This window comes from Podarcis vaucheri (genome assembly GCF_965113315.1).
Source record: "Podarcis vaucheri genome assembly, chromosome: 8".
NCBI classification, from domain to species: Eukaryota; Metazoa; Chordata; class Lepidosauria; order Squamata; family Lacertidae; genus Podarcis; species Podarcis vaucheri.
The window spans coordinates 71,768,912-71,912,322 of record NC_138766.1 but is presented as its reverse complement, the minus strand read 5'-3'; the positions used below and the strand labels follow the sequence as shown (position 1 = coordinate 71,912,322).

General features: G+C 42.4%; 4 protein-coding genes across 16 annotated transcripts; 3 read left to right on the top strand and 1 right to left on the bottom strand.

Moving 5' to 3' along the window:
- The first annotated feature begins 5,956 nt into the window (after nt 1-5,956).
- Nucleotides 5,957-12,921, top strand: KLF10 (KLF transcription factor 10). Of its 6 annotated transcripts, none has more exons than XM_082235750.1 (4): nt 5,957-6,126; nt 9,496-9,696; nt 9,894-10,800; nt 11,541-12,921. In XM_082235750.1, exons 1-4 carry the CDS (start codon nt 6,091-6,093, stop codon nt 11,798-11,800), a joined length of 1,404 nt encoding a protein of 467 aa, XP_082091876.1. In that variant the 5' UTR covers nt 5,957-6,090; the 3' UTR covers nt 11,801-12,921. The 6 variants fall into 6 exon arrangements, with proteins under 6 accessions (XP_082091876.1, XP_082091875.1, XP_082091878.1 ...); XM_082235749.1 differs by having other exon boundaries at nt 9,493-9,696; XM_082235752.1 differs by lacking the exon at nt 5,957-6,126 and adding an exon at nt 6,185-6,315 and having other exon boundaries at nt 9,493-9,696.
- Nucleotides 12,922-25,938: 13,017 nt separating this feature from the next.
- ODF1 (outer dense fiber of sperm tails 1) lies at nt 25,939-32,213 on the bottom strand. Its single transcript, XM_082235962.1, has 2 exons — nt 31,782-32,213; nt 25,939-26,429 (listed from the first exon to the last, which is right to left on the bottom strand). Exons 1-2 carry the CDS (start codon nt 32,075-32,077, stop codon nt 26,114-26,116), a joined length of 612 nt encoding a protein of 203 aa, XP_082092088.1. The 5' UTR covers nt 32,078-32,213; the 3' UTR covers nt 25,939-26,113.
- A 7,750-nt stretch (nt 32,214-39,963) lies between these two features.
- UBR5 (ubiquitin protein ligase E3 component n-recognin 5) lies at nt 39,964-106,718 on the top strand. 8 transcript variants are annotated; one of them, XM_082235387.1, is made up of 59 exons: nt 39,964-40,118; nt 50,385-50,429; nt 51,322-51,403; nt 51,583-51,659; nt 52,438-52,557; nt 53,833-54,022; nt 56,160-56,319; nt 60,263-60,412; nt 63,812-64,005; nt 66,681-66,797; nt 67,518-67,628; nt 68,645-68,799; nt 70,787-70,904; nt 71,602-71,786; nt 72,601-72,710; nt 73,030-73,142; nt 73,404-73,547; nt 74,195-74,306; nt 74,502-74,656; nt 75,763-75,960; nt 77,059-77,269; nt 78,701-78,827; nt 80,644-80,795; nt 81,198-81,293; nt 81,709-81,832; nt 82,134-82,231; nt 82,806-82,954; nt 83,364-83,455; nt 83,995-84,141; nt 84,235-84,353; nt 84,448-84,574; nt 84,689-84,818; nt 85,024-85,184; nt 86,470-86,709; nt 87,175-87,298; nt 88,055-88,166; nt 89,042-89,173; nt 89,720-89,977; nt 90,243-90,511; nt 90,874-91,085; nt 91,342-91,572; nt 93,128-93,201; nt 94,672-94,844; nt 95,458-95,571; nt 96,649-96,866; nt 97,304-97,424; nt 97,504-97,602; nt 97,842-98,085; nt 98,909-99,023; nt 99,329-99,473; nt 99,907-100,037; nt 100,411-100,471; nt 100,772-100,947; nt 101,338-101,422; nt 102,180-102,335; nt 102,554-102,667; nt 103,697-103,841; nt 104,469-104,554; nt 105,527-106,718. In XM_082235387.1, exons 1-59 carry the CDS (start codon nt 40,057-40,059, stop codon nt 105,737-105,739), a joined length of 8,379 nt encoding a protein of 2,792 aa, XP_082091513.1. In that variant the 5' UTR covers nt 39,964-40,056; the 3' UTR covers nt 105,740-106,718. The 8 variants fall into 8 exon arrangements, with proteins under 8 accessions (XP_082091513.1, XP_082091510.1, XP_082091511.1 ...); XM_082235384.1 differs by having other exon boundaries at nt 63,794-64,005; nt 78,704-78,827; XM_082235385.1 differs by having other exon boundaries at nt 63,794-64,005; nt 84,695-84,818.
- Nucleotides 106,719-112,823: 6,105 nt separating this feature from the next.
- Nucleotides 112,824-123,301, top strand: RRM2B (ribonucleotide reductase regulatory TP53 inducible subunit M2B). The gene is made up of 9 exons (XM_082235841.1): nt 112,824-112,980; nt 113,687-113,848; nt 115,795-115,911; nt 116,262-116,395; nt 118,691-118,785; nt 119,267-119,400; nt 120,180-120,284; nt 120,568-120,681; nt 122,414-123,301. Exons 1-9 carry the CDS (start codon nt 112,921-112,923, stop codon nt 122,564-122,566), a joined length of 1,074 nt encoding a protein of 357 aa, XP_082091967.1. The 5' UTR covers nt 112,824-112,920; the 3' UTR covers nt 122,567-123,301.
- Nucleotides 123,302-143,411: the final 20,110 nt, after the last annotated feature.

Below are 143,411 nucleotides of genomic sequence, written 5' to 3'. Positions count from 1 at the left end.
AATAATAATAAAAATCCCATGGAATGGCCAAGGCGAGGACATTTCCCTCATGACGTCTCCAAAACCTGTGCCAGCTGTGGTGGGTGCCAGGCAACATGGTAAATATGAAGGCCCTAAGTGGATTCACCAGGGATTGCCACTACTGCGACACCATGCTGATGTGAGACCACAGAAGAGCTACCTTGACACCTGAGAACACAAAAATGGCGGGGGGGGGGGAGCAAACTGCACTTTGCAGTCATTAGTGGACCTTCCTGCTAAATGTAAAGCATAGACCACTATTGAGAAAATATTTCTTCCAAGGTGCTAGAATACCACAAGTAACTGAGCAACAAAATATAAATTTTACGTGATATCCTATGTCTAACTATGTGCACTGTTACACCATTATATTTCTATGCAAATATCCTTAAAGTGGCATGGCTTGCAAGTCCCTTTCAGGTTTGCATAAAGCCACACATCCCATTCACCGAGATTTAGGGTGCGGAGAAAAGATTTGCAAGTTCTTACAGAACTTTAATGCAAATCTATCTCCGAATGGGGGACTGATACGGAACGGGGGGGGGGCATGTCTTCTCCACCTTCTTCTTCGCTACAATATATCCATTTATTTCCATCTGCCAAGCCCTTCCTCCGGGCGATGCCAGGTGACAGACTATGCAAACATGGGCCATTGTCTTCTCAGGATGTGCTTATCTGCGCATATCTCCAGCTCTCTGCATATTCCCCCCCTCCCTCCTCCATATGTTAATCTGTGTAACCCAACCTCTCCTAATGTATTCATGATGTAACTGGGATGTATTTTGCACTGTATTCTGGGACATGGAGGGAGTTTCAAAAGTTCATGTCACCCCTGTCTCGCTGTTCAATCTCGCCTTGAACCTGTTGCGCAATAAACTTGGATCCTCTGCAGTTTGCTCCTGCGTCCGGCTGAGCTCATTTTCTTCCGCAGGGACCCACGGACTTAGTCCGATGAGCTGGGTGGCAGAGTAACCCCGCACCCAGATTTTAGCCGTAACATTGCCTGATTCTTTATTAAGCAGACTAAGAAAGGGGGACACCTTGCTTCATAGGTGGACTTGCTCAAAACAAGGCTGTGTCGTCTAATTCCTGTGCTTTTATTGCCAAGGATGGGATTTTGAAACTCTGATCAATCAACACACATGGGAACCTGGAAGGATAATTCTCAATTACTATATCCTCTCCTACCCACTAAAACCCAGCCCACAGTCAATCCTTTCACTTGAAATCATACTGGGAATGTTGCTTTATTATGGCCTGATGTGTTCACCAGCGGCACCACATGGTAGGAGGGAAGGTTGGCATGGCTACCGAATACTTGTTGGTTGAGGGATGGTTCAGAGTGGGGGACGGTTTCCAGTTTTCTGTTAACCCTGTTCTTTAAACAGCACGGCTGCACCTCCCTCTGCCTATCACCCTGCTAATTACATCAGCTCAGAGCTCCCTCCCGTCTCCCTTTACACAGACACACAATAGCAGCTTCCTCACAAGTAGCTTATTTTATCTCACAAAGAGCAATGTAAGTTAACAGAAGACCAGATATTCAATGTGTCCCCCTATCCCTATCCTCCTCTCTCAAAGCTCCATTCTCAGCAGGATTTCACCTACTTTCCCCCCTCCCAGCTTTCTGCTCTCACCAAAGGGTCCTAGGGATGGTGCAATACTCACCCCATGCAATTCCCCCACTCTCGGACTCTCCCCCAGACAGCAGCCTTCCCTTCTATATGCCTTTAAGCAGAAAGAGTCAAGCGCCTCTGCACTTTTATGGTTTCTCAATCCTCAGGAGCTGCAGTTATCACAATGCATAGATCTGTTTATGTTCACCCAGCTGGCCCAGCACATTCCAAATTTCCTTGGTATATTATCTTCACAATTCCATGGCAAGTCAGCACTGCTACATCGATGGAATGTAACCTTGAAGCCAAACTTGTGGCTTTCTGAGAAACTATGGAAGTCAACGATATCCACAATAAAAAAAGTGATCATAAGTTACCGAAAGCAATAAATTCTGCTTTCTTAATAGCTAATAATAATAATAAGCTATTAAGAAAGCAATTTAGGTCTCATCTCACCAAATATGTGGGCACTGTAATGCAGTGGTGAGAACTAAGTCCATTCAAAAACAGATGTGTGTTTATAAGGGGCCCTAGTGCAGCTGGCAGGCAACCAAGAAAGAGCCAGCACAAACAAAAGTGTTAAGCAGATGCAAGATGTATTAGTTTAAATTCTTACTTTGGCAAAGGCTCTCTGGGTGGCCGAGGACAAGCCAGATTCACAACTAAGGGATGGATGGTACCACAGCACCCAATGAGTCCTGGGCTAAGACAGGATTCTAACAAACATTGCCCACAACCAAATTTAACATTCATTGTGCTGGCTCTTTTCCTGATTGGAAATACATTAACTACTAGTTTGATCTGAACTTAGTGCTGAGAAGTATCATGCCAACTCACACTGTGTCATATTCAGTCAAAGCTGTGGATTCACATACATATTCATACTAGATGACAAGGCGTGATCACAGGAGCAGCACACTTGCACTGCAAATTGACACGCTACCACACAGCTATCACACCCTTCATTGCTTCTCCTCTTAGGGGCTTCCCTTTCTTTCTTTCTTTTTTCATATCAGAATGGCAAAATAAGTGCATATGCAACTCGTAGTTCATATACTCTCAGTATAAAAAGCATGTACAGTCCTCCTGCTCACCAGCATAATTGAAAGGAAACCATGACTCATCTCCATTTTGCAGAAGTAAAATGAAGCTGAGTCCAGTGTCTTTCCTGACGTTTCTCTATAACTTTGGCAGATTATAATACATGGGGTTTCAGATATGTTTGTGGAAGGGGGGGGGGTTATTGGTTTATTTTTGGGGGTTTTTGTTATGCATTGTGTGCTCTCATTTTGTATATGTACCGTATTTTTCGCTCTATAGGACGCACCCGACCATAGGACGCACCTTGTTTTAGAGGGGGAGAACAAGAAAAAAAATTCTCCCCCTCTCTGCTCAGCGCCCCTTCAGCGAAGCGGCAGGAGAAATGGAGCCCCTTCCATTTCTCCTCCCACTTGGCTGAAGGGGCACTGCGCAGCTCTCCCTCTCTGCTGAAGCCAGGAGAGTCTTGCTCTCCCGGCTTCAGTGAAAGGAACCCGAAGCCTCCGGAGCGCAGTGGGAACTCGCTCTGCGCTCCGGAGGCTTCAGGTGGCTATCCATGAAGCCTGGAGAGCGAGAGGGGTGGGCGCACACCGACCCCTCTCGCTCTCCAGGCTTCAACGAAAGCAGCGCAAAGCCTCCGGAGCGTGGAGGGAGCACTCCCTCTGCGCTTCGGAGGCTTCGCATTGCTATCGCTGAAGCCAAGGAGTCTGCATTCGCTCCATAGGACGCACACACATTTCCCCTTAATTTTTGGAGGGGGGAAAAGTGCGTCTTACAGAGCGAAAAATACGGCATGTTGTAAATAATAATAATAATAATAATAATTTATTATTTGTACCCCGCCCATCTGGCTGGGTTTCCCCAGCCACTCTGGGCGGCTTCCACAGAAACCAAAAAACACTAAAATATCATACATTAAAAGCTTCCCTGAATAGGTCCGCCTTAAGATGTCTTCTGAATGTCAGGTAGTTGTCCATCACCTTGACATCCAATGGGAGGGCATTCCACAGGGCGGGCGCCACCACCGAAAAGGCCCTCTGCCTGGTTCCCTGTAGCTTCGCTTCTCGTAATGAGGGAACCGCCAGAAGGCCCTCAGCGCTGGACCTCAGTGTCCGGGCAGAATGATGGGGGTGGAGACGCTCCTGTGATCTCTGAATGATAAAAAATAGAAACAAAAAGAAATACATTAGCATAAAAATGAATCCACCTAAGTACAAGAATAGGACAGATAAGAGAGCCACACATTATCCACTGTGGAATCCAAGAACATTTCTTATCCAGACAAAACAGCAACATCTTACTTAATACGACACTAATAGCCAAACAGGAATGAATCCTTATTACGAGCAATGGTAGTGGCAATGAATAGGAATTTAAAACACAAACACCGTAGTCATACGTGTAACATATAGGCACAGGACTTGTGGCACAATCCTAGCCATGTTTACTCAGAAGGAAGTATCACTGAACCTACTTCAAAAGCAACACTTTGCATCTCTTCATTTAGGTGTGTCAGAGGTTGGGGGACCTAATTCTGCATTGAAAACTACAGGCAAGAACAAGGCACGTAGACCAGAATAATAGAAAGCACTAAAATGTTTGTTCAGAGATATTAAATTAAGATCAAAGAGAAACAAATGTAAACAGTAATAATTTAGGGTTAACACTGCAATCTGAACTCTTCTGAAGCCAGCATAAACAAAAACTGAACTCTGTTTTGGATTCTATGTATTACAGCAAACAAAGAACAGAAAGGAGGACAGGAATACCTGAGATTAAACAGGCTGCTACAACTTTTTCCACAGAAAATGGCAAAACATGCTAGATATTCAGAGCAGCATGAAGTGGGTGGCTGTGATGGCCATAAAAACTGACATGGATAGTCAGCTAAGATTTTTTCCAGAACAACTTGGCTCATCTAGGAGCTGCACAACAGAATTTCCACACTGAGGCTAAGAAAGGGAATTAGGTTGGCTAAGCTCAGAAGCAAAGTCGTCTGCTACTCCTGTTAGCTGTATTATACCTTCATTGCTACTGATAGTACTATTTATGGCTCGCTCACCTTGCAACTCTACAGCCATCCCCACCTGAGCAGAGACAGGTCTTTCACGCAATCCCTAATGTTGATGTTTTCCCTATTCCTTCTGATACAGGAAGAAAGCCAATGTGGTGGAATGGTTAGCGTGTCAGACAATGACCTGGGAAAACAGGGTTCAAATCCCCACTCAGATATGAAGTTCACTGGGTAGCCTTGTACTAGTTACAATCTCACAGGGTTGTTGTGAGGATAAAATGGAAAGGGGATATATGTCACCTTGAGCTCCTTGAAGGAAAAGCTGGTATATAAATTTCACAAACAAACAAATAGAAGAACAGAATTTGGTTCCCTGCCTCCCAAGCCTGACCAGAAAATTCCAGGTCTTAAAATTCTCAGTTCGGGTTTTAATTGCCAAGCTTCTTAAACAAATTATCACACTCTTCCTCAAATAGGTGAACACTAAACAGTGCCCAGCCCTAAGCAGCTTCTAGACAGGCAACAAAAGAAGAGTTGTATGGCAACTGAAAGATTACCAAGTTCATTGTGGCCCATGAAAGTTTATGCTGCAGTAATTTAAAGTGCCACAAAACTCTTGTTAGTTTAGGAAAAACAGGAGTTTTGTGTCACCTTAGGTTATTGTAGCATAAACTTTCATGGGCTACAGTGCCAAAGGATTAAAAATAAAGAAATCTGTTGTCTCTGATGCTGCTTAAAAGCTACACTCAGTTGCCTAGCTACTGGTTCCCTGTGGAACAATATTACCACCCACATTCATGGTTACTTCCTGTTATATACATATCTTATCTGTATAAGACGATGGAGCCGAATGGGGAGGGTTAAAGAAATAAAATGAAATTCTCGCATGCCACTTTTACCACCAGCTGTCTTAGTTGCTAAGCAGAAGATCCCTGCAGCCCACCTCGCCTCTCCCACAGGGATCCGGAGAAGGGGAGGGGAGGAGGGGCGGGGGCGGGAAGAGACGTGACACTGACTCAGCCAGCAACTGGGACTTACCCGAAGGCTGCGCCGGGACACGCTGCCGGGTTTGTGTACACGCCGAGATGACTTTGCCTCCACGCTGCTGGGCAGCCGCTGATCACGCTCAGCCGCCGCGCGCCCATTGGCCAGGGCCTCACACACCTTTGCAGGCGATTGGCCGCGCCTGGCGCCCGCCTTTGCTCGCGCTGCGCTGGGGAGCCGCCACCTGAATGGGGAGCTGCCTGCGAACAAAAAGAGGAAAATAAAGACAGCGGCAGGCAGAGAACGCCCGGGGCGGGGAGGGAACTTGTCAACAGCTGCAGCCTCGCTGGTTCAGCATCAGGGCTGCAGCCTCACAGGGCGGTGGGGGAGAGAGAGAGGCGCCTTCCATCGGGGGTCATGCTGAATTTTGGAGTGTCTCCTTTCCAGCTTGCTGTAAGTAGATCTATCCGTCCATTGCAAGAGTCATTTGGAGCGGTGGAGTGGATTGGGGGGCGGGGACCAAGCTTCCAGCTGGGAAAAAGTGCTTTTGGCGGAGAAGGGAAAGATGCGATTTCTGTTAAGAGATGGAAAAAGAGTATTTGTTCATAAGGGCAACGCAGAGAGAGATCCGGCCAGCTTGAGGTGTGTCTCGGTCAGAGGCTTTTAAGAAGCGAAAGACCTGTTGGGGAGGAAGGAAATGGGGCTTAGTGGAACCTTTTTTTTTGCAAGGGTGTGTGTGTTGTGAAAACGAATATTTGGTTGATAAATGGGTGTGTGCAGCGAGGTGTAAGGACTGGGGTGCAGTGCATAAATGTTGCGACGCAACACAATTGGATTATATACATTTGAGTTGGAAAGGGGCTTTCTTTGGGGGGGGGGAGGCGATGCTCTTGGAAACTGCCTGAAGGGGGGGGGAGTATGGCTATAGGGGAGCATCAAGTGCGGCCCTCTTCGAGGGGGAACATTTTGGGATGTGGCCTGATTCTATGGTGAGAATCCTGTATTGCAGCAGGGGGTTGGACTAGATGACCCTGGGGTCCCTTCCAACTCTGTGAAAGGCAACTCTTAAAAAGTGATTTGAGTGAAAAGGCTAAAGCGGGCGGGGGAGGGGAGAGATTGAAAGAGGCTTAAAGGCTGCAAAGGAAGGACTACTATTGTGGAATTACCCGGGAAATAAGAGATCGGAAAAGAAGCTGGTAGAAAGTAACCCCGCGTGTGGAGAGATGAGGGAAGTCGGGAAATGAAGAGGCGGCATGTGGCGGCGGCGGAGGCAGGCAGCTCGCTTAGAGAGCCCCAATGCGAGGAAGGGACGAAGCAAACAAACGAACAGGGCGTGAGTGAGACCCAATGTGTGGGTGACGCGGGGCTCGGTGAAGCAGTTTGGGGGGCCGCCAGGACTTGGGTGGGTGGGTGGCGGCGGCGCTGAGGGGGCGAGCCCGGCCCCGGGGTGGGTCATGGTATGACTGGAGGAAAGCGGGAAGAGGCCGGGCGAGGGCGAGCCGCATTCCCTGAGCGGGCGAGGCGGGCCTTCCAGAATAAAATAAGGGCGCCGACCGCTCGCCCCACATTCCTCCGGGCGAGGCTCCCGCTTGGCGGTGTGCATTCACCCCTTTCCTTCCGCCTCATTCTCTAGCAGAGGAGCCTGGGCGAGAACTTCTCCCGTCCCCCATTTGCAGGCGGAAGCCGCTTTCTGTCCCCAGCAGAGCGCGTTGGATTCGGGGGCGCCGCACTAGGGTAGCGCTGCAGCCTCGAGGGCTTGGCTTTTCTGTGTGTGCGCGGCTTCCTGACGCCCATCAGGTTCCAGGAGGAGGAAGCAAACATTCGCCCGGCTGCTGGTGCCTTTGGGGGAGCGGGCTAGGCCTGCCCAAACCCACGCACAGGAAACAGGGGGGTGGGGTGACTCCCAGAAAAAAATGTGCGTTTACAGAAGCCTCATGAGCCGGTGGGGTGGAAGGGTTGGGGCGCTGAGTTCAAGGCTCGCCCCCGCGCTGGAGATACAAGTGGACGAGCATCATCAGCTTTTCCCAGCAGCAGCGGGGGAGATCTCTTCCGGCACGCACAGATGCTCGCCTCTGCTCCTTTCGCCTCGAGGCGTGGGAGGGGGAGAGTGGGCGGGGCCTGCGAGAGCTCGCATTCTAGAACGCGCCGCAAGGAAGTAGGGGAAAGGTCGCCGAGCGGCAATTCCCAGTCCTCGTTCCCCGAGCGCCGAGCAGCAGCCGCTGATCACGCTTTGTTCACATGTCCCCGCCCACTGAGCCTACACTCTCTCTGGGGGGGTGGGTTAGCGGCCGGCCAATCGTCTCCCGCGGCGCCCGACCATGGCGGCCAATGGGCGGCGGGCAGGGCGGTCCTTCGGGAAGCGAGTGCGTGCTGTTTGGAATGGGCGGGCGGGCTGTGTGAGTCACCGGCGGAGGCACTCTGAGGTGAACGTGGCTCGGCTCCAAGATCCGGCTGCCGGCGAGGATCTCCCTGCCCCCGCCTTCCTTAGGCCTTGTAGTCGCCGGGCGGCGGCGGATGTAGCCATTCCCTTTCGGCCCTCTGCGCCTATATGCCGGTCTTGCAGCGCGCGCTTCGAGGCGTGCCTTATGGTGCAGGGGTTGCCGCCGAAAACAGGCATTGGTGGGTTGGCCAACGTCATGGGAAAGAAATCTTATGCACGGGGCTCTAATAAAGGCGGGTAAAAAGTGTTGCACATAAATTCAAAACGCATCCTTCAGACCTCTGGCGGGGCGCAATGGAAAAGTGCTTTTTCCGCACGCAGGAAACGAGCAAGGAATTGGAGGGGTGGGGTGGCTTTTTTTTGGGGGGGGAGCAAGTTGTCCACAGGAATCCCTAAGCCACAACTTAAGGGCCCTCGCCTGGACCACCTCAGCATAGCCAAGCTGAAGCCCTACAGAAACAGGACTTGGTTTTGATTCCCATGTGTAGGCCACACGTTTTGAGAGAAGCGCATGTCCCTTGTTGTGTTAGTAATGGAATGATTTAGCACAAAGCAAATATTTAAAAACACAAGGCTGTGTCCCTAGCTTGTCTAAAACACAATAGTAGCAATAAAGGAACCTTTAAGGTTGAAGTCGGTGCATGTTTGCCTGGGGGTATGTGCCACCAAACTCCCGTGACAAATGACTTTCTGAGCATGCTTGTATAGGATTGTGCTTTGGAATAGCAAAGGCGCACCATAAAAATAATGAATTAGGAGTGTAGTAGTGAGTATCCCTGTCACGCAGCAGACAAAGGTCGGTTCCCTGATGGGAAAACTGTCAGTTTTTGAAACTTGTTTTAACACTTGAGATTGCTTGGTTGCTGGGGCATGAGACTTAATCTCAGGGTCCTGGGTTCATGCCCCATGTTGGGTGCAGGAGGTTGGAACTAGATTATGCTTGTGGTCCCTTCCAACTACAGTTCTGGGAAAACTGCATAGAACATCACATAGGTGTCTATAGAATGATCTGGGAAACATTTTAAGTGCTTCTACATAACCTTGCAGACTGATCTGAATCCGATTGGACTGAAGTACTTTGACATAAACTGTTTTGATCTAATGAGATACATTGATTTAACTATAACCATTTAAGCTTAATTGTTTTGTGGACTGAGTTTCATAGAGGTCAATAAGATTTCATTACCCTTGGCTGGTTACAGTTTTCATGGTATCCAACCTAGGAATAAATAATCCATTCAAAGGAGGGGTATAGGAAAAAGGAGAGGCTCTTAAAACACTGGAGTTACTACATATAATCTGGTTTTTTTATATATTTGATGAACATAAAAGCTTATATTCACTGTTTGATACTGAAAAGCATCCTCTCTTTTTCATAGCAGGAAGGAATGGAGGTGATAACTGAAAAGCGGCACATTAGGAGTGATTTTGAAGCAGTAGAAGCTTTAATGTCCATGAGCTGCAGTTGGAAATCGGACTTCAAGAAGTACGTTGAACTGAGACCAACAACACCAGCGTCAGATACATCTGAAGAAATTGAGGACAACCTGCTACCTGCTACTGACTTTCAAATATCAGCCTTTGTAAGCTTTATTCAATTATTACAAATTTGTTATTTACAGCTAAGTCCTATGCACGTTCCTTCAGAAGGAAATTTACTCCATTTATTGGCACTTGCTCTGAAGTAAGCATGTGTAGAATTGCATCCTGAAGTTCATAGATCATGCTAATTAGTTGTGCTGAGTAGAGAGCTAATTGCACCATGTTTTTATTCTTCCAGTGCTTGACTCCGCCCTACAGCCCTTCTGACCTTGAAATGGCTCAGGCAGTCCATCCCATTGCACCAGCGCCACCTGCTGTAAAGAGCAAGTCACTTGTTAACGCTTCTGAGCAGGGCGTTCCAACAGCTTTTAAGAAGACTGAAAAAGTATCAGAATCGAGAGTGCTGAAAGCACAGGCGACAAGTGTCATTCGCCATACAGCCGATGCTCAGCTTTGCAGTCACAGAACCTGTCCAGCAAGAACAGACAGCATTTTGAGGTGCCGGGATGATTACACAAGGGAAGCAAGGCAAGAAGGCAATGCAAAAGCAAAACAAAATCCATCTTGTGAAAGCGTGTCACTGGCTGCTACAGTGTCTGAAGATAAGCGGCCCGATGTGAAAGAAGAAAAACATTCAGCGTTGGCAGTCAGTCCAGTGCCTTTCATGCAGACCACACTCAGAAGTCCTCTGCCTGTGCCTGGTTCAGCACAACGCTCTTCCCTGGTAGTTCCCACATCTCCTGTGCAAGCAGGGGGAGTCGCTCCTGTGCCATTGGTTTGCCAGATGGTTCCGCTGTCTGCTAACAACTCTGTTGTGACAGCAGTAGTACCCAACACTCCCGGCAGTCAGTTGTCACCAAACCTTTGTCAGCCTATGGTGTTCATGGGAGCCCAAGTTCCCAAAGGAGCTGTTATGTTTGTTGTCCCACAGACTGTTGTTCAGAATCCAAAAACACCTGTGACCAGTCCCAATGGCACCAGGCTCTCACCTATCGCTCCTGCTCCAGGTTTTGCTCCTGCTGCAACAAAGATCACTCCATCCATTGACTCTTTAAGAATAAGAAGCCATGTGTGCAGCTATCCAGGATGTGGAAAAACATATTTCAAGAGTTCCCATTTGAAAGCACATGTTAGAACACACACAGGTAAATTTTGCTTGAGAAGTTGGAAATTGTTTTGTTTGTGTGTGTCTGCATGTCATTCATGTAATACTGAGGCTTTTCCTTTACTGAGTTTTGTATTGGACTGCAGTCTTAACAAAGGCTATTGCATTTTTATCTCACTGCTGAGGTCTAAGCTTATGTTTCATCCTGTCACTGTTTTGCTGTTTTAGAATGGCTAGTGAATCTAATAGTGGTACAGTTCAGCTAAATACAGTAAAAGAGAGGTATTATGTAATTATTCACAAATGCAATCATGCCCACACATTTCTGTAATATTTTGGAGCCTGGCAATTTCCAGATCCAACATTTTGCATAATCACACTTCCATGAAGGTAAGTTTTGAGACCTCAGATTAATTGTGTAAATTTAACCTTACTGCAATATAAAACTAATGCTTTCTTTGATGGTTTGAATGCCCATCTTCAATACTAGTTGTCTGCCCATGTACTTTGGATAATATTGTTGATGGTCTAGGGATTCCTCTAGGTTTGTGATTGGAAATCTGAAAGCTTAATTTGAAGTCTGCTTTTTGGAAAATGGCTGTACAGGTTGTGAAATTACAAAGACAGCGATTCTATAATGTTTTGTCCGGTCTGTGTTGACAGCGCATATGAGGATTTTTCTTAGAATACTTCTTGTTCTGTTTCTTGAAAATGGGTGCAAGAAAAACTGTATATTCTGTTGGTAAATAAATGCTCTGTTTCTACCATTTTGTATTTTAGGAGAGAAGCCATTCAGCTGTAGTTGGAAGGGCTGTGATAGGAGATTTGCACGTTCTGATGAACTGTCTCGCCATCGCAGAACACACACAGGAGAGAAAAAATTTGCCTGTCCAATGTGTAATCGACGATTCATGAGGAGTGACCACTTAACAAAGCATGCACGTCGCCACTTGTCAGCCAAAAAGTTACCAAACTGGCAGATGGAAGTGAGCAAATTAAATGATATTATTGTACCTCCTGCTTCTGATCTTGCACAGTGAAATAACACCAACTGACAATACTGTTAACTAACTACTGTCACTGTGGTTGGAGGTTCACGGTGACACAAACAGCTTGCAAAATGTCTGTGGTTCTGCACTGTCATCCTTTGATGGTGCAAGAACAGACGGAGAGGCAATGGCTGGCTGTACTTCTGAGCGCAGCAGTGACCAGAAGGGCTGGAGGTTTCGTTTGTACTTGGAGAAGTGGAAGTGTCAATGCCAGCACAAGAATGTGGCTTTAAACATGTGGAAAACTATTCAGCTGCTCAGCTAGATTTAAGCCAGAGTTATGCAGGGATTATGAAGAGGTGTTGTAAACAAAATACATAAGAATACCAGTTTATGATATGGAATCGGGGATGACCTGTTTATAGCAGAGTGCTGTAATTTCCTTTTGGTTTATTCTCTGAGGCCCAATTATGAAAGATGATGGAATTCCACTTGTGTACCTCCAAATCTTAGCATATAAACTATAGCTGTTCCAAACAACTGTTAAACATAGACTTGAGTGAGAGATGCCGTATGGTTCCAGTCTATTCAATTATTACTACAAGCAAGTCCAATAGTATTTTTACTATACCCTTAGAAAACAACATGATTAGTACCATTAGCTGTACCAGCATCTTTGAATATTTCTGCCTTTAAGTTGTGTATTGTTTCCTGTATACCTATACAGTTCTATACCACTGAATTTTTCAAAACCTTGATACAGTGCACTTTGTTTAAAATAAAATCCTTAAAGAGTAAATTACGCAGCTTGTATTCAGAAGGAAGGACAAAGGTTGTATGGTATGCTACTTTCTGAAAAGTTACTCTGGAGGATAGTTTATGATAGAAGTATATAAGTTGCTTTTATATATTGAAGGTATAGTTTAAAATTGATTAAAATCAGTAAAATGGGGGTTGTGTAGGAAATGGAGAGAGTAAAGACGCCAGCCCCAAATGCCAGGATTATCCAGGCATTTTTTCTGCTTTATATTGTACCATACTGAAGAAAAGTGAACTATTGGAGAATGGTGTAATATCTATTTTGTGACTACTTAAATTTTTTTGCACAATATTTCTTATAATGTACTTTATACCTTGTTTACAATAAAGATACAGTTTTCTTTAATATAAAATGTGTGTGTTCTCACTTAATTTTCCAAGCAAATGAAAAAATTAACATTAAAACCTAAATGCAACACTCATTAAAACATATGTGGCATTTTCTAAAGGCAGTGAACTCACAATTTGCTCCCACCCCCACAATCATGCAGTATATAAATGTTACGATTCCCCCCCCCCCTTAAGATTATCTAGAGCAGTGTTTCCCAAACTTGAGTCTCTAGCTCCTTTCGGACTACAATTCCCACCATCCCTGACCGCTGGTCTTGCTAGCTAGCAATGATGGGAGTTGTAGTCCAAAAACAGCTAGACACCCAAGTTTAGGAAACACTGATCTAGGGCATGGTACTGTGCATCAAAATTTGTTAGTCCATATATGTTCCCTTCAGTAAGTGCCTGTAAACATAAACCCTGAGTCTTAAAAATGTTATACAGTGGTGCCTCGCAAGACGAAAAGAATCCGTTCTGAGAGTCTCTTCGTCTAGCGGTTTCTTCGTCTTGCGAAGCAAGCCCATTGGCGGATTAGCGCGCTTAGCGGATAAGCGGCTTAGCGGCTTAGAAAAAGGGGGAAAAGGAAAAAAAAAAACGCAGGAACTCGCAAGACATTGTCGTCTTGCGAAGCAAGCCTATAAGAGATTCGTTTTGCGAAGCACCTCCAAAACGGAAAACTCTTTCGTCTAGCGAGTTTTCCGTCTTGCGAGGCATTCGTCTTGCGGGGCACCACTGTATATTCACATCCATACCATGGACCCCAACATGGAAAATCTTATTTGCAGCGTGGTTGATTAAGCCTGCCTGATTAAAGCAGGTACCTCAATGACACTCCTCCCATCCCCACCTTCACAGGTCCCTTTAAATTTTGATTTGTTGAAAAACAAGGGGGAAATCCATATTTCATATTTCTGATTCCTGGAGTGGGAGGTTGTCCCTTGCTCTTTCTTACGTTAAAATAAAAGCTTCGTGGTGTGTATTCTTGCTTGTAAATTTTTTAAAAGAACATGAGCAGCTTCACACTGGCCAGCAGGCCTGTGCTGAGGGGAAAGGCAGCCGGGTACACTTGCCCTGGGCCTTGGAGGGCCAGACTTATGCTGTCATGCCAAGAAACCCCGTGCCTCCCAGATGCCCTTGGGCTTCAGATAAGCTATGCACAGGCCTATTAGCCAGCTTAGCTTTTATTATGCTTGTGTTTGTCCTTCAATAGGCATTTCAAGGTGACTGTAGAGATCTGAAGTGCTCTGGATGGATCTTTCCAAGCTAAACAGCATATTTTTTAAAAAAATAAAGTTAAATGAACCCTTTAGTTTCTAAAAATAAAATACTGCTGCACTACTTTAGCATCATATCAGCATAAGCAGCATCATGAATTCAGAGCTCTTAAGTGTTCCACAGACCATGTTCTGGACATCCTTACCTCTTTCAAAGCCCATGGGCCTAAAGAAACAGGCAGGACACCATAGAGATAGAGAGTACAGTGGTACCTCAGGTTAAGAACTTAATTCGTTCTGGAGGTCCGTTCTTAACCTGAAACTGTTCTTAACCTGAAGCACCACTTTAGCTAATGGGGCCTCCCGCTGCCACCGTGCGATTTCTGTTCTCATTCTGAGGTAAAGTTCTTAACCTGAGGTACTATTTCTGGGTTAGTGGAGTCTGTAACCCGAGGTACCACTGTACAGAAATAAAGCAACACAATTTGTCCCCATATGGGATGCCTGCATATCCCTGCATTACAGACTAGATTCACAATAATCTGTGAGGGCTCTGATTTGACTTAGGCCAAAATACAAGAGCTGCATCACACCTCAATAAAATTATGACCCCCCCCACATCATACGATGGTACCTCAGGTTAAGTACTTAATTCGTTCCGGAGGTCCGTACTTAACCTGAAACTGTTCTTAACCTGAAGCACCACTTCAGCTAATGGGGCCTCCTGCTGCCGCCGTGCCACTGGAGGACAATTTCTGTTCTCATCCTGAAGCAAAGTTCTTAACCCGAGGTACTATTTCTGGGTTAGCGGAGTCTGTAACCTGAAGCGTATGAAACCTGAAGCATATGTAACCCGAGGTACCACTGTACTAGTGTTTAGCACCTTTTAAAAACCAGACTTATTTAATATCTCAGCAGTCACGGGACTGGCCCAATGCACGTAGTCAGATACACTCTGGACAGGAAGAGGGTGAGTGGAGAATTTTACCACCATTCTCTTATCACATAAATCTGACATCAGGAATCACAAAATGGAGAAGCCAGTAGGAGAACACTTCAGTCTCCCCGGACATTCAATACAGGATCTCAAATCAGCTGTCTTATTACAAAAGAATTTCAGAAACAGACATGAAAGAGAAGTTGCTGAATTACAACTTATCACTAAACTGAAAACTATGTAAAGACCTGGTCTTAATAGAGATATTGGATTCCTGTCTCATTACATATGCTAATCATCTGCATACTATCCCTTGCTTTTTCCTGTAGGACTAATTGCAGTCGTTAACAGTCATCAACAGGTTTACCATACCCATTGAGTCTATTGCCCATCTACTACTACCCTCCTGAGAAAAACCCCACCCTCCCACTATATATAAGGGTCTGGTGACTTCTGTTTCAGTGTATCTGAAGAAGTGTGCATGCACACGAAAGCTTATACCAAGAACAAACTTAGTTGGTCTCTAAGGTGCTACTGGACAATCTTTTTTATTTTTTTATATATTTCTCTTATTACCTGTTGGTGTTCATTAGTATCATCTGCCCTCATAAACTGGCGGGGGGATTGTTCTCAGCTGATATGACTGGTGGATCTGGTGGACCTGTAGAATGCAAATATGACCCAGGTGATTCACATGATTGCTGCTGAACACACACTCATTTCCCTACGAATTGAGATGGTTCTGTGGTATACAGCTTGAATGCAATGAAGCGCTAGTGCTGTACAGTACTTGTTCATTATTGAGCCTACTCAATAGGCTACAGAAAGAAGAGCTTCTTTGCTATCACCATGACATCTTCTGTATGCCATCCAGCTCAGTTTTTCCATTTGTTTTGAAGCCTTTTGTATGCTGGCCAAAATGAGGCACTGGACTCTTGGTTTGCCTGCTGTGACTCATGCACAAGGCGTTTTGAAGATATCTGTTAGGACCTGGGCTCCATTCTTGCAGCAGCCTAGCATTGAGAGACATCCGGAACTCTGTCTGGTTCAATTTTGTTAGATTAGTTTCAGTTGGTACTGTTTGAGGATTTGGACTAAGCATTGGAGCTGGAGCCACTTGAATGTATGACCTTTGACCTTTCCATACAGCATTCAGGAAAAGTTGCATAGGCAGTAAAATTTGGCTTAGTTGCAGTTGTGGTATAGGAAACCTGGCCCAGCTGCCAACTCATTTACAAGTCCAATTCAAAATGCTGCTTTAAAGGCAACAAAGGCTGGGAACCGCAATACTTCAGGCATTAACTTTCATTATATTAACCTACCTGGACTGTAAGATCATAATTTGAGACCCTCCAAGTGAAGTCTCCATAAGATGGTAGCAAGAGAATGGGCCCTTTTGAGTGGCAGCCTCTGCCTGCCACCAGCACTAATTCTTTTGTGCTGGGTGAAAATGTTTTATTCTCCCAGGCACCTGGATATTAATTGTTGTGTACCTTGTGGCCATTTTAATTACTTCTGGGTGTTCATCCTGAAGTTGTGTGGAGGAAAAGTATTTGTTTTCTAATTTATTATGGTGGATAAACACTTAGTGTGCTATTCTTTTTAACGGATTCTTATTGTATTACTGTGTATTTTATTGTCACTTGAGACTTTTTTGGGTGGAAAGCAATAAAACTGGAATGAAAAACAACAACAAACTCCATGCAAAAAGTCAAAAGCCCATGCACCTCCCAAATTAATTTCATAAACATAAGATGCTGCATCTCACTCAAATCGCTTGGATCGAGGCAGTGATCACCTTCTCAAACATCACCATGAGGTCCTTCTGGAACAAGGCTGCTGTCCTGCTTCTAAATCAGGTAAGTGTTCGAAACATCCAAAACATAAGCACATTGCCAAACTGAAAGGCTCCGTGATCAAATGGGTCAGCCAGCCCTTAGGGCTATTTTTAAACAGTACAGACATGTTGACATACAACACTAAGAAGTGTAAATATCTTTCATTGGTAGTCCTGCATTTAAAGTGACTAGGAGGTTCATAGGTCACAGGAATGGGCAAGTGACCAAGCCGGTTATGCGATTCTGCTATAACATTGCACTTCTTAGAACTGACCTTTAGTATTCATAGCATACATTCTCGACTGGTAGAAGATGCCTTTCCTTTCCCTCTAACTCTAAAGTATTTTTCTCTAGTCCTGTTATGTTTTAAATGTTCTGTGTTCCTCCCAAATCTGTAGGCATAAGTGTCAGCTCCCTGGGGTCCTGCGTGCCTGAGCACCCACAAAATTCCCCATGAAGGGGCTAGACACCCACAAATTTTGGCGCCAGGGCCATGCACGCTGCATGGCACCCATGGCCCTGGGAACCCATGGTTGCAGGGCCAAGTTGGCATTCCTGTCTGTAGGGATACCCTGGCAAGGGATAGGTCAACTTCTACATTTTAGGGCCTAACTACACCTGCAAGATATTCATGGTTTGATCTCCTGATTCATTTTTTTAAAACATTATTTTTTTTACACAGGAAGCTGTCTTTTACAAAGTCAGGCCATTGGTCTTTTCATCACCAGGTAATCATGTACCCACTAAACCCCTTCTGGGAGTTTCTCTAATCCTGCAGAGCAGATTTCAGAAAGGGCTAGGGGTGCAAGGGAGAGGAGGGGGAGGGGAAGTTCTGTTGTGCAGCTGGAAGTCCTTGCATTAGTGGAACTACTTCATTGGATTTTGCCCCATATCATTAAAAAGCACACAACACAATTAAAACATCCAGCAATAAAATATAGCTCAGTTGGTAGAACATGAGACTCTTAATCTCAGGGTCATGGTTTTGAGTTCCACACTGAGCAAAATATTCCTGCATTGCAGGGGGTTGGACTAAATGACCCTCATAGTCCCTTCCAACTGTACAATTCTATTGTAGAGTTGTTATGCTATAGCCGTCCTGGGCAATGTTGCTGCATTGGGCAAGCATCACAGGACAACTAGTAAAACAGAATAAATCAATCAATAATGCACTGTTACTGCATCAAAAACCTGTTGCAGACGACACCTGCAATAAAACACCAGTCTACTGGGGTCTTCCTGTATGATTTTGCTGTATGTTTTTGTGATGCTCTACAATCAGTCCCTGATACTCCCTGCTGCTTGTATACAGTAAGTTTGCAATTTATGTGGGGGTTATGTTCTTTGGATTACACCCATAGCCTGGACTTCTCTGCAACCCTTCCCCTCTGCAGGGAGGTGGGGCCAATTTGGGTGGTCTGCCTCTGCCACTTAATGGATCCAAATAGTTTCCAAAGAGTGGTAGGGGATGTTTTATCCCATGTTGATGGCCTTTCAGCTGATTCCTTGGTGGCCTGCTGGAATGTGGAGTTAACCAGGGCTATTGACTGTCTGGCGCCCTCTCTGATTGCATGGAGCCTGGGCAGCCCCATGGTTTTCCCTGGAGCTGAAACAATCGCTGAGACGGCTAGAGCGCCAGTGACGAAAAACTCATTCTGAATCTGACCAGACACAGGTTAGAGCTCAACGTCGAGCCTACCGAGTGGCATTGGCGACGGCGAAGAGGGCCTTCCTCACCGCCTCTATTGCATCTGCAGAAAACAGCAGCAGGAGACTCTCAGGTGGTTCACAATTTAGTGGAACCACCTGTGTCATCAGGGCCTAGTAAAGACCCCAAGATCTCCTGCAATGATTTTGCAAAGTTTTTTTCAGATAAAGTTGCTCAGATTCGGAAAGAGGTAGACTCCACCATGGAAGCAGGGCTGGTGCGGGAGAGTGCTAGAGTCCTGTCTAGTCAAGTTGCGTGGGATCAATTCCAATCTGTTTCCTCCGAGGATGTGGACAGGCTGCTTGGACAAGTGAAACCGACCACCTGTCTCCTTGATCATTGCCCACCCTGGCTTATAAAAGCTAGCCGGGAAGGGCTGGGCAATGGGCTTCACAGGGTGGTGAATGCTTCCCTCTGTGAGGGAGCCTTCTCAGACCTGCTGAAAGAGGCGGTTATTAAACTGCTTCTTAAAAAAACAGCTTTGGACCCAGCTGATATGGTCAACTATCGCCCAGTCTCAAATCTTCCATTCTTGGGCAAAGTGATTGAGCAGGTGGTTGCGGAACAACTCCAGGCACACCTGGAGGATGCAGACCATTTGGATCCCTTCCAGTTGGGATTCAGGCCTCACCATGGGACTGAAACTGCCTTGATCGCACTGGTTGATGATCTCCGGCGGGCTAGGAACAGAGGTGAAAGCTGTTTCCTAGTTCTGCTGGATCTCTCAGTGGCCTTTGATACCACGACACCCTTCTGGAGGGGCTGGGAGCTGGGGGCACTGTCATACAGTGGTTCTGCTTCTTCCTCCTGGGCCGTGTTCAGAAAGTGGTGATGGGGGATGAGTGTTCAGACCCCTGGGCTCTCACTTGTGGGTTGCCTCGGGGTTCCGTCCTCTCCCCCATGCTTTTTAACATCTATATGAAGTCGCTGGGAGAGATCATCAGGGGGTTTGGGCTAGGTGTTCATCAGTATGCGGATGATACCCAGCTCTACATCTCTTTTAAATCAGAACCAGTGAAGGTGGTGAAGGTCCTGTGTGAGTGCCTGGAGGCAGTTGGAGAATGGACGGTGGCTAACAAATTGAGGTTGAATCCTGACAAGATAGAAGTACTGTTTTTTTTGGGGGGACAGGGAGCGGGCAGGTGTGGGGGACTCCCTGGTCCTGAATGGGGTAACTGTGCCCCTGAAGGACCAGGTGCGCAGCTTGGGAGTCATTTTGGACTCGCAGCTGTCCATGGAGATGCAGGTCAATTCTGTGTCCAGGGCAGCTGTCTACCGGCTCCATTTGGTACGCAGGCTGAGACCCTACCTGCCCACAGACTGTCTCGCCAGAGTGGTGCATGCTCTGGTTATCTCCTGCTTGGACTACTGCAGTGTTCTCCATGTGGGGCTACCTTTGAAGGTGACCCGGAAACTACAACTAATCCAGAATGTGACAGCTAGATTGGTGAATGGGAGTGGCTGCCAAGACCATATAGTACCAGTCCTGAAAGACCTACATTGGCTCCCAGTACGTTTCCGAGCACAATTCAAAGTGTTGGTGATGACTTTTAAAGCCCTAAACGGCCTCGGTCCAGTATACCTGAAGGAGGGTCTCCACCCCCATCGTTCAGCCCGAACACTGAGGTCCAGCTCCGAGGGCCTTCTGGCGGTTCCCTCACTGCGAGGAGTGAGGTTGCAGGGAAGCAGGCAGAGGGCCTTCTTGGTAGTGGCGCCTGCCCTGTGGAACGCCCTCCTATCAGATGTCAAGGAAATAAATAACTATCTAACTTTTAGAAGACATCTGAAGGCAGCCCTGTTTATGGAAGTTTATAATGTTTGATATTTTATTCTGATTTTAATCTGTTGGGAGCCACCCAGAGTGGCTGGGCAAACCCAGCCGGATGGGCAGGATAAAAATAATAAATTGGTTTTTGTTGTTGTTGCTGCTGCTGCCAAAATTGTGCATAGTCAAAACAGATTGGATTCAATGTCAGATGGGATTGCCAACGTCTTTTTTCCCTGGATCCCTGCTGGCTTTCCACTACCTTTTAATTAAAAAAAATATGATTTTTTGCCAAGCACATAAAGCTGAATGCACACAAGTTGGAAGTTGCATTTGTAAAGAAAAGAGAAAATGTCTGACAAATATTTTGTGTGAACTTTGTATGGCACCCACACTCACTTTCAGACTACAGTTCAGATATTGAAATGCTATATATATTTAATGGCAAACAGTTTCTAATGTTATGTAGACATTAGTGCCTTAGAATACAATAAGATCTGCATTTCAAGTTGGATTTGCACATTGCTGTACACACCAGACAGGGGACCGGGATGTCCTCACTCTTGCACATTCCTTATTTGGATTCCCCACCCCAGCAACCCTCCTGTACTCTGTGCAGAGGCAAATGCCGTCTCAAGTGTACATACCTCAACTTACTGTGAAGTGAAGGTAGCTTACATTTTGAAATCTGAGGGAAGCTGGTTGGGGGGGGGAGTGCATCAAACAGCACTGTCTCTTAAGGAAGTACAGAAGAGATATGGATTGTGGCTAATGTGTAACTAGCTTCAAATACCAGTGGTGGGAGCTCACAAGAGCCGTAGCAAATATTAATGTGGACATAGCCTCAGAGAAACATCCACACATCAAATTGTCCACATTGCCTGCATCCCAGTAATGACATAGCAATAGATGAAAATTCCTAAACAGACAGACTCATGCATGAAACTGGAGACTACTAGCTGATAGTGTCTCCTTAAATGACCTTAACCACAAGTACCATATTGGCCAGAATATAAGCCGCACCCGAAAATAAGCTGCTCCTTTAAAATTCGGGGGGGGGGGATGCCCACAATACCTGAATATAAGCCGCTCTCTTAAAATTCCGCAGGCACTCACACCCATTCCGTTTTACCATATGTCTGCTTCAGCGGCGATATGGTAAAAGCCCATTTTTGTAAGGTCGCGAATTTAGTCACACTTTAACTTTTCACTGTTAGAATTTGGAATAAAAGTGCGTCTTATATCCAGGCCAATACGGTACTTTGAAATGTATTTCTAACCGCCCCTGATAATGCTTCAAGCGCTCTCCTGTTGGATATGTTGTCATTTCGTAATCTTTAACCTCACTAGTGGAGTGAAGTCATACTTTTATCGGTTGTGCTATTGTTGGTGTTGCTTACTGATAACAGAGAGAGGTTTTATCAGCTTTGCTGAGGAGTTTATCAGAAGGTTGAGGTCATCAAGACTTAATTTGTTAAAATAGATTAATAACTATTCTTGCAGAATTAAACAGCGTTTGAGCCAGAAAACCATTTGCCAATGCAGCGACCCTGATTCAAAACTGTTGAGGCTTTGGGAAATATTTTTTTAAGGGAATTTTGGTTCAGCATTGTAGTTTAAACTTACCCCAATGACCCTGGCCTCACTTTAAAAAAAAAATAAACCACTTCCACTAATGAGGTTGACTGACGTAAGCAAGCACTATATTTGTTTTTACCTGCTGCCATAATTATATACTGTAAGTTGCCATTTTAGATGTTTACATTTGTTAGGAACTTTTTAATGTTAACACCAGTTGGATGGGTTACACATTATTTTATGGTGTGCAACTTTGTGCATCCAGCTTGTTGAGGAATCTTCATCACCAATAGGAACCAAGCATGCAAATTCACTGGCCAAGGAAAAAGAGCAATTGGTTCCGAGGTTTTAGCTGACAGTATGCAGTGATGTTGAGGACTGGCCAGTGGGGAGCCATGAGGGCTGATGTGAGCATGATTATCCAATTATTAAATTTCTATATCACTTAATATATTAAAAACAGCTGACTGAGAAGAGCATGTGGCGTTCTTCCTCAGAAGAAACCTGGCCACTGGTATAGAGATTGTTCTGCATTTATAATTAGGAACAGTCAGTGCTTTTTTTCTAAAAAAAATGTTTAGGGATACTCTCATTTTGACTCAAGAAAACCACCATTTTATAGTTCAAATTGGGGGGAAATAAATACAGTAAATGGACAAAAGTACAAAAATCCACAAAATGTTTAGGGGTATGCATCCCCCTGCGTCCCCCCAGAAAAAAGCACTGGGAATAGTACAAGCCGAACCTGCAGCAAAATGTTGCAGCGTGGAGGGCTTCTGTTCAGGATTCCAACCATCCAGACATGCTCTTTAGGATACACCATTAAATCTCCATCCCCTGGTTTCCTGTTAACCCTCCTCCCTGAATAAAGTGAGTTAGTGTTTGGTGACTACTGAGCATGCTGAGTCCTCCTTAGGATCCTCTGTGGGGGTCCCCTCCTTCATAAAAAATAATAATAAGTTTGTTGCAAACCTTGGGATTCCCCCAAATCTGCGAATAACTTGTGTATGGATGGTGGTGGTTTGGCTATACAAAGATCCACACTTGGAGAATGGGTTCACTCTTAGGATATAGGATGGCAGAAGGTAAAATCATTGTGCTATCTGAAAGTATGATGTCCGTATATGCGTGCGAATGAAGGCTAGGGATGATTTTGTTCTCACTGTTCATCTAGCAGCACATGGGATAAGCAGGGAGTTGCACAGTAGTTTGGAGTGGTTTAATGTTTCAGAAGTATCCGTGGCCCACTTAGGGAAAATCAATACCCAGTGCCAACATTAGCCTGATATGGGAAAGGAGCAGGGGTCATTTCAGGCTGTGCTTATTTCAGCCTGTGAAATTTCACCTGCCAGTAAGATATAAATAGACACAATGAGGTCTTACTTTAGACAAATATATGCCACCTAGTGGTAAAAGTATCTTCCAGTGCCTCTTTTAAGCCTGGAGAGCAGGGAATGGGGGACCAGATGTTTTTGGCTTCAACTCCCACCATCTCTGACCGCTGGCCATGCTGGTTGGAGCTGGAGTGCGAAAAGTGTTTGGGGGTGCACAGTGTCCCCATCTTTGACCTAGAGTATCTGCAACCACTTTACATAGAACAAGCAAGTTTCTCAGCAGAGGCAGGTGCTGATAAGAACGCACCCATCCACTTTTTTGGGGGCGGCATGGGCGAAATACCTGCAGTGGATCTGAATCGCATAGGATGAATTGCTTGATGTTATTATGACCTTCTCTTTCCCACCCACCCCCTTTTTGCATTGAGTGGCTTATTTGCCCCAAGCTTCCCCCTGCCCCAAGGATGAGGTTTATTCTTCCAAGTTAAAACTGAAAACTGTGAAGAATTGTCAAGGATTACGGCGTGTTTACCGTTCCCCAAAGATAAACTTCAGCTAATTAAGATCTTTACACTAGTCCTCGCAATAACAGGAAACCAATTTATACATCTATGTACAGCTTATTTATAAAAAGGTTCCACATCTGTGCTGCCTGCCATGCAAGGGAATCTTTTTCTCCATCAGGATTGCTCCTAACGGCCTAAGATTGTGTATCCATGTAGCAACGCAAATACAAGTGGCTTAATGTAAAATCTCCAGCACATATATTATTTCCAGAACTCATTATGTAGGAAGCAGCCTTCGGAAGCTGAACAAAAACCAGGGAATAAGCAATGACATGGATTTTATAGCTTGTACTTTTCTTTTTTAGCTCTGAACCCATGTTCACACTAATTGGACAAAGTACACTTTAGATGTTGAGAACAATGATAAACACTTTCCAAAACATTAATGAACCATACGATTTCCTTTAGAAGTGTGCTCTTATTTAAGACTCAGCAATGTAGTCTGCTGCTTTGGCCAAGCAACGCCACTTGTCAGGCAGAATCAACAAGGACTTCAGGCGAGAGCTGCCTATTCTGTGTGCTGAAGGCTCTTATGGCAACTCTCGATTGCAACATGGAATCTTTAATATTTGCATATTTTGTTTTGAGTAGGATAGGTAACTGCGGTGTGCAGATCTTGAACAGATATTTTAGCCACGTTTCTAATTTCCAAACAAAGTGACCCTGTCGTTCTGTTAAGCCTTTACATACTATCACCGGCAACCCTACAATTCAATTGGGCCAAGTCCTTCCCATCAACTAGGAAAGAGACTTCTACGTTGAGTGGCGGCTGATCCTTCAGGACAAATGGGACAGTGACCCGTCAACCTCAACCAGGCCCCATTTGCTTGCTTCTTATAACCAGTCCAGGGCAAGGCATGGCCTGTTAGCTTCCTCCTCAGGGATACCCCTTATAGAACTCAGCAGGGAGGATAGGCTCTGGTTCCCCATACTGCATACCTTCCAATTGTTCCTATTTGCCAGGGACATTCCCAGAATTACAGAAGCCATCCCGGCCTCTGATATGAACCCAGAATGTCCCAGGGACGAGCATACGCTGGCGTTTGCAGTGGTGCTGCTCTCTCGCACAAGACCAAGGCACCAAAAGATGTGCATCCCAATTTTGGTCAGAGTAATGTTGGAGGGTATGTTACTGTTGGTCTCCCTGACTTCGGTCCTACCAGTTCCAATTTATTATTATAAGCCGCCCCAGACTCTGCGTTCAGCATCTGATGCCCTTCTTTGAATGCCTCCTCCAGAGGGTGGCAACAGAAGATTGGGCCTTCTCTGTAGTGGCTCCCCATTTGCGGAATGCTCTCCCCAGGGACTTTCGCCTGGTGCCTTCATTATATATTTTTAGGAACCTGCCGAAAATGATCCTCTTCAACCAGGCCTTGGGCCGATTAATATTCTGTGGGAAAGGAGTGTTCTTGTTTTGCTGGTTTGTTTTATTCTGTGACCTGCTCTGAGATCTTATGCTGAAGTGCGGTATATAAATCTAATAAAGAAAGACGTAAAGATGTATTTATTTAATTTGTATAGTGCTGGATTGTTCAAAAACCCTCCAAGTGGAATGGGGCTTTCCCTGTTTTTACTGTGGTAGAAACTACAAGTTTAAGTGCTCAGGGGCAGAGTAACCTGTCTCCTGCCAGGTCAGCCTATTTAGTCCATCAAGCTCTGAACTGTACGTTGACTCGCTGCTGCTTTCCAGGGATCTCAAGCACAGCATCTTCCCCCATCCCTTGCTACCTGATCCCCAAAGCATGTGCTCTACTACCGAGCGAGGGTCCCTCCCCATAATTTCCAGCTCCGCGGCTAAAAATAAACAGGAATGGCATTCCCCAGTGCTGGATTAAACCTTGTAGCGGCCACTAGGCAGTCAAAATCTTGGGGGGCCTCACACTGAACTAAGACAGCTTGATTGCAATTTTCTTTCAAGACCAATATTATTTTTATCCATTGCCGCAGGCTCCCTAAAAGGCGATGAGCCTCTACGCCTGTGCCTATTCTGCCTATTTGATAATCCAGCACTGCATTCCCCCTCCTGTGGCAGCGACCAGCTATGAAGACGCCCTTTAAAACACAACTTGGAAATAAAAACAAACGCAGAAAAAACCAGAGGATGCTCAGCATTGTCGTTGTTGGAAGAAGGTTCGCATGGACAGCAACACGTTTAAAGGGCGATATTAAAAAAGAGAGAGAGAAAAGAACCCAAACACAACCATTCCCCTTGGGATCCACTGAGGTCGCATCCAGATGCTGAACAGCTGCCAGAGCTGATCATCCAGTGTCTTCTTCAAAGCAGGCTAAGCAAGCAGGAAGGGACACAGCCTGGGGACTCTATCCTCACGAGACTGCAGGGTCCGATGGTATAAGTGACTTCATTCTCACACACCCCTGGTGGCAAACAGATCTCCTTGGTGACGGTGGAGTAGTTGTACTCCTTCCCTCTGCAAGTCTTAAATTCTTCCTCGTGCTCAGCCGACACTTTGATTTTCCCATCTTGTACCCTCACTGTAATGTCTTCCGGGTCGAAACCCTTAACGTCCATTAAAGCCAGCAGCTTGGGGCGGCTACATGCTGCCATCATCTTAGTGATCCTTCTTCGAATTCTGCAAAATAATAGCAACAGCAGTAGTAATAATGGTTACAATAATAACATAGGAAAGAAGAACGAGCCAAGCTGCTTCAAGGGGCCGGAATCCCGCACACAGGAGGAGGAGGATGATACTGATAATAATAATAATAATAATAATAATAATAATAATAATAATAACCACAGAGCCTAGGATTTGCCGATCAGAAGGTCAGCGGTTCGAATCCCCGCGACGGGGTGAGTTCCCGTTGCTCGGTCCCTGCTCCTGCCAACCTAGCAGTTTGAAAGCACGTCAAAGTGCAAGTAGATAAATAGGTACCGCTCCAGCAGTACGGTGTTTCTGTGCGCTGCTCTGCTGCTGGCCACAAGACCCGGAAGCTGTACGCTGGCTCCCTCGGCCAATAAAGCGAGATGAGCGCCGCAACCCCAGAGTCGGTTTCCCCAGCCATTCTGGGCAGCTTCCAACAAAGTATTAAAATACAAGTGGTATTAAAAGACAACAAAGTATTAAAATACAGGATGAGGCTAAATCTGTTGATAAATAGGCATGATTTGACGGTACATTGTGTCGGTGGATTGACATTATGTGACATGGAAACCAAATGGTTGCAATACAGTACATCAGCTTGTACCAGTTCACAGGAAATGACACAGGGTTGAACTCATCTATATCCTTGTGTTGGTAGAACTGTTGGTAGAATCTGTGATGTTTGCTGCAACATTAGACTCTAATCATTTGCCAGTGGCCTTCTCTCTCTCTCTCTCTCTCTCTCTCTCTCTCTCTCTCTCTCTGTGTGTGTGTGTAGGGGTGTGTGCAGTGTTAGAAACTAGCCAGGCGCCAGGTGTGTTTTGCAACTGGCATGGGTCCAATTGCGACTATGTGGAGATCTCTGGATGCCAGGTTGGCGGCTGACATCTCCATCTGGCTGGCCCCTCCAGCTTTCTTAAGCAAATAAACTGAAGAGCTTATTTTTTGCATTTAGTTCCCAGCTTTTTCTCCAAGGAGTGCATAGTTAATTCCGTACAACAACAACCCTGTGAGGTAGCTGAAGATGCCGTGAGAGGGCCAAGGTCACCCAGTGAGCTTCATGACTGACCTCTCCCAGGTCCTAGTCCGACACTCTAACCACTACACCACACTGGCTTCCTAGAGTACTTCTGCTATGGGACAGCTATATAAACGAAGGAGGTAAATAAATTTGGGGAAAGCAAAATGTCCCTTAGAGAGGGATCGGAAATATTTTCCTTGAAGCTTGCATTTGTTTTATTCTAGATTGTTTTATTGAATGTTTTAATGAAAACTGCTTTGAGACCTTTTTATTTTTTTAAAAAATAAAGTGGTATGGAAATAAAATGAAAAATAGTTACAAAAAAGAGGAGCCTAGACATTCCATTGTAGTGACTGTAACTAAGGCTGAAGGTGCCATTTGGCAATTAGCTTATATATAGGAGATAAATATATAAACACTATCTAATGCAGGACATTTTATAAGCATACTAAAAAGCTTGCAATCTAGGGATAGTTAAAAGGAAGACACATAAAGAAATGTGGCTATGTAGAAAAGGAATACACAGTTGGAAACAAGTGCTGAAGGAAAGCCATCCTTCAAAATTCACACTTCTCCAAATTTTGCAACGCCACTCTCCAGTCATGTGTACAAAAAATTAATATACTAGGGTAAAGTGTGCACTGAAATGCATGTATATGTGAAAATAACACGCAAAAATGCATAAAAATGTGTTCATTAGGAGAAATTCACACTAAAATGATGATAAATTTTCATGAGAACCTTTTTTAAAAAAAAAAATCACAAAGTGATTCGAATGTAAGATTGGGGGAAAAATAGAAACTTGCAGGTTTGCCCATCCCTGCTCTCGAATGACATAGGATCCTGGGTATTTGATTTGATGGAGCAGCACTTCTCAACGTCCCCTCCCTCACCCCTCAGATCAGCAGGGAAAGCCCTGCTTGTGGATCCACCAATGGACATCTCTTATTGCGAAGAGACCTGGAGTAGAGCCTTCTCTGCAGAGCTCCCTCTTCGTGGAGTCAAGAGCAAACACAACACAGATGGGGTTTTCCATCACCTGCTGGAAACACTTTCTTTCTCTAGCTGTCACAGGCTATGGTTAGACTGTTTTTGAGCTTGGGGGCTATCTTTTATTATAGAAGGGACTATGAGTGTCATCTAGTCCAACTCTCTGCAATGCAGGAATATTTTGCTTAATGTGGGGCTTGAAACCACGACCTTGATTTAAGAGTCTCCTGCTCGACCAAATGAGCTATATTTTATTGCACAGTCAGAAGTCTTTGTGCTAATGGAAATATTTTGCTGGATATTGTCCATGGATTTATTTATTATGGAAACTGTTCTGAAGTTACCTGGTGACTAAAAGTGGTATAAAGGTAATGGGACCCCTGACCATTACGTTCAGTCGTGGCCGACTCTGGGGTTGCGGCGCTCATCTCGCTTTATTGCCTGAGGGAGCCGGCGTACAGCTTACAGGTCATGTGGCCAGAATGACTAAGCCACTTCTGGCGAACTAGAGCAGCGCACGGAAACACCGTTTACCTTCCTGCCAGAGCGGTACCTATTTATCTACTTGCACTTTGATGTGCTTTCGAACTGCTAGGTTGGCAGGAGAAAAGTGGTATACAAGCACACAAAAGGAACCATGAACGTGGCTCTTTTATTCCACTTACAATAGAAATCCAAACGCCACTTTCAGATTTGCTGAAACGTGAACATGCTCAATGATAAATGACGCAGTGGCAGGCCAGGTCACTACATATTTGTAGTGCACCCTTCTGCCGAGAATCTCATGACAACATACATGGAATTCCTTACCCTACGCTGTGAGGTAGGGTCATTCCTTGAATTTATTTGAGGAGTATGTATTTTGGCCACGCTCAGTTCTGTTATCTGACTAACTACTGGCTGAACAAATTATTGGGCTGGGGGATTATTTAGTTGTTGTTTTTGTTGGGGTTTCTTGTTGCTGTTATTGATATTAATTTTCTGCAATTGTTATTTTTAGACCTTGTTAAGATTTATGTGGAAATTGATAAACCTTGTTGTGTGCTTCTTGATATGTTTTATTTATTGTTGCTGTGATAGTAACAAGGCCTGTGGATCAGACCAAAGGCCAACTAGTCTAGCATTCTGTTCCCACAGGGGCCAACCAGCTACACACAGGAAAAAATGCTATAAAAAGTCAGAAATTAAATTGTTATAACAAAAAGGGGGGAGGCCCTATGGAAAATGGCAAATAAAATATTTTTGCTCTCTAGCGCCACCTGGTGTTGCATGTTTATAACGCATTCAAAGCACTGTTTTTTGACTAATGTAGCTGAGTCCTAAAAGTTGCATTGAAGGGGAGATTATCCAATGCTTTGGGAAGAATTATCCCAGGGGCTTTGTACTGCAATTGGTCATTGCCAACATTTTAAAAACAAACGAGAAACTTAAGGGATTTTCTGATAAATGGGTAAATCCAGATTAAATGGGGGAGGGGGAATACCCCGCTGGCATTTTGATGCCAACTACGTTGTGCAGACACTGCAAAGGAAGTGCATGCGTGAGATCCCCAGATCCTCCAATGAATGCCCACCTAGAAGCACTCTGCAACCTCATGTAGCCATTGCTCACCCCTGGTGCGGATAAGCCAGTCGCAGGGTAGAGTTCAGACACTCTGCTGGAGAAGGAGAGTGCCTGAGGCGAATAAAAAGATTGGGTTGTATTCAGCCAACGTTCACTCAGAGCAGAACCCCATGAATGGGCCCATTAGCGATGGCTACTAATTTCAATGGGTCTCCTCTTCATAAATGTTGATAGAGTACAAACGACTGCAACCTCACGCCTGGGGGAAAATACAACAGGGGGGCCCAAAAATTTTTCAACCAGGACCAGATTTGATGAAACCAAAGTTGTTGAGCTGTTACCCCAGGAGACAAACTGCCACGGGGGCCAGATTAAACCGACATGCCTGAAATAGTGTCTTTGTTGGTGTACTTCTCTTGAGAGGGCATTCCAAAGCTTTGGTGCCTCCACAGGCTTTAAAAGTACCTCGGGTTAAGAACTTAATTTGTTCTGGAGGTCCGTTCTTAACCTGAAACTGTTCTTAACCTGAAGCACCACTTTAGCTAATGAGGCCTCCCGCTGCCGCCACCAGAGCATGATTTCTGTTCTCATCCTGAAGCAAAGTTCTTAACCCGAGGTACAATTTCTGGGTTAGCGGAGTCTGTAACCTGAAGCGTCTGTAACCCGAGGTACCACTGTACCACTTCTAAGAGCACAAGAGGAGCTTGCTTGATCAGGCCAATGACCCGTCTAGTCTCACAATGGCCAACCAGCTGCTGATGGGAAACCCACAAGCAGAATCCAAGCTCAGGAGCACCTCTGCGTTTTCCAGCAACTGATATTCAGGAGCAGTATGGCCTTCAAGGGCAGAGTCAAAGCATAGCCATCATGACTGGTAGCCACAGATATCCTTATCCCCCATGAATTTGCCCAATCCTCTTTTAAAGCCGCCCAAATTGGTGGCAATCGCTGCATTTTGTGGGATCAAATGCCACAGCTTAACCAAGCCGCTCTGTGAAGAAGCAGTTCATCTCTTCTTTTTTTATTCTGAATCTTAAAAAAAAAGGCGGTGGGGGGAGGGTGGCAGGGCTTGGCTCCATCCAAGTTGGTGACCTCCTAAATAACTTTTATGTTCTGAACCGCCCTGAAATCTATGGGTATAGGGTAGTATACAGATTTAACAAATAAGCAATAAAATAGCAACATGCAGAAGGACCCAGTTTAAAACAGACCTGGAAACTGCAAATGTGCTTCCTTTCCCTTTGTAGGACATCTATTGCTGCAGCAGTTGAATTACATAACTAGATAAAGGTAAAGGGACCCTTGACTGTTAGGTCCAGTTGTGGACGACTCTGGGGTTGTGGCGCTCATCTCACTTTACTGGCCAAGGGAGCTGGCGTTTGTCCGGAGACAGCTTTCGTGTGGCCACCATGACTAAGCTGCTTCTGGCGAACCAGAGCAGCACACGGAAACACCGTTTACCTTCCCGCTGGAGCGATACCTATTTATCTACTTGCACTTTGACATGCTTTTGAACTGCTAGGTTGGCAGGAGCAGGGACCGAGCAACAGGAGCTCACCCTGTTGTGGGGATTCGAACCGCCGACCTTCTCATCAGCAAGCCCTAGGCTCAGTGGTTTAGACCACAGTGCCACCCGCGTCCCTTTACAGAACTAGATACACAGGAACAAATGCACTCCCCATTGCTTCCACCCCGCTCCTTTTAACACCTTAACAATTAACACCTTAAATAATTACGCAAGCGACAAACTGGAGAAACCCGTTTACCTGGCCAGTTCTTGCTCAGCTTCTATCTTAGCCCTGATAGCTTTACGCTCCAAAGGTGTGAGGCAAGGCGGTCTACAGGGACGACAGCATAGTATGTCACACAGGCAGTGGGGGTAGGGGTGGAGAAGACAGCAGCAATGTGGGTGGAGACTTATATCACAAAGGCAGGTTGCCTGGACTTCGCAGGATTTAGGGCAGCAACTCATGTCCATAAGCCTTAAGCGCTTCTTTATTTCTCTGTCGGTTCGCCTTAAATCTCGCCTTACAGCTTCCAGGGCGTTGCAGAGGGTTGCCATGAGTAGGCATTAAACCATATTAACCGACGAGTACAGCCTTCAATAAAGGGCACTCGTCAGGGGGGAAAAAAATTGGTCTTGCAAGCCCCGGCCAGAAGTTTGCATTAAGGAGCAAGCAACTGGTGTTCTGGCTGTATTCCAGCATGGCGTTTATGACATCATTGCTCTGCAAATATGTCACAGTCTAGCCATCGCCACGGGAACGGTAAACTGTAGTTGTGTCTCAGCTGCTGAATGTAAAATGCCAGCCCGATGAAGCATCAAGGTCATTCTTTCATGTACAATGAAGTCAGAAAGCTCCGAGTTTGTGGTATTTGTTAAAAGCCATTACAGACTTCTGTTAAAAGACCACATTACAGACTTTCTCATTTCTCAGGGGGGTATCTTGTACTTTGGCCTCTTGGTAGGAAATGAGTGTGATGTGGGTGTCTTAATGGTGTTGTGATAGGAACTAAAGATTGGTTTGGGCGAAATACTTGGACGTTGTCCAATTGTCCTTATAAACACAGAAACATAAAACATATAGGCAGAAAGCAAATCAGGCCCATATCCTGAAAAGTCAAATCCAATGATGAATAATGTTTCACAACATTACTATTAGGGGCCAACTATTAAATTTAAACTCAAAATTTAGTTCAGGAACCATTTTATGTTCAGAATGTGGCCTCCTAAGAGATAATCCCTCAAACTTTCTGAAGATCTAATTCTTGGGTAACAAGACTGAATACGTCTCCACCTCCTTCAGAAATAACTCCAAGTTCCCTCAGATGGTTTTAATTAAAATACACTGGGATTCAGTTTTCTGTGCCCACTGTCTCCTACTGCTTGTATTTACTCTGATATTATGAAATGGCCATTATGTCACAGGTTTCATGCGAGAAATATAAAAGGCTAAATTTTCAGACTTTTGCTTTGATCAGAATGCCCTGAACTATGGTTTTACAAAATTCTATGAATTGCCGAAGTAATTTAACATCCTGCTTTGTATCCAGTGGTAGTCCTACTCAAAGTAGACCCAATAAAAAGAATGACTACTACTAACTTGGGCCCATTAATTTCAATGGGACTACTCTTGAGTAAAACTTAGTTGGGTACAACTCCCATCTTTAACAATGCTTTCAGGGGGCCCTTTAGGCAACTGTTGTGCATGATGGTAAAAAGTACATCCTATCGCAGGGTTTAAAGCCCAAAAACCAATTGCAGAAGTTTTATACTACAATTCTAGGGTATATAAATTTTGTTCTAAGAAGTAAAAACAATGCCTTGACTAAATTTCACATGTACCCTCAGTGCCACCTTGTTCTCTGGATACTGTAGATCCACTTTTTTGTCTCCAAACGGGCCTCTGAGGAGCATATCCTCTTTTGCTGTGTGTGAGAGAGGAAGGGAAATGTAAGAGACCGAATGGGGTGGCACACAGAGAGAAGGAGCTATGTAATGCTGCAAACTCCACCATCTTTTGGTCCTGGCTCTGCCTGCTACCAAGCTGTAGTCCCCGACTTTTCAAATCACCTCTTGTTTAGGGATAGCACAGCTCTGTTTTGGGGGCAACAGCAGATACAACACCCACTTCTTGGTCTGCTAGTTTCTGTGGACTAGCAGCAATTCACACCAAGTACCGTATTTTTTGCTCTGTAAGACTCACTTTTTCCGTCCTAAAAAGTAAGGGGAAATGTGTGTGTGTCTTATGGAGCGGATGCAGGCTGCACAGCTATCCCAGAAGCCAGAAGAGGAAGAGGGATTGCTGCTTTCACTGCGCAGCGATCCCTCTTGCTGTTCTGGCTTCTGAGATTCAGGATATTTTTTTTCTTGTTTTCCTCCTCCAAAAACTAGGTGCGTCTTGTGGTCTGGTGCATCTTATAGAGCAAAAAATACGGTAGATTGCACACAACTGGAGCTCTGATTCTGAGCAGCAATCACACACCTTAATATTCCGTAGCTATCCTTTTCTTGTTGTTGTTTAGTCGTTTAGTTGTGTCCGACTCTTCGTGACCCCATGGACCAGAGCACGCCAGGCACTCCTGTCTTCCACTGCCTCCTGCAGTTTGGTCAGACTCATGTTTGTAGCTTCGAGAACACTGTCCAACCATCTCGTCCTCTGTCGTCCCCTTCTCCTTGTGCCCTCCATCTTTCCCAACATCAGGGTCTTTTCCATGGAGTCTTCTCTTCTCATGAGGTGGCCAAAATATTGGAGCCTCAGCTTCACGATCTGTCCTTCGAATGAGCACTCAGGGCTGATTTCCTTAAGAATGGATACATTTGATCTTCTTGCAGTCCATGGGACTCTCAAGAGTCACCTCCAGCACCATAATTCAAAAGCATCAATTCTTCGGCGATCAGCCTCCTTTATGGTCCAGCTCTCACTTCCATACATCAATACTGGGAAAACCATGGCTTTAACTATATGGACCTTTGTTGGTAAGATGATGTCTCTGCTTTTTAAAATGCTGTCTAGGTTTACCATCGCTTTTCTCCCAAGAAGCAGGCGTCTTTTAATTTCGTGACTGCTGTCACCATCTGCAGTGATCATGGAGCCCAAGAAAGTAAAATATGTCACTGCTTCCATTTCTTCCCCTTCTATTTGCCAGGAGGTGATGGGAGGTGATCCTTTTCTTACCTCTATCTAATACACAAGTTTCCTGACATTATGACACTTGTATCTGGGAGTACATATTAAGAGAGTAAGCATCCTAGCAAACAACTGAAATTGCTCTAGGATCAACCCTTGGCCTGCCTTTGCTAGTGGGGCCACTTGTGGAGGTAGGGTAGGGTGGAAACCCTCCTCAGAAGATTTTAATGCATGGAAGGGAATATTGTTGCATTCAGCTGATTGCAGCAACAACAGAAATAACTGTAATTGTTGATTCTCATTACGCTAGAGCTCATTGACCCACCTTAAAGCAGGCACTAGTTGCGATCGGAATTGGCTCATTATTTCTTAACCAGCCTCCAGGTGGCAGCAGAGGGCAATTTGAGCAAATTATAGGAGCAGGGGCCTCCTCTCTAGTTGCTTTTAATCAGGCTTTTTCAAACTCTGCCCTCCAGATGTTTTTTGGCCTACAACTCCCATGATCCCTAGCTAGCAGGCCCAGGGGTCAGGGATGATGGGAACTGTAGTCTCAAACCTTCTGGAGGGCCAAGTTTGAGGAAGCCTGCTTTTAATATATCCTTGAAGGCTTGGTGGGTTGATCTGGATAGTTGCATTGGATCCCTTTCCAACTCTGTAATTCTTGATTCTCAGTATTTCTGCAAGTGAAGCTATGGGTGTGGGTTCCCCCGAGGCGGTACCTCTTAAGGCCTTTACAAAATCTTCCCTGCAGGGTGAGAACATTCTGAGAAACCCTCCTGCAACTGATATTATAGGCAGAGTAGAGCCATCAGGACTGATAGGATATTATAGGCAGAGTACAGCCATCAGGGCTGATAGCGTTTGATAGCCCTCTTCCCTGAATTTGTCTAATCCTCTTTTAAAGCTGTCTAAATTGGTGGCCTCAGTGCCTCATGTGGAAGCAAGTTCTGCAGTTTAACTATGCACTGTATGAAGGACTTTCTTTTATCCGAATCTTCCAACATTCAGCTTCGCTGATGTCCAAAAGTTATTGCGTTAAGAGACACCATGGCACTCATTTTAACAGAAACTGAAATGGCCAAAATCTTATAGTTTAAATACCTTGTATTGTGCATACTGTTTTTTCTTATAAGACTCTTAAATTTCAAACTTCATCTTAAGGCATTACCACGTTTCCTAGTTTCATTTCTTAAAACTCCAAACTTTTTTGAGAAAACAATGATAACAAAAAGCAATTCTTACATTATTTAAATTGTTATCTACTAGGTTTTTTTGCTCTCCAAGCAAAAAAAGCAGCTAGCATTAGTATTTGCTAATGGGGACAGCAATAGGAGAGTGAAGTGACAGATTTGTCACTTACAAAGTCCTGCTGGCTTGTGCCATGGGCATGTTATCAAGGAGAGCCCATTGTGTGTGCAGGCGTCTCCAACTTTTGGGGGGGGCGGGTAGGATGCCCATTTGAAGACCTAAGAACTGCGCCACAAAACACCCATTTCGTGGAAGAAAAATTGGTGGTGTGCAGAACCTTTTCCACCAAACAAGCAAAATACTCAACTCATCCAAAAGCTGTCCTTATTTGCTTGATGTTCTTTTACAAAGATTAAAAACTGGGTGTACCTAGTGGCCTTGGTAAGCACCAATCAGGGTGTCCGAGGGGAGCATGTTGCCATGGATACCATGTTGGGGACCCCAGCCATAGTGTCCCCCCTTGTTAGAGATCTTCATGACTCATCAGTCAGGAGGGCAGCAACACCTACAGACACAAGCTTACTCAGAGGTTTAAAGACTATACACAGCCAGCACAACTCTACAGCCAGTTTGGCAGGTAAACAGCCAAGGCCAGCCAGAGGAATGCCAACTGTAACAGTCAGCAGCATGGTGCGAAGATACACGATGTGATATTATTGATGAAGCCGACCAGGCCCAGGGTGGGTGAGTGTGTGGATGGAGCACTGTGAGGGAATCCTACATATTCTTCCTTTATTTCCACCATGGGAAGAAAGATGGCACGTAAATGTAGCAAATGAAACCCTATAGGCTACTGGTCATCCTGGATAAGTGATGGATTACGGGCTTACCAGGAAAAGGACGAAGTCCTAATTTAGTGCCACTGATTCCACACAGACAATAATGTTCAGAACAATGCCTATATCAGGAGTACAGTGGTACCTCGGGTTACAGACGCTTCAGGTTACAGAATCTGCTAACCCAGAAATAGTACCTCGGGTTAAGAACTTTGCTTCAGGGTGAGAACAGAAATCAAGAGGCGGCAGCGGGAGACTCCATTAGCTAAAGTGGTACCTCAGGTTAAGAACCGTTTCAGGCTAAGAACGGACCTCCGGAACGAATTAAGTACTTAACCCGAGGTACCACTGTATATTGGTTTATATGCATAAGAGGAAGCAGCAGCAAAAAGAACTACTGCAAACTTCCTGGTAGCATAGTAGGAAGCAGCAACAAAATTAGAAAAGACTTCCTGCCTGAGAGTCATAGATGTTGCAGTCACAAACTTCATTTTTTGGGAATCCTGATAGGTACATAGATGTTAAAAAGAAGTTGCAGCAAGGTTAAAGCTCAGGTCTTTGACCTCAGAAAGTTACACACAAATAATATAACCATATGTTAATAGTTCACGATGGGGCTTCTATACTCTAGCCCAGGGAAATGGAACCTCAGATCTGGAGACTTTCCAAGCCTCTATTTCTGGCTCTTAGGACTCTTCCCAGGTCACACCCTTCAGTGGCCGTTTTGCACCCTACTTGAGTGGTTTGATGCCTTTGAGCTCTGAATAACGCTACTTGCTTGCCTGAAGTGTGCATGTAACTATCCAATTGTAAGGTAAAGGACTATTGACAGTTAAGCCCAGCTGCAGACAACTCTGGGGTTGCGGAGCTCATCTTGCTTTACAGGCCAAGGGAGCTGGCATTTGTCCACAGACAGCTTCCGGCTCATGTGGCCAGCATGACTAAGTTGCTTCTGGCGCAATGGAACACCGAAACCAGCGGAGCGCATGGAAACACTGTTTTACCTTCCTACCGTATTTGTCTACTTGCACTTTTTGGTGTGCTTTCAAACTGCTAGGTTGGCAGGGGCTAGCTCTTTTTCTCAGAATGTTCTCACCCTGCAGGAAAGATTTTGTAAGGCCTTAAGAGGTACCGCCTCGGGGGAACCCACACCCATAGCTTCACTTGCAGAAATATTGAGAATCAGGAACTACAGAGTTGGAAAGGGATCCAATGCAACTATCCAGATCAACCCACCAAGCCTTCAGGGATATATTAAAAGCAGGCTTCCTCAAACTCGGCCCTCCAGATGGGGTTCAAATCCCCACGACAGGGTGAGCTCCCGTTGCTCGGTCCTAGCCCCTGCCAACCTAGCAGTTTGAAAGCACGTCAAAGTGCAAGTAAATACGTACTGCTCCGGCGGGAAGGTAAATGGCGTTTCCGTGTGATGCTCTGATTTGCCAGAAGTGGCTTAGTCATGCTGGCTACATGACCCGGAAGCTGTATGCTGGCTCCCTTGGACAATAAAGCGAGATGAGTGCTGCAACCCCAGAGTCGGCCACGACTGAACCTAATGGTCAGGGGTCCCTTTACCTTTACAATGACCTGCCCGTGGGCCAGTTAAGTCTCATTCAGGTAACTGACACTCTTTACCTCAGTGTTTCCCAACCTTTTTTGGGCAAAGGCACACTTGTTTGATGAAAAAAATCTCGAGGCACACCACCATTACAGCCCCGTGACGTCAGCGCGCAGCGTCACGCCGGGAGGGATGCACGAAAGTGTAAGTTTCAATTTTTCCCCCTCCCCCTTGCCGGGGAACCTCCAAGCTTTGGGGGTGGGGGGGAGGAGGCAGCAAAGCGAGGCAGGAAGGAGAGCGCGTCTTGGCTGGGTGAGCTTTGGCAGGGGCAGGGAATGAGAGCCGCAAGGCGGGCGCTGCGGACGGAGGCGCTGCCCGCCGAGCTCGCAGGCAGCCAGGCAGGCAGACGGCGAGAGCCCCGCGCTGGGCGGCCTCTCCTCGCCGCCGCCGCCCCGCCTCTTGCCGCCCGACTCGCCCGCCTCCCTCCAGGCAACATCTCGCGGCACACCAGGCAACATCTCGCGGCACAATAGTGTGCCGCGGAACAGTGGTTGGGAAACACTGCTTTACCTCATGGAGAAAAAGAAGAGGGGTGGCAATACAACCAAACGAACAGCCAGTGAACATAATTAAAACCACTGTCTTCAAGTGTGGTAAAGTGTAGGCCTAGGATTGTGGAAGCAGGACCTTCAGATCCTCATACAGCCACAAAGCGTGTTGGGTGACTCACTACACAACTACCTCCAGGGTTGTTGTGAGGATAAAATGGGGACAGGGCAGAGGAAGGAAACCTGTTATTGGCACTTGTCTGTCTTGAGAAACAATGGATTGCACTTCCCTATCCGTCACGCACTGAGGGCCCGTTTAACACAAACCACAGTAAAGGCTTCCCCGGGGCTTTCCCCAGGCAAAGCTGCAAGTGCGACGTTCACACGTTCGCGTGTTCCCTCCCCGCCACCCCAACATAAATTTTAGCAACTCCTACAGGCAGAGTCTGGCGGGCAAGTCAAGGGAAAGCCTATGGCGACCTGCCAGCCTTTCCCACTCGGGGGCTTTTTCCTTCGCCAGGCGGATTCCCCGTCCCCTCGCAGGGTATTATTCCCCGCCCTCCATGCTAGTCGCTCGGTCTGTTCCGGGGGAGGAGAAAGAGGACGCCTCTTTTATCTCCCGTTCTCCGGGAAGGCCCAGAAGCCGGGCGGCCAAGGCGGCAGCTGCGGCGGGACCGTCGGGAGAAGGCGGCGCTGACGCGCATCCCTGACGCGCACCGCCGCCTCCTCCTCCCCTCTCCGCACTGGAAGCGAAAGCGGCGCGCGCAGCCACGCGGCCCCCCTCTTCCCCAGTCCGCGCCTGACGCAACGCACGCCGGCCGCCGGCCAACCCTCGCGAGCTTTACATCGTCCCCGCGGCCGCCCGCTGCTGAGCGGCGGCCTGCCATTGGCTGCGGGGCGGCGGCGGCCCCGCCCCGTCCGCTCTCTCCCCGGCGAGGCGCAAGGAGAGGGAGGGAAGAGAGGGGCCGCTGGAAGTTAAGATGGCGGCGCGTGTGAGAGCGGGGCGCTGACCGAACCCTTTCCCGCCGCCGCGAGCTCCCCGCTCCCGCGCACGCCGCTGACCAGCCTCTCGCTCTCCCCTGGCGCCAAGCGGAGGCTCCCGAGTGTGAACGAGACACCCAGCGGCACTCCGGAGGGGGCGCCAAGCCCTCCTGCCCTCCCTCCCCCCCCCGCCCGCCGTCGCCCGTCCTTTCTCCTCCTCCTCTCCCCCCCCCCTGCACCCTCCATTTCCTCCTCGCGCGCCCGGCCCCTGCCCGCCTCCCTCGAGGGAGGGGGAGCGAAACATGACATCGATTCACTTCGTGGTGCACCCGCTCCCGGGCACCGAGGACCAGCTCAATGACCGGTGAGGAGGGAGAGCGCGCGAGGGGAGGCCACTCGGGGCCCCCGGGAGTGGGGGGGGAGACAGAGGAAGCAGAAGAGGGGGAGGAGCCCCCGTGCGTGAGGGGAGGAGCCCCGCGTGTTTGGTTGACGGGAGTGAAGGGTTGGAGGTGGAATGTGGCGGGGGGGGGACACTTCTCCTTCACCCCCTCCCCGGGATTTTATTTCCCCCACCCCTCCCTTTTCACTTTACACGTTGTGAGCGTCAACAAGGTTTTCCGCCTGGGTTGCAAGTGCAGGAGCCGCCTCGTGCATTTGGACGCTTATAATAAATAACAAAAAATAACCGATAAATAAATAAGTGAAGCCGCGGGTGTCAAAATGAGAGGCACGGTCCCATGCATCCTTACCCAGGTGCAACGATCCCATTGGATCCTGGGTTGAACGTGGGTATAGGATCCGGCTTGGAAACGTGTTGGTTTTGCTTTTGTCTCTGGATTTGCAAAAGGTGGGGTTGAGCAGACTCTCGGGTCTTCTCTCCCCGGCATTGAATAAAAACTTCGACTGACAGTGCGATTCCGCGTGGGGTTTCACGCTGTAAGCATCGTGTAACTTGGCCTCTTCTGATGCTGTGTATATTTTAACTCTGGCGCTACGGGAATCTTGACCGCAATGGAAATTTAGCTATTTCGAACGTTGCACACCATCAGATAAGATTCTGAAGGACTCTTCCATCTTATCTCGAAGAAGCTGCTAATCTTGTCTGTCTTAAGCGTAGAAAGCAAAGGAGCAAGACTAGGTTTTGAATTAAATATGCTTTTAAGGGGGAATTTGCAACTACAAATTACCGGTAGTGATGGGAAAGAGATAGGTAAATCAGTATGTTTATTGTGGCTGGTGTTCATGCAGGGTAGATCTATGAAATAGGCTTGATTGCATTGGGGTTGACAATCTTGAAACTGCTAAATGTATATGATTGGGAGCATAATGGAAAGCCTAAATTGCAAGCAATTTGAGATTTCCAGTAATGTTTAACTTTCTGTATTACAACACAAAAATAATTTTGTTACAGTTAACATGTAGCTATATCTATTACTTCTTTTTAAAATAGCAACAGAGATAGTAGACATTTTTTCTGTAATTGTACTGTCTGGGCCTTTATTAAATTTGATTATGGTCCAAGTCTATTCTGTTATTGTGCAGCACAATCTTAAGCATATTTACTCAGAAATAATACCCCTGTGTTTTGGTGGGGCTTATTCCCAGATGAGTGTGCATAGAATTGTATGCTTATCTAAGAAAGATGTCTGAAAAAGGTTTCAGTAGAAAATGAACAGCTAAATATTTAGCAAGTAACGTACATCAGTGTGAGGATTACATCTTATCCAAACTATTACGGGCCTGCCTGTCTGGGTGTGGTTTCTTTCTCTTGAATGACCTGGTGACACATTTAACACTGCAGTGAGTGTCATGTGCTAAGAGAAATACCACCTCAGAGATTGGCTGCAGCCTCAGTAATGTCTATGAATTTGGCATGTTTCTGTCATAGAAGGGTGAAGATAGGACATTAATAGTGTGAGGCAAGTACACCAGCATCTTCATGTAACTTCTACAGCCATGTTCAAAATATGTTTGCCTCGAAATATATCCCACTGGTTCCCATGGTATTTGGTTTCTTCCTGGTGACACTGATTATGGCTGTAACTTTAGAATCGTAACCAAATTGTTCATGAAGTTGTGATAGTGAGGAATGCCAGTTTTAGTGCAGACTTAAATGTACAAAACACGTTATAAAATGGCTGTTGGTAGCTATAACTTTTTAGCAACAAATGATTATTTCATAAAATTATTTCATAAATATGGGGATTTGTTTTTGAATTGTTAGTTGGAAAAGCATAGATTTGGTTTCATTTATGCAAACACTTTTAAAGGACAACTTTATTACGGTTGTTCATTTTTACTGACGTAATAACAAATGCTCACAAGGATAGAACATGTTTGACTATTGCAGAGCTTTTTGGTCTGGTCTTATTGCAGAGAAGCTTAGGTTGGCATACATGATTCTTCCTCCCCTTTTTATTCTTGAGACAACCCTGTCAATTAGGTTAGGACAGGGGTCAGCAACCTTTTTCAGCTGTGGGCTGGTCCACTGTCCCTCAGACCATGTGGTGGGTCGGACTGTATTTTGAAAAAAAAAGAATGAACAAATTCCTATGTCCTGCAAATAACCCAGAGATGCATTTTAAATAAAAGCACACATTCTACTCATGTAAAAACACGCTGATTCCCAAACTGTCCATGGGCCGGATTGAGAAGGCGATTGGGCCGCATCTGGCCCACAGGCCTTAGGTTGTCTACCCCTGGGTTAAGCTGTGCGGAAGTGTCTGGCTGAAGTTCACACTGTGAGCTTCATGACCAAGTGGGGATTTGACCTAGGGTTTCCCTGGCCATTGTTAGACACCTGATAACTACTGCACCATGTATCTGCTTGCACTATCAAAATGGCTTCCACTAACTAATGATCACAATTTGACTGTTGCAAAAATCAAGTTATTTTTGTGTACCTATTTCAATTCTGTGTGAATTGGTTTTATTTTATTTTAATGTTGATCACATGAAACCAGAAGCAGATGAGTAATAAATATTAATTTTACCTTTTGGGTATATATTTTCTTCTCTGATGTAGAACGGTATTAATATCAAATACCCTTTTGAGTCGACATGCTTGGTGCCATAGCACTTGTGACTTGTAATCATGGTGACTTAAGAGAGGGGAAGCTCTTCTGTATTTAAAAGGTGTTGAAAAGCCTCTCTACTCAGGAATTAGGGACTCAGAATGTCTCCCTTGGTGAGGGTAAGCAGGATTTTAGTTCTGATTCACAGGGCAGGAGATGGAATACAGTACAATTTAGGATTGGTAAACCAACATTTTGCTGCCTGTTACTATCCCGCTTTTGACCATGTATTTTTGTGTACAGCATTATAAAGGGATAAAATAAATTGGAACCACAAGTCCATAGGTTTCCTGTAACAGTGGTGTACTATCATGTTTTGTGACACTGCCTGGAGCAGCTGTTTATTTGCGTATCCAACTGTTAAATCAGGCCATTCTTTACCGATTTAAAAGCGTGTGCCTTCAGTAGAAGATGGTTGAAATTAGAATCTAGATACGTTTTACTAAGCTTTGTTAATATGTAATGTGTATCAGTACAGACAGCCATTACACGCATAAAAATAATAATAAGAAGAAGAGTGCAACAAGAATACAAATATCTGCCGTTGTAATGTTTTCCTTCCCCTTCCAGCCAACAAAAATGGGTGGCAGGGAAATTAAAAACGTAATGTTTATGAAAAATAGGCTAAGTATTATACATTAAGAGGGAGCGATGTCCAGCATGATCTGGGAAGGTGATTTTGGCAACAACTCTGTGTTTCCGCTTGTGTGTAGTGCCTTTGGAACTCTCCCTACCTTTCCAAAATTCCATTACACTATTTAAAATATCTTCAAGCTTAGCTAGAACAGGGTATTCTGCAGTTATCTAGATACTGTAGATTGGATCTGGACCGAGTTAGTTAAACTTAAGTCCCGTTGAAATTAGAGAAGCTTAATTACTTGTTCCACTGATTTCAGTGAGACATACATTCAGCTATTTTTCTTTGGATTCAACCCTATATATTTTGTTGAAATCTTACATAGTTTGAGGTCTAAAAGTTTGGAGCTTGCATTGGGCTGTGGCTCCTAGAGACAGCACCCTGAGGACAAAACATTCACCAAACATTCTCAAACGGTTTTAAAGGAGCATAGCAGGGAACCTCTACTCTATGCTTTCAAGAAGCTATAACAGATAAGGATGCAGTCCACAGTGTTCATTAATTTCAGTGTTATTCTTGATTTATGCTCCAATTCAGTTGAAATGATTGGAGATTTTATGCTACAAATACCTGGCATATTCTGCTCTCCCAAGAGTTTTGAGATATATACTCTGGACAGTGTTAGCTTTAATTTACTCCCTTATTAACTCCCTGGCTCCAAAGTTTGTTTACAAATTGACTTCATGAATGTGTTTAATAAAGATACACACACACACTTCCTCTCGGTGGTCACCTAAATAAACCCAAAATACAACTTTGAACCTGCCCAGTTTTCCACTTCATAATAGGACTCTAGATGACATTAATGAGCTTGAAACAATATATGATGTGGCTTTGGAGTATGCATGTGACACATGGGTAAGTGGGACCAATCCCAGAATTTATGTAGTTTGTGCACATCAACCCTAATTTTTCAGAGTCCACTGCAGTGAAGAAGCATTTCCTTCTTCCATGGAAAATGTCCATGGAATCATGCTGTGTTGAAGTGCGGTACAAAAATAAGCTTGCCTTTTTGTAATGGGAACTGTAAAGGAAAACTTGTTTTGGTGATGCCCTTGAGAGGTGTGTGAAAAACCTTGGAAGTACAATCTTTAGCTTTATTCCAACTGTGTGGGCTGTGAAGGGAGTCTCGGCAAGGATTGCCCCTGCAGTGGTGATCCCTGTCCCCTCTCCAGATTTGGAGAAAGCTTGGAACTTTCCACACTCACCAGCTAGAAAAATGCCAGCTGCTCAGAGTAAGAATATGACTAGGTGGAAAGAGCTTCATACATTAGAAAAGTATTGGTTCCCCCTTCCCTCCCCCCAGGCCATCAGCACATCACAAGTAGAAAGTGTGGGAAAGGAGGATAGTAAATTTGAACTTATTCACTCTGGCATTGTCATGGTCCTCCGCACACCAGTATTGGTTTAGTCATGCTGGCTACATGACCCAGAAAGCTGTCTGTGGTCAAGCGCCGGCTCCCTCGGCCTGAAAAGTGAGATGAGTGCAGCAATCCCATAGTCTCCTTTGACTGGACTTAACCGTCCAGGGGTCCTTTACCTTTTTTGTTTTTTTAAGCAAGGCTACTCTTCTTCTTGGTGGTTTTATTTCCTAACCTTTAGTGAATCTTCCCCTTCTCATCGTGAGATCACCTTGTTGGAAGGTTAGCAATTGTATTGTTGTATTGTTGAAATGAACACAGAGAGAAATGTATTACCAGTGAAATGTATTTTTGATCTAATTGCAATTCATGTTAACCGCTCCACTTCTGATTTCCTTTCACTTCTTATGTAAGGCAGGTGTTTCAGAGTACAAGTACAGGAGCCTGTTTTGTGAGGGGGCTTACCCTATATGTGCACAGAACAGAAAGAGGGGAGAACAATGACACAAATACATGAAGCACAAATGTAATCCACATCGTGGAAAATACTAAAACACTTGCAGTCACTGCCTGTTGCAGCAGTGGCTAACTTTATTAGCCTGGAGTCTGGACTATGTCTAGCCCGACTGCTTGAGGCCCAGCCATGGCATAATAATATCCCTTCCCAAGTAGTTTGCACTGGGAGAGTTTGCCTTCTCAAACTAAATAACCTTGAAAATTGTCTTCACATTGCCTTAGGTGGCATGCTTGGTGTAAATGGCTTTCTTGGGCTGGTAGTGTTGCCTCCTGAGAGCAGTGCCTGTAGGAAAGCCTTGTAGCCAGCTTTCCTTGTTAGGTGGGGCAGCCACATTTTGAGGTGGGGTGTTCTGGAGGGGCATAGTGCTAGCCAATCCTGCTTCTTCACGGATGGAGAAGAGATGAGGGCCAGTTCAAAGGAAGGAAAAGGCAGTGAGAAAGCAGGTTAACTTACATAATTGGATATGTAAAGGTCATGTTAACAGAGCATTTAGTGTGAACACCAGGAATTAGATGACTGGCATATCTTTGGTTTGACCTGAGGGATAGCTCAGTCAGCATTAGACTCTTAATCTCAGGGTTGTGGGTTATTGGGTGAAAGATTCCTGCATTGCAGGGGGTTGGACTAGATCAGGCTTCCTCAAACTCGGCCCTCCAGATGTTTTTGATCTACAACTCCCATGATCCCTAGCTAGTAGGACCAGTCGCCAGGGATGATGGGAATTGTAGTCTCAAAACATCTGGAGGGCTGAGGCTGAGGAAGCCTGGACTAGATGGTCCTTGGAGTCTCTTCCCATTCTATGAAGGTCGGTGAAGGTCCTGTGTGAGTGCCTGGAGGCGGTTGGAGAATGGATGGCGGCTAACAGATTGAGGTTGAATCCTGACAAGACAGAAGTACTGTTTTGGGGGGACAGGGAGCGGGTGGGTGTGGGGGATTCCCTGGTCTTGAATGGGGTAACTCTGCCCCTGAAGGACCAGGTGCGCAGCCTGGGAGTGATTTTGGACTCACAGCTGTCCATGGAGGCGCAGGTTAACTCTGCGTCCAGGGCAGCTGTCTACCAGCTCCACCTGGTACGCAGGCTAAGACCCTACCTGCCCGCGAACTGTCTCGTCAGAGTGGTGCATGCTCTAGTTATCTCACGCTTGGACTACTGCAACGCACTCTACGTCAGGCTACCTTTGAAGGTGACCCGGAAACTGCAATTAATCCAGAATGCGGCAGCTAGACTGGTGACTGGGAGTGGCCGCCGGGACCACATAACACCGGTTCTGAGAGATCTGCATTGGCTCCCAGTACGTTTCCGAGCACAATTAAAAGTGTTGGTGCTGACCTTTAAAGCCCTAAACGGCCTCGGTCCTGTATACCTGAAGGAGCGTCTCCACCCCCATCGTTCAGCCTGGACACTGAGATCCAGTGCCAAGGGCCTTCTGGCGGTTCCCTCATTGCGAGAAGTGAGGCTACAGGGAACCAGACAGAGGGTCTTCTCGGTAGTGGCGCCCGTCCTGTGGAACACCCTCCCATCAGATGTCAGAGAGATAAACAATTACCTGACATTCAGAAGACATCTTAAGGCAGCCCTGTTTAGGGAAGTTTTTAATATGTAACACTGTACTGTTTTTAACACTTGATTGGGAGCTGCCCAGAGTGGCTGGGGAAACTCAGCCAGATGGGCGGGGTATAAATAATAAATTATTATTATTATTATTATTATTATTATTATTATTATTATTATTATTATTATATGATTCTAAGGATGTTATGGATACAGTGAACAAGGCTATGAAAAGGTGTAAAACAAAATAGAATAGTTTATGCTATAACTTAGAAAGTACAGTAAAAACTTGTGTGGAGTGGTGCTGACAACAAATGAACTGCCTTGAGATCTTATTAAGAAGAGTAGTATATTCATCTAATGAATAAAAAAATCAAATAAAAATATGCATAACCAGGCTCAAAAGCTTGACTTTGCCAATAGCTACAGTCTTCTTTCACCTGATTCTTCATGAACTGAGCTACTTTGGGCATGGCAGTGAGCTTAGCTTTAATGCTGGATTAGGTGTCTCAGCTTTAGATTCCATATGAAAAACAAACTTTTCCATAGATCTTCCTTTCTGTTGGACCGTCAAGGATCTTTTGTTTACTGTTTGCTATATAAAGGACTAAAAGGCTAACAGTGACTGGAAACTAATTGTAGAAATCCATTGGATATTTTTTTTACACTGGTTGCTGGGTTGCTATTTCTTCCCAGAAACCTTGGAAAGGCCTCATACTGAGCTGCACGTACTGGGAAAATCAGAAATTAGGCCTGTTACAGCAAAACCAGCCAGCCAGCCAACTGTAGATTGCACAGCAGTGTTTTTATTCCTCTAGGCTTGTTTTCATCCTTTGCCTTCTAGCATCACAAGAAAAAGAAGAAGAAAATAGCCATTATGATTTTGAGTATAGTGAGTGCTTTAAAGCAGTGTCCCCCAACCTTGGGCCTCCAACTGTTTTTGGACTACAACTCCCATCATCCCTCGCTAGCAAGACCAGTGGTCAAGGATGATGGGAATTGTAGTCCAAAAACAGCTGGAGGCCCAAGGTTGGGGAACACTGCTTTAAAGGACTGAAGAATTACTTGGGGTTGATGTATTTTAGCTCGCTTTAGGTTGCCTCATTATTTCACCTTTTTGCAATAAGCACCCCGTCCTCCTCTACTCATCATAATAACTGCAGAATAAACTAACCCTCACTTCTTACAACAAGCACTCAAACATTCTTCTTGATTGCTGGGTAGACAACACAACTAAAGCTGAAAAACAGAGCAAAGGAAAATCCAAGCGGTGGAATGTAACTTTAGCCCATAATACAAATTTAAATATTGATCTCTTTGAGTTAAATTACTGTAGGGGCTGTTTTTTCTGCAGGATCACTTAATTAAATAGTTATTGTGATCATGAAGAATCTACCCTCAGTCAGGGAAAGTCTTTGGGGGCTTTTCTAAATGTGGCTTTTGTTGTGTGCTCATCCTGCTTTCTTCAGTGAGTTTTTCAGAAGTCCTGTCTTAAATTGCTCCTGTCGTTAAAATGAGCTTTCATTCTTTAAATAGAGGCTGTCAATTGTTATGTCACAAATTTAAAATTTTTCTTTCTTTCAAAAACATATATCCTTGGAATGGAGTGGGAATAAAGCAGAACTCTGGGTGATGGTACGCTCATTTGCCCCACCCTGGCTAGAAGGCTGATGTAAGACAACTGCTCATTTCCCAGTGGCAGGGCACTGCGACCAAGTGATGATGCCCGGGCACCAGGATGGCACCTGATGTCTCCACCATCTAGAGGCCCATGCCTGGGGATCCTTGGATCTTGGCTGTTTTCACACACTAGCAGCACATCCTATCCATTATATTTTATCTGCAGCATCACAGTGAATTTCAGGAACCAAAAAGTTGTATTGAAAAATATGACTGTCAAGCCGCCTGGCCCCCAAATGACAACTAGGCACCCCATTTTAGTGACTGTAACCCTGGTTTAAGGTCATGCGGGTGTCCCAGCTCCTGCCAACCTACGAGTTCGAAAGCATACCAGCGCGAGTAGATGAATAGGTGCCACTACGGCAGGAAGATAAACAGTGTTTCTCTGCACTCTGGCACCAGTCACGGTGTCCCATTGTGCCAGAAGAGGTTTAGTCATGCTGGCCACATGACCCAGAAAGCTGTCTGCAGACCAATGCTGGCTCCCTTGAACTGAGAGCAGAGATGAGTGCTTTACCCCATAGTCGAATTCGACTGGACTGAACTGTCCAGGAGTTCTTTACCTTTACTTTTTTACCTTAAGGAGCCATTTGGTGTTCAGCTTATATATCTGAGTTTCTAACACTCACCTGGAGGCTACCAAGTTAGCAAAGGCTGGTGTATCGTGTGATCAAACCAAAAGAAAGATGGGTACATTATACATGCTTTACCTCCTTGCAAATCGTGTGTTTCAAGGTGTGTTTGAAGTTACTTATGCAAGAAGACCAGTGCATAATGAAGAAAACAGAAAATATCCATGGTTCAGCTCTTATATTGTCTTGTTTATAAAATTCTTTGAATTTATATTGTGCTTTATAAAGTACAATGCGACAGGCTCCCTTCTAAAACCACTTTAAGTTTATCACAGAAAGTGAGGGACGACGACGACAAAGTAAAAGTAAACAGGAAGAACATGCACTTGTTTCAGTTGTATGTACTTGAGTTTAGTAGTATGACAGCTAAGGGATTTTGACAAAGAATTCATGCAAAAGGTGGACTTTGAGGAGGAATTTGAAGGAAGTCAGGTTGGCATCAGACAGATACCCGGCACTGCGAGAGGGCAGAGTTTGAGGCACAGGAGAACTACAGATAATGGAGTGCTAGAGCTAGAAGAGCAAAGAATATGTTGGCTAGGAGAGTGGTGACATAAAGGGGTGCTCGGCAACCCTGGTAGATGAGTCCATTTTTAAAGCTGCTAACCAAATGCTATTTATGCATTTGTGAAGGTCTGAAGCCACATGAGGCCTCTACCTTGGTTTGCAACTGTTTTGGATTACAACTGTTTTGGATTACAACTACATCAAACCTGGAAGTGTGTGTCCCTTTTTTTGGATTACAACCCGTTTTTTGGGGAGGCCCCATTGGCGAAAGCGCGTCTTGGGTTACAAGCTGTTTTGGTTTACAACTGGACCTCCGGAACAGATTATGGTTGTAAACCAAGGTACCACAGTACCTTGCTTACGCTAAGCATATCTGGCTCTGTTCAGTACCTGGATGAGTGATTGCATTGGAATCGCATGTATTGGGTTGCAAGACAGAAAATCAGTGGAATATAAATAGAAGAGAATTAGAACAATATTCATAACTGAACCTGTCTCTTGACGACTGTAAATCTCAGCTACCAATCTGGTTCTGGGGTTTCACTCACCATGAACATTTGTTGTATCATTATAAATAGATATATTAATAGCCAAAGTAAATTTTGGTCAGAAATGTGTTGCTTTGACTGAAACTTATTAATGCTAAAAGACCCTTTGTTTTCTCTTGCAGGTTAAGGGAAGTTTCAGAGAAACTCAACAAATACAATTTAAACAGGTGAGATAGCGTTAAAGGCTATAACTTCAAAGGAAGAGTAACTTTAGGGCAACCTTCCCCAACTTTGGGTCCTCCAGAATGTTGTTGGACTGTGGCACCCATCATTCCTAGCTAGTATGGCCAGTGATAAGGAATGATGGGAACTGTAGTCCAGCAAAATTGGAGGACTTGAGGTTGGATAAAGCTGCTTAGTTGTTCAGTGTTCATATTCACCATTTCCAGAATTAGTAACTTTGTCTCTACATTAGTTTCGCTACTTGCCTAACTACATAAGTCTTGTTGCCCAAGTCAATGCAGAAAGGAAGAGCTCCTGATGTACTTGTGATGGTCAAAGTGTCATGTGGATGTGGTTTTGTATTTCATTGGTATCCAAATTAATTATTTGATCTTGGGTTTTTTTGTCTTGTTTTAAATGTCTTGTTTGTTTTTCTGTTCTTAACTTTTTAATTATGTATAAATCACCTAAGACGGTTGTTTAGAAGGTGATTAGTAAATCAGTATTGGTGATGATGATAATAATTGGAGTTTAGCATTAAAAATGAGTTTAGCACTTAAATGAATTGAAGTGCATAGGCAGGGTTAAAACTGGCTGCTGCTGTATATTTCACAGCTATTGTCAGAAAATAGCACTTGGGGAACACCGCTTCATAAAGATATGTATTGGAAAATACATTATTGAAATATAGTATAATGTTCCCTGGTGGCTTTTAACATTTTGTTCTTTTTTTGTCTTATGGCTGAAAATACATTGGGTTGCTGCAACCAATGTTCATCTTTAATCAGTTTCAGATGTTACAGCTATATTCATTATACATTCCATATGCCACTTGGTTTATTTCTCAGAGTTAAGGAGTCTTTAAAAATGTTACCCATGCTTGCTTTCTGTTTTCAGCCACCCCCCTTTGAATGTATTGGAGCAGGCCACTATTAAACAGTGTGTGGTGGGACCAAATCATGCTGCATTTCTCCTTGAGGTAATTTGTTCAAAATACGTTTGAGAAAAATATTGTGCTGATACTTAATTCATATAGTTAAATATAGTTTTCCCAATCTCAATTAGACCAACTTGACCCACAGCTGAAAACTTTTATTTTTTTACATAATTAAAGTTTAGTATTGTTTCAATATTGGACACTCTCTCTTTTAAATCTAGGATGGTAGAGTCTGCAGGATTGGCTTTTTAGTTCAGCCAGACAGATTGGAATTGGGTAAACCTGATAATAATGATGGGTAAGAACTACTTTTGTTGTGTATTTAAGAAGTATCTAACAAATTTGTCCTGGTATTTTGATTCTGAACCGTCAACAGAATTGAAAATGGAAACGGGAGGTGGGAGAACCATATTTTGGGTGTCTTGCTTTAGCAAACTGGTAATGGCTGTACAGACCTTAGCAAAATTAAGGCCAGTCTAATGACTTATTTTATATTAAATGATGAGATCGGAATCTTACAATCCTAAATATAGGTGCCATAACGAATTACTTCAGATCATTTATTTCAGTAATCGCTCAAGGTTGAGATTACATTTTTACATATTTACCACTTGCTAGGGTATGTTTTCTGGATCTACATTGTTATTACTTGACTCAAAATTAATTTTTTGGGAACTATTATCAGATATGTTTAATGTTTGGTTTAAACAGGTTTTTGGGCATTACATTAACTCACGATTATATTAATTTATAATCTAATGCATATTCATTCATTTATATAGATACTTCACAATCTTACCATAATTCCTGACACTGAGTTGTTGGTTTTTTTTTTTTTTTTAGTAGGACATCATTTTGTCAACCACCAAATTCATTAGGCATGCTTCACATGCCTTTTCTTTTTTCATATTAGAGCATCACATACTGCAGCTAAGTATGGAAGATTCCCCAAGGGTGTTGCTTAAGCTGGTGTGTTACCAGACTAAGTCCCTGATAATTTAAACCTGGGATTCCAGGCTTTGTTCGTAACCCATTTGGGATTGTATTGTGACTGATCTACCATCTTTTACTTTCAGTTCAAAGTTGAGCAGTGGCTCAGGGGCAGGAAGGACATCCAGGCCAGGCAGAACTAGTGATTCCCCATGGTTTCTGTCTGGTTCTGAAACTCTGGGCAGACTGGCAGGCAACACCCTTGGGTAAGTTTTGATAGGGTTGAGGCGACCATCTGTTTGCACTTGGTTATGTGTGGCTACACATAACATTGTCTCCCGTATGTATAAGACCACCAAAATGCAGAAGTAGTTTAGCTAGCTTTTTGGAAAAATGCTATTAAGCGGTTAAGTTTGGAATGTTAAATCTATAATTGCAAGCAATCTAATTTACTTTAACCGTAATAAAAACATGTCTGCTACTGTGGGTAGTCCTTTTAGATTTTTTTTCCTGAATAACAATGACTTCATTTTAGGGGAACATAATTGACTCAAAATGTCGCATGAATCTGCTCTGTAGTACGGGACTAAAATTAAAAATACAAATTAAAACATTTGTAGGAAAAATATCTCCATGTGTGTCATGACCTGTATTCGGACATATTTGTTATTTATGTTGTTGAAGAAAGCTAGCATGATTTAGAAGTAAACAGAGGATTTCTAGTTAAACATGCTGCATTTGTATCACATCAGCAACAATTGTTAGTATCGTCTCAAGAATGGTTCATTACTTCAATTTCAAGATATCTGAACAGCCTCACATTTGGAGTGTGCCAAGTGTATTTAGTTAATAAAACATTATATCAAAACAAGCCCTATCTTCAGCCTAGAAAAAGAAAAAAAAAGCATAAATAATATCCTACATTTCCACTAATACAAATATTTCAAAATAAATTACCTCTTATTATTGGTAAAGATATTTATATTGTGCCCTTTCTTCCAAAGGAGATATTTACTGGAAGGATTACTATTTCTGAAGCAATTTATAATTTTAACCAATATATGGCCATTAAGATGTGGTAGTATTTAAACAGTTTACATAGAAAATGTCATATTTAATAGGGGGAGTTCTGTTTTAATTATTTGTAGTGTAGCAGTCTGATTCTGTAACTCAGAACGTATGGCTCTTGGATATGAAAACATAAGCATATTGATCTTTTGCACATGTATGCAATGACTACATTGTTAATAATTTCAGAAGTTGGCTGGAATGTAGAATAAAAATAAAAGCTGAAAGTAAAGAAGTTCATCTTAATGCAAACTAGCTTGTGAATTTATAGTCTTTGGAGTCTTTTAAAGAAATTGCATTTGCAAAACTGCTGTACAGAAAAGATGCCATTGTATCAAGCATTCTAGCTTCATTTTAAAATGCTAGTGAATCACATGGCTAGTGTACTGTAGTCAACAGTTAAATTCAGATACATGATAGCTTGTAAAATAGCTCAAACACATAAATCTATTGCCGTTTTTAAAATTCCTCAGGAGTCGCTGGAGCTCGGGTGTTGGAGGAAGCGGAGGAGGATCCTCTGGTAGATCATCAGCTGGAGCTAGAGATTCCAGGAGGCAAACGCGAGTGATTCGAACAGGACGTGATAGAGGCTCTGGGCTCTTGGGTAGTCAGCCCCAGCCAGTGATTCCAGCGTCTGTTATTCCAGAAGAACTCATTTCACAGGTATGAATCTTTCTTGTGATGAAATATTTCAAATTTGTGGAAAATGAGTAACTGGGAGATGCTTGCTTATTTCTTTATTTCTTTATTTTGCAAGTTTCTTACATATGTGTGTATATATATTGGAGGAAGATGGAATGCTTTCGTGCCCTTAGACGTTCACAATGTTTGGAAACATGAGAAAAGGCAGAGTATCTGCATCAGATTCATGTAAAGCTAAGGTTGACTGAGAGCACATTTTGGTTTGTGGTCCTGGGACTGAAATATTTTGAGTCAGCCTTTGAAAAAAACCTGGCCCAAATTTCAGTGAATAAAGAAATAAACACCACCCACCCATAATGCAAGTCACTTATTGTTCGAACATTTGAAAAAAACATTTGTGTTGACTATTCTCTAAAGATTAGCTGGCAGACTACAGATTATTGAGAAGGAACAATTTCTGTTGACATGAGGGTTAGCAGTAATTTTAAAAGTAGGTTAGTTGGTTAGTATTTCTTTAGTATTGTGTAAAGATGATGGAGCTTGTTGTTCAGGCCTTAGAGACTAGTTTAATTGGCCCTGGACTCCCAGGGATAATTGATAATTGCTCTGAGATTACGTTCTGTTTCCTATAATGCCTGTGGGTAAATTTCTTCAGACACTGCACACGTTTGTATTATTTTTACGCTTTCTTTCTATTGGCCTCTTCCTCCACCCCCACCTGGGCACCAGAACACTTTGATTTTATTCACATTGTTAACTAATATTCTGTAATGGTAAATTCACATCTTCCTTGTAAATTGATAATCGCTTTTCTAATTTCTTAGTTTTAGAATATTTATAAGAGGCAGACTTTGTGCTATATGACACAAGCTGGCTGACATATTCAATATAGCCAAGAAAAAGAGAAGCACAACAGTCCCTGAAAATCATTTTTATCTGGCAGGATATTTATCCTTGCCATATCTGTACCAAGTTACTGAGATCACATACATCATCAAAAATAAACGACTATATAATCATATTTTAAAAAACCAAACAGCAAATATCCAAAATAAATAATGTGTCAGGTAAAAATATGTCAGATGAAATATCTCCAGCCTCTTAGACCAAAAGCCTCCCTGAACCACAGTTTCCCCCCCAAATGTTGCATAAGTTTTTATTCTGGGCACTGCTATGGTGAACTCACTTCCTTGCGCCCCAGCCAGCCTCACCTCTGAAGCCACGTGAGCAGAAGGACCTCCCTTGGCAATTTGAGCAAATGTTTCATGTGGTAGGAGATGATTCTTCCAAATTCTGGACCATGTTCTCACATTTGTTACCTGTCTAGCATGATTTGAAAGTAAATAAACAGCTGCTGTTAGTATGCCCATTCTCCTGGCAAGGGGCTGCAGAGGTTTGGCTTGGCAGGGGTCAGAATCCCACTCCTTTCACCTACTTAGAGAGGAGTCCTGAATCATCCATATATATATATATACACTGTGTGCCATGAGCTTTGAGGCGAGGATGGCGTGAATCCTTCATGTCTTTGCTGGAGGCTTGTTTCTGGAAGGCTGGGTATAAGAAAGTTATTATTAAGGATGTCCCCAAAAAGGAACATCGGTAGCCTTCTTAAAAGTAGCCTGTGGAGTGGAGCGAAGGAATGTTTAAGCAGCAAAGAATAGAAATAAACAAAAGATCTTTATTTTTACAGATTTATAAACTGCTCCACAGCCAGAAGTTACTAATAATAATAATAATAATAATAATAATAATAATAATAATAATAATTTATTATTTATACCCCGCCCATCTGGCTGGGTTTCCCCAGTCACTCTGGGCGGCTTCCAAAAGAATATTAAAATACTGTGATACATCAAACATTAAAAGCTTCCCTAAACAGGGCTGCCTTCAGATGTCTTCTAAAAGTCTGGTAGTTGTTGTTATCTTTGACATCTGGTGGGAGGGCGTTCCACAGGGAGGGCGCCACTACTGAGACTTCACATTACTTACTAGCATCCAAAATCAGTCTGTTTACCTTTTTCCAATTAAACATGATATCTGCTTATATGGAGTATATTGTTGACTTCTACTACTCCAGAAATGTTTGTTTCTGTTGATGAATATTACCTGGGGTGGTGTAACATGTTACATTGATTAAAATGCATTCTATTTTGTATAGGCACAAGTTGTTTTACAAGGAAAATCTAGGAGTGTAATTATCAGAGAGCTCCAGCGGACAAATCTTGATGTAAATCTTGCAGTCAACAACTTGCTGAGCCGTGATGATGAAGATGGGGATGATGGTGACGACACGGCGAGTGAATCTTACCTTCCTGGAGGTTTGTATTGGGCAATGTTTCCTTTTTTTTGCATCATTAAAAGCAATATTAAGTTATTCTGTCAAAGTGCAATAGACTTTCAGTTTGCAGTACTGGTAAAGAGTTAGCCTTATGTTCTTTGCTGTGTACCCTATGGAGATACAGAAATATTGATTGCTCTTTGGTTCCAGTAAATAAGAGAGAAAGTAATAGGCAAGACAAAACTAAGGTTAACTTGTATGGAAGTGAATGTCTTGAGTTAATTTATTGGATTTGAAGCAACAGTTCAGAGGTCTGGTATAACGAAAGCTTGTACATACTTTGACCATCATCATTTATCTTGTTAAGAGGGTCTCCCCTCAAGCGTAAAGAGCTCTTACTGCTAAGACCTTCTGTTTTGTAACTATCAGGAGACAGTTATGCTAGAACAGCTGTACACTTAAAATGTACCAGTCTTGAGTAAGTTGGCATTTTATATAATTGATAGGCATTCCTATTTGGGGCATGATTTTCCATACCTCACATGCACTTTCACACAAAGCCTGTAGATCTCTAGACTGTGTTGCTCCTCAGATACTGGAGAACCAGGGTGCACAACTTGTCTAATACAAAGGGCCACAGTGGGAAGCTTATAAAGTGGGAAGACTGTAAATGATTTGCATGTTTGTTTTGACAAGCGAAGAATTAGCAATTTTGTTTTAATATTGACAGCAGTTGACATTACTGTTGTTGTGAAAGGCTAGTGATTCATAATGTGTGATATGCCAGGGACAAGAATTAACCTGGGTGCTTGTTAGGCAAAGGGCCTATTTATACAATGTAACTTTGAGCCATGTGAAGCTCTCCTTGATAATGACTGGATACCAACCTGTGTGAACTGTTCCTGGTGGCTGTTTTTAAAAAGGTTTTTAAAAATTGTTGCATTGGTTGGTGTGTAAATTTTTGCCGCGTTGGGCCTTTTTGAATGTGTAAAGGGAAGACTATATTCGGCTGAAATCCTAAACTAGGGAGAAAGTTCTGTTGATCATAATAGGAGCTTGCTTCTGAGTAAGGAGTCAAAAGTATGGCTCTGTTAATGCATCCAGCTTTCATGTTTCTCATTCTATAACATGCTCTGCCTCTTGGCTTGTGCCTTGCCTTTGAGATAAGGAACTATGGCAGTCTCTAAACCTAGCTGCCAAATTTCATATCTTCCATAGATGACTATTTAAAATATTAATAAAATGCCCAAGCAAAATCTTCCCTATCTGCTCCTTTCTTTCAGCTAAAGTTTTTTTCATGTCTCCATATCTCATTCTTCTTGTCTTGAGCTTCTGTGACAGACAAAAGGAAGGGGGGTGAGAGTAGCTCCTACATCCCCAACCCCTTTCAAGGGCTAGTGTTCTCTTAGACTGTCTTTTGCGGGGCTTGGTTTGCTTGTGTGATTTCTTGTCGTTGGGAAGAACTGAGCAAGCTCAGTGGCAGATGAATCACAGACAGGTAGACAAAGCACCCCTGTTTTTACTCATTGAAATACATATTTGAAAGCATGACTATTAAAAAACCTTTATTCCTACAAAGTTTGCTTACAGTTGTAATGCTCTTGTTGCTTTGAGACATTAAATATGAATTAGGTAAAATTTACTAAAACAAAACAAAACAATTTACACAGCGATACTTCTACCTCAGATAGACTTGACGGCACTTTTAGGTCAGGGAGGTTTATCACATTCCTTGTAAGGTTCAATAGATGCTCAGCAAGTCCCAATTTTGAGATACAAGGTGATGGTATTCTAGGTGCACATTGGGGCACGTGCATCTCCACCAAAAGGTAACTGCCAAAGTTGTCTTATGTTGATAAAATATGGACGTGAAACAGTCCTGAGGCTGCATGAAAAAGGGTTCTGCTCAGAGAGCAAAGCCTTGCTGTTTAAAGCTGGTCAGTACTTGCCCCCGTTTCCTGGTATTCTATATTCACGGAATTTTCCAGAGTTGAACATTCTGGTTTCTTTGGTTATTTATCTTAACTTTGTGTTCTGATGACCCTTGTCACGGGAAAATACTTGGCTTCTGAGCTGCAGCAGTAGTTTTGGTGTGACTTTTGGAATCTGTGTTGCAGCACTGAACAAAATTATTCAGCCAAGTTACTCCATTGTTTTTACAGGAGAGTTCAGCTCTACTGTTTATTTTTAATGTGACCTTCAAATTCTCAATCATCACTGTATCAGGAGGATTTCATATGAAATAAGCATCTGTTGGAGGCTTTGAACAGTGCATTAGGAAGAGGTCAAGTGGTGGTGTGCCCTATTGGCTTTAGCTTTGTCTGGTAATTTTTTCAGAGGTAATAGTTCACAGACAGATAGTGAAATAGGTGTTGTTGTTTTTGCATGTTTATATTTTGGGCTTGTTTCAGTTACATATGTAGATTTATCCAGTTGGGCATTTGGTGATATCTGTGTAAGGAATGTTTTGTTTGGTACGTAGTACTGGCACCTCTTTTTGTTGTTGTTAAAAAGTGTGGCACTTAACTGTAATAGCTTCATTGTGAGTACCAGCACCTATTTTTCTAGACAAAAAGCACTGATTACTAGTAATTGAAAATTTCAACCCTTTTTTTAAGAGCAAGGGTGGGGAAGCTGTGGTCCTCCAGGTGTTGTTGGAGTGAAATTTCCATTGGCAATTCTTTATCCTTGTTCTTAGAGCAAGGATTCCCAAATCATTGTCTGTGGACCACAAGTGGTCTGCAAGCTTCATTCAGGTACCCTGTGATATGTGAGTAAAAGCACAGTTACAAATCATATAGCATTGGGCACAGCACATTACAGTTGTTACAACAGGCAGAAAAATTATGAAGTGGTCTGCCAAGACCCTCAGCAACTTTCAAGTGGTTTGTGGGGATTATTTTTTGGGGCAGGGAACTACTGTTCTAGAGGATGCCATGTGCAGAGAAGCTGAAAGTAATTAGTGTTGAGGTTGTGATTCTTAGGATGGACGCTGAAAGGATTGCATAAACCTATGTTTCCTTGACTTAGTGGAGGGATCCCTGGGATGGTACAAGGTACCAGTGAAGGACATTTTGGGCGAGGGAGGAAAGAAGCTGAAAACAATTTTGCATGTACAATTGGTATCAGATGTATAAAAACATCAGGGTTTTTCAAAGTGAAAGTTGCAGTCTCAATGAGATTACCTTAATAGAGAGATGTCCACGATGGGTGGACGCATTCAGTGCACCTAGATGAGTACCCATAGCAAGGCTTGTGGTTGGGAATGTCTATGGAAAGCCTAGTTAATGTAAGAAGTGGGGTGTGATTTTATAGAGCTTGAAAAACACTGCCAGAAATATAAAAATATATCTGCTGTCAATGTGGACAGCATTTCCTGCTTTGTGTTGGAAAATAAATTTAATAGAATTTAACAGAAAGTCAGAAGGGCAGATATTTTTTTCCAGCACCTAAGGTAGGATCTTTATAATCTCAGGATAGAGTATTAAAAGATGGGGCACTGTCCTACCATTAAAATCAGTTACTTCATGATAGAAAACGTAGAGTTTGTTTGGGGGGGGGGCCATGCTTATGATTTCTTGCAGAAGTTATCAGCAGACTCTATTCAAAATGACATTTTCCAGTTTAGGAAGTTATTGTCTTAGTAATAGGCAAACATGAGCTTTATTCGCTTTGGAGGAAGTCTTTTTATCTGCTTTCTTCTGGAACATAAACTTATTGAGCCTTGTTCTTTTTATATTGTTTAACCGCTTCCAGCTTTGAACCATGTCTGGATCAGTTGATATAGCTAACATTGGTTTCTTAAATCAGGACATTTTGCTTGATCGCATATGTGAGCAGTAGGCAATACATCCGTACGCTAGGGAATCTGAAGAACAGAACATCAGTTTTTGTTGGTGGTTTTGTCTTGTTTGGTGATGGTCTTTCAAGATGATATTTCAAGTAGCTGATAATTCACCTCAGATCCTTGTCTCCTCTTATAGAGGATCTTATGTCTCTTCTGGATGCTGACATACATTCTGCTCACCCAAGTGTCATTATTGATGCTGATGCTATGTTTTCAGAAGATATTAGTTACTTTGGTTATCCATCCTTTCGGCGCTCATCACTTTCCAGGCTAAGCTCGTCCCGAGGTAATTTTGCACCTTTTTTTTCTTTGTAAATAAGTAGCATTGCTGTGCAGTACACTAGTTATAGCACATGCTGGTGATTTTTGTCTTTAGTTTTGTGTGTACAACCCTTTTCTGTTTTAAATATAGATAAATAAAATTTCTTGCATTAAGCTGTAAAAACTGTATGATGTAAGTGTGTGAAATTAATCGCTAGCAGTATGTTTGAAACGTTTGACAGGTGAAATGTGCATGAGGCTTTCAAAAAGCAATCTGCCTAAAGCCAGTTTTTAAAAAACCATGCCTACTTAGGGAGTACTTACTGAAAAACTCAAATGTTTTTCTCATGCAACATTCCGAAAGGGAGTTCAATTGCTCAGTATCCATGGTACACAGGGAATTTTGTGCCTTCCTGAGTCTGGAGGCATAACTCAATAGTATAGTTAGAAGTCCTACATCTGTTCCAGTAGGTAGCATTGAAAGCTCTTCCGCTGCTCCTTATGCACTGCTCTAAGAGTAAACATTTTCTTTGCAAAGTGTAGTAATAATGACATACTCAACAATAGGTCGGGCAAGCTGGAATTTAACTGCATTCTGAAATGGCTTGCAGTGCTCAAATTCCATGTCTGTTATTCATAACCCATTGCAATGACAGAATACTTTGCATGGCGTCAAGTTCTAAGCATGACTTGAAAAGCGTATGAAATGTAACACCAGATCTGATACTTAGTTATTCCTTCATAGCTTCTTAAAAATAACTATTATGCGTATCCATAACATTTTGCTAATTGTTAATCCAACCTCTATCATGATCTTCATGGAGTATTGCTCTGCCCATTCCAATTTTTTTCTGTTAGATATTCCAGTACCTGAATATCTAAGTGTTATCACAAGTTAGGATCAATAAAATGGTTGCTGTACGTATTAGGCATAATTTTAATTTTCTCGACCTGTTAGATTTATCCAATCTAGCGTCATAAAATTATTTATGCAGTTTCTGTAGGTGCCGTAGAGGATTAGAACAAAATACCTTGTCATCATTCTTGAGACATGGTTCAGACATAACGTTGAAGCTAGGGTTTAGGTCAGGGGTCAGCAACCTAAGGCCTATGGCGACCCCTGCCACTGCCCGCTCTTACCAGTGCGGCACGGGGACCAGCTTCCGGATTGATGGCGCACAGGCGCTCCTCTGACCCAGAAGAGTGTGCGTGCACACATGCTCCTGCCCATCCACCGACGGATGGAATGTAGACCGGCCCATCGTCCGGTAACCTTGCTGACCCCTGGTTTAGGTGTTGAGTGCAGGCTGCAGGATCACATGCATCCACCTCCTACCTCTTCGAGTGCACACACTCTGTCTTCAGTTTCTACATTAAAAGAGAGACGAAACCATTAAGGTTCTTGGAATGAGTTTATTACATGCTTGGTTTCATCTTAACTTGGATTGGCAATGGCCGCATGTAATTCCAAAGCTGGAGGGAGGAAAGAAGAGGAATTTATGCAGAAGGTGGTGGGGAGAAGGTTTACACGATCTTCTTAGTCTACTCTTCATCTCTAAAAGCTGTTTTAAATGTGCTTAAGTTTGACCTATTTGGCCCATTTCTCCCCAGTGATCTTGGGGGTGGGGACTGGGTGGACTTAGAACAGCCAGAGTTGCCTTTTGAGGGGGAGTGGCATATTGGATGCATTTTGGGGGGCAAGAGGGCTTACTTATACAATATGAGGTGTCTGAGGGTTTCCTTAATGTTTTTACTTTTTGTTTATTTTTAAAAATAAATAAATAAATAGCGCCCCCCCCCAGTACACCCATCTCCTCCTCCTTTTCCCTAACCCAAAGGCATAGTTCTGGTGTAAACAATGGCAATAAAATTCATACAAGCACAGAAGTGGAGAGAGACTGAAAATTTCTGATATCAGTATGAAGGAAAACGTTATCACAACTACCTTTTTGTTCAAATGGAAGATTTTTTACTGCTTTTTGAGGCAGTGAACACAGTCGCTCATCATGATTTAGTCATTCCTATTTAGCATTTTATAGGACCTATCAACAGACGGTCAATTGTAGCTCTGTTTCAAGCAGAAGGAAAACTTCTTTTTTTCTTGATTAACTTTTTTCTTTTGAAGCGTAAGGAACCCTCCACCACCTCATATCGTAGAGGGAGGCCTTTCTCAATTTGTTGAATTTGCCTTACTAGCCCCAAAAGTTGCAGAAAATGTCCCCCCAAACCTTTTCATGGGGCATGAGCACTACCATTAGGGTGGGAGATGATTTTTGGCCCAGCATTAGTCCGAGTAGATGGGTCATGGGAGATAAAAAATAAAGTTGTTAGGAATTGGGCTGTAGAGCAAGGGGGGGGGGAGAGAAGTAAGCTATGTGGAGATTAGTTTTGAAATAAAGGAAGAGAATGAAATGACAGATACCAGAAGGAAAAAGAGAGCAAGGAGGAAAGACGAGAGATTTGTTCTTAAAGAGTTTATCAATACAAATGAAGACTCATATGTTAAATGCATTATGTGCATGTACGTATATTCAACCTCTGACTTTTCTTAAATCACTCCCTTTTTCCTTTCTAAGGTTATTTCTATGTTAAGATGAAAAAAATCCTTATTTTCCATGTATATTTGACTCTTGGATATTTAGCTTGATTACCTGACTTAAAATTTTAATTGTATGAGAGAACTGGAGAGTACTGGCTTTAGACAATTTTAGGCCAATTGGAGGGAAAGCATTTTGGTAAGGAACATTCTCCTTCAAAAATCTTTTTAGAACGTTGTCTGACTACAAAAATTTTCAGTTAAGCAGCTTTGCCACAAGCTTTTAAAAATCAAAGCGAGTCCTATATGTTTGTTTAAGTGAAGGGGTTGGATTAGCAAATTTTACAGAAGTTTAAGATTGTTTTTTAACCTTTTCAAGTGGTGGTGGTGGTGGTTGGGAAAAATTCTGAGACTCTCTAATAAACACTCCTTTTTGGTTAGCTTAAAAAGTCTCTAAAAGAGACATTGCCTTGTTTGGTGGCATCTATTTTTCTTGCTGTTCTTTGATAAGATCACCCACAATATACTCTTTGCATATGGTACTATAAAAATCTTAAATCACCTTTTATCTCATCCTAAGTAAACAGTGAGGTAATTTTTTTCCTTCTGTTAATTCATTTTTTGAGTAGCTTGAAACTTCAGATTTTGAACTTTTTTTCTAGTCTCATTCTTGCATTTCAAATTATTTTGGCAATACCAAAGTACATATGCTTGAAAGGGTTAATATTTTGAGTGTTGCATGTCATTTTTATATTTACACTTAAGTGAAATCTATAAGTAGATTTTAACTGCTGTTAGTTGCATCCTGAAGGGTCTTTACTAGAGAGTGGCTTACTTTTATCCCACTGGTGTGACCCAATTGCATACCAGTTCTCCTTCTTCCCTTAGAGAGAGACTCTGAGCTGTTGCGTGAACGTGAGTCCGTTTTACGTTTGCGTGAAAGAAGGTGGCTTGATGGAGCCTCATTTGATAATGAAAGAGGCTCTACAAGCAAAGAAGGGGAGCCAAACCTTGACAAGAAGAACACACCTGTCCAAAGCCCAGTCTCTTTAGGAGAGGACTTGCAGTGGTGGCCGGATAAGGTATTTTGGTTGTATTTTATTTTTATTAAAAATGCAAAATTGGAATATCTTGTATTGTCTGTAAATGTGGATCTATCTCTTTTCTCCCCCTGCCACCTTCCTCATCAAATGCCCCTGCATGTAATTCCTACATTATGGACATGTTTACATTGAATGTGGATCATTCGTGTGCATGTCACTTCAGTTTTGATGTGTTGCTCAATCATAAACTCATTCACTTGGAAAATTAAGTATTATTGAATTATAGAAGGGAGTTGCCTTGAATGGAAGTGTGCACAGGCCTCCTGCCTTAAGTAGTTTATAGTTAGCATCCCTTTCACTTGGACAGAAAATTAATTGTGTCAACTGATATTTTTTGGGAGCCTGAACAAGTACTCTTCTGTCTTTATCAACGCGTTTGCCATCCTTTGAAGCAATGGGGTGATACTTTTTAAAGCTGATCCTTTGCGTTTCTTCTGTCTATTCTTTCCCTTTTCACCAGTTGGTTCACTTGTTTTCTGTCGCCTTGCGGATGAAAGAACTCATCTTCACACTGTTGCTGTTATTTTCCTCCTTCATTCGAGAAGTGTGATTATTTGTTAGTGTCAGCTGAAAATGATTCCTTTTGCTCTGAAGATAAAAAAGCAACTATGAACCTATTTCTCTTTTCCTCCCTGCCCTTCTAAGGGACAAATGTTGTGAAGAGTGGGTGGGTCATATGATATATATTTGGCTTAAAGAATTCTACTATTGCTAGTGGTCCTTTTTGAATGGACATGAGCTATTTTGTCTTTGAAACTACTTCCTATATTTGTGCCTTCCTTTCCCAGAAGACTGAAAGCCAGTCTGGACTCTTAATTAGTGTAGGCAAGTATCTGCTCCCCTTCATTATTTGTTTCCAATATTTTGGGGGTACGTACTGTGAAGTAGCATTTTCTCAAAGCAGGAGATATAATTAAATGGGTATCTGAAGTGCAGTAGAGTCTTGAGAACGGTGGAGTCTAGAGGAAGCTGCAGATTTCAGGCAGGGATCTTTTCAGTCCTACCTGGCAGGAGCTGAATTGGGGACCTCTCGCATGCAAGCCATGCACTCAGTTGCTGAGCTACATATGTTGTGAATTAGCAGAATCTTATTCGATGCAGTGGACTTATTTTTTAACCTGAGATGCCCAGCACAGGAACATTAAGCTGTGGGCCTGTTTATTCCATTCTCATCTCTCTTGGATTTGTATTCTCCTGGGTTCAGTTTAAGACACGCGTCATCGGTCAAGCTTCCTGGCTTGCTGCTTCTTTGGAGAATCGAAGAATGAGGAGCTTGCTGTGACATGATATATAATGCCCCTCCCTAGAGCAAGGCAAGAGAAGTGGGACGAGAGAACTGACCACAACATTATGTGCTTTAAACATTTTTGGAGTACTTGCAATTAAATGGCTGGGGAAGATGGAAGGGCAAGATATAAAACATGTGTCCAAAGTTCAGTTGAGTCTTTTGGATTAACAGAATGCATCACTAATCATAGAATCAGAGAGTTGGAATAGACCACAAGGGCCATCGAGTCCAACCCCCTGCCAAGCAGGAAACACCATCAGAGCACTCCAGACATATGGTTGTCAAGCCTCTGCTGATCCCTGATGATCAGGTAGAATTTGGATCAAAATGTCTTATGCTCCATTGAAAGGCCGCAGCATTTCACCACACCAATTCAAGTGGTTATCAGAAAGCTGTTAGGCTGAATGTAAAGGTAATTCAAAAATAGGCACTCAGTTTGTTTCCGTCACTATCAGTTTCCAGAAAGATTATCTGCCTCTTGATGCAAGCATAATATGTGTTCAAAACTGCATAGCACCTGATTTTCTTTTGCTGCTTCCATTGCTTATATTCTCTTCTTAATTCAAGGAGAAATTCTAAATCTTGGAATTCCATGGTTTCATTCATCTTAACAAACGACCTCCTCAATTCATGCATAATAGTCCAGCAATTCCTATCATACCTAAGCTTGGTCTGTTTTCTTCTTCCTGAAAATCATGACTTACTCAGCAGCTTTGATTTTAATAATTCAGTGATTTGTTCAAAGCACAACAGCATTTCTTCAGCTTCTCCAGATGAGGTTTCTACAGATGACAACAAAACATTCCATCATTTCTTTTGAATGAAGACTAATTCAAATTCAGGTGGCCACCAAACCCTCCTTTGTGACTCCTCTTCTATATTACTCCAAGGATTGGTTTCTGTATAGGACACCTCTCAGTCCTAATAGAACTAGAAACTCTTCCACTTGTATAGCCAGTGTTAGAGGAATGACCATATAATCCACTACACGTGTTCCTTTGTAAAACCTTTCTCATTTCTTCATCTACAACCATTGAACCACTGAGTATACAGAAGTTAGCGTTTCCTGATAAATCTTTCAAGAGTCACTTGTGCTGTTTTGGTTTTAGAGCCCCTTAAATTTCATCTCTGAAATTACACAGAATCCACTAATGATACAGCCCAAACCCTAACAATGTCAGAAATAAAATACAATCTAAAATAATTATTTTTACCAAATATAAAACTATGTCTTATAACCTGTCACCTTCTCACAGACACCAAATGGTCTGAACAGTTCTTTTTCTTTGTGATGAACTTATAATATATGTGAGTGTTTAGCACTCATAATATTGAAGTTTTAAGCTTCACTTGTTTGCTTTTATAGGATGGGATGAAATTTATTTCTATTGGTGCTCTGTATTCTGAGCTTGTGGCAGTGAGCAGTAAAGGGGAGCTGTATCAGTGGAAATGGAGTGAATCTGAACCTTACAGAAATGCACAGGTATGTCTAGCTATGTTCTGTAAAATGTGGGAATCTCTTGTATACAAAAATGTAGTTGCTTAAAAAAAAAGTACAGAGCTTCCTGTGCATCTTTAAAAATTCTTATTACAAACCTTATTGAATTTTTAAATAAACAATTACCAAGCATAGTGTTGTCTTGCAGGACAAATACACATTCAGAAGTTAAGTCTTGTGTCCAGTCATCCACATGGTATCAAAGCAGATGTGGAAAATCTTTTACATTACAGTTTTTGCTTTGATTACACTTCAGTGTGAACTAGTGCTGGATCTGGAAAGCCACTGCCAGTTCCTCTTCCTTAGCAGCTTCGCCATTTTAATTGAAGATTACAGTGGCTGGGAGAAAGTCAGTCAGGAAAGGTTTGCCTCCGGCTGTGCTTGAAATTGTGCATCTTTCCTCCTTCCCCTCAGCAGCAGCAGCAACCTGAGAGCTGGAGAGGAGCAGCCATAGCAAAGTGGTGGGGCTCTTTGATGTGTTGCTTGGCTTCCTTGTAACGTTCTGTCATATATGAATAGCGCCCATTTGCTTCTATGGCAAAAGGTATACCATTGCTCTTGGTATGGGGTAATGACTGTTCCCTTGTTATGACTTGGGAGAGAGACAAAGACTAGGTCTCCCTCCCTGCCAAATGTTTGGTAGCCACAAGTGTTATTTCAGTGGCGGCATTTTAAAATATTGTCTGCTTCATTTTTGTTTCAAAGAATCCTTCTATACATCACCCACGTGCCGTGTCCCTGGGATTAACCAACGAGAAGATCGTCCTCCTTTCTGCAAACAGCATCAGAGCAACTGTTGCCACAGAAAACAATAAGGTACGAAACACCGAGGATAAAATTCAGTGCTTTTAATCTCCCCCTTGCATTGCCATTCTATAGAAAAAGATTACAGCTGGCCTTGAGCAAATCATTTGCAGAGATTGGTTTTGTGAATAACCTTGAAGCAAGAACTTTTCATCACAAAAACAAGCCAGGGCATGCTAGAAAGAAGATAAAAGAATGTATTGACTCTGTTTGCTGTTAAAATTGAGAAGACTTTGGCCTAGTAACAAAATTAAAGAAACTTTCCTTCTTTAGAAGAATAATCCATAAGAAAAAAATGAAGCTGCTGTAAAAGTAGAGAATGTGTAAAGCAGGGGTGGCTATCCTGTGACAGAAGTTGTTGAACTAGAGCTCCCATCATCCTAGACAGTTGGCCATACTGTCTGAGACCGACAGGAGTTATAGGCTGTCAAAATCTGGAGGGCAACAGGGTAGCCATCCCTGATATAAAGCAGGGTCTTGAGTTATTCTTGTCCATGTGTCTTAGAAAGCTTATTTTCCATAGAAATGTAGCACTTAAGGTTTCAGAAATAGGTTTGTCTTCCTTAATGACAAACTTCCCCTTGGTCTCAAGTGACTAACAAGTCCATTGTATTAAAAGTTGCTAATCCAAATATTCTAGCATAATATTCTGAGATCAAGATTTCTAAATAAAGTCCAGGCACTCTGTGCTCTCTGCTGGATGCATATCGCGGCTCCACCTACGAAAGCTTCCTGTTCATTTCAAGGAAGTGAGGAGGGACTGTGTACAAAGTCTTGCAGACATGGGTACAGTGGGGGAGTTCTGTGATAATGTGAACTACTTCTGGCTTGATAAAATGGTTGTAGCAGGGCCAAGGCATGCTTAGAACAAAAAGGATTGAAGGAAAACTTCAAAGCACTATACTGGAAGTGGTTGTACCTGAATAATCTCAAGATTATATTCTCATTGTTTTGTATCGTGCCCTGCATGAATACAAAGGCATATTTTTGTTAAGATCCACTCCAGGGCTGTGCTCTATTCCTTTTAGGTAGCTACCTGGGTAGATGAAACCTTGAGTTCTGTAGCTTCTAAACTAGAACATACGGCACAGACGTACTCTGAACTTCAAGGAGAGCGGATAGTTTCCCTGCATTGCTGCGCTCTTTATACCTGTGCTCAGCTGGAGAATAACCTGTACTGGTGGTAAGTGTATATTTCAGTTCAGAGTCCAAATAATGGTTTTTTGCTCTTTGAAAACCAATAGAAGAGAAGTTGACATCGGCCTTGTTCACATGTCATGGTAAACAGCAGTTAATGGTTTACTAAGAATATGCTGATCTTGCCCCCTGTGCTATTGCCTGACTAATGAATGGGAGAAACATACCATGGACTTGGCTATATTAGTCAAGAAACAGTGTTTTGAATGTGTTATAAACATGCAACACCAGATGGTGCCAGAGAGCAAAAAAAATTCTAAGCTATTTTCCATAGCGTTTCCCCCTTTTGTTATAACGATTTAATGTCTGACTTATTCATAGCATTTCCCTCTGTGATTTCCCCATGATCTGTGGTTTTGCATTATGTTGAAACCAAAGATTATGGTTTGTTTGCTTCAGACTACAACCTGTGGTCAAGGTTTGTTCTTAGCTCCCTGAGCATTATTTGTTTGACTGAAACTAACCATTATCCCTAGTTTTGACATAAAGCTAAGACAGTGATTGTGGCTCATACAGGAGCAAAGTGGGTAAGATTGGCATGTTAACCAAATAAACCAATAACTGGTTTTTACCATGGTGTGAACTGGGTCACTAAGGTACACTGAATTTACCCATCCTTGTTCATATGCATCTTTCTCTTTTTTTAATGGAACTGGATTTTCTCTTCTAGTTAGAATTCTTTAGGAGGTTACATTGCTTTGAAGAAAGGACTGTACTTGGATCAAAGAGAAACAAAACATGCTCTTGTCCTTAAAGCATTGAAGTGACTTGACGCAGAATTATTTTAATGAATTTTGTATTTAGGATGCTTTCAGAGTTAGAAGAGCTAATGCTTTATTACCGTAACAAACCTTCACAGCTTTACGACAATAGATATTCCACTGCATATGACATAAAAATCTATAAATAAATGTTTCTACAAGGCTGATATCCCTATTGGAGTTGTCTAAGACACAACTGTGATTATTATAGTTGAGGCATTTCATCACAGGTGGTTAAGCATCTTCTGTAGGATCAGTCCAGTTTTGTGTTGGCAGTCAGTGGGTGAGTAGGTATTGTGTCCTTTGGGGGTTTCACTTGCGAAAATATGTTTAGAAGCAGGGGTGCAATATAGAAGTTCTAATTGCTTAATTTTACTTCCATTCTTTCATTGGGGCCTTATGTCTAAACTAGCACAAAAGCCAAGTTGCTTATTAATAGTGCTAGTTGATTTTTGTAAATAAAATAAGATTTTATGTGTGATAAGTGTGTCGGTTTGATGGTGCAGGGAGGATATTACTCTGAAACTGTCTAAACTCTTTTGTGCTTTTGCCAGGTTGTACAGATTTGTAATGGCTTAAAGCCTTTATCTATATATTGTTTTCCTAATTCTTCCAGACACTGATTAACAATCACAGTTGTTGAAACTTTCACTTGGCTCTGATTGCTTTATGCGTGATGTTGCTGTATTGTTTTATTGTATTGTATTCTTGGCATGTTAAGTTTTATATGCTGCCCTTGCTTGAGTTAGGATGAAGGGCACTTTAAAAATACTTCAATTAAGAAATCAATTCAAAAGCAAGTCTTTGGTCATGCTGTATACAATGGTTTGTTGGTAGAACTAAGTGGGGAAATGCTGCCTCTGCCTCCTTGGCTGATGTGTGGAACGCTGCTGTGTACGAGTGAGGGTTGGCAGCAGCATCCCTGAGCTTTCAGTTTTTTCAGACTTTCTTGGAGGGACCTGTTTGGTTTACACAGACACATTTCCTATACATATGACTACATGGAACCTCCTGTAAGCAGGAATAATGTTTTCGGGAGCTCAGCTTCTCAGATCTTATTTTATTTTATTAGCTCTGGAAATAAACATTTGAAAATGCACTTCTTTTTTCCTTTTAATCAATACCACATCACCTTGAAAATCACATTTATGGATAATAAAGATAACGCAGCTCTTTTTTTTTTTAACCTTATATTAGTATTTTTCCTCCTAGGGGTGTAGTTCCTTTTAGCCAAAGGAAGAAGATGCTGGAAAAGGCTAGAGCCAAAAATAAAAAGCCTAAGTCTAGTGCTGGTATCTCCTCAATGCCAAATATCACTGTTGGTACTCAGGTATGTAGAGGCTTACTGTGTGACATTTTAAAGCTTTGAGAAGAAACAAATCCGCCATTAAGACCCTTTGTATGATGCAGTGACATGTGCAAATAGTCTGCAGATAGACTCTAACGTAAGTGCTCCCATAACCTGAAGTGACAGAGCTTAAACCACCTGTTCATACGCAGCTCTGTGCTGTGAACTAGCTGCAACCATATTAGGCTCTTGCCTTTCTCCTCTACGTTGTCACTGTTGCTCCTAAAAAGTTTCCGATATGCTGGTGTGCCTGTAGTTGCCCTTTTGCCTTAACCTTTTCCTTCCCTTCAAACCAAGTGCCCTTATTAGGAAACTATGTGGTAGGAAACAAGGGTAGCCAATGTGGTTCCCTCCGGATACTGTTGGATTACAATTCCTATCAGTCCTAGCCAGCACAGCCAATTGATAGGATGATAGGAGTTGTAGTCCAGAAACATCTGGAAGGTGCACCCTATTGGCTACACCCATTCAGAGACTTTTGCAGCTAAGATAGAGATAATATTCCATATGCCACTACTAAAAAACCTGATAAAACTATATTAAGTACTTAACCTCTTCTAAGTGTTGTTTTGCTTACATAGTTTTGATTCTTCATTTGGCATGAATGGGGCTTTAGGGTGAAGGGTGGGTAACAAACAAATAAAAATAGTTGTTTACCTCCCTTGTTGATTGATTGCAGGTGTGTTTGAGAAATAATCCTCTCTATCATGCTGGAGCTGTTGCTTTTTCAATTAGCGCTGGGATTCCTAAAGTTGGCGTCTTAATGGAATCTGTTTGGAATATGAATGACAGCTGTAGGTTTCAGCTCCGGTCACCAGAGAGTTTAAAGAACATGGAGAAAGCTAGTAAAACAACTGAAGCAAAGTAAGTGTTCTAAACTTTTGACACGGACACAGTAGATGGTGGCTGAAAAAGATCTTGAACTGTCATTAGATTGTGGGTCTCTGTACTCCAGCTCCACACTGTTTCCATAAATGAAACAGACATGAGTGCAGTAAAGGTAAAGGGACCCTTGACCATTAGGTCCAGTCGTGGCAGACTCTAGGGTTGCGGTGCTCATTTCGCTTTACTGGCCGAGGGAGCTGGCGTACAGCTTCTGGGTCATGTGGCCAGCATGACTAAGCTGCTTCTGGTGAACCAGAGCAGCGCATGGAAACGCCGTTTACCTTCCCGCTGGAGTGGTACCTATTTATCTACTTGCATTTTGATGCGCTTTTGAACTGCTAGGTTGGCAGGAGCAGGGACCGAGCAACGGGCGCTCGCCCCATCGTGATTTGAACCGCCGACCTTCTGAGCGGCAAGCCCTAGGCTCTGTGGTTTAACCCACATAGGGGGCTGTAAATATTGCTCTGAAGATTGTTTAACAAATACTTGAAAGAAGCAGGTCACACAAAGAATGTGCTTTGCATTGCCTTTTCATACCGGCAAACCACATACTTAAGAGTATGTTGATTTCCCCCCAATACAAATTAATGGTTTGAAAATGGCCATAAACAGTTCTTCTGTATATTGTAGCAGTATATGTTTGCTGTTATATTGCATCAGCAAAAACGTCTGTTGACTTAACAAACAATTCAGAAATTAGTATCTCTGTCCAAAGTGTTGACTAGTTTTCACATTGTATTAATGGAAAATAAATGTAACAAATGCCTTGTGTGTGTTTTTTTTTAAATCCTAGGCCTGAAAGCAAACAGGAACCAGTGAAAACTGAAATGGGTCCACCACCGTCTCCAGCTTCTACCTGTAGTGATGCTTCTTCAATAGCAAGCAGTGCATCAATGCCATATAGTAAGTCATATGGGGAGGTTTTGGGGTTTTTTGCCTCGTCGAAAACCACTGTGGTGCAATGTCTGCCAATTATATTAATATATCCATATTTAATTCCTGAACCCCCACAATGAATAATGTAAGAAACAGTGTTCCATAGAGGAATACTTACAGGATAAAATTAGCAAAATACAATTTTAGTAGATGGCGCAAACTTCACAGAAGGCACTTCCTGTGAAAAGTGACATAAGTAGCCATGTGCTACTTTTTTAGACATAGAATTTGTGTGTCACAGACATGCTACAAAGGAGACTTTTAATTTATTCCTTTTTTTCTTAAGAGCGGCGGCGATCTACCCCTGCCCCAAAAGAAGAGGAGAAAGTGAATGAAGAACAGTGGTCTCTTAGGGAAGTTGTGTTTGTGGAAGATGTTAAGAATGTTCCTGTTGGGAAGGTTTGTATAAAATAAGCTTTCTTAGTTTCCTTTAATTTGCTGTGTACTAATCCTTTAAAAATGGATAGAAGAAAGCTGTTTTACAGCAAACCTAGCCATAGTGGTTTGAAATTGTATTGTTGGTGAAAATCTGGTTTTGTGTGGTGGCACTGCTTGCTTTTCTGGATGTTTGAAGTACAGTTTAAGATTCCCGAACCTCCATTTCACTTCAGAGAGTTTTTAATTCTGCTTCAACACTATGCAATATGTTCTCTTTTATAGGTATTGAAAGTGGATGGTGCTTATGTTGCTGTAAAATTTCCGGGGACATCTACTACTGCAAATTGTACAAACAGCTCTGGTTCGGATCCTGATCCATCTTCTCTTCTCCAAGATTGTCGGTTGCTCAGGATAGATGAGCTCCAGGTATGTTTGCAATGCCAGGACTTTGGCCCTTGAAGCTGTTATCTCTGCTGTGGCCATAATTTCTAGAGTTTATGTTCACTTCCATCACTCCATCTCAAAGAGGTGTCAGACTTTGAGAATATAAGAACCAGAGATATTAAAAGTAAAGTCTTCAGAAGTTGCATATTTTTTAGTCTAGAAAGACAGACATCTAAGGGGAGAAATTACACACAGAGTAATTTTTCTTTTATAAGAATCTGGAGTCTGTGACATTAGGCAGTAGGTTTGGAACAGGCAAAAGAAAGAACTTCACGCAACACATAAATTACTTTAAATACATGGCTGGGATGTAGTGCTGGTCATTTGCTTAGATGGCATTAAAAAGTGTAGATCGATTCATGGGTTGATCATTGTCTGTTAGCTATGACAGCTAAGTGTAGCCCTCACATTAATAGATGGCATACTTACGCTTATCACATGCTGGGGAGAAAAAAAGAGGGGATGACTTTCACCATTATGCACGGCTAATGAGCTTGTTAGGCATCTGGTTGGCTGCTGTTGCAGAAGAATCCTAGTCTTTTCAAGCAAATTGTACATTCTTAAAGAGGGGGGAATTAAGCCAATTCTGTAGATTGCATTGGAAGTACAGAAATCTGCTTTTGTTACAGGTGGTAAAAACTGGTGGGACACCAAAAGTTCCAGATTGTTTTCAGAGGACTCCTAAAAAGTTATGTATTCCAGAAAAAACAGAAATCCTAGCTGTGAATGTAGATTCCAAAGGTAAGGATGAAGGGTTTTTCCCTTCTCATTTTATCTATTGTTTGCTTTAGAAAAAAGGAAGGTACTTATCCTATTAGAGAATTGTTAAACTGAGTCATCTTAATTTCATGAATCAATATTTGCTAGTTTAATGGTTTGAAATATTTTTTGGAGGAAATAGTCTGTTGGTCAGTGTCCTTTTTTGCACTCTTTCAGGAGTACATGCCGTCCTGAAGACCGGGAACTGGGTTAGATATTGCATATTTGATCTTGCAACTGGAAAAGCAGAACAAGAAAACAATTTCCCCACTAGCAGTATTGCTTTCCTTGGGCAGAATGAGAGGAGTGTTGCTATTTTCACTGCTGGACAGGTTTGTTTCTTCTCAGCTTCATGCATTTTCAGTGTTTCCTACCACCCTAAAAGTACCTCTTTAATGGGTTACTTAATGTTGATAAATGATTCCATTAAACAAGAAATGTAGAAAAATAAATCATCATGGCAGACTTAACTTGACTGTCAGTGCTCCTGATCCCTATCTGGTGAAGGAAGTGGTAAAGAAAAAGAAAAAGGTGGGTAGATCAATGTTATAGTGAGGGATAAGGCTTTGTAAGCTACTGACAGAAGTTAATGGATCTTGGGAAGAATCCCTTCTCCTCTTACTTGCCTTGCAACCTAACTGCAGAATTTGAAGAGACACGACTCGCCAGTGTTTTATCCTCACACAAAGAAGAGAGGGACACAATCATGCATGCTTCTGATACTAGATATTGTAGTAATGTATATGTATTCCCATATTCAAACTGCACTAAGAAAGCATTTGAACTCGGTCTTCTAGTCCATTCTGGATATTTGCAGGAGTGGTCGGTGAGGATGACAGGTACTACACCTGTTGTCTGACACAACCTGGAGGGACGCGGGTGGCGCTGTGGTCTAAACCACTTAGCCTCTTTGACTTGCCAATCGGAAGGTCGGCCGTTCGAATCCCCACGACAGGGTGAGCTCCCATTGCTCTGTCCCAGCTTCTGCCAACCTAGCAGTCCAAAAGTATACCCGTGCAAGTAGATAAATAGGTACCGCTGTGGTGGGAAGGTAAATGGCGTTTCCGTGCGCTCTGGTTTCCGTCATGGTGTTCTGTTGCGCCAGAAGCGGTTTAGTCATGCTGGCCACATGACCCAGAAAGCTGTCTATGGACAAACGCCGGCTCCCTCGGCCTGAAGCGAGATGAGTGACACACCCCATAGTCGCCTTTGACTGGACTTAACTGTCCAGGGGTCCTTTACCTTTACCTTACCTTACCTGGAGGGAGAGGTATCAGGTGATGGGGACGTCAGCACTGTGTGGGCATATCAGCAGGAACACCAGACTGGCTTCATCAGTGCATCTATGTTGATATGTCAGGTGATAGAGCTACAAATCAATAACGAATGAGAAAAATAATGACAATTTGAATTTTATAAAAATCTACTTTTTGTGCAGGAATCTCCAATCATTCTTCGAGATGGAAATGGCACTATATATCCAATGGCAAAAGATTGTATGGGTGGAATAAGAGACCCTGATTGGCTTGATCTTCCACCTATTAGCAGCCTGGGAATGGGAGTTCATTCCTTAACAAACCTTCCTGCCAATTCAACCATCAAAAAGAAAGCTGCTATCATTATAATGGCTGTTGAGGTAATTCATATATATATCTGCGATACTCTCTCTTAGAGACATTATCCTGCACCACCTGGATTACTCAGTGTTTTCAACTGAACTTTTCCATTTTACAAATATATATAAACAGAGTAATTTTAGATATGAGAGCTCTGTGACAGAAGTAGCTTACTGCTAGTTACAAAATGCAGCTGCCTAAATTGATACTTCTAGTATAAAGTCTACTTTTTGTTCAAATGTTTGCTATTACTGTTTATAGGTGCTTTGGACCTAACTTCTCTTTAATGGAGGGAGAAAATGTGATTTTTTAAAAAGATAGCTTAATTCACATTTCCACTTTTAAGTTGGTCAGGAAGGGCAAACCCAAAAGAGCACATAGATTCATAGAATCACGTGCAAATAGTTGTGTACGTTCATCTTCTCTCTGTTTTACTGTGATAGCAGTTTTGGGACATCATTTTCAGATACTGTGATTTATTTTAAAAAATTCATCCACCCCAGAAATTAACTTTAAATAACAGTTTTTAATAAGATGGGATATCTAGGTATTAAAAATGATTTTAAAAACAATGCTAAAATAGGTTATAGTCCTTTTTATTTAAATTCCACTAGCAAATGAAAACTTCTTTTAAAACAAGCTTTTGATTCTGTTGCTTAAATATTGACTTCTAGTGCTAGTGTGTTTACTTTTTAGCTGCTTTTTAAATGTTGTTAATTTGTGTTTTCATAACCGGATTATCGTTGCTTTTATGTTTGCTTTTTATTTGCAAGCCACTTTAGACAACTTCTTTATGAAAGGGATAAATGGGATATAAAGCTTTTTAAAATGTAAATAAATGCATAACTAAAATTTGTTTGCCACACATGCAATTTTAAAAGCATTGTAGCTGGGGTCTAGGATTCCCAACCCGCCTGTGCTCAAATCAGTTTGTTGATCCTGCACTTTTTAAAATGTTACACGATCAGTTTTAGATATTTATCTCATTTGTATCCCATACTTTGTTTAGTTCAGGATAAAGTACTGATGCTAAAAGAGGCTGCAGAATGTAGCATAGGGCAAGGGAATGTTGCTTGCTCTTGTTTTATTAATGTCTCTCTCAATTTTTCTGAGCACAGAAGCAAACTTTAATGCAGCATATTCTCCGATGTGACTATGAGGCCTGCAGACAGTATTTGATGAACCTCGAGCAAGCTGTTGTCTTGGATCAGAATCCACAAATGCTGCAGACTTTCCTCAGTCACAGATGTGATGGAAATCGAAATATTCTGCATGCTTGTGTATCTGTGTGCTTTCCAACCAGTAATAAAGAAACAAAAGAGGAAGAGGGTGAGTTCAGTGATCTCATGCTGATGAGATTCTTCTGAGAGCTTTTGCATGAAGGCTAGAAAGATGAGTCAGAATTGTTCAAAACCTGTTCTGAAATAGTTACACAAACACAGACACAGGTACACACATGCACAGCAACTTCATTAGTAATGAGACTTGTCATAAACTAGCAAGGCAATCCGGTTGGAAAATGCAGGAAGAGAGTATGGTAGAAAGGGAAACAAATGTCCCAATTGGCAACAAGTTTCAGCTCAGCATCACATTTTCCACTTGGTAAATTAAGTCACTTGGAAATAAGGGTGGGATCTGAAATGCTGCACTCAATGTTCCATGCTTGTATCAGGCTATTTCAAGGCTCCCTTCCCACTGCAGTCTTCCAGTCCTGAAAAGCTGTGCTTGGAGGTTATGGGACCATCTGGTGCAGTATTCGAAGCAGCACGGAGAAGCTAGCGCCAACTCCATTGCCTGCATGTGTGGAAGTGCTTGGAATCCAGCCATAATTCTTGCCGCTAATGTACATTGGGGGAAATTAGCAGATGACGCTTGCAGAAAGACAGGAATTTCAAGACGAAACAGGCCATTGTGAACTTGAAGCATAAGGTTATGACTGTTGAAACAAAACAAAAAAGAAAGAGAGAGAGAGAGAGAGAGAGAGAGAGAGAGAGAGAGAGAAAGGTGGAAAGGAGCAATTTATGTCAAAAATTGGCCTGTATGATGCATTAAAACTGTGTTTTACAGCATGAACTGGAGATCTACAAAACAGAATCCTATTAAACTAGAAATATGGAAACATCTATGTATACTGTATGTGTCTGCAGTGGGGCAAAATACATGAAGTTTTTGAGGAACTAAGAGCAGAAGAAAGTGTACTTTCTAAATCATTTAAAATACATTTCTACACCATTTACACCCTTCTCCTAACTTGCTCAAGGCCACCTACAATTTTAAAAATAACAGCATATAAATCTACTAAGCATGCTGCAAAGGAAATAGGGGTGAGGAAGTAGAGGGGAAAGCAAGCAAATTCATTTACCAAATCTCTAAAGTACATACATGTTTCTGAACCTCTGAATGTGATGTCTAGCAAATGAATGATTTATGGGGCTGCTTGGAGACTGGTTTCCTTATTTAGCAAAAAGAACCTAACCTTTCCTGCTTACCACTGAGTGCTAGAATTGCCCAGTTGTGTATTCGTGTCTTATGTGTTTTCCAGTTTAAATTGTCCTGTCTTTCTCTTCTCTGCTGTGGAGTTTTTTTGCTATTCAGTAATCAAACCCATTGTCATCATTATACATTTGCATATTAATATTGAGAAATTCCATGTTGATTTCATATACAAATTTTATATAAAATTGACAGAGAAGCTTTCTGTTCTTTAGTGTTTAATGTCTCTCCAAAAAACAGATGCCAAGTTTCTTCTTTATGCTTCAGAAGCAGAGCGCTCCGAAAGGAACACATTTGCTGAAAGGTTATCTGCTGTCGAGGCGATTGCAAATGCTATTTCAGTGGTGTCAAGTAATGGACCGGGAAATCGTGCAGGATCCTCTAGCAGCAGAAGGTAAGCTAGTGGAAACTTCTCTTTTTGCTATTGCAGTATTAATTACCGGCAAGACATTATGAATTAACGCAGGCCAGGATCCAAAGGGCTGCTTGGGAGGTCCTGTGGCTCAGTGATAGAGCACCTCGTCTGCATGTAGAATGTCCCAGATTGACTCCCTGGCATCTCCAGTTAAAAGATCAGGTAGCAGGTGATAGAAAGAGTTTCTTCCTGAGACCCTGGAAAGGCGCTGCCAGTCAAAAATACTGGGTTAGATGGGCAGACAGCCTGATCATTATAAGACAGCTTCTCATGTTCCTAAGTGTGTGCAGGTTAGTTTTCTGGCTCTTGTTTTTTGAACAAGAAAACCACCATACCGTATCACAAACTACTTTTCAAATCTTTTGATGAGCAACAACAATAAATATCCTTTTTCAGTAAGCATGGGAGCTCGCTCCTTCTTTCCCTGACTTACTGTGGTTCTGCTTTCCCTCTTTCTGCTTGTCTCTGATAGCACCCTCCATCTAACCCAGGGTTTGGTTGGCAGCAGCCCTCCAGAGGGGCATAACTTGTATCAGGTGGACAGGACTATGTGCCCTTTTGTCTGGTTTGAGCCACAGTTCTTTCATATTTGGCTGGTATTGACGACAGTCTTTCCTTAACTCCTTAATAGAGGAGAATTGGAGTTTGTTTCTGGCTCCAGTCTTTCTAAAAGCAAGACAACACGATGACCAAATACAATGATACGATATCAATAGACACTCTTTATATAATATGAAATATATGAAATCACATAAACAGAAAACTTATGAATCTCTGAAAGTCGCAAAATATGCACTCTTAATGGATTCTCTTGAAAACATAAAACCAAATGAACATAAGTCTTATAAGTCTCTGAAAGTCTTTGAAGGCTATGCAAATCTCTGAAAGAAGCAATGTATCAGATTCTTATCTGGTGAAAACAGGCTGAAAAGCTTTGTTGATGGCATCCAACACTGCCGAAGTAGTTTGCAAATAGATGTAGTGAACAGTGATTCCAGATATACCCACTGTTTCGTGGAATTCTTCTTCAGCACAACAGAAGGATACAGAAATGCTTCATAAACCCATCTATATGGTGAATGGAAAAGTATAACAACAATTGCTATACTTTTGCAGTGGTCATAAAGTTGTGTTATCAGCCTGTTTTCACCAGATAAGAATCTGATACATTGCTAGAGAGTTTGGATTTGATATCCTGCTTTATCACTACCCGAAGGAGTCTCAAAGCGGCTAACATTCTCCTTTCCCTTCCTCCCCCACAACAAACACTCTGTGAGGTGAGTGGGGCTGAGAGACTTCAAAGAAGTGTGCTAGCCCAAGGTCACCCAGCAGCTGCAAGTAGAGGAGCGGAGACGCGAACCCGGTTCACCAGATTATGAGACTCTTAACCACTACACCACACTGGCACCCTGTACTCCTACGTTGGAGCCCACTCACTTGCAAACCACCTGCAATGTGTTTTTGGTTGCTAGTTATTCCCTTTTCTCCCCCCATCTTGGGGGGAGCGGGCGCTCACTTATAAATTAAATGCAAGAGCAACTTCAGGCTTACCGCAGTTACAAGGAGAATGCAAAGTTGAATTGGTACATTGACAGTACTGTGTCTAAAATACGTGCCGTATTTCTTTTTCATATTTAATAATTGGGGTGGCATTTATATTGCTTTCTTTCCCACATATTAGTTATAAATGCGGACAAAAGTTAGTTTGGCATTCTAGAACACTAGGTTGCCTTCAGCATGCTCCCTGCGCAAGAATAGGCAAGCATTAATTTTAGGATTTTCTGTTTGGTCTTAGTTTGCGACTGAGAGAGATGATGAGAAGATCTCTGAGAGCAGCAGGTTTGGGCAGACATGAAGCAGGGGCTTCATCCAGTGATCATCAGGATCCAGTTTCTCCTCCCATCGCTCCTCCAAGCTGGGTGCCTGATCCTCCTGCGATGGACCCTGGTAAGATTTTCACATGCACTTGTGCATAAGTGTAAAAGTAGATATAAATTGCCTTTCGTGTGAACTTGTGAAAGAGCGTAGGAATAAGAAATGCATTGCATCAATGTTATTGCAACTTCAGTGGTGCAAAGCATTTAGCTAGTTAGCCACTTCTGTGCTTTCAGGTGAAAACTGAGTGTTAAAATTTTCTGATTACAGCTTGTAGGCAGATGTTGCTTATTTCAATAATGTGACTTGCTATCTGCTATAGTGTTAGCTGCACTTACCAGTAGTTTCGTTGAATAGCCTTTGGAAGGAAAGAAAATTTAAAGATATAGTGTGGGTAGTTTCTGTGGAGTGCGCATATTGCCAGGGGTGTGTTTTATGTATTGATGTGCATCCTACTGTTCTGTTTACTAAAAGATGGTGACATTGATTTTATCCTGGCCCCTGCTGTGGGATCTCTTACCACAGCAACAACTGGCACTGGCCAAGGACCCAGCACCTCCACGATACCAGGTGAGAACATGCTATTTTGTACACTTGCATACGACTTAATAAAAAGAAATGGCAAATGCTCGCTTCATACATGTATTTTAGTGCAGCTTAAATGTTCCCTCCTATAACTTGAAGGTGCATCTTCCCATCGTTCTGTATAATGAATAAGGGTGCTTAACATATCAGTCTGTTTGTCCTGTTTGGCACTGCTTCACACATTAAAATATGTTGGCCAATATTGGTTTCAGGACATGAAGTTTCCAGTCCTTTATATACACTCAAATTCATAATTTAGCATCAGGTTTCTGACATTGTGAAAGTGTTGACTAATCATAATAGCTTGATACAGGAATCCCTCTTCTTTTCTAGAATGTTTTAAGTAAGTGAGCTACTTTTGTAGGCAGCTATTTTTCACCAATACTTTTCCAATTTGCAGGTCCTTCTACAGAACCCTCTGTAGTGGAATCAAAGGATCGGAAGGCAAATGCTCACTTCATACTGAAATTGTTATGTGACAGTGTGGTTTTACAGCCTTATCTTCGGGAACTGCTATCAGCCAAGTAAGGGGTCTTTTTGTGCATGTCTTGTAGTGTTTTCATCTACTTGGGAAGCCAAGCTTTACGAAGAATGGTTGAGGGAATTGGGTATGTTTTACAAAGCTGCACTGAGCCTTGATATAAACAGCTCTATTTTGTATTTGTTAATAAATTGATTTTTCCATTTTTGTTTATGCATCAGATCTATTACCTTCATTTTAACTTTAAAGTTGGGGTAGTACTAAATCAGGCTCTTTCTGCTATACCTAGAAGACTGCCTTTTTAACTTAACTGAAAATGATACTGACATATTACTGTTTTTTAGGGATGCAAGAGGTATGACACCGTTTATGTCTGCTGTAAGCGGCAGAGCATATCCTGCAGCAATTACCATTTTAGAAACTGCACAAAAAGTTGCCAAAGGTATGTGAATACTATTTGTGATTCTTGCTTTATGTATGCCAATAATCGAGGGCTTTCCCCTTCCTAAATCTCTGGATTAGACAGTGGAATAAAATGTAAAATATTGAATTAATAGAAAATGCCAGTCTTCCTGCTGTCCATGAATAACTTTCTGTTATCTTCTTGGTTTTAAAAAGTGTCTGATTCAATAGATACAGTTTCCTGTAATAATTTCCCTGCAGGAGGGTATGCTCTGATATCCATTGGTTTTCTTTTTTGTGAAAATAGGTCAGGGCAATTATTGACAGAAGGTTGTGAATGGTGGCAGCTTTCAATGAAACAAAGATTAAAACCTGTTCTCCATAGAGGAGGAATTTTGTTTAGTATAACTAATACAATTTGAAGTCATTTTGGAGGGAAGCATGAGTGCATTTGGTTAGCTGATATGCAGTGTGGTTTAGCAGTAATGTTAAAGTGCCGTGATGTTTTGTTTTCTTCATAGAGGGCCTTTGAGAATTATTACCTTAAGTTGCTAGCTCTTCAAAGAGTATGTATAACTTCATTTTAAGCACTATCTTTCTCCTTTTTTAAAAAGCGGAGGCAACTTCAGGTGAAAAGGAAGAGGATGTGTTTATGGGAATGGTTTGTCCAACTGGCACAAACCCAGATGACTCTCCTTTATATGTCCTATGTTGCAATGATACATGCAGCTTTACATGGACTGGTGCAGAGCACATAAATCAGGTAAAATAAGGGAACTTAATTAGTTTTTTGTGCTAGGTGTAAAGACAAGCTCATATTCCTGAGCTTTTAACCATAGATTTTTAAATGCTTGCCTTTCTCTTACTGCTGGGTTTTCTGGGGAAAGGGCTGGGTGGGGGGAAGCTTCTTACTGCTCTCTTTGGCTTAACAAGAAACCATTAACAAGAAGCTTAACATTATTTTAATGTAATCTAACTTGAAAACTCTTGAAGAATAAATAAGGCTGCAATTTTGTGCATACTTACCTGCAAGTAAGTTCCATTGAACTTGGCGATTCTTTACTTATAAGTAGACATATATAGAATTGTTAGCTACCACTTAAAAGCAGCATCATAAAATTATACATAGTACTCCATTTCCCCCCCTAAAATGCTCAATTTTCTCTTTGTAGGATATATTTGAATGTAGAACATGCGGTTTACTGGAGTCTCTGTGCTGTTGCACAGAGTGCGCAAGGGTGTGCCACAAAGGTCATGATTGCAAGTACGTGTGTTTATTCCTAATATCAAGTCTTCTGTAGGTTGCTGTGTATTTTCAGGGATGATTCAGTTTCATTTTGCTTGAAAATGCAGTAGAATTTTATTTCTTTTAGTGCTATGCTGTACCTAAAATTTTCGTTAGTGAACGGATTGATAGATGATTGAAGGAAGCTGGAATTGCAACTTGGGCCTGGGTCCACAGTGTAGGGATGGAGAGTGGAGATGTAACCAGCTAGGTAGCCTCCTCTCCAGCAGTGTCACAGAGAGGTGAGATAAATAAGGCATTTGCTTAGGACTGATAATAGGGGGAGAAGCTGCCACCCCATTTTCAAGGCCACCGTTTCCTCAGACTAATGTAGCCTTTCATAAACAAGAACTGGAAAGTGGTATTTAGATGAAAAACACTTCAGTTGAATTAGCAGGTTTTTTTATAAAAAAAATGTGATTATGGACATAGTGAAACTGGTTGTAGTGTATATCAATATGGAAACTGCTGTTTATAAATTTATAAATTGTATTAACACATTTTGTCTCTACTTTCAGGCTCAAACGCACATCCCCAACAGCCTACTGTGACTGCTGGGAGAAATGCAAGTGCAAAACATTAATTGCAGGACAGAAGTCTGCTCGTCTTGATTTGCTTTTCCGGCTGCTCACCACCACGAACCTTGTCACCATGCCAAATAGTAGGCAAGTGTCTCTTGTATAGTGGGATTGATCTGCCCCACAAAAAGCCCCAGTGTAGCTCCTATGTCAACTCTTGGTTTGTTTCTATGTTTACAGGGGGGAACATCTTTTGCTCTTCTTGGTGCAGACAGTTGCAAGGCAAACAGTAGAACATTGTCAGTACAGGCCACCAAGAATTAGGGAAGACCGTAATCGTAAGACTGCAAATCCTGAAGGTGGGACCTTTTTCTCGTTTACAAGATTTTTCTCTTATTGTAGCAACTGCTGCAGTAACTGCTTACATGCTTTTCTTTAATTCCTTGGCTTTAGATTCGGATATGCCAGATCATGATTTAGAACCTCCACGATTTGCACAGCTTGCCTTGGAACGGGTTTTGCAAGATTGGAATGCACTGAAGTCTATGATCATGTTTGGCTCACAGGAGAACAAAGACCCGTGTGTATTAACGAACTAGTTGTGATTACACTTTTGAGCACTGACTTTGTATCATAGACTTGGCAACTTACATTATTTTTCCTCTTTCCCTGCTTTCTTTTGCTTTTTTCCAAGTCTTAGTGCAAGCAGTAGGATTGGTCATCTGTTGCCTGAAGAACAAGTGTATCTTAATCAGCAAAGTGGAACTATTCGGCTGGATTGTTTTACACACTGCCTTATTGTAAAGTGTACAGCAGACATACTGGTAAGGCATATTTAAATAACACTGTGCCAAAAAAATTTGTCCATTCGATGCTTATGCGCTTAGAAGGTATGAATGTTAATGTGATTAGCAGATCTAAGTTGTGGCAAGTTTGTCTTAACTCTTATGTATTCAGTTCCTTTGCACAAGAATTTGCATGGTTGCGTAGCCGTAGTAGACATTTGCTCCAGTAAACTTTTCTTTGCAGCTTTTAGATACTTTGCTGGGGACACTTGTAAAGGAACTGCAGAACAAATATACTCCAGGTCGCAGAGAAGAAGCAATTTCTGTTACAATGAGGTTTCTGCGTTCTGTGGCAAGAGTTTTTGTTATCCTCAGTGTGGAAATGGCTTCCTCAAAAAAGAAAAAGTAAGCTTTTTTAATATAAAAAAACTTGAATTACTGCTTGGGGCAGTGAGAGAGAATGCTTAAGATTTTTTATTTATAAAATGCCCCTCAACAGTTCAGTAGCATCAAGAGTAGCCATTTGCTCTCAGACGTCTCCCAAATCCCTGTGTGAATGAAGCTGCTTTGTAAAAACTGTTGGAGGGACAACTTGATCCCCATAGGGAGGGAGTTCTGCAAGTGCGAGGCTACCCAGAAAGACCATGTCACCCCCCGCATAGTGAGCTATGCTCACTGGCTGGTTTGCAAAATGAGCTGCCTCCAGCAGATTGCAAGGCCTGACTTGGCAGATAAGGAGAGAACTAGCAGGTAGTGAGGTCCTAAGTTGTTGGCGCTTTAGTATATAAAGACCTTGAGTTGGACCCAGCACCAAAAAAATAGGTAGCCAGTGTAGTTCAGGCAGGATTGGTGTTGTGTGGCCCCATCTTGCTGTACCGCTCCTGCCATGTGGCCATGTTCTGCTCCATCTGCAACGTCCAGATCATCTTCAAGGGTAGATGTCATTGTATTTTGTAGGTGGTGTACACATCAACTGGAAACAGTCCTCTGGAGAGTAAATTCAAACCATGTTTCAAAAGCTAGTACAATGAAACATCTGTGTCTACAGATAGCATTGTTACACAGAAACCTTGGGGGCTTTCTCATGCTGTGTATCCTGAAACATAGGAACAAATGGGGATGAATGTCTCCATACAGCATCCCGCATAGTAGCACTGTCCCCCCACCATCTGTAAGCCAAAGCCTGCCATGGCCGTATAACTTGGGTACCACCCAATGCCTCTGATTCATATTGCTATAAAGACTGCAGAGTAAATAAAATGCTTTGATTTATGAAAAGCTACATGAATGGGTTAGTCACCGTTTTATAATTAAACCTGTTGTGTTTTGAGTCTTTCCCCATAAATGTAGTGCTCCAACTGTATAATATACTTCTAACTTTCTTTCAGTTTTAAGGTAAAGTTCAACATACTGTTTTGTATCCACCGGGCTGCTAGTGGAACAGTGGGCCAACCACTAGACTAGAGGTGGGGACCAGAATTTTTGCCCAAGAGACAGAAAGAAGGGCTGTATTTTAGCAGTGTTAAGGGGGAAGCAGTGCAGCTTGACTATTGACTGAACAGGATGAACAGATAAATAGTTGTGCAAATACAAAACCATTAAACAACCTGCTCTGGTTTTTGTGTATTCTGAACCTTTTTGAATGTGGCTGTTGATGTCAGTGTTTTCCCTTCCCACGTCTTGTTTCCAGTAACTTCATTCCACAGCCAATTGGGAAATGCAAGCGTGTATTCCAAGCTTTGCTACCTTACGCTGTGGAGGAATTGTGCAATGTAGCGGAATCCCTCATTATCCCAGTCAGAATGGGTATTGCACGTCCTACGGCACCTTTTACATTGGCAAGCACTAGTATAGATGCTATGCAAGGCAGCGAAGAACTGTTCTCAGTAGAACCACTACCTCCCCGGCCATCATCTGATCAATCCAGCAGGTAATGCTCCTTAATGTTTATCATTATAAATTCATTCTTCTAAATCATATATGTTTTGGCCCTCCATCCTCAGACATTCACTATGGTAGAGAGGCGCAAAGCAGGAGCAGCTGGCAGACAAACCAAGCTTTGGAGAAACAAGCTGAGGCTCCTTTGTTCATCTGTGAGATGGCTTGTGGTTTTGTTAAACAAGCCATAGGTAGAACAAGGTGTACAGCTAACATGGGAAGTGGACTGGGCTGGTAGCTCAAAATAACTTAAATGAAGAAGCTATCAAAAACAAGAAGGGAAATCTATTATATTCAACTGACTATTTTAAACTAATGTTAATATACTTATGGGGGTTCTTTTGTCTGCTGTATTAAAGTTGATACTGTTGTGTGAAGAGAAGAAAATCATATGTGATGATGATGCTGTGTAAATATATAATTGTATTTTTAAAAAAGGCTTCTTTCTTTCTTGTAGTTCCAGTCAGTCTCAGTCGTCCTATATTATTAGAAATCCACAGCAAAGACGGATCAGTCAGTCTCAACCAGTTCGTGGCAGAGATGAAGAACAAGATGACATTGTGTCAGCAGATGTTGAAGAGGTTGTTGTCTTAATTGTTTTCAATGGGCAACTTTCTATTTCTTTTAAAGTAGATATCAGTGCAAATGTTAAATGAATCTAGTACTAGAGTGCAAAATAATAAGTTGGCTTGTGAAGTTTCAGCTATACTGCAATTTGGGATGTAAATGAGTGTACAACCTTGGTGTTACACACTACCAGAAATGAATCCATGTTAGCCTCTAGCAGCAGAAAGTCCTGTGGTACCTTAGAGAATGGCTTTGTCTATTGTCTTGAGCTGGGAGTAGTCAATTTGATGCCCTCTTTTCCCAACTTTTATGAGTATGAGCACCACTTTTTAGCCTCAAAGTTCTCTTTAATTTAGAAAATACATAATAAGAAAAAGCTATTATGAACTCAGCATCACTTTTCAATGTGTTCACTTTATATTCATCGCAACAAAAAATGCACATATTTGAAAAATAGTAGAGCATCACTTACTTTTGACATTCTACAGCAGGCAGATGCCCCATTACCAGTCTTAGAATAAGATTCAACTATCAGTACGCCATACTTCTGTAGGTGGAGTTAGGGGTGCGAGATGCCATTTTGTTATTTGCCTAAGGTAGCAAAATGTTACAGCGCTGGCCCAAAACTAGGAATGGAGCGCAAAATAAGTGTACTGAACAATATAGAAAATGTCTAAAACAGCCATAGCTTTGAGAGCTGTATTTACAAAACATCCTTGAAGATCGTAAGCATTTACATGGTGTTAAAAAAAAAAATCTTCTTGTTTCAGGTTGAGGTGGTAGAGGGGGTTGCTGGGGAAGAAGACCACCATGATGAGCAAGAAGAACATGGCGAGGAAAATGCTGAGGCAGAAGGGCAGCATGATGAGCATGATGAAGATGGTATGATACCTGGACATGTTTATTAGTAATTTTAAGACATGCACAGGGTTGGATCCAGAATAAGTCCTCTGTACCTCAGTGAGTCCTATTTCCTCTCACTTTGGTCCCATTGAAGGTAGTGATGGCTGGCATTCTACATTTATTTCAATGGAACCTAAGTGTGGCTATCTTAGTTTGGATGCAACCCGTAGGTTTTACCATACACAAGGGACTGTAAAGTGTACCTTCTTTGGGTTGATTAGAAACGAAACAGAAAGCTACTGCAACCCCCTATTTCATTCTAACTTGTACAGTGGTGCCCCGCAAGACGAATGCCTTGCAAGACGGAAAACCCGCTAGACGAAAGGGTTTTCTGTTTTGGAGGTGCTTCGCAAAACGAATTTCCTATGGGCTTGCTTCGCAAGACGAAAATGTCTTGTGAGTTCCTGCGGGGTCCCCCCCCCTTTTCCCCAAGCCGCTAAGTCGCTTATCAGCTGATCCTAAGCCGCTAAGCCGCTTAACAGCTGATCCGCTAAGCCGCTAATAGTGCTAATCCGCTAAGCCGCTAATGGGCTTGCTTCGCAAGACGAAAAAACCGCAAGATGAAGAGACTCGCGGAACGGATTCTTTTCGTCTTGCGAGGCACCACTGTACTGCTATACATGTTGGTAATTGTGCATTAGTAATATTGGTATCAAAAACGGCAAGCTTGTGAGATAAATATATGGCTTTCTGCGGTTGAGTTAAGCAGTAGTTAATGTCCTACTGGAGTGCCTTAATCTTCTCAACAGTTGAGCAGCGGGAGAGCTTAAAATGAAAGATAGCTTTGTGAAGAATCTGAAATATAGTATCATGCAGACCACTGTGTTAACATAATTCTATAAATTTGTTATTAGGAAGTGATATGGAGTTGGATCTTCTAGCAGCAGCAGAAACTGAGAGTGATAGTGAGAGTAACCATAGCAACCAGGACAATGCCAGTGGGCGCAGAAGTGTTGTCACTGCAGCTACAGCAGGATCAGAAGCAGGTAATATTCTTTTTATCAGCCTTCATTTTTATGTATATTTTTTTTGGGGGGGGACAATATATTGCTGTACATTATTAAAAGAATTTAAATATGTCCCCTAGTCTGAGAGAGGTTGATGGGCAAACCTTGAAGTCTACAAGTTGCTTATTTTTTAAGTTACCTTGACTGTTTTGTAGGAGAAAATCAGAAATGTTTAACTATTATTGTTGTTGTTCATTGCTGTTAATAGAACCATAAGGTCCTAGGGTGGGTTACAGCAACAAAAACAATTTAAAACAAAATAAAATCAAGCAGCAACTGTCAGGTTAATAATGTTGTTATGCTTGCAGCCTGAGGGATGTGTCAAGGTGGGGTTGCATCTGCAGCTCCGTCTTCTAAAAACACGTTGAAAAAACGCGAGGTAGGAAAGTATTTGTGTGCTTCTTAAAAAGTTTTTCCTCCTTTGTAGGAGCTGAGTGCCACAGTATACTTTGGATTTCTGGCCTAATAAATAAAGCTTACCCTGCTCTCTTATCAGTGACCCTTATAGTATATCTTTCCCCACAGGTGCCAGCAGCGTTCCAGCATTTTTTTCTGAAGATGACTCTCAGTCCAATGACACCAGTGATTCAGATAGCAGCAGCAGCCAGAGTGATGATATAGAGCAAGAGACCTTTATGCTAGACGAGCCTCTGGAGCGAACAACAAACAGCTCTCATGCCAATGGTGCCGCCCAGGCACCCCGCTCAATGCAGTGGGCTGTACGTAACACCCAGAATCAGAGGACTACCAGCACTGCTCCATCTAGTACCTCTGCTCCAGCAGGTATTATAAAAACTATAATTATTATTATTATTTTTTCTCCACTGGGCCTTACTTTTTCTGATTTCCTACCCAGTGAACTGATTTTTGATTTTGTTTTTTCTTGATCAGAAGGGGTACAAGTAATTTATGTGAAGTGCTTTGTTATTTTAAGAATCATTTATGGACTGGATAGGATCAAATATTGATAATCTGCTTTGTGCTAATACTGGAGCTCACTTCTGTTTAGCTGTTGACGCCCCCTGAATGTGTTTCTTTCTACTTTTAGCAAGTTCAGCAGGCTTGATTTATATTGATCCATCAAACCTGCGTCGAAGTGGCACCATCAGCACAAGTGCGGCGGCGGCAGCAGCTGCTCTTGAGGCTAGCAACGCTAGCAGCTATTTAACATCGGCAAGCAGTTTGGCGAGGGCATATAGCATTGTGATCCGACAAATATCTGATCTGATGGGCCTCATTCCCAAATACAATCACCTGGTGTACTCTCAGATCCCAGCTGCTGTGAAGCTGACATACCAGGATGCAGTGAATTTGCAGGTAAAGTGCAACAAAGATATGCCAATTTCCATGTTTAAACTGGAGTGACTTTAATGCAAAATCTGGCTTACACCTTTAAATTCCTTGGTATAGTAACAGTAAATAACTACTGTTTCATGCTTATTGTCATTCTTCTGCCCCCTATATTGGCCACTAGGAAGGGAAATTTCTCCCCTCCTCCGGACCCTAAAACTGGTGGATTGGGAACTAAGTAAAGGTAACAGTTCAATCTGAAATTTAGGGGAATCGACGAACAAAGTGGATACATTGTGTAGTTGGTTCAATGGGGTATGGTTCAGAACTTGTCTGAATTTTTAATGTTTGTGCGTATGTATACAAAATGTTGATCACATTTGGTTTAGAACTACGTTGAGGAAAAACTGATACCCACGTGGAATTGGATGGTGAGCATTATGGACTCCACCGAAGCGCAGTTGCGCTATGGTTCTGCCCTTGCCTCTGCTGGAGACCCAGGGCACCCAAACCACCCACTTCATGCATCACAGAACTCAACCAGGAGGGAGAGGATGACAGCACGAGAAGAAGCTAGCTTAAGAACTTTGGAGGGCAGAAGGTATGCAAATGTACCTTAATAGTTGTATTTTAGTTTCCCCCTCTAAGTAACCACAAGCCAACAATTCAGTGCAGTTGTCCACACTGAAATGTAGCCCTTGGAGGGCTGGCTGACCAAAAGATTAGCCACCCCTGGTCTAAAAAGCAAGTATTTCTCTTAGCATTGCCAAATAAAGCAGCCCAGGGCTGGAGGCTTGCCCCAGTTTAAACTATGCACTTCTGTGGCCCAAAACAATTTTTTTTATTTATAATTACAGGCGTGCTACATTGCTTAGTGCTCGTCAGGGGATGATGTCGGCAAGGGGGGACTTCTTAAATTACGCCCTCTCCTTGATGCGTTCTCACAACGATGAGCATTCTGATGTTCTTCCAGTTTTGGATGTCTGCTCATTGAAACATGTAGCATATGTTTTTCAAGCTCTCATTTATTGGATTAAAGCAATGAACCAGCAGACTACCTTGGATACACCTCAACTGGAACGGAAGAGGTACGGAAGCCAATTACTCAATGGAAATATAGCTAGATTGTGCAGGGGCGTTGGTGTCCCCTTTGATTCATAACACTAATGCATGTGTCTTGTGGTTATATATGTAGCATATGCAGTAGATTAGTATATATGTATAGCTGAAGATGATGCAGTTCTGGTAATCAAGTATTGTGTTACCTGGAATTTAGCTATTGCTGAAATATTGGTCTGGTTATGAGAATTCACTAGAAATATGAACATTTTCAGTTTTGGCATCTGCAAAATGAAGGAGGGAACGTTATGGACCCCCAGTACCAAACCAGAAAGGTGGTCTAGAATGATACATTGGTCAGAGCAATAGTATTGATGGTCACATGCCTCCATTCCTCTCCCAGGATATATTCATAGCTCTTTGACGAAACCAAAGTTCAGGCACTCAAGCTCTTTCAACAGGAAACAACAATTTAACAATGTACCGAGAAACATAATAATTTCATAGAAGCCAATTTACAAGGACCCACATACCAATCCTATTATTTCTCTTTTGTCTTTCAAAGTATTTTTTGAAAGGCAAGTGAAGCATTCATCATAATCATAAACACACTATTCTCCCAGTTATCCTTTTCTTAGGAAATGAATGTTGTTGCTTTGGGTGCTTCAATTTGTTTTTAAAATAGTGGAGGATTTAAATATATTCAGCTTTTTGGATTTAAACTACCCTTTTCAATTTGTTGAAAGGTGTTACACACAATGATACAAATAAATATGTTTGGCACTAAGCCTTCACTTGCATTTATAGTTAGAACATTACATTATAAAAATATGAGTACACTATACATGTAGGTCTTAATTTTCCAAATACTTATTATACAAAATTTCATTTATCCAGACATTAAGAATTTGTACCCTAACCTCATTACCTGAACATCTGAATCAGATACCTGAGCAGCGGGACCTCTGTGTATACAAATATCTGAGAATTGCCTCTTTTAAACCTGCCATTTTTACTTAGCTCAAGCTCCTTATTGGACTCCTTTCCTTAGTCACAGCTTCATGGGGTGGAGTGGGGTGGGACGGCTCCTTTGGCTGCAGCTCCGGTCAGCAGCTGGACGTGGACGACCCCTATCAAATGAAGCTGTGACTGAGGAAATAGGAGCACAGTAAGAACACTGCGGGAGGCAGTGGAAGACAGGAGTGCCTGGCGTGCTCTGGTCCATGGGGTCACGAAGAATCGGACACGACTAAACGACTAAACAACAACAAAGAACTCTGATCTTGGTGAAAATGGCAGCTTTACAGGAAGTAATTCAGGATGGAGGGGCAAGCAGTAGGCCGGCAAGCCATGGGAACGCATTGGGATTTCCTCCATAGGAATCAATGGAAATCATAAGCTTTTTATGCACTCACTCACTTAATGAACCATTTCTAAGGAAAGCGGGAACTGCATGTGTATGGTATAGCTGTAGGACTGTATAGCTGATATAATATTTTTAATAATTTTTCTTGTGTAGCACTAGTTGTAAATTTTAGTACCACGTGCCATCTAAAATAACCTGTCATTCACTTTTTTTTTAAGGACCCGGGAACTTTTGGAACTTGGTCTTGACAATGAAGATTCAGAGCATGAAAATGATGATGACACAAATCAAAGTTAGTACTTGTACAGTTTGGGGTTGTGGGGAGCTGGATAGAGACTTGATCATATCTCTGGATCTTGGGTTTAAATGATTCACAGACATTGATAATTGTTCAATAAAATAGATAAAAATGAAGTCCTAGCTGGTTTTTTTCAGGGGTCAGCTGTAGGACCTATTTCAGTGCCAGGGTTCAGTGCCTTAGAAAATGTTCATAGTGTCTCTTCTGCCACTGAATAACTTACCTAGTCAGCTTCTGGGGTTTATGGTAGTGATGGGTTCACCTGCACCAGTTCATTTTGTATTCCTAGTGTGGTTTTTAAAAGAATCTTCCAAAAAGTCCTAACGTTAGGACCCCTGGATGAGCTCTCCACTGTCCCTCTCTGCTTGTTCCTATGCTCTCCTTTCCCAGATTTAACTTTGTGAAGCTAGGAAATAAGGGCTTGTGGCAGTAGCAATACCATTTTAAGATGTAGGCATTCACATGGACTGCACTTCCTTTGTAGATGCTGGAAAATGGAATTTCTAGTGGGCTGAATTTAGAAGGCTTTAGAAACTCAATTTACTCAATTTTTCAGTCTAGCCAGAACAGGTTTATGTGGGTACTAGGAACCTGTATTGCCACCCTTCTCTACTTTTTGCTTCTCCCCTGAAAGTAGGGTGGAAAATTCCAGTAGCTTAGTTGCAAAAAAGTGATTGTGTTGTTGGATGTGGGCACCTGAGAGAGAGACAGAGAGAGAGTGAGAGACTGAAAGAAGAAGACAAATTGTCTGCAGAACTGCAGTCTGAATAGAAATCCAATGAGTAATCTGACAAGTTCAGCTTTGAAGTATTTGAAAAGAATAAAGGAACTGGCTGCAATCACTGTTATGATGCCAAAGTTTCCTTTGGGAGGAATGGAAGTGAAAGAGGGAAAAGCAACAAGATTGGAGGAAGATAAATGACAAGGAAGAGAAGTTTCAGATGGGTAGCCGTGTTGGTCTGCCATAGTCAAAATAAAAAAATTCCTTCCTGTAGCACCTTAAAGACCAACTAAGTTCTTGGTATAAGCTTTCGTGTGCATGCACACTTCTTCAGATACACAGGAAGAGAAGTAAATGGTAGAAAAGAGGGGAGATTTTTAAAATAGACAGGGAGTCATAGTAATATTTTAAAAGGGAAGGGTAGTTGAATGCTGTTCCTTGTTTTTATATAGCATTTTAAACCTGCAAAAGTATTATGGGTGTTAATTTGTTGGAAGCTGCCCAGAGTGGCTGGGTCAATCCATTCAGATGGGCAGCATATAAATAATAAATCACAATTACTATTTTTAATAATTTGGAAAAAATATAAGCTAGTAATCAAGAAGCAAACAAAAGTGGAATAACTACTGATATTTTGTCCTTAAAAACTGGAGAAGTGTTATCAGCATAAAGTAACAGAGCAAATCTGTATCAGATAATCACTGTTATATTGTAATGATTTGTTTTAACTGGACACTTTTCAGGTGCTACACTTAATGACAAAGATGACGACTCCCTTCCAGCTGAAACAGGCCAAAATCATCCATTCTTCCGGCGATCAGATTCCATGACATTCCTTGGCTGTATTCCACCCAATCCTTTTGAAGTTCCTCTAGCAGAGGCCATTCCACTAGCAGACCAGCCACATCTGTTACAGGTAATATTAACTGAGAAAGCATAAATTGCTTAATTCCTAAGCTGTACACATAATTTAATACTCCAGACACCTTAGCCATTGTTAAACAACTAGCCATTGTTAAACAACTGTGAGCAGATTGTAAATCAGCCACAACTTCTGCTAATACATGCAGTAGGAAGTTGAGTCCCTTATCGTCCAATATGTCAACATTGTTTTTGTTAAGATACAGTACACTATTCCAATTTCCGTCTTTCCAAACAACAGCTTTTTTTGGTTTGCTTAGTTCCCCCGCACCCATTACAAAACAAGCTAACTATCCAAGTTCCTTAATCAGTCTTGTTCTAATGTTGGTGAAGCAAAATATTCCTTAAGGTTAAACCCTGTAATAGTCATTTGGAGTGCCGTTCCTGGGTCTGGGTAGCTAATTTGCTCAGATGCAGGACAGGAATTGATACAGCGAGTAGTTTTTTGGCATGTTACTCTTCCTCAAAGCATGGTGGCATATGAGGAAGAAAAATAAATTCTCACTGTAGAGAAGAGATGCATGGATCAGCTGCTTACGTTGTGATCAGGAAAGTTGCATCTGCATCAGTGTTGGCTCACATGTAAATTACCTCTGGGTTTTTTTCAGCCAAATGCTAGAAAAGAAGATTTGTTTGGTCGGCCAAGTCAGGGTCTATATTCATCCTCTGCCAATAGTGGAAAGTGTTTAATGGAAGTGACTGTGGATAGAAACTGTCTTGAGGTATGAATTTATTGTGATACATGTTACAAATTCATAACATTGCTTCCTTCCCTCTCCGTAACTCCACTTTCTCTTTTCACTCTTATTTTGCTAAAAAAATGAGAGCAAGTCTATATATTTATATATCCATATTTCTTTATCCACTACTCTCAATTCCCTTCCAGGCCTTCTAAGGACTTTACCTTGCCTTAAAGAACCACAAGATTACCATAGTATTCATTTCAGACTCTGGAAACGCAATTGCAGTGGCTGGAAGACAGGCTTTACCCAAATGCAATTGCTGCCTGCTCCTCTAGTGAGCAGTCAGATAGCTATTAACTCTTTCCTCAAGTGGGGAATGCATAGAAGATGTTTCAAAAAAAGGCTTGTTAGATCCACAATGGATATTTCCAAATGTTCATAGCTATTTGTGTGTATGCAAAGTTAAATTTGGAAGAGAAAAGGCCTGCTCCCATAGAATATTAGATCTGAAAATTCCACATTGCTATTTTAGAGAGCTCCTCATCTCAATCTATAATACTATGTATAATATATTATCAGCTTGGACATTTTTAGGGCTTGCTTTGTTTCAGTGGAGTGATCCATGAATAAAAATGAACTTTGATCCCACTGATTTCTATAGGACCAGTCAAGTTAATCCAGACTCTCTGGCTCAGCTAGTATTAGACTTTAGGTTCTTGCACTATAGTGACCTTGTTTGCATGTCATGATGACAAGAGTTAATGATTCACTATGGATGCGTTAAGCTGGGCTGTAGCATTATGTCTGAACCAGTGATGGGGGTTTGTTTTGCTCCAAACAAACCATGATCTGGAGGCAAAGTTTGGTCTTGATTTACAGATTGCATTTGGTTGAGTGAAACAAACCAGAGTCCCTGGTTGGGACATAATGCCAGGTTTGTTTCTCCTGCTTGTTGTTGGGGCAGAGCAAAGAAGCCAAGATCAGCTCTTTCATGATAAAGTTGACGATGGTTAATGATGATATGCAGACTGTACCAAAATAGTATTGCAGATGAGTCTAGAGCATGAAAATACCCTGCAGTGTTTGACAAACCTGTTTCATTGCCCTTTCGTTTAGGTTCTTCCAACCAAAATGTCTTACGCAGCAAATTTAAAAAATGTTATGAGCATGCAGAATCGGCAGAAGAAGGAAGAAGAACAAAATGTGCCATCTGAAGAATCAGAGAGTTCTAAGCCAGGCCCTTCGGCTCATGATCTTGCAGCACAGCTGAAAAGCAGTTTACTGGCAGAGATTGGACTGACTGAAAGTGAAGGTCCACCTCTGACATCCTTCAGGTACCATTACTTACAAAACAACACCTTTACTTTTACTCCTTTGTGCTCAATACTGCATAGTCAGGAGTGTTGCCGCAAATGACTGCTTGGGATAGGCAACAGCAGCAGGAAAAAGAGAGAGGAAATGGCTGTGTTGTGAACACAGGGTTTCCGTATTGGTTCTTATTCAATTTTATCAATTACCATTGCTTTTTGGTATTTGCATTGGTTTCGCAAGTGCCACTTTTCTTTGTACATTACCTTGCTATTTAATTCATGTGCTTGTGATCAAGATAATCCTTGATGGAAACTGCAGAGAGATTGTCACTTGACTCTTCCTGCTAGAAACTGAGTTGTTTGGCAGCAACTGAACACAACATAATCCTAATTTTAACTTGCTTAAAAGTAATAAAAGTAATCTCTGTTCTCCTGGTTCTTTTTTAATTTTTGTCTGCCAGGCCACAGTGCAGTTTTATGGGGATGGTTATTTCTCATGATATGCTGCTTGGACGTTGGCGGCTTTCCCTAGAGTTATTTGGAAGAGTGTTCATGGAAGATGTAGGAGCGGAACCAGGATCGGTATGTATCTTCTTGAATGAAGACTGCTAGATTGTTTTGTAGGCCTTTCCTTTTACTAATACATTGTTTCTCTTTGTAGATTTTGACTGAATTAGGTGGGTTTGAAGTAAAAGAATCTAAATTCCGCCGAGAAATGGAAAAACTGAGAAACCAACAATCTAGAGATTTAACACTAGAGGTAAGAAGTTTTAGTGCTATCCTTTTGAGTTTAGCTAGATTTAAAAGATGAACAGTTGTGGATATCCTGTTGCTCTTGCAATTACTTACCTCAGTAAATTAGGATGTAAAATGGTAGCCCAGCCATCGCTGTGCATGCTGCAGCTGAAGGATGTTTTTGGGTGCTAGTGTGGCTGTATATCATATTTTCATTCTTTAGCTTGTCTGTTCTTCACTGTGTTCTCCTAATGTGTTTTCTAGGTTGATCGGGATAGAGATCTTTTAATTCAGCAGACGATGAGGCAGCTCAACAATCATTTTGGTCGCCGATGTGCTACAACTCCAATGGCTGTCCACAGGGTAAAGGTCACATTTAAGGATGAGCCAGGAGAAGGCAGTGGTGTAGCAAGAAGCTTTTACACTGCCATTGCACAAGCTTTTTTGTCAAACGAGAAGCTGCCAAATCTGGACTGTATTCAGAATGCCAACAAAGGGACGCATACAAGTAAGTATATTGTAATAAATGTGTTATGTATAACATTGAAGACTTGGAACAGTGAAGCACGATGAGGGGCAAGAAATTATGCAAGGATCTGCATTATCCTCAGGCTTTCAAATCATCATGAGGGGCACATCTGCTTATTTAACAGTAAAACTGAAGATGTTGAATTTTGCACTCAACACAAATCTGTGCACTTAAGGTGGTCACAATACACACAGTTCTGATGGGGGAAAATCTGTATTCTCCATCAATCCTTCATTGAAACATAGTGTAGAACATTTTAGCATGAAATAAAGATGCCTGCAGATGCACTAAGAACGTTGGGTGCGTGGGTGGGAACAGGAAGAATTGTCAGACTGCCAGAATTCTTCTTTGGTTCCGTATTATTTCCATAGAATACAAGACAACAGATTCCTGCCTTGAGTCTATATGCTAAACTTCATCAAAGGGGAGTCAACTGAAGAAAGGAAAAGGAACAAGCAGGACTAAACAGGGGAAAGCAAATGGATTTTATTTTAGTTACATGCATTTGGCTTGGTTTTTGAGGCTTCAGCCAGTGAAGGGTTACATTTTAACCTTGTTTTCTTCAAATATTTTATAGTAAACTTCCAGTATTGTGTGGTGGTAGAAAAGAACTTGATGAACAAGCCTGATTTATTTATGTCTTTAAATCTTAATTTGGAATTGTGATTACAAGCTAAATTTTGTGTTCTTCCCCTCAGCCTTGGTTTCCACAGCTTCATGATCTTTCATAGTATTTGTAAGTGAGCATTGTTGCAAAAGTGAGCGTTGTTTACAAACCATAAGTATGTCTTGCCCCTTTAAGGTCTCATGCAGAGATTACGAAACAGAGGGGAGAGGGATCGGGAAAGGGAGCGCGAAAGAGAAATGAGAAGGAACAGCAGCGGCTTGCGAACTGGCTCTCGGAGGGACAGGGATAGGTAAGTAGCTTTCTTTTGAAGTTAACTTCAAATCAGGAGATGATTTGGGATAATAAACTGCTCGTTCTCACCAGGAATTCCATTGAAAGGCAGAAAATAAATCTCTAAATTAACTGCTCCTCAGAAACAGGGACTCAAAAGTGAGCAAAAGAATTAACTAGGAAGCACCTGCCACTTTACTGGGATACAAGACAAAAGGTGGGGAAGGAGGGTTTTAGTGCAGCAGGAGCATACCCTGTAGTTCATTTGATGCGGACCTTTCGGAGAGCAAAGACAATTTCTGATGAATTGCTGTTGTTTTTAAGGGACTTTAGAAGGCAGCTCTCCATTGATACCAGACCTTTTAGACCCGCATCAGAAGGGAATCCGAGTGATGACCCTGATCCTCTTCCAGCACATCGGCAGGCCCTGGGTGAAAGACTTTATCCCCGTGTACAAGCAATGCAACCTGTAAGGCTAATGTTCTCTTCTGTCTACTGTGGCGAAAATCATTATTGTTTCTTAATATGTACTGTATTCCTCTTAAAAATTGGGTGTGTCTACATATACTTGACATGTTGGGGAATAGTGAATAAGCTGAAGAATACAAAGAGTTTTGCTTTAGACCTGCAATTCTTTGTAGTTATAGGGCCTCGTTAAGGATCCTGTACTCCCCTAGGCATAGGGCTTCAAAATGGATTCTAGTGGAGCAACAGCTAAATATGTAACAGGATCCATACCCAGAGCTTCCGCCTCCCTTTAAATAAATGCAAAAGCCCACAAGCACCAGTTGCAGCAGGGGGCTGAATCCAGGGCAGCTGAAGTTTCCCGAATCTGTAATTTCCAAGCAGATGGAGAAGACTAGGGGAAAATGGAATATAAGATATTAATTTCTCGTTCCCAGGCATTCGCAAGCAAGATCACTGGCATGCTGTTGGAATTGTCTCCTGCTCAGCTGCTTCTGTTGCTTGCCAGTGAAGATTCTCTTCGAGCAAGAGTGGATGAAGCTATGGAACTCATTATTGCACATGGAAGGTAAACTAACGTTAGGGATAAATCCTTAAGGGAAAACCTTTTCAGATTGCGCCTGGCTTTGAGCTGTCACAGGGGGAAAATTGAATTAGATCTTTTGTGCATTGTAGCTCCTCTACACAATTCCTGTGGTTTTGTACTTGTTTTTCTTTGTTTTCCCACTGGAAAACTATGCGTTGGGTATTCAAAATATTGAGAGAGGAAGACAGATCATTTAGCAGCTAGTAAAATCCATCTGTGCCCGCTTTTCTTTTCATATTTCTTGAAGGGGAAAAAAAGAGTGATTTATTTTACTATATTACAATAACATTTAAATTGAATTTTAAAGCATGACATTGACTCTGGTTAAATATTTTTCTTTCATTCTGTTCAAAAGGGAAAACGGAGCTGACAGTATCCTAGACCTTGGATTGTTGGATTCTTCTGATAAAGTACAAGTAAGACAAATGTTTTAACAGTGCCTTTATTAGTTTACTGTTATGTGCATGGAATATGTTGGACTGTTTGCAAGAGGGAAAGATTCCTTCAGTCTAGTACTGTGGTGATGAAACTAAATTTTATTTAAACTTTTCTCTTTAACTAAGTGTGCAATTCCATTAACTTTACCATTTGTTTAATTCTCTTTTTTTCCTTGGATGTGGTTTTGATAGACAACTTGTAACAGTGAAGAATATTTCAGTCTTCGTTAGTGTGCAGGAAAAAACACCCCTTTTTTACTTCTCTTTTTTTTAAAAAAGGAAAACAGAAAACGTCATGGTTCCAGTCGCAGTGTGGTAGACATGGAATTAGATGATACAGATGATGGCGATGACAATGCGCCGCTGTTCTATCAACCTGGAAAGCGTGGCTTTTATACACCGAGGCCTGGCAAAAATACAGAAGCCAGACTAAATTGTTTCAGAAACATTGGCAGGTAAAATATTCTCTAGATTTGTGTGCATTGCTTTGTGTGAAAAAAAGTATAAAAGTAACGGTCACGAAAAGACGTAAGATTTTGCAATTCATCACCAGGTTTACAATGATTTCAACCAGACTTTGAAAACATACCGTATTTTTCCGTGTATAAGACTATTTTTTTTGGGGGGGGGGACTCCAAATTAAGAAAACACCCCTCAGCACTACCCATGTATAAGACGAGCCCCAATTTTAATTTTTTTGGTTTAAAAACCTAGTCTTATACATGGAGAAATACGGTAATTGTTCTCATTTGCTTGGATGGTCTTCTTTTGACTTGGTTTCTTCATCACTTTTTCTTTTTTTAAAAAAAACAAAACTTCTTGTTCTGATACGTTTTTTTCTTCAGAATTCTAGGTTTATGCTTGCTACAGAATGAACTTTGCCCCATCACGTTAAATCGACATGTAATAAAAGTTCTTCTTGGCAGAAAGGTAAACTTGCATATAAATCGTAAGAATAGTTAATTATAGGGCTGCAGTGTTATTTGATTAAAATTGCGGTGCTTGGTTTAAAATGTAGAGCTTGGTTAATTGGATATTGCCGCTATGTCACTCAACCTTCCATTTAAAGCAGTGATTCTTCCTCCCTCTTCTGTGTACTTTTTCCACCAGAAAATGGGAACTCCCTCCAGAGTTCCATGTTCAGGCTTCTTTCAGCATTAGGAAATTGTACTTTGTAGCCACCTCCAGGGCCCCTCAGGAAAAACTGTGACGTGCAAACCTATTTCAAAGGGTGTTTCAGACCGTTAACCATTCTTAACCATGGGCGTAAGTTTGAACGGAGACATAGACCCAGATCAGACATGGCATAACATGAGAGAAAGCAGTGTGCCCTCCCTCCCTTATGGTGCCCTCTAGGCTTATCCTGATATTGTGGCTTGTATTCAAAAAAGTTTCCTGGCATGCACATAAGTAGTAACTGTAATTTAGAGCAAGTCAGGAAAGCAGTGCCAAGGTTAGGTGTGCAAGGAGGGAGGAATGTTATGTCTGAACTAGGCATATTTGTTTCCTTATGAAAGAACAGAAGATTTGGACATAACGCTTCTTCTGACTAACTTGCTTGGTATGGCCACAATATTTGTAAAGCTTTTTGAATTTCTTAACAGCAAAACTGCTCAGTAGAGTAGCTGTCTTTGTGAGCTGACGAGAAAACTAAAAGTGATGTTTTACATGTGCATTTTATTTTCAGGTTAACTGGCATGATTTTGCTTTTTTCGATCCGGTAATGTATGAGAGTTTGCGGCAACTTATCCTCGCTTCCCAAAGTACAGATGCTGATGCAGTTTTTGCAGCAATGGACTTAGCATTTGCAATAGACCTATGCAAAGAGGAAGGCGGAGGACAGGTAAACAGCAGTTACCCCGTTACTCAGACCATTCACCCCTTTTTGCTATTAATTGGAAATGGATGGATGCTTCTGTAATATTAGTGGCCAGTTTAACAAAACATATGGCTGAGGAAAATCCCCCTTGGAATATGTTTCCATTATGTGAGGTAGTTGTAAGTATTTTAAGTAGTTGGATTTTTTTATATCAAATATTCTTTTCCACAATATTTTCCTAGGTTGAACTTATCTCCAATGGTGTAAATATACCAGTCACTCCTCAAAATGTTTATGAATATGTCCGAAAATACGCAGAGCACAGAATGTTAGTAGTTGCAGAACAACCTCTACACGTAAGTATGGTTGAAAGGCATTGGCTTATTTTGATGTTTTCTTACTCACATTTGATAATTTGCATAGAACTGTGTCTTTGAATTGATACATCACAATTCCTGCGCAGTCCCTGAAACTGAGCAAACAACAGTTGCCAAGAGGGTTTCTACTGCTCACCTGCAGGATTATAAGGCCCCTGTGAAATTTACAAATAGCACAGGAAGTGCTGGTCTTCCTTATGATTTGAGTGTGAGCATATTATTCTTCAGGCTCTGCTCTTCTAGTTTCTCCCCTTCTGGAGGAAGGAGGCCAGGTGTTTTGTTTTTCCCGGGTGTCACTTCTGACAGCTGGTGCAAGTTGACTTTTTAGTTTGTTTGGCCATTCAATCAGGAAAAAGAGAAGTAGAAATTTTGTATTAATACCTTGAGATGAAAAAAGTATCTCGCTTGATGTTTGTGATTATAATAACTTTCTGGGTGGTGAAGGTGCTGCCTTATTGGCTGGTGATTCCTATGCAGAAGTAAACACAAGCCATGTCATGAGGAACAAATGGGACCCCTGCTATAACTCAACATGCTAGAAATCGGGTGTCCGCAAATGTTGGCTGACCTTAATAGCCAGGCCAAAGCTTGTAAACACCAAGGGTTGGAGCCAATGTTAGTAATACTTGGAATAGACCCATGGAAATTAAGGGGCATTGCTTACTTATGTCCAGCAGCTTCAGTACTCTTGAGTAGAACTTTGTTTGCTGCAACCCCAAGATTCTGCCTCTCCTCTTGTTCCTGACCTTGCTCTGTCCCTCTACATGAGGCCGTGTAAAGTTCTCAGTTCTCCTCCACAACTCAGAAAGCCCAGTACAACCCTGTCGCCAAGCTCCATCTTCCAAGTGCAGGGTTCCCTTCATAATGCTTGCCAGAAGACAATAGCTCACTTGCCATGACAAACAGATTTATCTGCCAGTCATTGGTTCTTTCCATCTAGTTGTGCAGTAACCAGCCAATCTGCAGTTCCTGGTAGTGTTTAAATTAAAATTATTGTGGCTTTTTCAGGCAATGAGGAAAGGTCTGCTGGATGTACTTCCAAAGAATTCATTAGAAGACTTGACAGCAGAGGATTTCAGGCTTCTCGTAAATGGCTGTGGTGAAGTTAATGTGCAAATGCTAATCAGCTTTACGTCCTTCAATGATGAATCAGGTATGAAATTATTTGTGTAATCCTTTAGTCGTGCAGCAGTAATCTTGCTCCAGACTGCTTTTTTCCCCTTTTCATATTGGTTAGACAAATGCAATGTTTTCTGAAGCATGCAGACTATGGGGGAAATTCAGTGTGAGCAAGCATTTGTGTTTGTCTGATGGAATGATCTCCCCTCTCCTCCTGTCACATGCTGATCTAGGGGTTCTTCTGGCCCTCCAGAATAGATTTTGGGGGAGTGAAGAGGGAGAGAAAGCCCTGTTGCCCTAGTGGGAATCCTTGCTCAGAGTGCTAGCAGAATGGGTTGGTTGCATCCAGCCCCATGTCTCTCCATTGTATTTGGAGATTTTTGCAGATCTACAAAAATCACAGTGCAGATGGCCTATCCGTTTCTCCTTCACACCAGTCTCTTCAGACCTTTCTAATATAAACTATTACTTACATAATAAAAGTAATCTAGTGAAACCATGTCCTTAGATCTCTCTGTCTGCTCTTATTGGCATTTTAATTCATAGTTGGTTGTTGCTAATTGCACAACCAGAGTATTTCCATTAAGTCCAGTATCTGATATCCACAACTAAATGTTATTATCTGCCTGCTCTTCTGTTAATTTATTTCATTTCTGAACAGGAGAAAACGCTGAAAAGCTTTTGCAGTTCAAACGTTGGTTTTGGTCCATAGTTGAGAAGATGAGTATGACTGAAAGGCAAGATCTAGTAAGTATTCTTTCTTTTGGTCAACATATGGGATTTGTTAATCCCTGTTGGTACTAGATGACTCCACATTGGGGAGAAAAACAAGTTTCTTATTTTAACTACCCCAGTATGGTATCATTTCCTCCTGGGCCCAAAGAGCAACTTCAATCACTCAGGAGTTTGGGATTTGGAGTCTCTTCAAGATTGGTTCCTCCTGGTACATTTCAAACCTCTTTTGAAGCTGAGGGGGGAGTATCAAAATCAGGCTACAATATAATACAGAGTCTGCCATAAAAAAAGAAAATCAGTAACATTTCCCCTTGGGCATTAGTTCTGATTTCAACATTTGAGTTTTTTAAAAGACTGGACAATGAGAATCTCGAGTGGATTACTTTTAGTTACTCTCATAAAACTAATAATGAGATGGTCATTTTCTGAAATGCTTCACATTTGTTATCTGAGCATTGTAGATTTCTGTTACTGGTTATTAACCAATTCAAGCTCTGTGTTAATTATTTTCTCTACCATAGAGCTCCATTATTTGTGGAAAAACAAAGACTCAAAGATGGTGCTGACAGATAACATCTTAAATATTGTTTGAATCTACAGGATTTTGGCATAAAGGGATGTAACATTAGTAACAACGAAGTGTGGACATGAGGGACTAGGCTAGTGCCTTAAATGTTCCCAGTAAATTAGAGTATTAAAGTATTTAAACCTGGTGCCTGCTTCCCAAAGCCCAGAGCACAATGCTCTGATGGGGTCCAAGAGTCCTCCCTCCACATGCCCAAAGGCCGATTCTCATGTGTGTGACATCAGGACGTCATGTATGCAACGTCTCCCCCCCTCCCCCATTGCCCTTGGAAGCTGGCGCCTCTGGCCCTAACTGTCCCTCTACGATAAATTTCACCGCATGCCACTGAAATATAAAATTGGCATGTGAATTCCCCCCTCCCCAAATCATTAACAGGTCACTGTTTATTTGCACCTTAGGTTTATTTCTGGACGTCAAGCCCATCCTTGCCTGCTAGCGAAGAAGGATTTCAGCCCATGCCATCCATCACGATAAGGCCGCCAGATGACCAACACCTTCCTACAGCGAACACTTGTATTTCTCGCCTTTATGTCCCTCTGTATTCTTCTAAACAGATTCTCAAGCAGAAGTTGCTACTCGCCATTAAGACCAAAAATTTTGGTTTTGTGTAGAGTATAAAAAGTGTGTATTGCTGTGTAATATTAATAGCTAGTTTTTTTGTAGATTTTCCATTTGTCTATAAAAGTTTATGAAAGTTAATGCTGTCATACTCTCCCTGCTGGTATTGCAATGACTAAATGCAACATTCCTGTATTAAGTTTGCAACCCAAGGGGCCGAAGGAGCACTAGCAATGTCGGACTGTAACCATTTGCTAGTTGCCGGCTTCCTGGCCAACCCCAGCCAAAGATGACAGCAGAACAATATAAATTACACTGTGATTTAGCTTTTTGCTGGGGGAGGGTGGGGAAGGAATATGTAAAATGTTCTAAGAAAATTCACTGCTGCCTTTGTGGAAAGTGCTTCAGCAAAGGTTCATGTATAGAGGGAGTAGGGAATTTCAAAATAAAAGATGAAGTATGTTCTGTGTTTTATTTTAACTTTTTTTTTAAATGGTGTTTAATTTTGTGGTTGGCTGCAGTTGTGCATCATGTATATTGAACTTGTAAAAAGTTCTTGCCAGTTAGAGCTAAGAGTTGAAATCATTCACGTTTGCTTACAAAAAAACCACTGCCATTGCAAGTTTTGTCTCTTTGCATTGGACTCTGGCACACAAATACCACCACTAATGTTTTGCATGTAATCTGTATACCTTAGTGAGGATCTTTTTGTACATAACAAGGAAGCCAATGCACAGTATTTAATCGTTCACAATCAACATTTTTGTATCCCTCTTTCCTCGAGCAATCAGTCAGAAGGTTGTTCCACTTCCAACTCCAACCTGGACACTTGTTCTGCTGTGTCTCAGACTGTTTAAAATTTCAGCCTAGGCACTACCTGGTAACTGTAAAATGTTTATAAGATCATGATTATTTGAAGGTACATTTTGAAGAAATTTAATGTTCGTGAGCAGCTTAACTACTTTTGTATCTAGCCTTTTTTAAGTATCTTGTTACAGTTTTTAATAAATTACAGACAAAAGTACAAAGTCATACTGAAGAAACAATAGTTTTTATTTATATAGCCTGTATAATCCTAGTTATCACCACACACCACAGTCATTCACTAAGCCACTCTAAATTGCATAAGTGAATAAAACTCATTCTCATCTTCAGTCGAAATGGAAGGAGTTCAGCCCACATTTTACAGTTAGCAGAACTGCCCTGCCCTGGCAAGCTCTCTTGTTTTCACCAGGCTGTACAAGATGGAGGCGTAATGTAGTTTTGTTCAATCAGCACAAAGAAAAGTTTGCCAAATGTATTGTGGTGCGCTGAGTGCTTGCTTTTTTTTTTTAAATTAAACATTTTTACAATGAAGGGGAGAGAGTCCTCTTGTATTTCAGTACGCCAGGGTCCTGTTTTGTTTAGTTCTTAAGTGATGTCCGAAAGGGGGAGGCTCTGTGTTGTTGCTTGCTCACCATCTCCTACTAGACATAAAGCTCTTTCCATTATGATTGTTTGGCTTCAGTTGTTCCCCTGTGCCCGTGGTTCTTGGCTGGGGGGTGAATGGGGAGAGAACAGCACATCGCTGCAAACTTGCTTAAATTTCTACCAAAGTGGAAAACTGCTCCTCTCCCCCACTCACCCTTAACAACAGCATTCAAGCCCCTTTCTGCCTTAGCTTAAAAATAGAATGGCTGCCTTCTACAGAAAAATCTGACAGGCCTTGGGGAAGCTCGCTAGAGCACATCTCTGACCTCCATGCAGTAGACTCTGAAGACTGTTTGTTCTCTTAAAGGTGACTGTGCCAGACTTGTATAGTTAGGGAATAACTGCAGGTGCTTTTTAAAAATATTTCCCCCCCCTGCATGTATTGATGAACTAATTAGTTTCCCCTTTGACAGCCCTTTGAGGGATAAGGATGGAGTTTCTGGTGATGTATTCAGTGGATATGAAGTTTTGGATTCTGTTCCTGAATCTGCTACTGGCTTTTATGGCAAGTTACTTAATGTCTCTGGGCCTCTTACTCACATTCTGTAAAATAATGATAGCTACCTACCTCACTGAGGTGTTGAGGCTTAATAAGGTTAATCTCTTCCAGAGCCCTCTTATGAAAGGCTGTGTATATTGTAAAGTATTGTTATATATAACCTGTGTATATATAGCATATCCATATGTTATATGTATAATTATGTATATAACATAGCTGTTTTACAACAATCACAGCAGGATAAAACTACACAGTCAACAAGCCCGATATAGTAGCCTAAAAAGAAAATATATACATGTAGAAAACACTTTGCTGATACTCTAACCGAAGGGGAAAGCTAGAATGATTTATGCTGTAGTCATTGACTCAAGATGTATATGTAGCTATATAAATAGCTTTTCTCTGTATATTTGAACAGTATCAAGCTTTTCATAAGAAATGTTTATTAAAATTGTACACCACATTGCTGTCTGGCTTAAGTTAGTTTCTTTTAAATATGTGGTATAGAGTAAAAGAAAAAGCAATAGGAAAACTTTAGTTCTTTGAAGCTAGATGTGGTTTCTTCAATTGTGTATTGCAACACAGTGCTGGTTTGAAAGCTGATACTAATGCTCCCAGATTTCAAAATGGAACTGGGTTTCTTCTCAAGCCTGTTTCCCTGGTAGTTATTGAGCCCATTGGCTTGAAGTTAACATGTGTGAGTCACTTTGGCCTGCTGACCATGGGTTCTTGGTCTTCTGCCAGGAGATGGTGTCAGGGGGTAGGGAAGGGGTCGTCTGTCACCATCATCCACAAGGACAATGTGAGAGAGAGTCAAGCACCGCAGCCTGTTTGTGCCACATTTTATTACTGTGTGTTCACAATTATTCACTGTATATTGCTTGTTTTTGTTATTTTTCCATTAGTTAAGCCTAACCTGAGATGGAGTGAGCAGCAAATGTTAAATGGGGCCTCAGTCTTTCAAGCAGACATACGATGCAAAAATTGTCTCATTTTGCAAGCAGCAGTTTGAAACTAAATATAAACTTGTTTAGATATCTAACAACTGCTATCTTACATATCCTTTACTGTTTGGCAAGCAGGCCTGTGCTACCCAACTGAAACAGGCAAATGTAAGAGCAAACATATTTATCACAGTACGAAGAATTTGAGATGGGACATTTAATAGTAAAGACACCAGTAAATCATCACATGTAAATCCCTGAAATAAGCATCTTGGTAAACTGAAAAGTACAGTACAAGTACTGCAAAGAAAGACAAATAAGAATTATGCGGCAGATAAGCCTTCACCAATGCTAAGATGGTTTGGAATACAGCTCTCCATTCACCCCTGCCATTATGTGCCAAGGGGTTTGTGGAAGTTGCAGGAGATGGATATTTTATTTCACTCTACCAGGCACCTGCAAGCAAGAGTGATCTTGAAACGATTGAAATATACATGAAATCCATTTGTTTTAAGGCTCTCTAGCTTCCTAGGTGAACTGATTTTCACGGGTTACTCTGGTCTTGGTGGAGTTGATTCTTTATAGTCTTATGCACCTCCATCTATGACATCATCTTCAGTGCACTGCATGACCCACAAAAGTGCTGCATGAGTTTTAGGATATATTTTTTAAAAAACAAGTCTGGTATGCATCCCAGATAAATGTTTGAATACCACTGGATGAAATCTTTTGAGACTCCTTACACTGCAAGAATTTCAACACAATCTTCCAAAAGCTTTTTTGGCTGGCCAGACACTGAGCAAAGGTCAACTTTGGAACCAAAGAGAGGTCAACAACAGATGGTGATTATTGCCGAATGAGATAATGCCCAACCCTCTTTGCAGGGTCATATACCTAAGTAAATACTTTTAGCGAAGGAGTGTCCATTCAAGTTACCTTGGAGGCTGAGATGGGCATATGGTTTTGCTATGACATCTTTCAGCGGAACATTTCTTGAGTCATCCCTCTGGCTTGGATTGCAGTCATTAAGTTATAAACAGGATGACAAATTAATCCTCTAGGTTTACAGCTTTATGTATAGGCTACAGACATGTATATAGCCTATAGCTTTTCAGAGCTTTGAAGGTGGTAATAGACTCAGAGGGTAGACTTCACTGTTGCGCTATTACCATGGCTCCATCAGCACAAGCATTTCAGCTTGCTAGGTGGAACGATCTTGCTGCCTCCCCCCTGTGAGTTTTGAGGGCTCTCCTGACCCCCTAGAGCTGATTTGGGGGGCCCATGGGGGAGGAGAGGGGAGATTGTTCTCGTAGTAGTGCACTCCTCTCACTAGCGCAACTGTTTAGCTGAATCCATACCACAGAACCAGAGAGTTTGGAAGGGACTTTGTCTAGTCAAACTGCCTCCCAATGTAAGAAATGAACTTCTTCATTTCAACAAAATATTACAATTCTGAGCAACTGATCATACAACTGAACACTACCTTAAAAAGCATACTGGAACAAGAAAGTTTTAGTCACGTATCTGAATCTCAGCAAGGAGGGGCGTCTGCCTAATTTCAGTTGGCAGGGAGTTCCACAGTGTCACTGCAGTTCCTCCTCCTTGGATGTTCTGCTCCTTGGTGCTTGAGTGTTATTTGTGGCCAGGAGTGTCTCTCTTCTAACCAGAGGGTACTTTTGCTACGCCCTCTCCTGATAAACAAGTAACAGACCACTGTGATGCATGCCCTACTAACCTCAAGACTGCACCATAGGCCTGCCTTTGAATGTTCAGAAATGACAGCTGATCCAAAGTGCAGCAGAATGATTACTAGGCATGCCAAAGAGACGCAGGATACCAGTCCTCAGAAGAGCTGCTCTGGTTACCAATGAGGTTCCAGGCCGAATACCAAGTGCTACTTTTAACATATAATCTCATGCCTTCTTCCATATGTTCTCTGCTTAAAATTTCTCTTCATGCTGTCAGTTGCTTTCCAGTAAGGCAGCTTACCATTGAAAGGATATATATCGAGAGCTACTTGAGTGCTTTGTAGGATTAGGCCCCTACTTTCACTATTGTTACTTTTACTATTTGTAGTCTCTCCGTTATCAAGTCCAGACCAGTTACACCCCTGTACACGATGGTCATGGGGAAGGGCAAAGCTGTGGTTGGCCTCTTTAGAATTGAGGGAGCCATTTCTGGTCACCAGAAGCACCAACTCAGTCAAAAGAGATGTTGCCTTTTCTAATTTGCTGTTAATTTCCTCCACTGTTCTTGCAGTCAGCAGACAGTGGTCCTTGAGTATTTCCGCATAGAGCGGTGCCCTCTGTGGTAGTAGTTCATGGGATAGTTCATGGGCGCTCGTCTCAGCATTCTCCCCTGGGTGATCTCCACCCATTAAAGCGTCCTCACCTACCTGGGAATGTGCTCTGTTGGATGTGGTACGTTCTGAATTCTGTCCTCTTACGAAATCATCCAGTTACCCTGCTTGCACTTCTGCTGTGGGCTCACTTGTGGAGATGAGACCAGTCGCTTCTTTTTCCTAGTCATTTCCCTGGAGATGCAGCCGCTACTAATTTCTGCTGTAAATCGGAAAGCTCGGCGTCCTCCCAAAATAGAGCAATTAATCGCCACTCCTGCTGATAATTAGTTGGTAGACTGAATCGAGCTGGAGCTAATTAAGGCTTTCCCCGAGACTTTCCAGGACTTTCTCTAAGACTTTTAACTTGAGCTTTTAACTCAAGCTTTGTGAATATATTAGTTAAGGAAAAGCTGCCAAATGTTGTAGACAAAATACTGAGGCTGATAAAAACTGAATAAAAACTGATAAAACTAATAAAAACCACACAGCTGATGCGGAGCTCAACTAATAAAAACTGCACAAGTAATGCGGAGCTCAAGTCGATGCTTCCACTAATGACGGTTCTCGGGAATGGTGGAAGGAGAAAGAATTTGCCCATGTGAAGACCATCAGGTGGAAACTCTTACACATATGGTTCTTAAATGTAAACTATATGCTGATCTCTGCCAGCAGTTCCTAGATCAACTCTGCATCCCAAATGGAAACCAGAGTTAGAGGTCATACATTTTCTATTATTGGGGAATAATCAGGAGCTCACCAAGTTAGTGGCTAAATATTTTTATTTGGTTTTTTGTCGTCGAAACACATTGCAGATGTCTGATCTCCCTGGAGACCTAGAGATGCAATGTTAGACTGCTTTGCCTCTTTCATTTGACAAATGTTTTGTATCACTGGGAAGGCAGGAATTCTGTATTGGTTTGCTTATGGATGTTTGTATGTGATGCGAATAAAAAATTTGATGGTGATGATTATATGTTCTCTGTATGCCTTGTGATCTTCAAATATCCTTTTGTGCATATTATCTTGGCAACTGATGCTTTCCAACAGAGGCTGTCCATTGAAATAATGACCATCTAGCAATGAGAGGAGCCAGCTTCCAGATCCTCATAAGTTTACTGCACTTAAAACAGCTCAAACTCTATTCCTATATATTACTTATATGAAATCACATTTGCCATTCTGTTGTCCATTCACCCCATTTGGAGAGATCCTCGGGAAGCTTTTTGCCATTAATTTTTGTTTTGAGAACTCTGATCCCTTCAAAACACTTTGGGCACTGTAGTTTAACCTTCACAGAGCTACAATTCCTTAACAAACTACTGGGCCTGTAATTCTCTGTTGGTTGAAATGTGCTTAAAATGGGTTTTAAAGATATAGGCGTGTACACAGCCCAATCTGGTGTCCTTCAAAAGCTTGATCAAGTTCAATCTCTGTATCTTCAGGTAGAACCAATAAGTGCTCTTAAGGGGGCAAGATCCTCTGGGGTGATCAGTTTAGCATAATAACAGATCTATCATCTAGTTCAAACCCCAAGCAATGCAGAAATCTCAACTGAAGCACCCATGGCTGACGGGTGAACATGCAAACTCGATTGCATGTTAAAACATTATTTTACATACCTTTCAGTTCACATTTTTTTAAGCTTAAACTTCTTCCCGGCCACTGAGGCAGAGCGCTGAATTCAGACGGGTTATTTATTAATTTAATTTTTGTTTGTCTCGACCTGTGTCTGCGCCTTGACTTAAAGGACGACGAGGAGGAGGAGGAGAGACACTCAGTTTTGCAGAGGAAGCGCGAGCATTTGCCTTCCCTTTCGGCCGCACACAATCCCGCCTCCGGGAGGAGGAGCCTCCGAGTCGTGGTCTCTTCCGACGCCGCTGCCCTTGCAGGTCCGCCGGTTGCTGCTGCGCGCAGGCCCCCATCGTCGGCGCCGCCTTCCCTTCGCCGGCGTTGCTCCCGGGCCGGGCCCGCTGCGGGGCCATGGGCGAGCAACGGGAGCGCCCTGCGTCGTGCGGCGCTGCTAGGCCGCAGGGGGACGAGGTGAGCAGGGCAGATTGGGATCTCCATCTCCCCGGATGGGTGCGCGCGTTTCCTGGGGATCAGGCCCTTCCACCCGAGCAGGCGCACGCAGGATCGAGTTCCAGGGCCGCGATCCTATGCTCGCGCTTACTCGGGAGTCAACTCCGCCGCGCTCCGTGGCTCTGACTTCCGAGTAAAACTTAGGTTATATAATACGTCATTGAGTTTTCAGCGAGGCGGCGTAGAAAACCAGCGCACCCTCTACGACTCTTGTGCTCGTTTACTTTTCGAAAAATTATTTATTTGGTTCTTCAGATAAAGTTTTACAATCACATATGCAACATACATCAGAAAAACAAGATTCCCAAGAATCTCCTGGACTTCCCTCCTCCCCTTTCTGGGTCCCAGTGTTAGTCATTTACTCCTGCATCTTTTATAATAATCCAGATCTTTTACATCTCCGTTATATTCAAAATTCACCATTAAACTACAAGTGTTATTCCAATCCTACTAACTATTTTAACTGTTTACAATTATTTTTAAGATAAATTATAAATTTCCCCCATTATTAAAACTTTGGTCTTCCTGATTTTTTATTCTTCCGGTCATTTTTGCCATTTCAGCATAATTCATCAACTTAATCTGCCATTCTTCTCTGGTTGAGACTTTTATCTTCTTTCCATCTCTGGGCCGATGTTATTGATTACTCGTTGTGTTCTTGCTTTAGAGATTGTTGCCGTCTTCAGGTGAGACTGAGGATGGTTTAAAACCGGGCGAAGAGCCTCTTTTAAGGAAAAACCCTCGCCGGTTTGTCATCTTCCCCATCCAGTATCCAGACATTTGGAAAATGTACAAGCAGGCACAAGCTTCCTTCTGGACAGCAGAAGAGGTGAGTGTAGCAACATGCAGAGGGAAGGATGTGTTTGTGCGCGCAGGTGTGTATTCTGTGTCCTGCTGTGTTAGAGGTGTCACAGTTTTTCCACAGTGACAATGGGGTTGCAAACAAAGCAAGCTTAAGTCTATGCTCCACTTGCGTAGTTCAACACCACTTTCAAGACGTTTCTGAAACATTTCAGGACATTTCAGAAGAGGAGGCAGCTGGGTATCCAGTTCCCAAGTGGCTTCCAAATGCCTTAGAATTTGATATAATTCTTAGTGGATAGTTCTAAGAATTTGCCTAATTCCATTTTAAAGCCACCCAAATTGGTGTCCACAGCTACATCTTTTAATGACTTCCATATTTTGACTAGGCACTGTGTGAAGAAATACGCCTTTTTTTGCCTTGAATATTCCAACATTCATCTTCATTGCATTACCTCCTGTTCTGGTATTATGAGAGAAGAAGAAAAGCTTCTCCACAGAATGCATCTTTTTATATTCCTCTATCATGACCACCCTTACTTTTTTTCTAAACTAAAAACACCTCAAACAGTGTATAGGCTTTTTTCGTAGGGGAGTTCCTCTAGCCACTTAAGCGTTTTGGTTCGTATAGGAGAATAAAAAGAAAGGAAGGGTCAAGAGACCTAGGAAAGCCAGACTTTAGGGACAGCTAGGAGAGAGGGTGACGAAAGACTGACTCCATTCACTGATGTCACAACCACACCATACATTTAAGGCACTCTTGTACCACTTTAAAAGTCATGGCTTCCCCCAAAGAATTCTGGGAGCTGTAGCTTGTAAAGGGTGCTGAAAGTTGTAGATACATAACTAACACTTGCCCCAAAGAGGCTCACGTGGTGCTGTCATTGTCATCTGTTTGGCACCAGGCAAAGACATTTGTCTTCTCCCAGGCATTTGAACACTGATATGGGCCACTGATAATGTGCTGTTTTAGGTAGTCTTTCTGGAAGCAGCTGGTTCATCTTTTTGTGTCTGACTTGTTGAGTGTGGATGAACTTTAAGCGTATTAATAAAAGAATTATGTGGCACCTTAAACTCTTAATACATTTATTACAGCACAAGCTTTTGTGGACTAGAGAAAGGAGAAAATGGTAAGGCGGTAACTGAATGGCAATAAGATACAAAAATTGCAGTCAGTGACACTGAGAGCTCAATAATAATAATTTATAATAATAATAATTTATTATTTGTACCCCGCCCATCTGGCTGGGTTTCCCCAGCCACTCTGGGCGGCTTCCATAGAAACAAAAAAAACCACACTAAAATATCATACATTAAAAACTTCCCTGAACAGGGATATATATGTTAGATAGATACACCTGTAAAATTTTACCATAATAGATTGATGATAACTCCTGAAATGATTGTATTTACACCTGCAGTGGGGCAGGGAACAGTTAACAAGAAATGATCATAGATAGCACAGATATCCTGGCATATTTAGTGTACTGTTTCTTAAATTAATTCATTTTTAATTGTATTGGTTTCGTGTTTATTATTTGTTATTTCTGTTAGCCATTTTGCAACTTTTGGAGGAGTGGTGATAATAACAAAATTAATAACATGTCTTTGAACAAGTTATGGGCATCCTCTTTCCCTGTCCACTTGCAAACTATCCAGTCCCTGCAAATGTCTTTAAATGAAGCACAAGGCATCGTGGAGAGAAGCTTTGTAGGAACTATATGAATGCGGCGGGTTGGTAGATATTGGTTTGTTTTGGTTTTGTTGCTCTTGTTCTTTTGTATTTTGTGTTCTTATCTTGTATCTTTGTGTTGTGAGCTGCCTTGAGATCTACAGATGAAAAAACAGTATAGAAAATTAATAAATAAAGAATTTGCCATTTCACTTCCCTCAAGAGTTTCTTTTGTCTTACAGAGTTATTAATGAACCACTAAAGTATAAATTTGCAATGAATTTTTCTTCTTCCTCACAAAGGTTGACTTATCAAAGGATCTTCCTCACTGGAACAAACTGAAACCTGAAGAAAAATACTTTATTTCACATATCCTGGCTTTTTTTGCAGCCAGCGATGGAATTGTGAACGAAAACCTGGTAAGATACTTTATGGGCTGCTTTTCTAACCCTGTGCTGCCTGCCTTATTTGCTATTTCAGCACCTGCAGCCAAGCTGATGAAACACTTTGGCATTTGACCTCAAGGCTTATTTGCCATTAGTGTTTTGAGCAAGCAGTTCAAATATTTAAGGTCCTTAGATAAGTTGGCACTTGAGGATTGCAGCTCCAAGTGTTGATAGGAAACACCCATTCCCTTGGCCATAGTTTCCTGTCGTCTGATAACTACATCAAATGTAGTGCTTTCCAGTGATGGTAGAATCATGCACCCTTCTATGAGTTGTTAAGAATGTATATGTGTGAACTACCTCTAACCTTCTTTTGTTGTCAGGTGGAACGTTTTAGTCAGGAAGTGCAGATCCCAGAAGCTCGCTGTTTCTATGGCTTCCAGATACTAATAGAAAATGTTCACTCAGAGATGTACAGTTTATTAATAGACACTTACATCAAGGATCCTGAGAAAAGGTAATCACCGTAAGTATTGCCACAATATAGAGGATTTCTGTATTGTGTTCTTTCCATACTGAATGACTCTGTCCTGGTTCAGACATAACAGGAGAGATCACTACAGTGGTACCTCAGGTTAAGAACTTAATTCGTTCTGGAGGTCCCTTCTTAACCTGAAACTATTCTTAACCTGAGGTACCACTTTAGCTAATGGGGCCTCCCACTGCTGCTGCGCCGCCGCTGCACAATTTCTGTTCTCCTCCTGAAGCAAAGTTCTTAACCTGAGGTACTATTTCTGGATTAGCAGAGTCTGTAATCTGAAGCATCTGTAACCTGAAGCGTCTGTAACCCGAGGTACCACTGTATAGCATTAAGCCACAGTGGGACTTGGTTCCAACTTTCCTCCCTTCCTTCTATGAAGAGGAGGTAAAAACATCTACTTTTTCCTTTCAACAAACCACAGTTCACTGCGACTTCTCAGCTTAGATATTGTGGTTTGTTTAAAGCTAAACTGTGGTTAGGAGAGGATGCGGGTGGCGCTGTGGGTTAAACCACAGATCAGAAGGTCGGCGGTTCGAATCCCCGCGATGGGGTGAGCTCCCATTGCTCGGTCCCTGCTCCTGCCAACCTAGCAGTTCGAAAGCATGTCAAAGTGCAAGTAGATAACTAGGTACTGCTCTGGTGGGAAGTTAGACGTCGTTTCTGTGCGCTGCTCTGATTCGCCAGAAGCGTCTTAGTCCTGCTGGCCACATGACCCGGAAGCTGTATGTCGGCTCCCTCGGCCAATAAAGCGAGATGAGCGCCACAACCCCAGAGTCCACCACGACTGAACCTAATGGTCTGGGTTCCCTTTACCCTTTATGGTTAGGAGAAGTCAGAGCCAAATCATTCTTTCAGATGATTCCCACGTTTCCAATCTCCTCACAGGTATGCTTGCGGCGAAGGTTCATTGCAGCTCATTATCATAGCAGGAGTTTCATTAAACTCAGAGCAGTATGTGTTTTTGTGCTTAAAAATAGGAACCAATATTCATCAGAGTAATCCAAAATTGAACTTTTTTTTTTAAAAAAAAACTTTCCTCTGTATAAATGATACAAGTTAAGAAACTGCATGCATTTGTTTAATTTGAATAATTCAGCTTCAAGTAAGTATGAGAAAGAGCAAGGAACTGCATGGTATTGAGGCCCTCTCATTGACCTCTAGAAATATAACTTCCGAGATTCTACAAAACACCTTCAGGGCTCATGGCCAGTCATATGGACTAGAAACATGATTTTAAAATCGTGATTCTTGAAATGCTGGGAATTCTGCACCAATTAAGGCTTCACACAGCACTTTCATGAAATCGCAGGATACATGCAGCCCTGAATAAAATTGTGCAAAATTACAAAGATGGAAAATGTGTGTAGCTAGGATAGAACGGTGAATAACTTTTTCCATGAAGGGGCTGGATGTGAGAAACGAGGTAAAAAGGTAGAAATCAGTTGAATACTGGTTTCGTCTCTCTCCCCTATCCAGTTCATATGGTTTTTTTACTTATTTAAAGACAGAGCAGTCACTAAGTTCACTAGTGGCTTACCTGGACAGGTGTCCAGTCTGTCCTACCACACTAGTCACTGTTGACCAAAGGGTGACTTTTCCTTCAGAATTAATGTGCTGAAATGAAATAGCCTTGTCACTCATGCTGTAAATTACTCAGTGGTGAAACGAGTTAATATTTCCTTCTAGTTTGAAGGCAGGTTCTGAAAAAGGTTTGTGCCTTAACGTTCTTCAAGATGCAGAAACGTCTTGTTTTGCCATAACGTGCACACATTCAGAAGATCATTTAATCATGTATCTGTTACGAGAGGATTGAGCCATCTGTGGGTGACCCCCTGCTTCAGATACGGCTGTGTGAAACCCTGTTTAAACTTGCGGTCAGGGAGGCGGTGGAAGGAGGCTGCTTGTATCATCTCATTTTCCCCACACCTCTTGCCACTTAGGGCTGCACAAGGCCCTGATCCTGTTCAGGATCTGAGTTTGGTCCAGATTAGACTGGGCCCCGGAGTGATCTGGCTGGAATAGGGCCTGATCAGGATTACCAAATTGGGTTCCAGACTGTACTGGGGTGCCTTGCACAGCCCTAGGGTGGCATTCAACTACGTTTTACTCTTGAGTAGACCTGTTGAAATTAATAGGCCTCGCTTAGTTATGTTCATTAATTACAGTGGTCCGCTTTGGGTAAAACATAGCTGAACCACCCATATTGTCCGATGCACGGACGTGATACTGGCGCCTCAGATTCTTGCTATCTTTTGGTTTGTTTTTTTCCAGGGACTTCTTATTTAATGCTATTGAAACAATGCCGTGCGTCAAGAGGAAAGCTGACTGGGCACTGAGGTGGATAAGAGACAGGGAAGCCACTTTTGGTAGGTTGCTTCTGAGTAATGCATTTCCACTATACGTGCCTTAGTTGAAATAATGTTTTTGAGTGTTCTAAAGTTGTTTAATACCTCTCAGTGTAAGAAACTGAACTGGTATAGAGTAAGACCCTACCTGAGGGGGAGACCAGGAAGGAGGGGCAATGGTGTTGGTTTGTGTTATCCTGTGGCTGAAGGTGGTTGAATGAGCTGGTTATAAATTATGCTTAAGACTACCAGGATTGGGGGGTTTGTGGAGAGGAGGGACACTCGAGTTCATACTGCATTTTTGCATTTGATTTTTGTGTTCTCTAAAAAATATTTTGTTTTCTTGTTAATTATGTTGCTTTCAGTGCAGATTGTTACTGTATTTGTACTGGAATTTCCTCTCCTTTTATATGTTGCAACGTTCTATTTTACAGTTTGAGGGGTTGGTGTCTGAACTCTGTAACCATAATGTGTGTGTGTTTTTTTATCTCCCCTGAAACAGGCGAGAGAGTGGTTGCTTTTGCTGCCGTCGAAGGGATCTTCTTCTCTGGTTCTTTTGCGGCTATATTTTGGCTCAAGAAAAGAGGACTGATGCCAGGCCTCACTTTCTCCAATGAACTCATTAGCCGAGATGAAGTAATGTGTGTGTGGGGGGTTGATGTTCAAAATGGGGTCCAGTCTTGTTCTCTGAAAGCAAAACCGTCCAAATAAAAGAGTCACAGATACTAGAAATCCCCCCCCGCTTGATTTTTTTTGAAAAAAACAACAACCAGTAGTATCTGAATTATTGAAATAGTGTAAATAGTGTAAATGTATAAATAGTGTAAATGTATCTGAAATAAACTAAATAAATACACTAAATACACTAAAATAGTGTAAATGTCTCACTTTAGATTATGCACAGCTCATTTTAATAAGAATGATGTGTTTCCCCCAACTAATAATGCATGTTGCTGTCTTGAAATTTTTAAAATATGAAAAATCAGGGTGGGTGGATTGGAAGCCAACTTGGCCCTGTCTGCACTATACATTTAAAGCAGTATCATACCACTTTAAACAACATGGCTTCCCCCAAAGAGTCTTGGGGACCATAGTTTGTCAAGGGGTGCTGAGAGTTGTTAGGAGAGCCCTGTTCTCTTCTTTGCTGCTTTATATTGCTGTCTTATCAATGTCTTCTGGCTAGTTCTATTCAGTTTTTAAAATTGTGGGTGGGTGTTGCTGTAAAAAGCTTGGCCCTTTTAACGTTTACTTTAGGATGGATGGATATATTTGTGTATGTATTTAAGGCGTGCGCACACACACACATTTATATATATGCACCTTAAATACATAAATAAAAGTGGAAAAGAGAGTTTTTGCTGCTGGTTTGTAGAAGCAAAGTGTCGCTTATTTTCCATTTCATTCTCATTTTTCAGGGACTCCATTGCAACTTTGCCTGCCTAATGTTTCAGTACTTAGTGAATAAACCTTCAGAAGAAAGAGTCAGAGAGATTGTTGTCAATGCAGTTGAAATTGAACAGGTGAGACGATGAGTCTTCGGGTTTCTTCTTCTGCATCCAAAATACCATTCCTCTTAAAATGTCAGGTGCTTGCTCTACTTCACTTTTGCACCAGTCACTGTTTGTCGCTGCAGTTGCTTCAGGATGTAGCACCTTGACGTACATCTCCAGATCTCAGTGTGTTGTAGCTGTGGCTCTCTTTAAAGTGGCCTCTGTTAACATGGTAATCAGACTATAATGGGTTATTCCTAAGTAGCTGGAATTGTGCTCCTCCTAAAATATTTTACCTTTTTCTAATTTACAGGAGTTTTTGACAGAGGCCTTGCCAGTTGGCTTAATTGGAATGAATTGCACTCTGATGAAACAATATATTGAGTTTGTAGCAGATCGGTTACTTCTGGAACTGGGCTTCTCCAAGGTAAGGTAGCTCAGGAAGATATACACATTTAACACTAGTCTCCTTACAATGCAATCCTAACCATGTATTCTAAGAAGTAAGTCCTGTTGAATTCAATGGGGCTTACTCCCAGGTAAGTGGGGTTGGGCCTTAGGAAGTTTTGCCATAGTCATTTGTTTCAGGGTTGTGCCTGAGCTCTGTAAGCACTTGGGAATAAAATATACGATGTATAGAATAAAACCAGGAATGTTTTGACTAGTCCTTCTTTGGTCAGGTCGCCTTGCAAAATACTGTACATCTTATTTACTAATTGTGTTATTTATTTATATCATTTTGTATCACTTACTAATTTCAGAAAATTTGTATTCCACCTTTCTGCAGCAAAATAAATAGTGTGCAGGGTGACTTGCAGTGTAATGTTACAAGTAACACATTGTTAACAAATAACGTACAGTGGTACCTTGGTTCCCAAACGGCTTAGTTGCCCAACAGATTGGGTCCCGAATGGCGCAAACCGGCGTAAGTGTTCCGGTTTGCAAATGTTTTTCGGAAGCTGAACGTCTGACGTGGCTTCCAGGGCTTCTGCGGCCTTCCGCTTGAGTGCAGGAAGCTCCTGCAGCCAATTGGAAGCCGCGCCTTGGTTTCCGAATGGTTTTGGGAGTCGAATGAACTCGCGGAACAGATTACAGTGGTACCTCGGGTTAAGTACTTAATTTGTTCCGGAGGTCAGTTCTTAACCTGAAACTGTTCTTAACCTGAAGCACCACTTTAGCTAATGGGGCCTCCTGCTGCTGCCACGCCACCGGAGCACAATTTCTGTTCTCATCCTGAAGCAAAGTTTTTAACCTGAGGTACTATTTCTGCATTAGCGGAGTAACCTGAAGCGTATGTAACCTGAACCGTCTGTAACCCGAGGTACCACTATATGTTCGAGAACCAAAGTACCACTCTATGTTAAAAAAAGAACACAAGTAAAATAAAACAACAAAAGAGACAATAGAACACTCACTGAAATTTGAGTATCAGACATTAGGGCCCAATAAGTCAAATTAAAATATTGTCTGAGAAATCATGACTCGGAAGCGGTGGCTGCTTCACCCGCAATATACCACTGGGTGAAGCAGACAGCATGCTTTGATTCTCATACCAGCCCTGAGCGATGTATTGATTGATACATCGCCCAGGCTTGGTTCATGTAATGCCAAAGTGGGACTTGTCATTCTGTCTAAATGGCCTCAGAATATGTGTTGTCAGTTATGAAATTTAGCTTTGGTAAAGGTGCCTGAGAAAGTGGAAGAGGTGATAGATGTGCTGGGAGAGTGACGCTAATTCAGGAGCTGCCATATAGCAGGCAGATAAGTAACTGCAGAAGAATTAAAGCTTTGTTGCCTTTGCTTGTGCCCAGACAAGGCTGTGGGCAGAATTATTCTACTTGTTTTTTATTAAATTTATATACCTACCTTCATCCCAAGATCACAGGGTGGTTTACAGCATAAAAATACAAAAGCAAAGCACAAAACAGCTAACATAACAACAACAAACCCTTCTCCACAAACTTATTTAAAAGGCCATAGTTGTTTAATCAGCCAAAGACCTTGTTATAGAAGGGTGTTTGGGGTTTTTTTGCTATTAAGAGAAAGGAGTACTATCTCAGTAGAAAAGGCCTCCAGCAGTTATCTACCAGAAATTTGTGGGAATGTTGTCTTCCTTAGGCCAGTAACTGCAATTTAATAATAACTTTGCTTTTTCTCAGGTCTTTCAAGCAGAAAACCCTTTTGACTTCATGGAGAACATCTCGCTGGAAGGAAAAACCAATTTCTTTGAAAAGAGGGTTTCGGAGTATCAGCGTTTCGCAGTTATGGCTGACACCAACGATAACGTTTTTACTCTGGATGCTGACTTCTAGGATTGCCTTCTTCAGAAAACGAGTGTTGCAAAAAATGTTCACGTGCCACTTACCTGCTTGAAAAGCTGCTATTTCTTCTACTGGAAGTAGAGGGTTCTGGGAACATTTTTCCATGTTTCCGCACATGATGAAGTTTTTTATATGACATATTTATTGCAGATGGTGATGTAAATGACTGCGTGTGTGTGTGTGTGGGAGGGTCCTCTTTACCAAAAGTCCCTTTGATAATTCATGCAACTTTTCTACTTAACAGTTTTTGAGTAATACAATTGTGGCATTTGTGCAAGCCTCAATTTGCTGTTTCATGTAGAGCAGTAAGGCTGCAGTCCTCAAGATGGCCAAAGCCACCTTAGGATGCTGTGTAAGTGCTGCTCAGTGGGTGGAGAGGAATTCCACTGGCAGAACAGTTCTTACACTCCCAGTGTACCCCTAAAATTCTCTTGTTAGTGTACAGTAGCGTTGAAGATGTGTTGCGGTAGGGTTTGAAACAGGGTGGATTGCAGCAGGCCTTCAGATCTGCAGGATCGAATGGCCCCACAGAAAGGCTCCTGGAATAGACAATAGTGATTCTCCTCCCCTCCCTCCCCTTCTGGCTCGAGCAAGCAGCAGGGGTTAGGCAGTGCCAGGTCCTCCACCATGGTGCCCTCCTTTATCCCATGCCCCCCCTTTAGAATTGCTTTGGTCAGCTGTGTGTTGAATCACGGTAATAACTAAAGCTTTCGTTGCACTGAAAAATTGTTTTTTCATTCTCTGGATTCATTGAGCTGAGATGCACACACTCTGCATTTGAGCAATCATATAATCTTACTAAGCCAAGATATGCACAAGCCTTTTACATATACAAGCAGTTCCTTCCCTTGTTTCTGAGCTATGATTAAAGTAGGCCAGCTCTAATTAACCATGGTTCCCAGTTTGAATGGGAAACTAGAACTACCTGCTTCTGAATAAGCCAGGGTATTAAACCATATACTGAAGTGGGTTTGATAACCCGCCTTGTTTCAAGGCAGGTAACTGAAGTTTCTCAGTTTCAATGAGACAGGAAGCTGTGGTTAATCGGAGCTTTCCTGGTTTAATTGGGGCTCAGGCAGACAGGTTTCATGTGCAAGCAGAAGGCTTGTAGCTGTGATCATCTGAGCTTGACCAGTCCTTCAGAGGAGCCAGCAGAGATCGCTCCAGGATCATTCCTCCCTGTATCAGATAGGATGGAAAGCAAGCTTGAAAATCGTCTTCCAATCTGTATCCAAAGCCAGCAGGTATTTTGCAAAGTCTTAGGGCTTTCCTTCTGCAGTTAGCCAGGATATGGACTGAAGGCATGTAATGCAGTTAGCTTTTTGAAGCTAAGTAAATAATAATAATAAATAGGGGTGGGTCTTGTCCAGGGCGTGGATAAACAACCACTTGGCTACTTCATGTATGTCACATTTTGCTCTCGGAAGGAAAAGTGGGGTACCTAAATAACACCAATAGCCAAAGGCAATAGATGTTCTTAGTGCTCAGTTGAAATCAGGGTGCCTGTATCCTTGGCATGTTGTTTTGCCATTGTGCATGTGCCTTTCAAGGGGTACAGGCATACAAGCAGCTCCTGTTGTGCTGTGCCACATTTCTGCGACTAAGAACAGCAGCTATACAGAAATGGAAAAGGGTTCAGTGGTAATGGAAGAGTAGGGGGGGTTAGGCAGTTGTTTTTTTTACACTGCCATACCTTCTTCATAAAAGGGATGCGGGTGGCGCTGTGGGTTAAACCACAGAGCCTAGGACTTGCCGATCAGAAGGTCGGCGATTCGAATCCCCGTGACAGGGTGAGCTCCCGTTGCTCAGTCCCTGCTCCTGCCAACCTAGCAGTTCGAAAGCACATCAAAGTGCAAGTAGATAAATAGGTACTGCTCCGGTGGGAAGGTAAATGGCATTTCCATGTGCTGCTCTGGTTCGCCAGAAGCAGCTTAGTCATGCTGGCCACATGACCCGGAAGCTGTATGCCGGCTCCCTCGGCCAATAAAGCAAGATGAGCGCCGCAACCCCAGAGTCGGTCAAGACTGGACCTAATGGTCAGGGGTCCCTTTACCTTTACCTTTACCTTCTTCATGAATGGTCTTAAGCATTGAATTGGATTGTTTCACCCTGAAAGCAGTACAGTATGTTGGAAACTCCGCTGAATAGCAAAAATTATTCTCACTCCACAGGGTATAATATATTTTCTCGACTTCTTGTTGGGGGAGGGCGAAACACTATTTCAGTTAACAATGCAAGTGGAGCATACAATTAACGAGTGCTCAGTTCAGTTGGAGGTGAATTCAGGCTGTATGTAAACATCCCTGGGATGGCATAGTTGGTAGAACATGAGACTCTTAATTCCTGTCTTGTGGGTTCGAGCCCCACGCTGGGCAAAAAAGATTCCTGCGTTGCATTGAAGGGGGTTGGACTAGATGATCCTTGTGGTCCTTCCAACTACAGTTCGCCTATGACATAAAGATTTGCAGCGCATGGCAGAGCTATAGTTGTAGCGCTGACGACTGCATTAACTGTTGTCACCACATTTCAAAATAGCGGGGCTATACCAGTGTGGACAGTTAGACTGAATTGCCCTTAGAGAGGCAGATGTCCATAGTGGATAGAGTTTTGGGTATAAACTCTGGAGGTCTGGGCTGAAATCGCCTTTCAGCTATGAAACTCACTAGGTGACCTTGGGACAGTCACACAAAACTTTCCGCTGCACTTACCTCTCAGGGTTCTTGTCATCATTTTGGGCAGCGAGTGTCATGCTTGTAGCTTTGAGTTCCTTGAAGAGAGGACACGGAAGGAGTAAATAAGAAAAATAGGCAATTACTTCTACAGGTCAGGGAAGGGTGGGTTCCTTCCCTGGCTTAAGATTATTTCATTTTAACCTTCTCAATAGAGGTTTCTGTTAATTGAACTATATTTTGCAATGAAACATGGTTTAAATTCATGTAACTTATAAAGAACGTTTATGTGTACTTCAGAAAAGGAATATGGCAACTGCCTGTTTTAACACTTTATTTTCTTTAGAAACCATAATTCTGGTTACTCGAAACGAGTCCAGCTTCTGCCATAACGTGCTCCAAGAGGACTAATCATAGAGTCTGAAGACATCTGGCTGGAAACTTTGGCCATCTGTTCACTGTAGCTCTGACTGCATGAATGCCATGTGGTTGACTATGTGTCCTATAATATCTCTTGAGTAGATGTCACAATACAATATCAGAATTGGGTCTTTTGTGGAGTTTTTTAAAGCAACTTATCTTCCTTATACAGCATGTACTGTATGCATCAAAGCCAGAAACTGGCTGGCCACAGTAGTGAATGGGGGAAAGAAAGAAAAGTTGAGGTTGAATATCTGAAAAGGTTTCAATCAAGCCAACCCTGTTTGATGAATAGTCGAGTCCATTTCGGCTTTTAATATTTCTTAGCCCTTTTGTGTTACCAAGGGCATTTCAGTCTTTGTCCCCAATCCAGCTCTAGTCAATCTAGTGACTGTACATAAGGATGGGTATTCCTATTTGAATAAGGATGTCCGGATGGTTCAATGGATCCCAGATCATAATTGCAGTGCGAATGGCCAAATGGCCAGAGGTCTTCACAAGGATGCAAATCAATTACGTTGCTGGATCAAGGCATTCACAACGCATCTTATAACAGAGCTGTGTGAGGGCTGGTTATTCCTTTGCTCTTCCAGGGCCTACAGCAAATGAGTAAAACATAACACAAGATGGATTATATAGAAACTTCATGACAGAGCCCATCATTTTTTAAATGCCTGCAAGCAGCCAGATGTATTCTCGCAACCCGTTTGCAGCTGTAGGAGAGTCTGTCCTGCGACCAAAGAAATTACTGTAATAAGGGCCCTCAGTATGTGAGGAGGACAGGTGTACTAAAGAGGGACAGAAGGAAAAGCTTCCTGGTTTGGTGTTCCTTTTGTTTAGAAAAATATACAGCAGCCCAAATAAAATTTGCTGGAACATCCTCTACCCCCTGTGGTTTTCATTTTGCAAGTTTTCCTCTTATTTCACAAATAATAGTGCATATTACTTTTGTGTCAGCTCTGATGTACTGTTTGAAGGTACCGTCGCCCTGTGGCAGGCCACATTCAGAGCACGCAGGCAGTCTGAGGTCCAATCCCTGGCATTTCCAGATAAAAGCAAGTGGTGGAAAAGGTATGAGATTCTGCAGAGCCACTGCCAATCAAAGTACACAGTGCTTGACTGGATGGACAAATGGGGCAGGATTCAACCAATGCAAGGATTTCTGCTTGCACAGTGGGACTCCCTGCAACATGCCCTGCATCCATAAGAAAAGCATTTTGGCTGTCCCTGTTCAGAGCTTTGGACGCTACTGCCCTGAGCAGTTTTCAGCACCTCTGGCTTTCTCTTCTGTGCTCAAAGGGCTCCTGGCTTTTTAAGATACCTGGCTAAAATCTTCCCACTATTTAGCCTTTAATGCTTGTGGGAATTTCTAGCCAGTTGTTGTGATGCATCTTAATTGCAAAATGAAACCCCGGTTTGTCCATGTGATGGCGCGCTTGAGCCACTTAATGTTCTTAGTAGCTGGGAGTGTGCTACAAATAACATTCAGAGAACAAGAAATGCATTAACACAGTATTTTTATGGCTAGTATTGCAAAGGCTTCATGTGCACACTGAGCTTCTTAACCTGTATACAAAGGGACAAGTGCCATCTACATTATTATCATTAGTAATTAAATTGGTTGGTTGCTTTTTCTTGCCCAGAGCGACCCAAAGCAACTTACAAGCAGACAGACAAAGGACCCCCCCCCCAAAAAAAAAATACATTAAAAATACCAAAGGCCTGGTTATAGAGGAAAATCTTTTGCCCAGCACCAAAGATATATAATATAATGATGGCATTTGGTAACTCTCATGGTAGTTGCATCTATCCTACCCTTAGACTAGAGACAGGTTGAAGAGGAACTTCCAGAAGAATCTTGTTTATTTTTTTTAATTCCAAGCATGGGGTACCTGTTGCCCTCCAGATGATGATAGACTCCAAAGCCCATCAGCCTTAGGCAGCTTTAGGGATGATGGAAGTTGTAGTCCATCAATATCTGGAGGGTCACACGTTTCCCATCCCTGCTCTATGGTAATTCTGATTCAGTTATCTTGAGTTCTAGGGGTGGCCCATTTTGCCACCTGTGGTGAAATTGGAATTATCCTCCCACTGCCCCCTCACTTCTGCCGTTGCCAGAATGTGTGTCCCCCCCCTAAACTTGGGGAGAGTTGGGGTGCTCCTCAAGGCACTGCTGCTGCTCCTTTTCTCTGTTCCAGGGGCAGAGAAGATGAGTGGCAAGGCCCCTTGCCAGAGGTGGGCATTCCAGCAGTGGTGGAAGAGGTGAGGCGAGTGCTTCATCCCACCTCATTGGTGGGCTGGCTCTGCTGAGTCCTATTGGTTATGTAGACCTGAGGTAATTCCAAAGCTTGGAGAAGTACAAAAAAATCTTCAGAAATAAAATTCCTCTACGGTGGTAGGAAACCCCCAAAATTGTCCAATGAGGACTGAGCATGCCCAGTGACCCCAGAATGCTTATTGGTTGTTGGGAGGGTTGGCATTCATTTGCCTCAGGAGACAATGGAGGAGTGTGTTTGGGGGGCGAAGTCAAACTGTTGGAAGCTTACAGCACCCTCTCCGATACAGGACAGACGTGTTTTGTTGCAGCTGAGGCAGATGAAGGCATCTGGTTGTGCTGTTGCAGATGCACCATGGCATTTCTTCCTCCATGCTCCTCCCAGCGGTCATTCCTCCTCTGGTCACTGCTGTGGCTGCACGACAGGACCGTCTCTAGGCACTGCAGTCGTCTGTAAGGGATTCCCACACAGTGGGGTTGATGTTGCCAACCTTCATGCCACGTTGGCAGACATCTTTGCAACACAGAGTTGGTCTGCCAACGGGGCTGGTGCCTGAAGCCGTCTCCCCCTAGAGCACTTCCTTGGGGATCCTGCCATTTCCCACTCTGTGTACATGACTAAGCCAGCATAGATGTCCCTGAGACAGGAGTGAGGACATGCTGGGAATGTGTACTTGTGAAATGTTGGGAGGGAAACAACTGAAAGCTAGGTGGGGAGGAGAATGGAATGGAAAGACAAGAAGGCAGGAGGAACAGATACCTACATATAATTTGCCCATTCTCTTGTGGTCTTGACAGCTGCTGGTTGCCAACCCAGCCGGATGGGTGGGGTATAATAATAATAATAATAATAATAATAATAATAATAATAATAGCTCAGTCTTGGCCTGCTCCTTCCTGAGAGAGGTGAGCTTTGAAGGCTCCCTCTCAGACATACACGTATCATTTTGTTGCAGTGACCTGATTCTGTTGAGTAGCCACAGGTAGGCTTTCAGCTACGAAGAACCTAATAACATAGCAGTTAAATTAATAGATAAATTAAGAGGTAAGTAAACACCTGGGCTAACAATTGCTTTGACACCCTTTTCTGAAGGATGGCAAACATTTAAATCCCAATATTAAATCTGTACTTTTTTGCTATGCAGATTACATCTGTACTTTTTTGCTAAGCCTGTATATGAATTCTTATGTGCTGATACTTATTTGGTATCTGGATTGAACTGGTGTTGGTGTTAACATCTACAATTGGAAGCAGAGACAGATACTGTATCATGCTGTTTGGCTGACTCATTCCTCACCCTCTGCGCAGTTGTTACACTCTTTCACTTGTTCGGTTTTAAAAAAAAACCCAAAACACCAAGGTGCCTATAAAATGTTTAGCTGTTTTTTAACAGACTTGTTTTCTGAGCAGTCCAAACCATAGCTTGGAGGAACAGGAAAAAACTGTGGTGTACAGGTGTCTGTCTCCTTCTTTCATGTGTTCACCTTAATAGAATATTTCCTCATTTGTCAAACCACGGTTTGCTGTGATGTACAAACTGGCAAACTGTAGTTTAAACGAGCCCTGCAAAACAGGATCAAGCTTATTTTTTTCTTCCCCACTGGAATTCTTCGTGACTTTGCTTTTAGTAACCACCTCCAGGAATGCCCACACATCTTGAGCTCCTTTCCCTGTTATTTTATCAAGCCACAGAACTGCACCTAGCAATTCTCTGAGCTTATTAAAATGAGCTTTCATGAAATCCAAGATACATGTTTGGCTTCTATAGTGGAGCAAGGTATTACTGCTCAATCTACAGGCAGCTTTAAATTCGTAAATGCAGTTAATATACCAGAGCTAGTTATCTCTAGGTGTTATTGGACCAACTCCCATTATCCCTGCACATTGGGCATGCTGACTGAGGCTGATGAGATTTGTAGGCTAACAACATTGGACAGCACCATGTTGGCTACCCCTGGGATACACCAAGGACTTGCCAGTTTCTCCCACACCTGTAATGAACTTTGAAACTTGCACTAATCCTGCTTGTCCCCAGCCTGTTCTTTGGACTAGCAGGATAAGCACAGGAATTATCGCAATTCCTGCGTGGTTTGTTGGTGACACCGTGCACGACATTCCCAAAGCCTCTGCCTGAAACCAAAACTATGCCAAAACTAGAAGCATCAAGGACAAAATTCAGAGTGCCATATGAGGTTCCAATATTCCAGCTGCACCCAGTAGGTGGCTCTAAAACATACCATAAACTTGGCTTTGCAAGAGTAAGGTGCCTTATGGCACCTTGTCAGATATCACGCCTTTGCAGTGATTTTTGTTTTGTTTTGCTATTTTGGGCAGTTTTAATCACCAGATCACCTCCAATTATCTTGCCTTTTATCCGGAGATTTAATAAATCAAACCTGAACATTTCTGCCTCCTCAAGTTATAGGGTAGGCTGATCAGTCCCATTCTCTCAAAATGAGCAGCAGGTGCAGGAAGAAATGTCATTAAATGCCACTTTCCTTCCTCCACTTGGGGTTGAGCCGCGAGGTTCAGATCAACTGGCCCCTCTCACTCTGAAAACATGACTTGTGGAGCTGAAATAGCAACCACTTTCTGACAGGTTTTATCTCTCTACCACAAAAAGCCAGTGTGCTTCCTTTAAGGTTGCAGGGTCTTCTTCTTTTATAATTCTCTGGACAATCCTCAGTGTGTGAGAGGAGTTGGAAGCCATTTTTGCAGCTGACCCTTTTCACACTATGCACAGAAGCGGCTGCCATTGTGTGTGTGTGTGTTTGTGTGTGTGATGCTCTGCTCCCCGCTCCCCATAGCAAATATTTTTGTGACTAGTGCCTCCAGCGCTCTCCCAAAATCTGAAATGTGGCCATTGGTCCCAAAACGTTGGTGGCCCCTGTCTTAGTTGATCAGCATTTTTTAATTGATTAAGCTACCCAATTATTTGATTAAACATGTCAACCATTAATATCCAGTAAGGGGCCGCTCCTGAGTGTCTGCACCATCACACAATGTGTGCCAGTCGTATTAGCCAGCCAGCTTCATTAGTCTCAGTTATTTTGGCACATATCTGTATCTTACACTAATAAACCAAGAGGGAAACATTGCCTGAGGCTCATCAGCAAGAATAGTCTAATGAATGCTACCATGTTGGCTGGCATATGAATATTTATCAAGGAGACATCTTGTGATGTGTGCAAGATGCTAGCATTAAAGAACTTGACACACACTATTTTGCGCATCTCTGGAGATCCTATATGAGGATGCAAATGGACTGTTAAACTCCAGTTCAGCGATTAGCTCCTGGATATGCTGGACTTGAAGTTTCAGTACTTATCATAAATCTGGCATTCCTTGATTTGTTTGCTCGGCACTTCTGCTAAGTAGAATTGGACCAGTCACAACTCAGACATTGGTTCCAGCGTGTCAGTGCTGGAAGGGGTGCATTTCACTGTTGGCTGCAAGTGAAGTTTATCTGTTTGTGGCTTTCATCCAGAGGTAAATTGTACAGTGGTACCTCTGGTTACGTACTTAATTTGTTCCGGAGGTCCGTTCTTAACCTGAAACTGTTCTTAACCTGAAACACCACTTTAGTTAATGGGGCCTCCCGCTGCTGCCACGCCGCCACCGCACGATTTCTGTTCTCACCCTGAAGCAAAGTTCTTAACCTGTGGTACTATTTCTGGGTTAGCGGAATCTGTAACCTGAAGTGTCTGTAACCTGAAGCGTCTGTAACCCGAAGTACCACTGTAACTGGATAAGTAGAGAAAATTCAAGAAAATGGATCACCTTGAAACCTCTAAGGTGAGTATTAAACTAATGAGCTTACACTTGAATCAATTTTGCTAATTTTCACACAGTTCCATTTCACTATATATTTATTTCCTGCTCCTCTCAGTGCCCACTGCGGACAAACTCAATGCATTTTGCAGACATGGGTGATGTGGAAAAGTCAAACCTATTGGAAGTTATGGAAGGCCACACTAGCTACATATGGAGGCTACTTAAGGGTTCAGTCTCCTGGAATGCAAAGTAGGGTGTGGCTCAGGAGGGGGAGCCTTGAGGACCAGAAATAGAGAGTGGTTGGAGAACCAGATTTGGCTCCTGGGCTTGAGGTTCCCCATCACTGCTCTAGGCAATTGGTTCCACTGTTCTCAACCATCAATAAATTTCTACTAATGTTCTACTGAACTCTACCTTCCTATAACTAAAGCTCCTCTACTCTTGTCTTCTCAGGCAGCAGAGAACATGGCATCTTCCATGAGTGCTAACAACCTCACGCCACCCCAGCTTCTCTTCCTCAGGCTAAACATTCTCAGTCCCTTCAACCTTTCCTTCAATCTACATAGTCTGAAGTATAGGAACCACTTCTCCTTCATGGAAAAGATCCAAGAGGACTTCATTTGCAGAAATGTTCAAATCTAAAATTGTCAAATGTTTTGTAAAGTTTAGGTCATTTTTTTTAGACCAGCAAGAGCCAGACCAGTAGAAGTCAGGCTCACTAAACACCATTCTCACCACCCCCAGTTATAAATGTTCCCCAAAATAGGGGACAAAACTGTTATTAACTATTCTCATCCCTCCTTCTTCATTCAGTGTCATGTCAAGGTTATGTTCCTGTATCATGAAATTATCGTGGAAGTAAGCATGGAATATTCAGTTTGTCAATACCCAATTTTGAGCACTTGTCTGGTATATTTGCATTTAAGTGCAATGCTTTTTGTAATTCATTCCCGTGAAACCTATTGTCAAGCCTTTGCGAAAAATTGAGTCAGATACACTTAATGTACATAATGGATTTGCTTTTGCAAAAAGGTCAGGTGGAAAGAGCTTTCCCACCATTCATAAATTGCTCAAGGGATTAGATAAACAGATAAGAAACATTTCAATAGTTCAACAGATTTTTTTCAAGTGGCTTTGGAGCATTCAGTACAATGGCCTTAATTGTTGGACAGAAAGAAAGGTCAGAGCTACCTGAAGCAGAACTCCATTAGCTTCAAGGTCAGGTTATTTCTCAATATCTCTGCAAGAATCAGTATTTGTCCTAGGTCTGCTAGGTCCATTGGAAGAGTTCATCAGGATGCAAAGCAACTATTTGTGAAATAGTTGTTAAGGTGTGCCTGGCCATTAAGCATCTTATGTTACAGAAGACAATCTACCCAGGTAATTTCAGCCAGTAGATGCCACAGATGTTTCACGTTCTCTCCGCTCTTAAGTCCTGTGCTCTGCACAAATAAAATGTGGTACCACTGTGCAAAGCCTCATCATTGCATTACTTAGGTTGCCACGCATGCTTAGCTCGGGGCTACTATTTGGGGACACGGGTGGCGCTGTGGGTTAAACCACAGAGCCTAGGGCTTGCCGATCAGAAGGTCGGCGGTTTGAATCCCCACGATGGGGTGAGCTCCCGTTGCTTCGTCCCTGCTCCTGCCAACCAAGCAGTTGGAAAGCACGTCAAAGTGCAAATAGATAAATAGGTACCACTCCAGTGGGAAGGTAAACGGCGTTTCAGTGCGCTGCCCTGATTCACCACAAGCGGCTTAGTCATGCTGGCCAGTAAAGCGAGATGAGCACCGCAACCCCAGAGTCGCCCGTGACTGGACCTAATGGTCAGGGGTCCCTTTACCTTTACTATTTGGGGTAGGAAATAGATGACCCTCCTATCTACCCAACAATGGAACTTCTCAACCCAGTGGATGAAAATGTGCAATGATCACCTCTCTTTCCACGAATTGTTCCAGATTTTAATCTCCACATCTCCTCTGGGTTGCCCACATCACTTTATTGAGAAACTATGTGCGCTCCATATTAAGACCAGCTCGTATATTTTTTTTTATTGGGAGAGGGAAGCGTGAGATTGGCATGGTGCAAAAACACTAATGGGAGCCGTGGGTTGGCTCTGCTGGTGCATTTGAATGATGCTGACCTCCTCACCTCACTCTTTCCGCTCTGCATCCCAGCAGTGATGTGACCAACTGGAGGTCAGGTGAGAACTGCTATCCTGTCACACCATCTGCGACTCTTTTTCATAATGGCATGCTTTGGCGTGACTTTTTTAAGATAGGAAATGCTGTTTACTCCAGCGAGCTACTATCTAAAGAATGGTTAAGGGAGTCCAAGTTTGCATTCCACGGCTGCTGTGAAGAAATGGTCTCTTCCGTCTATCACAGCAGAATATGATCTGGAATACAGAGGGCAGTGATAATACGGCACTTTAAATATTCTTTGACTGAGATTATCACTAGCAGGATTGTATGCCATTTATTCTCTTGCGGAAAACGTATCAATGAAAATGGGAGGAAAGGCTGTGGGGAAGGCACTTAGGATCCGTCCTGCTGTAAAAGTTGCATGCATCACTTTACTGGCAAGAATTGTATCAATGGCTAATGGTTGAATGAAGATTTGAACCAGCCTCTTAACCACAAGCCCACATCGTCTCTCTCATTCAAAATACTGTGTTGCGCTGCTAAAGAAACCTCAGATCCCAGCAGCCCATTCCTTTGCTTTAAGTCATTGCAACTCAGTTTTAAACACACAGGCCATTAAAAATTGTGAGAGATGGTTGCTTTGGCTGCCTTGTTGCAGACCCTCATTAATATATTGTGAGCTGCCTCTGAAGCCAGAGGGTTAGGCCAGATAACATACATGATAGGACAATTATTTTTGCCCCATCAGGAAATATTTGTTGAACTCGGGGGAAGCATTCATTTTTATAGCAGGAACCCTTTAATGTTATCCCTTATGAGTTAGGCTGGTACAGGAGCTGAGGACGACGAGCGGTGGAGTTCAAGGGCTGTGAATGTTATAAAACACGAATGGACAAAGCGATTGGCTTCATGTTACCAGTTCATTAGCCTGGCATCATGCAGACATCACAAACCACGTATTTCTAGCTGAATTTCATTTTCTTGTCTCATTAGTGAAGCATGTGATGACTGGAAGCCTCGACAGAGGGCGCCACTGTACATTCATTGATGTCAGCTCTACATCCCATGCAACAGCCAACTTCCTCTGAAACCATTGGATAAACCTTGAGTTAAAAGGGGCACAAACCGGTGAGCAGATGAGGTGGAGCAATTGCTTGGGCTTCTGAACTATTCAGGTGACTGACAAAGACTGACAAAGACAAAGTAGTTGCCACCTATTTCAAAACTCAACCACATAACCTCCAACATTTCTTAGATGAAAATAGGGACATTCTGTTCCTTGGGAATCCACTGGAATCATGACAGCCTCACCCCCCATATGACTTCAAGAATGCACAAACCATTAGTGCTTGCTAGGAAATGAAGATGACAGGACAGCAAACACGCTTGTAAGTATGAAACAATGATTCCAAAACAAATATGCCCGTGTGTTAACTTACGGATGAGTGTAAACTGTCGTCCTTTGTCCTTTACAAATAAATATCCGTCTGCTTCTGCAATTGAGAACGCAAAACTATAGACCTAATGAGATGCAGTACAAGAGACACTGATTAAGTACCAATCTAAATCTTCCTGATATTCTGTACTTGTGCCCAGAGTCTTTTTACTATCTAACAACACTGCTGCTTGTGGGAACACTACTATCAATAAAAAGGGGAACTTTGTAGCAGAAAGCTAAATATCAAGGCAGAATGAGCCAGATTTTCTTCTGTTGCTTGTTTCTTCAATAAAGAAAAGAAAGTACAGTAACAGTAGCTGCGGAGCATGACAGCACAAATCTGAGTCATGGTGTCTGGGGTGCAATAGCTGTTCTGTCTGATGTTCATGTTTGAAATGCCCCTTATAGTCAATACTGCTGTGAGATGGCATCATCTCCAGAGTGCGCAAGCATTGCATAAACCACTTACAGCCACATCACCACTTTTGGACATACAATACTGAGAAGTCCATTGAGACCAACATTTCATGATGACAGCAGTTTCAGTTGTCTGACTAGCCCTGCTTTCAGGATTTTAGTCTCTGCACAAAATAGCTACTTGTTTTTATTTACAATTTCAGCTGTCACTGAGATTTCCCCTTAATTCCTGCACCTCCTTAGTAGGTGCCCCCCTCCGCAGAAATTACATAGACATTGCAAACAATACTGACCTTGCTGGTTTTCATAGATGCCAACTTCCAATGTTCTAGTAAAGTGTTGAAAATAGAATGCAAATGACAGGTGTACAATGAAGTAGACTTTCCAGGGACAGGAGAAGAAATGAGAAGTAAACCTTGGAGTTTGTTGTAGCAAATAAATTAGCTCACAGTGTGATACCTAGCTAGCAATCAGAAGACAGAAAAACACAACAGCTCTAATATTTAACTAACTCATCAGGAATTTTCCTTCTGGTGATACTTTCCCTCTATTTTTTTTCTGAAAAGTGCCATCATCACCTGAGGTGCAGATGCTAAACACACTTCAGTAAGGATTAGCATTCATACAATCACACTGCGAACCAGTGAGATGTGCACCAACACTGGTGACCTTTGAATCACTAAAGTAGGAATATATAAAGCAATTCATCGACAGCAAATATGCTATTGACTTGCAGCTGAAGGTGTTCTTTCCCCGGAGATCCGGATGCTTTTGAATTCCTTAAAATCCGACATGATACGACCCAGCCTAAACAGACGGATGAGCTGCTTTGATGGCCTGCTGGCATATTGCGTGTGGCTTGGAGTGCAAGAGCGACAAAAAGAGAATAAACACAAACACAAGGAGAAAATAGGTAAAACATAAGCTATGGGCCATATGTGCATAGTGGCAGTTCTTAAAGCTGCCTTATACCACGTCAGAGCATTGGTCAATGTACTGTGGCTCTGTATTGTCTAAGCTGAGTTTCCAACGGGAGCCTTTTCTAGTCTTAACTGGAGGTCCCACTTCTGTGTAACATGGTGGGGGGCTTGTTGTGTGTGCATGACATCACATGTGTGATGTCACGTGCTTCAGGAGAAGGCCACAAGGCCCGGTGAGGCCCTCTGCCACAGTGGGGCCTGGTGAGGCCTGGACCCACAAAACTGGGAGAGCTCAGCCCTGTCCCCACACACTTTGGGTGGAGGCTGAGCTGTCCTCAGCTGCATAGAGTTGGTATCTATGATGCTTGTGAAGGCCCTTCTGCATGCAAAATATGTACTTTACCACTGAGCCCATGGCCCTTTTATAGAACTTTTTGAGGGGTTATGTAGAATTCTCCACAGAACCTTTTCTGGCAAGCTTTCATAGAGCTGAGCGAGTCCCAATGAGTATCTTATTCTCTTGAGCACTGCAACTGATTGCCTACAGTATATCAACACTGTCACATTATGGTTCCAACTCAGATGATGAGAAACACCAGCTTATCATGCGACTCATATTACATCAGCTAGCAGCCTGCACAGATGTTTCTAATGGAAGCAGTTATCAGTGCTTTGAGCAGCCGTGTGACAGGAAGGAGCCTACTGCTGCCGCTGACTTTGTTTTGCCATTTTTAGGGGCACTATTGGAAATGACATTAATTGTAATGAGCTCACCCTGGCATACATAATTAGAAACACTATGTCTTAATTAAGTGCTTTGTTTTGCAACCCATACATCTCTTTCCTTTTCCTAATAAGAATTTGCTCTGTCATTTCTAAGCTAAGCCAAAGGGTCATGCTTCTTGAGTAATGATGGGAGATTGAACAAGATGGATTCTGTCATAGGAGAAGACCTCTTTTCCCCCCCTTTTTTTTTGCTTAACCATTTTTCCTCTGTTCTTTGACCCTGATCCATCAATTGGGTGCAGCAATTGGCTGTTCAAGCTTAGGCCAGGTCTTCAGAAACTTTTACTATATTTTTCTAAGTTCTAAAAACTTTTACTTTTCTACCTGAGTTTTTCTTGGCGCTGCATGGGGAAAAAAATGCATGGATCCGACCTTTGGTACATTTGTAAGTAAACTTCTTTTAAACTTTTAAACTTACTTATTCACCGTTAAAGGGGGTATTAAGGGGAAGTCACTGTAAGTGACTTACAACGAAATATTTAAAAGGTCTATATTCCAACGCTTCACTCTGCTGCATGTTTTGTGATTTAAAATCCCTGCTGGGGCTCTCTCTGACCAAACAGAATTCTGCCCCATGTTTGGATGTAGGGATTCATCCACATTCATTTATATTGACACACACCACACTTTTAAAGGGCTTGCTGACCCATCTGCTCCCTGGGATCTCGCTGTGTTGCACGAGAGGTTATGGCCCCACATGATATTGAGGAGGATTGGCGAAACTTACTGGAAGAATAAGAAACCAAGATAACAAGATAACAAACTTTTTATAAAAGAATGGAAATGGTTTATTGAATATTTAGGGGCAGTTGGAGGGCATGTCATGGTGGTGGCAGCGCCAGCCTGCAAGTCACACTGAACCGTGAATAGGACCACCAGAGTATCCTGCTGTTGTACGTGGGGTAGCAATATACTAGGTCAACAGGTAGCTATTGTGCACCCACAAACACCAGCATCTAAAATAAGCAAGGACAGCATGTTTGAGCAACGCCGACAAAGTCTGAGTTTCTAATTAGTACTAATCAAGCAAACATGGTCTTAAAATGCAGCTAATCTCCATAATTTGCCAGGCCAGGAGAAAGCAAAGCGAAGGATAGATGTTCCGTTTGGGGTTTGGCCAAACGCTCTGAATAATTCTAAAAGAAGTTGTTGTAAATGCTCTTCTAAATAACAGTTGCACCTATATAAATCATTTTATTTCATCTTGGGCTGGGCAAACCCTTCAGCTCTTGCATAATACTTCTTGGTAACTTCGTAAGCCTATTTTGTTGAGGGAGATAACTTGGCAAGTGGCTTTTCCCTCAGTCCTCAGTTCCTGGTGGTAACCAAACAGCGATAGCTGTTATTAATGCAGACCCAAGACATTAAGGGGGAAAGTGCCATTTTCAAATTCTCTTCATTAATGCGCCGCAGGAAATTACAGGCTACTTCATTAGCAATCTCAGAAATGCACAAAGCCTTCTTGCTTTGTTAATGCTCCCATAGATTTGTACCCTCACAGCTGTGTTAGCTGTTCCATCAAATTCAATACAGGTTCTTTCTATAGCACTTCATCCTACACACTCTTCAGATTTACTCTTTTGACACTGTAAAAATGATTATATGTAGCTCGATGCTAACAGCCCACCAGTATGGCAAGCGTGCTTATATAACTCAAGATGACAAGCAGAAGTCTTGACTGCTAAGTAAAGGCTGTTAAAGAATTGTTGCCTGACTTAGCCAAGCCAAAGTTCTCTTTCCCCAAACTCAACACTTCCCCAAAAAACCAATCCACATAAAACGTTAAAACAATCCTTCTACCTTTCCTCAGTTAAAAAGTCTTTAATTGAAATTTATAACCTTTAATTGAACATGTATATTGAGTCAGGCCATTGCTTCATCTAGCTCAGTATTGTTTACACCAGTTTACACCAGTGTTTCCCAAACTTGGGTCTCCAGCTGTTTGTTGGACTACAACTCCCATCATCCCTGGATAGCAGGTCAGGGATGATGGGAATTGTAGTCTGAAAACAGCAGGAGACCCAAGTTTGGGAAACACTCGTCTACACTAACTAGCAGTGGCTTTCCAAGGTCTCTCCAGCCCTACCTCGAGATGCCAGGGATTGAAACATGGACTTTCTGCACTGAAAGTGGGTGCTCCGCCACTGAGCTGTGACCTTTCTGAATTGCACTGCATTCATGCATGTTAATTTTTAGTGCAATATAATGATCAATGATCACCATGATAGCTTATTCTCATTGTCTTCTGTAAGGCTGGGATACAAAGAACTGCAAGGTGGTTTCTTTGCACACCTGAGGAATTTTGCAGTCCCCCCCTTCCCAACAATGACCCCCCCACCCAAAGAATGCAATTAGCAGGATGCATATGGGTGAAGAAAGCAAATAATATTCCCCCCTCCTTCTCATATAATACTAGAACTTTGATCGGGGTCAGCAAAGTTTTTGTGGCTTGGGCTGGTTCACAGTCCTGAAGATGCCGCAGTGGGCCGGAGTGTGTGTGTGCGCGCGCACATGCGCAAACGCTATTTCCGGTGCTCGTTCTGGCACAGAGGAGGCGTGTGCAGCTTCCCATTGGCTGCAGGAGCTTCCTGCAGCCAATGGGAAGCCGGCCAGTGTCATGGAAGGCGGTCCCCGCTCTGCTCCGCGCCGGTTTAGTGTGGTGCACGGGAGCCAACCAAGTGGATGGCGGGGGTCCATGGGCTGGTTAAATGACCCCCATGGGCTGCTGTGGTCCATGGGCCTTAGGTTACCGACCCCTGACATTGATGGACCTTTGGTTTGACCCAGCAAGACTGTTCTTCTGATGCATGTTCTTAATGTAGGGGACTAGGAAACTCCAACAAAGACTGTAATTCTTACAGGAAAGGATGTGCTCACAGTGAAGAAGCAGGCTAAGATCAGAAGGTACTATAAGGGCCGATCCTATGACACAATATGCAAGAAGATAATGTAGAGTTCTGGCATGACTAACAATTTGGCATGGATGTTGTGAGCTAAGTGCCATGGAATGGGAATCAGGCTGTAACTGGGGTAGTTAATGAAGAACAGTGCCTTCCTCCTTTCCTTACTTATATCAGCTGAGATTACTATTATCACACCTAATATTTGTTGTCAAGAGGGGTTAAAACTATTTGCAAAATGCTATATGAGAAAATATTGCTCTGTGGAAACAAAATGTAAATCTGTGTTATCTACTTACTTCTTTGCCTTGATGTGCCAGGAACTGTGAGAGTTCAGCTTTGGATTTGGATTTTGGCAAAAAAAAAAACCCACCCCAATTTGATGTGTGAGACAGATCTAATAGGAATGCTATGGGATGGCATTTTTCATTGGAAAATGAATTCACAATTTTTCATTTGGAAATGGGAGGAAATAGAAATAGAGTTATTTAATTAAAGTGGCAGAAGTGAGATGGTACAGCTGGACGTTAATGAAACCGCTGATTCATAGGTTAGTTTTATTCAAACCCCCCCCCCCCGGTTTTTAAAGTTTGCCAAAGATAGACAGAGGAGGCCAATTAACTTTAGGAAGGTCAGTGGTTCAGAGATTCTCCGAGACAAAGAAAGCACTGCCATTTTTTGCTTTCAGAGAAAGTGAAAGGTAGCCGTGATGATCCACAGGAACAAATCCAAACTCTGTATGAGAACAATACCTGTACAGCGCCAGCCCAAATGTCACAAAATGGTGTGCAAGCTTTTAAGTTCTCCAGAACTTTTAATTAGGCTAGATCAGAGGTGGGGAACATGTGGTCCCCCAGATGTTGCTGGACTCCAGATCCCATCACCTCTGACCATTGGCTATGCCAGCTTGGGCTGATAAGAACTGTAGACTAACAACAGCTTGAGAGCCACAGGTTCCCCATTCATGGGCTAGATCAGCCTTTCTCAACCTTGGGTCCCCAGATGTTCTTGCAGTACAACTCTCATCATCCCCGACCGCTGGCCATGCTAGCTAGGAATGATGGGAGTTGTAGTCCAGCAACATCTAAAGACCCAAGGTTGAGAAAAGTTGGGCTGGATGGTAAAGCAGGAGAAGAGCTGGGTGAAAGAAGAAATTATTCAGATTCCATGGTTTCATCTGGTCACAGTCCTAGGCTGGACCAACTTCATGCAGGTTTCTCCTCACTCCTTCCAAATAAAAAGGACTGGGCATTTAACAAAAAGAAGAAGAAGAAGATTCAGGAAGGAGCTTAGAATATTGTCAAGGGTGGCAGGACCCTGTCAGCTCCTCCCCTCCACAAGGATGATTGTACTGTTTTTAAGGTGTGGCATGTATTAAAGAAGCCAAGTTGTAAACCTGTGACAAAGAAGAGATTGGGCGTTAGCTAAAACAAGTGGACTTGCAGTAGAATGTTGCAACTGAAGAATATGGACTGGAGTGTTATTCAGAGTCTTGTCAGCCAGGCCCTTTTCAGGATATTCTGTTCCACTCCAAGCCCCATCCCTCCACCACTCATTCAGCATTCCATGTCCACTGAGCATGCTCATTCCTGTTTAGACTGTTTTGAGCTTCCTCCTGTCAGGAGCTCAGCCTACACTCAAGTAGGACCCTGGTAGAGACACATGCCCGACTGGCATGTTCTCTCCCTCCTGGTTGATCGTCTGGGAGCTTCATAAGCTTTCTTCAGTCCGAACATCACAGCAACCAATGCCAACCGACACCGGTACACTTAGGGATCCGCAGAGTTTGCGCAACTTGCGTGACAGACCTCAGCAACTCAGCATTTTGGCTAATCTACTTTATTTACATATAAACACACACGGAGCACTGCAACATGGCTCCCTTTCTCTCTAGCACCAGACAGCAAAGAGAAAAAGAACAAAGGACAACAGTCCCACTTCACGGAACACAGTAACACAAACATCCTATCTCCGTCACTTCCCACTCTGTGGAGTCAAAACATATACTGTCATGTGCTAGACAACAATCCCATGACTGCAACCATGGAGCAGAAATTCTAACACCTCCACGGAGTCCCCACCTGACTTTTTTGTACTTCTGCAAACCTTGGGGTTTACCCCAGCCTGCTGAAACAACCCTCTTCTGCATGGTAGATGGTGGTGTTTGGCTTGGAAAATCAGTTCTCTATTACTATATACAACAGGGAGAAATCGTTGTATTTATTATTACATTAACACTCCACATTCGACCCAATGAACTGAATCCAAACAAGAATCCTGTGAGCTGGATCAAGCTGAGAGACAGTGGCTGGCCCAAAGTCACCCAGTGAGCTTCATGGCTGAATGGAGATTTGAAAATTGGTCTCCCAGGTCCAAGTCCTGTCAGTGCTGCATTTAGGGCAGTGCAGATGGTCGCCCCACACAGAGCCAGTGTGGTGTAGTGGTTAAGAGCGGTAGACTCGTAATCTGGGGAACCGGGTTCGCGTCCCCGCTCCTCCACATGCAGCTGTTGGGTGACCTTGGGCCAGTCACACTTCTCTGAAGTCTCTCAGCCCCACTCACCTCACAGAGTGTTTGTTGTGGGGAGGAAGGGAAAGGAGAATGTTAGCCACTTTGAGACTCCTTAGGGTAGTGATAAAGCGGGATATCAAATCTAAACTCCTCTTCTTCTTTTTCTTCTACCAAGCCAAGAGGGCACAAAATTGAGAAGATCCATAATGGAGAAGATCCATTTGGGGGCGCCAAATGTTGACCTTGCAGAGCGCCATATTATGAAAGATTAGCAAAGTCCCTGGTCCAGCCCTCTAACCACTGCATCACTCTGGCTGTGACACATTTCGTGGATGATGTACTGTGCGTAAGTAAGGACTACCAGGCTCACCTCTGCAGTGGGAAGAGGAAAGAAGGAAGGAAACAATTCAGCTTGATTCAGCTTCAGAGGATACAAGGCTGGTTCTCAGCTGCTTTCCCAGTGAGCAAGCAGAAAGGGGTTAGGTGACAGGGGGGAATTGTTTAGGAAAAGTGTTTCAGGTTATTTTTAGATGGCTGCCAAGCAGGATGTGTCATGCTTGTGTCAGTCAAGGAAGTTCAGC

Coding starts and splice junctions, on each gene's coding strand:
- UBR5 (XM_082235391.1), top strand. CDS start 40,057: ATGACATCGATTCACTTCGTGGTGCACCCGCTCCCGGGCACCGAGGAC. Junction 54,023..56,159: donor CAGAAGAACTCATTTCACAG/GTATGAATCTTT, acceptor TATTTTGTATAG/GCACAAGTTGTTTTACAAGG. Junction 84,354..84,447: donor TAAGACTGCAAATCCTGAAG/GTGGGACCTTTT, acceptor CCTTGGCTTTAG/ATTCGGATATGCCAGATCAT.
- RRM2B (XM_082235841.1), top strand. CDS start 112,921: ATGGGCGAGCAACGGGAGCGCCCTGCGTCGTGCGGCGCTGCTAGGCCG. Junction 113,849..115,794: donor CCTTCTGGACAGCAGAAGAG/GTGAGTGTAGCA, acceptor TTCCTCACAAAG/GTTGACTTATCAAAGGATCT. Junction 119,401..120,179: donor AACTCATTAGCCGAGATGAA/GTAATGTGTGTG, acceptor CTCATTTTTCAG/GGACTCCATTGCAACTTTGC.
- KLF10 (XM_082235747.1), top strand. CDS start 7,992: ATGGCGGCCAATGGGCGGCGGGCAGGGCGGTCCTTCGGGAAGCGAGTG. Junction 8,097..9,492: donor ACCGGCGGAGGCACTCTGAG/GTGAACGTGGCT, acceptor TCTTTTTCATAG/CAGGAAGGAATGGAGGTGAT. Junction 10,801..11,540: donor ACATGTTAGAACACACACAG/GTAAATTTTGCT, acceptor TTTGTATTTTAG/GAGAGAAGCCATTCAGCTGT.
- ODF1 (XM_082235962.1), bottom strand. CDS start 32,077: ATGGCAACCCTCTGCAACGCCCTGGAAGCTGTAAGGCGAGATTTAAGG. Junction 26,430..31,781: donor GCTGAGCAAGAACTGGCCAG/GTAAACGGGTTT, acceptor ATTATTTTGCAG/AATTCGAAGAAGGATCACTA.